We start from the raw sequence: 144,179 nt of genomic DNA, 5'->3' as shown, positions 1-144,179 counted from the left end.
ACATAACGCGATAGTTCGGTAAAATATTACTCACATAATACCTTTGTCAATTGTCACAAATAAAATTTAAGTGAGAAATTATCACTTTATAAGTACCTAATTTTACTTTTTCGAAAGTTAAACCTACGTACCTATCAAAACGACTACATTACGATTAAAACTTACATATCTTAAATTCATCATTTTCTAAATCAGTCTCAACCAAATAAAAATAAACAATTAATTATTCTACGCTATATTTAGAACGTTCAATCAAAATTCATATTCAAATATAACATTTCGGAGACAAACCCACATTTAAAGGAAAACAACTCATTCAAGGGTGTCTACTATATATAGCACCATCACTTGTCTTCACGGAACCCTCTTAACAACAGTTGAACAGTGTTCGAAATGTTTATGCCTCACATACGGAGGTCGTTCTTGCTAATTGGACTCCTTAATTCGGAATTTCAGGCCTCAAGCGTTAAACTAGTAGGAAGTTTAATCTGAATCTCTTGTACAAGTCTCCACAATTTTGAGGCTATTTTAATGCGGTTAACGTTGAGATGTGCTTTGCATTCGAATTTAATTGGAGTTTATATATTTGTAAGAGTAAATTAAGTAAATTTTGTATTGCTGTATTGTTAGCATGTTGCTATATTTAACTGAGGAAGAGGGAACTTCCCTACTACAGGTTTATATAACTTAAAAGGGAAGTTCCAAATGCTTGTGACCACACCGCCATGTTAACAAAAATAAATAAATTGTTTTTAGGAGAGAGAGAGTTTAACCTATAATATATTGTTATGTATTATTACGTATGAAAACTGTATTTTTATTGTTTATTGTGAAGAAACATATTATATCTGAAATTAAAATACAAGATTTCAATAACGTTATATTCATATATAATATATATATAATCCCTATAAAAATAAAATAAGTGATATTTGCTATAAATTTTACAAACCAGTTGAATCTTTATTATTTTTATGTAAGATATAAAACAATTCTTCAACATTCAACATCAAGAGTTATGTTTGGTGTTTTCACCACGTTTTCACACCGCAATAAAGTTTCTACACTCGCTCTGACAATTGACAGACATTGTTGATAGAAGGGAAGAGATACAATTTAAAAAAAACTTATTTATAATGGAAGTCAGAAGCTAGTTATTGTTTGTAAGCTTTTGTTTAAGATATTCGTAGCACCCCTAATCGCGCAAATGTAAAATTCTAATTATTAAAAATACTAGATTAGAATTGCGCCATCGGTTTCGCTCGCGTTTTAAAAAATAACCGCATAGTTCCCGTTCCTGTGGGTTATCCGCGATAAAAAGTAGCATATGTCCATCATAATATGTCTTATTCTGATCTCTCTCTCTCTCTCCGGTAGTCTTCAGCTACCTACATACCTATTTTCATTGTAATTGGTTCAGTATTATTTGCGTGAAAGAGTAACAAACATCCATACATCCTCACAAATTTTCGCATTAAGTAGGATTTTAGGTTAATATTTAGTTTCGCATATTAGTTGGATTTTATTACAAGTTTCCATACTTACGCCCTATATAAACAAGTGATAGGGAAAATGCTCCTGAAATAGAGCCTATAACCAGAAGATATTTTTGTGTGATTCCCCCTCAAACTCAGCTACAAACCATCTTGTTATAAATAGATAACTGCAGGGAAATTTACTAAGACGAAGAGAACTTCCTTGTTCCAAGGACCAATAATTTTTGAGTCAATAAAATAATGCGGAATAGCAAACTGGCGCTCAAGTACTTCCTAAGATATTTAAAGTAAGCTCTTATAGCTGCATCAAACAGACAATGAAATGACCTTTTTTTTTAAATTTACAGATGGACTCTCATTGGAATCTATTATGTGGGTATATACGTATATGTATAAATATGAATAAGGAGATAATTTGATAGAAACAGATTTTACAGAATCTAAAAACAAAGTAACTATTAAAAATTGCTTTCATTTGTTTTTATTATTACACTTTTTTAAATGTATACGCATAGGTCTATACGTATGTCAGGCTAGTGTATTATTATAAAATATATAAAAGTAAAAATTTAAGTAAAAATGAAATAGTACCTGATAAAGATTTAAGTGAAATTTGAGTTATTTCATTTTTAATTTGTAGTTTGTACATTTCTTAATTTAATTTCAATACTATAATTTTAATATCCATAATTTTAAACGAAGACCGTTTGCGAACGCCTTAAAATATTTTAAGTGCACTTTAAATGCATGCAAATCGTCTCTCTTTGTGTATTGACTGCATTTATTACGTATTCATACTGTCCGTAGGATGTTTTATTAAAACTCGACTTACTGCTACATAAGCTGCAAACTTTAAGTAATTTTAATGTGCATTGTGTCGTCAGCTTTTATTTTGTGTACTAAATGGATGCATTGCGGAGTTTACCTGGGCGTTATTTATAGAAGGAATATTAGACATGAAAACATGGTTCACAATAGTGCACTAATTTTAATGAACATTTTATTATGGACAAAGTTATTTACCTATTAAAGGCTGTGTTTTCTAAATATGGATGTTATTTTATTTGTATTATATCCAATTACATTATGCGACATTCAAAATAGTTTAAGGTGACATAAAAATTATAAATCATACTATTACAGATGACAAAGATATAAATATTATTTACTAGATTTCCGCCCGCGGCTTCACCCGCGTTTTCAAAGGAAAACCCGCATAGTTCCCGTTCCCGTGGGATTTCCGGGATAAAACCTATCCTATGTGTTATTCTGATGTATAAGCTATATTGTGGTAAAGTTTCATTCCAATCCATTCAGTAGTTTTTACGTGAAAGAGTAACAAACATCCATACATCCAAACAAACTTTCGCCTTTATAATATTAGTAGGATGAGGATTCAAAAATAATAGCAAAATCTAGATATTTATACATTATTATTCATACTGTTTAATGTTTATCGACGGAACCATAGCACGATATAATTGTGGTGATTTAATTGAACATTTAATATTGATGAACTACTATTCGCTATTTATTAAAAAAGTGAATATAATATTTAATTAACACAATCTAACTTTAGTTTTCTCCAAAATGTAGCAGCGTTGCCTTTTTTAAAGCAAAGCGTGTGTCGCGAATGCGGTTTTAATCAAATGCCTTTGGATACAATGTTATCGCTTGTGGATGAATAGCTTTTGTTATTGCGTTTTCACCACGTGGAAGTAAGGCCTTGTTTAATGAAAACGTGACCTAAAAATTAAATGTAAGTTACGCTTTTCTTTATTTGGGTTAGACAATATCTTTCGTGAGGTATAATCATTGTAAGTTTTCTTATAAAATTGCTTAAATATCAATGAAAGGGAACTTTGTATAAGTCTTCTGTACGGTACATAACTGAAAAATGTTAAAGTGTAGATTTCTAAAAACACATTTCAACATCGTCGTTTTAGGCGTAAGCTCCAAAGATTTCCAGTACCATTGATCACCAGCGGCCTGCATCCAGGGGTTGCCTGTAACTTTCATCAGATCATCAGTCTAGTCTAAGTTCAGTATGAACTAACAAAAAAAAAGTCTCAGTCTGGCTGCAAAAGATCAAGTGTCTGTAAAGACGATCAATCAATTAGGAATGTGAAATGCCCACAATTCAGCAAGAATATAGTGATCCTACATAGATTATAGTGTAAACTTAAACATCTAATTTCAGAAAAAAAATAAAGAACCAAGTAATATGTATCAATTTAAAAAATTAGATAGAGTATCTAAGTAGAAATAAGAATTGTGACTTTTTTTTAGAAATATAAGAAATGTCAAAGTTGTATTACTTCTTAATTTAAATACAAAATAAACTAAAATCTCAATAATGGTTAACAAAGCTTTGCGTTTATAAGTGTTCTTATACCCAATGAAGTTTAGTTACATAACATGGAACCGAACTTAAAACTTGAAAGGTCGGGGGAAACTCATAAACAATTCAGCATTAAATAACAATAACACATTTGGGGCTTTCCAAACTGGCTTATAGGGTTGTTAAGTTGGTGATATAATAGTTTTGGGCTTAAAATAAAATAGTGATATAATTATGATATGTATATTTATTGTTATAGAATTAAGTCTTGTGAGGATCGATGAAATTATCACACAAAAACGGCTGTATGGATCTTGATGTCATTTAGGTTACCACTCATTCCTTAGTAGTAGCATGTAGTAGTGGAATTCTTGTACCCTACAGTATCTGAAAAATAAAAAAAACAATATTGTTGGTGCGACAGAGCCTATATAATAGTATTCCCTCCATTCCCAAATAATATTAGTCAAGAAACTATGCTGAGATATAGATACTCTACTATCTTTCATTATTAATCCATACCCTATAAAACGTATTAAAAAATAAAAAATGTATGCGTGTACTACAGTACACACGTAAGAAGTGAAACTTCTTTATCACCTTAAAAATGTCACGAGTATGGCGTAACGCAAAAATGTCACGCGTACGGCGTAACGCAAAAATGTCACGCGTACGGCGTAACGCAAAAATGTTACAGTAAATAATTTTTGTCCAACCCCGATAAAGAAGTTTCACTTCAAAAACCAGCGCTCTTTAGAGTCACATTGTACTAAACTCATTTCGTTTATCCTCTAAAATATTTTTTATTTAAACAAAGATGATTATTATTACCCGCATTGGAAGTCAACGTTATATAAAATTCAATGAATACGTCTCATAAATCAAGGCGTAATGAAAAATACTTTAAAAATAAATTACGATATTAATGCGCTGCCAAGTATTTAATTTCACAATTTGATATTTTTGGATATTAAATTTTCAACGTAGTTACTTATTCGATATCTAGTGAATAAAGATCATGTTATTTTATATCTAAATGTTTTCTTAAGAACACCAATTTTATTTTTATAAATATCTAACTGCGTGACCCACCATGACAGTATTTTTTTAACAAAAACACTATACAATTACAAGAACGACGCAAATTTTTAGTTAGGTAATAAAATGAAAACATATAATTCCTAATACTTTTTCTGTAAAATGGAAAGCAGGCAGGGCTGCTAATTTATAAGATAAAAATTTAAGTCAGAAATTGCATTGAACAGATGTAATTAAAAAGCTTTGCAAATCTTACAATACAGTTACTTCAAGCCCGTAACCGTTTTCAATACGACCTCCAGTCAGTTAACAGATAAACTCGGTACGTGGATCTCCCAGAGGGAACCTTGAACATCGGTTAGTTAGGACGCCCTTCACGTCTCTCTAGAGATCCTCCATTCTTCACCACCAATCCAATATTGCTTTGACAACTACACTTGTTTACACCTTATAATCCCTAGAGCTAGTTTGATTTCAAATATCATTACATACATTTAATATACAGCATTTATATTTCGTAATAAGTGGCTCGAATATCTACAAAAATATTGGAATAATCCAAAGAATGGTGTTTAATGTCAGGTTGTCGAAGTTCATGCTAAATCCAAATAAAGTTTGCGAACTATTCACGGGTGAGATGGGGCCAAATTCCTTCGAGAACACTTCTCCAGTGAAGGAACTGCGATGGCTCAGAGTTGCTGACATTTAATGCTATCATCAAAGTAATAACATTTTGTTAGTGTACTTTATTATTCTACTGGTTTCGATAATCTAAATTTTAAGGCTTCGAGTGAGATCGAATATCTGAGAAGAAAAAATCTCGACGTAATGTTATTTAAAACTAAGATCAAGTACATAATATTAACTTTATGACGAAGATACCGATAGTGTTGCAATAAATGTACCGACACGACGGACGATGTATAACAATATTTCAATAAACACCGACGATTTCATTTAATATATTCGGTAGGGTTTTGCTCTACATGCCTGAATAAAAACTGTCAACCCTATTTGGAAGCCACAGACTGTGAATCCTGTATCAATATTAAAATAGCATACAACAACGGCCTAAATCCAATAATCTACAATTTTGTGCAAAAAATTCTCAAACAAAACATTTTCAATGACGTTATTCAGATACCGTTTTTACAGTCAGATAAAATTATATAATATTTTGTGCCATATTGGTTGGTACAAATGTTTTTTAAATCAAACGAGCTTTGTTAATACTTTAACTATTGAAGAATGGTGGTCCTAGTTTTGAATGCACTAATTATTTAATTTGAAGTTAAAGCTTACAAATTAAATAATGAATAGGAACTAAATATAGGTAGTTATTAACTAGAAGTGTGTTGGTTTTACCGATTTTAATTGGATGCCATTAATTATCTCCACTAGCAATTATATTAAATTAGAAGCAAATCAAAAACGAGCATAAACTTCATTACCAGCTCTCTGTCTTTCAAAGCAGGTGACTGAATATTACTTAAAAGGCGGCAATTTTAATTACACAGGTCCAACGGCATTCCGGAATCAAATCGGATCAGTCCGGAATCTGTTCGATTAGCTTTCCTTCGGAACTCGCTGCATTCTTGTAGACTTGTTTTGATCGCACCTCAATAGCATTTTAGATACGGAGTGTTTTCAACAATTTAACGGATTGGCGTTTTATAGTTTTATTGGTTATGTATTTATTACTTTTAAAATTATTCAATTATCTTGAAGGGATAAAAGATGAAATAATAACACAATATGGAAACTAAATTATCAAGCGCTCCCTAGGTAAGACGACCTTCGTGTGCGTATGTTTGCAAATCAAAATTCTTGTTTTCTATTTAAGTTGGAACACAATCTTATTTTTATAACAATATCGAGATTTATTTTTAGATTTAATCTATTTGCCAATGTTATTCTTTAATTCATTAGTTTTGAAAACAATTATTATCAAAATGTTTATTCATTTATCCTCATCTTGTACCTAAGGAACTATGCAGTCAGTTAAGTTACTTTATAATTAAAAAAAAAAATAAATAAAATAAAGTTTATTTGACTCAAAAAACAAAAGCACAAGGTGTATACAGATCTTATTTGCAGGTACATACATTTTTATTTTACATACAGAGTTTAAACAATTTAATGTTTTATTGTTTCGCAAATACATTTGTTTTATAAATAATTATTCCTTACAAAACAAAAAGTTGTGCCTACCCATATTAATAACTTTACATGATCCAAACTTCAGCATGCATGTTGCACTATCCTTAACAATGGAAAGTTAAATATTGTTCGTATACTGATTAGCAGACTGCCTTCACTTACAAAGAATAACACGGAACGAAACACCCAACTTCCTATTTAACATAAACAAAACATTCCAATTGCTAAAGAAATGAGAACTTTAAGATTGGCTTAACTAGATGTTTGAGCAAATAAAGAGAAACGGTCGCTCAGAGCGGAAACTGCTAAACTAAGATTACACGTTTGGATCCCCTTGTAATGTCTCCTAGTGATATAAAAAGTTCGGTTTAAGCATCACTTGTTCTTTATAAACTTCTCAGTTACTGCATATTTGCTTTCAAACACAATTTAACATTTTTATCGCGTTCTTGCTAACAAATTGTGTTTATATTCCTTCTTGGTAGCTGTACCGAAGTGCCTATTTAGATATCTATAGCAGGAATTATGTGTTCAGTATTAGATTAGAAACTAACGTAACGATAATGTGTATACTGTATAAGCTTAGGCCTTAGATTTGTGCTAGTTTGGATCATGAGCCTTTATCATGAAAACCTTTTTAAATTGAAGATTTGTGCAAACAAAGATAAAAGAGCTTTCTGATAAAAGACCAATGACATATTAGTTGATAAATTTGAACTGTCTTACGTTTACTCAAAAGGAATCACCTATCTCAGGGAAAACTTTACATATTTGATAGGTAGATATTATAAACAAGAAATATCACAATGTCCCCACAGAATAAGATGATAGATTAAATGCATAATACATTCACACGCTATCCAGATTTCACCTACTCGTAAATAATCCATAATAATGAATGGATTAGGATGGCTTTACAAAGGCGAAATAGTCGAGGGAATAATGAGCAAGATTCCTGCGCTGAGTCAATTACAAGAGTTAGTTCACTTTGTTAAACTTCGGCTAAAGGCTACGTACGGAACCCATCAGATTCCTAAGTAAAAACTAGAGGTAAACGAGAATTGAAAAGCCAAATACAAACTTAAATCTTTCTTTATTCAAAGAAATTGTTATAAGAACTGAGATGCCATCTTTTTTTCATTTACAGCTTCAGAGACCAACCTAGCGAAGGAAAAACAAAACATTTCTTATTTTAAAACCAAATATTGTGTCAGCGCCACTGTCCTATTTAACAAAATAATATCCATAAGTTTTTGTTCGGAGCCTATTAAACGAAAAGGAACTAGGTAACTAAAAAAGAACAGTTTTCTATCCTTAAATTTATCCTGTGAAAATGTGCAAGTTTATTTATATGCAGTCACAGATAATATAATACAAACTACTAATGCAGATGTACATTCATCATCTAGCTTCAAAGAATAAACACCTCCAATTTAATTAACACCGCATTTCATTTTACACAAGATACGTTCAAAGACGTGTTAAATGCTAAAACATCAAGTCAAAGAACAAAATTGAAAGTGAAGCCGTCCAACTTTGAAAATATATCTTGTTAGTTTGTTAACCATTTACTAGCAAATGAGTCAGGGAAGGTCAGAAAAGTTTTTAATGAACCCGTCTTGCTGCTAATCAGAAAAACTTCCGCTAAGCTGCATCGCTCGAGCCGGGATAAACGCAGATTTTTAATAATAATAAACGTCTAGATAGCTTCTAGCGTTTTCCTCGTGAACCTTGTAATTGTCTGGCCAAAGACATTTACGTAGTCAGTTATTGTAATTAAACGTTAGCATTGCTTTGAAAGAATGGAATTTTCTTCAGTTGCCATTTTAAATCTCAAATCAGTTTTTATAATAGATCAAGAGCCCACGACGGCCAGACTTTCCTTTCTTTCGGAAAGTTGAAAGTTTCTCTGTATATGTCTCCTATACAGATAAGAACGACCAGCGACTATCAAGTTTGGGTTGTGGTTACTTTGGCAGGAAACAGGTAGTGAAGGTGTATAAAATAGTACCTAACTTTCATTATAGTTTAAAAGCTAAATTTTATATATGTTACTTGGGGACCTATAAAAAGACATTACCTTAAGAGCCAGACAGTTTTCATGGTTCTTACATCTAGCCAGACACATTTAAAAAATAACTAACATATCATCAAATTCACATAACTACCTAAAAGCGTAACAAATATGAAATAACCCACTAAAACATTAGTTAACTATAATTATTAAAAAAATAAAAGTATAATATATAAGTAATAAAGTTATTACTTATCTTTTACGGGGGTTTATGTTGATGAAATTTCACGTATCTCGATGACACAATAAAAAAGTCATCGGGATACGTGAAATTCCATCAACATAAGTCTAAGTAAAGATAAGTAATAACTTTATTACTTATATATTATACTTTTATTTTTTTAATAATTATAGTTAACTAATGTTTTTAGTGGGTTATTTCATATTTGTTACGCTTTTAGGTAGTTATGTGAATTTGATGATATGTTAGTTATTTTTTAAATGTGTCTGGCTAGATGTAAGAACCATGAAAACTGTCTGGCTCTTAAGGTAATGTCTTTTTATAGGTCCCCAAGTAACATATATAAAATTTAGCTTTTCAACTATAATGAAAGTTAGGTACAATTTTATACACCCTTACTACCTGTTTCCTGCCAAAGTAACCACAACCCAAACTTGATAGTCGCTGGTCGTTCTTATCTGTATAGGAGACATATACAGAGAAACTTTCAACTTTCCGAAAGAAAGGAAAGTCTGGCCGTCGTGGGCTCTTATATTATAAGTTATTTTTTAAGATTACCTTTATCTACATTATCCAGCGTACTCAGTAGCTTATGAAATGTGGTTATAAATATAATTCTTATTGTTATGGTGTTTTTAGTTTTTCAGCTACACGGGACACAAGCATATTCAAGAATGGTTCTCGTCCAGTTCTAAAATAACAACAAGGATAAATAAAAACTGCCTCTACAGTCTACTCCTTCTCTTTTTTAAAGTGGCAACTCTCAGTCCTTTGAGCCTAACCAACTCGACTTTGTTTCGTTCAGAAAATAAGTCAAAATCTGATTGTCATTTATTTTTACTGGTTGTTATAATTTTTGAAAGAAAACACAGCTAAATTCAAAGTGTTTTCGATCGGAAATTAAAAATGCTCTACATTAGAACAATAATGTGTGCAAGTTCATATTATCTACTGATATGATATAAAGGAAAAATATATTACAAAAAGATTTTATTAACTGAATAAATACTGACCAATTTTAAAAACTCTTTCACCAGTAGAAAGTTTCCTGAGTGACATAGGCTATGTTTTATGAATTTATATCCAGGTCAACCCGGGCAAGCCGGGCTAGTTGTTTTATAAAAAGGCTAATATAACTGAAAAGTGACTTCAAGACTACAGAATTATTTCACTGAAACGGGGCTAATGAGCTAATTTATGACTTAAGTCGAATTTAAATTGGGTTATCGACTTTTAGGTGCTACTTCGAATACTATTAAATTGAGTTAAGGTTGGAAACAGCTTCGACATTAATTCCAAAGGAAATTCCATTCTTAATCTTTATAATAAAAAGTACTAGTAGGAGTTTTGACGTACTTTAACATTTCTTTCAACGAAATTTACGAAAATCTTAATCTTTTGAATATAATGCTGATTTTTTTTGTGGAGCTAAGTTAATATTATAGCTATGTATTTATTTTGACACATAAATCAAGCATAATTATTACTGACTAGCGGTTCGCCCCGGCTTCGCCCGTGGTACATATTTACGTTTTCTCTACATAAAAACCATCCTCGTACTTCAAGGAATATAATAAAAAAAGAATTATCGAAATCGGTTCAGCCGTTCTCGAGTTATGCGCTTACCAACACATTTTGCGATTCATTTTTATATATAAGATGACCACAGTTTGAATTTCAGCACTATACGCTATACAACGAAGAATTGAGAAGACGGAATTGAAACCTCTAGTTGAACCGGGAAAGCACCAGGATATGGAGATAATTTAGCTAAGGCTTATTTCTCATGCAATTTTTTTTTTTTTCAATTTATGGTATTATCATCTTTGATCTTAACAGTTTCATTTTTTCGTCATGCACACAAACATACATAGAACTAAAATATCAAAACTATTTAAGGAACTACGTTTTGATATAAAATATTACATTAATCTACACCCAAATCGTAATGACTTCTCAGACGAGCACTTTTCACCTTAAACGAATATCGATCCCGGAACGTCTAGAAACTACAATCGCAAGGAAACGATTATACTCACAATAAATTTTTATATAGCTCTTCGATTATCCCGAATGGGTTGGTAAAATTTCCTTATACCTTAATCAAAAAACGAAGGCAATTTTAAGACCCGATTCCGACTACCAATAACCAATTTTAAGACCCTAATTCACCACATAAACGGAGCCAATATAACCGGCTATTATTACCAATTTAGCTATACAAATCATCATTTTATTCAACTTTAAATGTAACTAGGGAGATACCATATCTGTACATACAAAACCAAAGCCAAAGTTTTTAGAAGAGCGGTAAATGCTAGGCGAGATTTGTACGCTATCCAAAACAACTTAGTCCAGAAAATGCGTTTAAAAACCATTCGTAAACAACACCGAGATATATACACAGATTGTTAAACAGTACAAAGCAAAATTAATTCAGTTTCACCATAATATAAAAGATTCACTTTAAAAATTGGTTGGCGTTAATGTTAAGTACAGAAAAGTAACCGCATGTCTGCGGTGGACGCGGCTGCTACCGACTCGCTGATGCAAATATCATGGAAAAAAATACATGAACATTGCTTGTAATATTTTCACATTTCATATACAGGTTTTTGATTTTGTACACAAAGAATAAAGCGTGTAAAGTCTGTTGAGTGCGTGGTAGACCAAGCGTAGGGCAGATGCTTGCGTTGAATGTTCACGTTTAGAAATCTGATTTGATAAATACGTGTGAAAATACGTGTACATATCAGATAGGTATTTCAATAGTGTTAAGTTCAAAAATGCTTTTGTCGTAATGAAATAAGTCTTCCATGATATAGAGCACCACCAAGATCATCTGTTGAACTGTTGAGAATCTATAAATCTATTTTATACACTGACACAAGCTTTTAATTCTGTGTACATTATTGACATAAACTTTTCTAAACACAAGGTGATGTGAATATAAAGCTAGCAAGGTAGGTTTATGGTCTCTTTTTAAAAAATATTGGTAAGTACTTGGTACCAATACAATATACATATATTTAATTTATGGACAAGTAATGAAATATTAACAATCAATAGTAGGTGCACAAATCACAAAAAGTGTATGGGCATTGTTATTACATAGGTATTTTCCGATACATATTGTAATTTACATACAAAATTACGTACGCACACTAGCCTACTAACACACTGCGAACGTCAAAGGAGACGTGAGACAGGACCATCCAATCATGCCGTATAATGAAGACCTCCTGGGAGGTTCACATTAATTATACTACTATCAAACTTTATATGTGCTCTTACCATAGTAATTGTTTACCTTTTTGGAGTGATGAAGCTTGATAAACATAGTTCCAAGATTGTTATTTTATCGGAAGACGAGCCTGTTAATCTTTAAATAACTGATGCGGTAACTGCATATTAATTATATATTTAGACACACGTTTATTTATAAGAGTTATTTATTTATCTATTCCTTCAGGTAGCGCGAAAAACTGTAGATAAGCCTGTTGACTATTCTCCTGCCTGTGTCCCTTCGGTAGAGTGGTAATTTGATATTATTAGACAACTGTCCCACTATTCCGTATGCTATTAATTAGATGGAATATTATAAAAGTTTGTTATATTATAAATCTCCCTTGTGGTTAGGGGGAATAAGAGAAACGGATTTTAGTGCCTACATGTTTTTTAATCATTGTTTGGTGTATGCATTTTTTTAACTATACAATACTACAGAGTCAATTAGTTAAACTATGAAATAAAGGATATGTCACAACTCTACGATTTTTAAAGAACCAAATTAAATACTAAATTCTGCAAATATATTATTTATCCCATTACATTCTCTGATTCATTTGTCATTCCTTTTCCCACTCATTTACTTAAAATATCCATTGTTTTCAAGCTAAGCTGAGATATCTGATACCAACAATACAGGAAATCATGCCAATTAACGAACAAATCGTGTTCAAAGGTTTTGCGCTTACATGTGTCACATTTACCTATTTTCAGCGAAGCATGTAATCAATATCCGAGATCTTATCTTATGAATGTCTCTTTATCTATACTAATATTATAAAGAGGAAAAGTTTGTAAGTATGTATGTATGTATGTATGTATGGTTTTCACGCAAAAACTACTGGACCGATTTCAAAAATTCTTTCACCATTAGAAAGCTGCATCTTTACTGAGCAACATAGGCTATATTGCATTTTCAAAAAAATTAGAGATCCTTACCAAAAATGCAATAAAGTAACCCAAGGTGTAAAAAAATCCTCAATAAAACTTCTGTCATCGCGTGCGCTGCGGAATCTATTGAAGATAGAACAAAAAAATGTTCTACGGTATTATAGAATGGATCAATATCTACAAGAAAGTCCGCGATACCATATGTCTATCTTCAGTAGTTATGTTACTACAACAACTTTTTTACGTTTTCAAAGTAAATAGAAGTGCCGACAGTAATCAAACCATGTTATCCATACACATATATTAATCCTTATCCCATTAAATGATGTTTTATTATAGACTGTTTCAATACCAGCAAAATACTTTTTAAATGAAAAGAATTGGATATTCCATTCAAAAGATATAACGAATTTTTAAAAGTGTCAATCTACAGAAAATAGTAGGTATACTGCTCGAGCAGGCCGTAGTGCGGAGGTCACGGAGGAATTCTATCAATATGCGTCTTGACGGAACACAGTGGGGTTTTGGTCGGTAGGACATAACCCACGGCCCCTCCCCCGGAGGCCGTGGGTATCTATGAAAGATTTCCCCACTAAAACAAAAAAAAAAAAAAAGGCCGTAGTGCGGGACGGGGTAAAGGTGATTTTCATGTGATTAAAAATTAAACCTATAGTCCGACCTATAGTAGACTTTTCACTGTAACGATATCGCTATCTATGCGGGTGAAACCGCAGGGCATTGCTAGTCTTATATATAAAAATGAATCGCAAAATGTGTTGGTAAGCGCATAACTCGAGAACGGCTGAACCGATTTCGATAATTCTTTTTTTATTATATTCCTTGAAGTATGAGGATGGTTTTTATGTAGAGAAAACGTAAATATGTACCACGGGCGAAGCCGGGGCGGACCGCTAGTCTTCTTATATATAAAAATGAATCGCAAAATGTGTTGGTAAGCGCATAACTCGAGAACGGCTGAACCGATTTCAATAATTCTTTTTTTATTATATTCCTTGAAGTACGAGGATGGTTTTTACGTAGAGAAAACGTAAATATGTACCACGGGCGAAGCCGGGGCGGACCGCTAGTTATCAATAAGAATTGTCTGCAACGCTTCGTATAGATTTCATAATATTTTATCAGTCATAAAATTTTACGCATATTTTTAAAGCGACTCGTTTAAAGATTATTGCTTCAATTCTATTACTTTCAAGTGCCGTAGTTAGTTTTAAAGGCATATTATCATAATGAATGTTATTATGAAAGCACGCCTTTTTTGGTTCAGCTCCACTAATTATATTATCTATCATTATCTATAGCTTCTTCTTCTACTTCTATATATTTTACTGGCGACTATTAACCTGTATAATATCATAATTTCTACCTATATTTAAATAACAATTAAAATATTCTTCAAAATATTCTTCAAAGTTCACTATACAAACTTAATGTCGAAAGAAGACAACAAGAAACATGCGGTTACTATAGATTAACTTACATTATAGCTTTATGTTTATAGTGAGTTAATCACAAGGAAGTTATTTCAAAATGTCTGCGAATGCCGGATACATATTTGAATAACACACCCGTAGGTCAAAGCAGTTGCCTCAATCAAAACTAAACGAAATGTGACAGTGGCATGTCTCCCTTTGGGCCTAAAAATTAAACAGAGAAGGAACAAATTGCTTATAGCCATACCAAGCCTCTAATTGTAAACAATATCTTTCGTACCAACTTTCTATTCTTTATATTACCTACTTAACACTGTTATCCATGTTAAAAATGTTTATACTGTCGTTATTCATTGTCTTATATGTATAGTTTTAATAATTATATTAAATAAATAAATAAATATATCAGGACAATTTTCACACACGGCACAATCTGATCCCATACTAAGCTTTCGCTTATGTTATGGAAACCAGATGGCTGGTAAACACACATAATATAATATAATTTTTAAACTTTACTTATATAGATGTTACGGCTAAAGGTAGGTGAGAACATAAACTTAAGATTAGCCGGCTAAACTTAGGTTTATTTTCGACGAGGTGTTAATGTTAGTTTGTTCTATCTTTAGCCGGCTAAACTTAAGTGTAACCGCAGGCCCGTGGCTAAAAATGTCGGGGTGGGTAGATTTGGTTACTATAATACATGTAAGGAACAGGGCGAGTGTTTTCTGGCACTTCGCCGGCTGCTGCCGCAGCACGCTCGCTGCGCTCGCTCGGCTCGTGCGGGTCTTAAGAGTTCTAACCTAACCTAACCTAGCCACCAGCTTTCTGCCCTGAGTCGGGGTGGGTAGATTTGGTTACTATAATACATGTAAGGAACAGGGCGAGTGTTTTCTGGCACTGTGCGGGCCCCTCAAGCCCTCCACCGGCCCGGCGCTAACCAAATCTACCCACCCCGACATTTTTAGCCACGGGCCTGCGGTTACACTTAAGTTTAGCCGGCTAAAGATAGAACAAACTAACATTAACACCTCGTCGAAAATAAACCTAAGTTTAGCCGGCTAATCTTAAGTTTATGTTCTCACCTACCTTTAGCCGTGACATAGATAATTAATTAACACCCAGACACAGAGCAAACATTTATGTTCATCACACAAATATTTGCCCCGGGTGGGAATCGAACCCACGACCTCTGGCTTGTAAGGCAGGGCCACTACCAATCAAGCCAACCGGTCAGTCAAATATCAGTATTATCATTAACGGCCTGCCATAGTACTGTAACGTTCACTACTCGTACCTCTGATACACTCTAATCCCATAGAGGTAACCCAACGTAAACAATGATCATTAAGCAATTTTCCTTTTGGAGTAACATCGCAAATCTCTTAAACCGCAGCTCGGGTGAAAAAGCTATTAATTGTTACGATAAGGAGCCAATGTGAGAACAGTTGTTCTTAATATCAATTTGTGCCCGAATCACGTCTTAACAGCTTAATTTACAATTGGGGATTGTATCCCGTACCCTTCTAATGCTTTCCGATTACATTTCCTTACCTGCACTTTCCAAAACAAAGGTTTTTGTTTTTATTTGTATAAAGATTTACACTGTTATTCAATAAATTAAATTTAATCAGCTCTAATAATTCCTATTTGACGAGGAAAACTGGAAGTTATGATGCTATTCACTCCTATTGAATGTAAAACAAAAGCTCATATTTTCGACTACCTACGCTCTATATTTTTTAATGTTTGGAAAACTTTTCAAACGTGTGAAATGATTAACTTAACAGCAATACTATAATGCATTCATGCATGGACTAATATATACCGACAATCCATTTATATCCCCTTATTTAAGATTGTTTAATCTAAAAATCCTCACGGACAAAACACACAACAAGTTGAAACGTATTTACCATTGTAAAGATAAGTGAATCGACCAAAACGAAACGTATTTAACATTGCGAGGAAATTCGGGAAAATCCACAAAGGAAGTTTTTCCGAGTTCTGACTTTGAAACAAAGAAAGGCTTTTATTTTTGTTAGATCGTGATAATGGATCCTTTAGGATTATTTATTTCGCAATACTTTTGAATTAAACACAAAAAATCACTTATAGGGTACAAAATTTCAAAATACAGTTTACAATTCATAACACAAGAAAAAATTCACTCACATAAAAGTAGTAGGTATGTATAACAAAAATTAGGCAAGACCTCTACCACAGCCTCTACACTATAAACTAAAAAAGACGGTTAATAAATTAATAGGAATTAATTCAAATCTCCACTCTACAGTTTTATCTATTCCTGTTTTACTCTGGATTCAGATACTTTATCTGTTCGTGTGCCACAAAAGCAATTGAAACTAATACGTCCAAAGTAATTAAACAGAAAAGTAATCGAAATCGTTTAAGCTGTAAGTAACGAGTGCGCTGAACTTTATCAGCAGCGGGGTAACATCGAAAACATTCGCAATACATTATGAAAGCAACAAATCCATTAAAGCGAGCGTACGTAAATCAATTACTGCGACAAGATGAGGCGTGTTCGGGCCGGCAGCCCATTTCTGGGACATCCATCCTATTTCGGCGACAACCGCCCCGGGTTCGAGCATTCGTCTGTGGTTTAATTCAAATATTACTAGTGGAATTGAATGCTGGGGCGGGCTATGCGTCGCGCTGCCAGGACTCCGTTATTATGCTTTTGAAAAGTTCGCTACACTGTACTGATTATATTTTTAAATGTGTTTGGCATCGTAGGAAAACTGTGTGTGAAGAAAAACGTTTATAAAGATATAAAAATTGTATTTTAGTCTTATTTGTAGATATTAGATTGACCTTACCGTAATAGATTAATTTCAATTATACCTAATACATCTCAAAATTAAAGCGTCCGAGTATAGTTAAGTATAGGCTAATACTACGTTTTTTTACCCTTTCCTACGTTTGATAGGTAGAGCTTAACTTTTTTATTCAAACCGATTACCAAATTGTTTCAAATAAACTACGAAAACTTTAAATGGTATAATTGATGACCTTTATTCTCCCCTTTAATAGCTCCACGGACGACCGCTTCATTATTTCCATAAAATCAATTACAGAGGTGAGTTTCACGCTCTGTTAAAAATCGAAACAAACACAAATAAACAATTCAATTACGTGTGGTGATAACATTTCGTTTACAAATAACAATTCGTTTATTGGTTCTGGAAGCAATTTAGATTTCTTTGCGCCCTTTACTCATTGATTCGCGGCGTCTATACCACACGTGTTCAAAGAAAACAATAAGTTATTTGGAATGAACCTTTTTGTATTAGTTTTGGTAATACAAAACTCTAGCCTTGCGTTCTAAAGGTCACACAAATCAAACATAATGTGTGGAACTTCAATTGCATTGAAATTGAAATTGTGTCCGGATTATCGCAACAGGCTCCTTTCATTACATGGGGTTTATAACTGGCGAAATGCGGGTGGCGTACATGTGCTTCTCTGCATAACCCTTTAGGGATTACGGACGACATATTATACATATGTAATGAATGTTAAATATTAATTCTAATAGACCATAACACTACATTGGGACATTTAGTTGGATACCACCAAACATTGTATTAAATCTATTCTTTACTCCTGTCTTCTATGCATGGACAAACCACAAATGCATTATTTTTAGGTATGTTGTGAGAGTTCCTGTGAAAACGATTAGAATAACAAATTAATAAATTACTGGGCCGAGTTCTAAAACTAAAATAAGTTTTCGGTAAAAATATTGCTACTCGTATTAAACATAATATAATACAATTGAGTTTCAATATACGACGAGAAAAACTCTGAGTAAGGTACAAAAAAAGGACCCACCGCTTGTATATGTATGTAGACCTAGTACCTACCTACTTACTAAAGATAATAATTTTTATAAGTAATCATTTATAACACGGTACATGTAGGTTAAATGATTCCGCATTAATTTTGAATTTCCCAATAGCCTATGAAACGCCCGTTAATTGCACGCCTCATAAGCGAAGCGTTGAGGTGGGTACTACTGTCACTTCGCGCAAAACATCTGATTTTTCAAACTTAAAATGTCTTTATGTATCATACATTGCACTTGTAAGATAATACATACACACACATATTAAGAAAAAACACTATTTTTAACGTTCATGATATTTTTGATGTCATTTTTGTTATTTAAACTAGTTAAAAAATAGTTTTAAAAAAAAATTGGAAAATCCAAAAGTGCACGCCTCATAATTTTTTTTAATAAATATTATTAATTATTATTTTTGTTTATTTAATAACAATTGAACCACATCGAATCAGACCCTGAAAAATGAAAGGGTTCTATTCCTGAGCATACTCAAGCGTAAGAGAAAAAAAAAGACTCGATTAGTAAAGTATTTCGGTCGCTATCGTGTTAACAAGAAAAAGGATCCGCACATACAGACACACGGACGTCCAAGACAGAACTTTTTTAAACTGTTTTTTAACTAGTTTAAATAACAAAAATGACATCAAAAATAACATGAACGTTAAAAATAGTGTTTTTTCTTAATATGTGTGTGTATGTATTATCTTACAAGTGCAATGTATGATACATAAAGACATTTTAAGTTTGAAAAATCAGATGTTTTGCGCGAAGTGACAGTAGTAGGTACCCACCTCAACGCTTCGCTTATGAGGCGTGCAAAAGTTCTGTCTTGGACGTCCGTGTGTCTGTATGTGCGGATCCTTTTTCTTGTTAACACGATAGCGACCGAAATACTTTACTAATCGAGTCTTTTTTTTTCTCTTACGCTTGAGTATGCTCAGGAATAGAACCCTTTCATTTTTCAGGGTCTGATTCGATGTGGTTTAATTGTTATTAAATAAACAAAAATAATAATTAATAAATAAAAAAAATTATGAGGCGTGCACTTTTGGATTTTCCAAATTATTTTAATTTTGCTTCAATGAGTAATTATTTCTATGTGACTTGCTATTAATAAACAAACTAACAATTATTATGAGGCATATACACCAAGATATTATAATATTATGTATTTTAACAAGAAAGTATAATCTATACTAATATTATAAAGAGGAATCTTAAATAATTTAATTGTTTCTAACTAATGAATGTTCTTCTAAGAACCAATTATTTTAATATGTTTAATAATTAGAAAGAAATCTTTTAGATAAATTCCCTGCTATAAAATGAAGTTATACGAAAGTTATACAATTTCATATAAACAGACGTGAATAGAAACGCACAAGAGAATCAAGTTGGAAGAAAATTTCCGGATTTCACTGCTCCTGGGAAAACATTGGAGCGGCGATGCAAAAGAATTCATAGACATGGAACTGACCTTGTTTATAACTGTATATATTTCAAAACAAAAATAAAAAGCCGTAAGAAATTCTTTAAATATCGCTCACAAAACTAGAATGAAAGCGAATTTTTCGACTGAGAGAAATTTTAACCGAATAAAATATTAAAGAAAGTTGAACGTAACAATAGCAGTCTTAACAGTCTTTATAATAATAATTGTTGCCTACAAAATTGATAGCATGAGGTCACAGGACAAAGCTTCCAAATTTTTATAGCAAGATAATCGTGTTCAACAGAATACTGTTATAAATTCCACTTAACCGTCGCATAGATTTCGTCCGCATCTCAGCCCGCATGCTCTATATTTCACGGGGAAAACAAGTTCAAGAAGCGCACTGGACAACTTTGGGCGGTCGGGAAAGTTGCTGCAAACCACTGGTGTGCAAACTGAAACCGTCAAGAGATATGACGTAACGCTGCTGACTGATAAAGTACTGGGTAATACAATTTTGTTGTGATTGTTATTTACATTGTCTGTAGACTGTATTCAACCTGTAAGAGCTGGACTTACATTTCATAGGATTTTTTACGAATGTAATTGTATGCAATATGCATTGGTGATTTAGAATTTCAAGAAGCAGATTACTACTTACTAGTCCGTTCATTTTAAGAAAGATAGAGCAAAAAAGAGGTTACTCCTTTTTGTTAGTTAATAACAATTATAAATGCTGTATTATATAAACTTTGCCCATCTCAATATGGATATCTACTAGTTTTCCAGTTGATAGTCATCTGAAAGGTATCCTAATTCATAGACACGATGTAAACACATTTAACCTTCACTCCACATAAAGCACACATATAATATTGAGAGTTTATCACCTATACCATCTAATTACCAATTTTCCAGTTAGCTGAACGGTGAGACCGAATGATTGACCGATTTAATCAGAGTGGATTGAATGAGTAGATCTTCGTTCACGGGCGGGAAAAAATTGATTACGTTGAATCAATTCATTTGCGGCTTCGACGAACGGTTTTTGTGGACACCTCGCCCCGATTTTTTATTAGCAAAGGGTTCTAGAGCTAATTAACACCTATGGAGGTTTTTGTCGGTAGAGTGAGATTAGAGCAATATATTTTATAAATGATTACAAATGATTGCGACGCTCTGCGCAGAAAGGCACCTCGACTTTAGTTGGCACGATGCCGGAATTATAAGGAATAGTAAAATAGGATGCAAAGCTCGAATGTGGATCTATCAATCATTTGGATGTATGAGCGTACGATGTGGGGAGCGTGATTAAGCAGGAATACTTCCGTGTAGATTTTGAAGTTTCATCACTCCGAGAAATTCCTTTATAGATGAATGTGTGAAGCTAGTTATGATTGAATGTCTTGGAAGATGTAGTGAAATAATATTGTGTGTTATGTACCACTAAATGTACCTTTAAATATTTGATGTTATTTCAGTAGAACACTTTAGAGATTAGAGAGACATTATTACACTATTACAGCTGAATTACATATAATCTAACTTTTTAATCTCTGGGGATTCAAGCGTGCTTCGTCACGAATTGTGTCACGTCTGCACGTACCTACAGTTCAGAACATCGTAGCATGTTTACAACATGTTATATTACTTTATACGATGAGTTAAAGGACCGGGATTTCTGTATACTACCGGTTGTACGTTTTCTTTCATTATTTTCTATTATAATATGATGTAATTCGCCCTGAAGATAGAAAGAACCACCAATAACAGGACTTAAAGCAGAAAGTCACGTCTTAAAGATTAAATTTTAGTCAATATAGGTTCCTATCTACTATTAGTTATTTCTCTATTGTAGCTACATTTTTAATTAAGAAATCAAAAAATCCATTTAAATGCAATAGCTTGCAAGAAATTAACAGTGCAATTGCGTCATGTTTGTCTTTTGTTAGACGGTCCTCTAATATAAATTAGTATTGCCGGGTGCGTTTCAAAGGATTCAATTTGCATCCGTCGTAATTATAGAAGCAACGAGCTTAGCTAAAGTAAAGTACATTTAAATGCCAAGGGGATTCTTAATGTATTACTTACTGTCTTTGGTTATACGATAATAGAAAATGGGCTTTGTTGGTTCGATGCTCCCGGGTGTCGAGTGACACTTAACATTTAAATCGAAACCTAATTTAGCAAAAATGCATAAGGTAAGTTGGATATAATATTATAAGGTTAACACGTTATAAATAGTTAGCATTTTTTGTACTTACAACAAAAAATTCAATAAATCGATTAGATACTTATCTACCAGATTTCAAAAATTCTGCCACCTGGTAAAATCTACTTTTCACCTTTATTATTATGCTTTAGCGAAGTGTCAATATGTACCTTACAATTATTAAACTCTACTATACCGATTTTGGCGATTCTTTCACCAACAGGAAGTTTTGCGATTGATATGATAATTACGCTTTTACTTTCTCTCTGATTAACTATGCTCAAATCGGGCAGTGCCAGGATGATCAGCTAGCTTAATTTTAATTATTGAGCAGTCACTTCAACAATAAAAAATATCCTTTACTCCTCCAGAGGTTAAAATAGATAATATCCGTACAGTCTGTTCAATCTGTAGTATTTACATAGTCATCGAGCATATGTATCAATTAGACATAAAGCCAGAATGCCAATAGCAACCGTACGCCGACTGCAAATGTCTGGTATGCCGCTAACATATTATATTATGTAGTAAGCTCTTACCTATAGCGTTGTACGAATTCAGTGTATTTTAAACCTCTTGTTTCACTATCAAGAAATAGATTCAGTAATTCAGTATATTTCTAATCATATAAAAAAATATTTACAGTTACATTTTCACGAATTTCCATATATTTCGGGATAAAGAGTACTTTTAGGTACAATTACGGGTAGGTAAAAATAAAAACAATATTTAATCTAATAAAATAAATCTTTAATCAAACATAGCCACCCATCGCACACAAATTAGTACACACAATTCATAATTTGCACAAACGTCTATCAATATAGCTTATTAAAAAACATGTAAATATTACTTTGAAAAACTTAATCTAAATCTCTACATTTATTTATAAAGAAAAATGGTCATACCTAAATTACAAACATACATCTATGTATCAAAATCTTAAACTAACGTTAATACAATCATAATATCAAAAATTTTACATTATTAAAAATATAATCTACGAAATTACAGAATAACCATGACCGTTATTAAAATAAATAAAAAACCATTTAAAAATGTTTTCATTAAAATTACAATATTAAAGCTACACACCTTTTATAAAAAATTACATAATATTGTATTAAAAACTAATATTCGAATCATAACGATAGTACTTATGTCATCGTAGGTATGTATAGAAGAAACTTTAGCTAGGTAACAAGTAAACTTTTTACATCACGGCTTTTTGCCTTAATCAGCTTTTTATCGAGTTTGGGGTAATAAACTAGTAAAATTATTTGAAATTAAGAAAAAACAGTATTATAGTCAGTTGGAAAACTTATAATTAGGTATATTATCGTACATCGAGGTCCCTGTTGAGACTAGGGTAAGTTCACATAATGATTTTACATTAGAAGATTGTTTTTTCATATAATACCGAAATATAATAGAATTAAGGAAATAATCACTTAAGTATTTACAAGCCACAGCTTCATAATGTAATTATCCAAAAACCATTACTGATTAGCGGATACAAAAGAAAAAAGACACTTATTGATTGTTTAAAATTAAAAGCACAGTGAATAGTAATTATTCAAGTACCTACAATACTTTAATTTATACCAATTTAAACTAAATCGTGGCGTAATAATCATTAAATAATTTATCCAGGTGGGTGTAGACTAGGGTGTTTATAAGAAATTTTTGTAATAACTTTTAGATTGATAGTTTCATATATAGCAAAGGCCCTGCGAAAAACATTCATTATTTTATTATGTAGTTAGCTCACAAATTAATTGTCGGTAGGTACTTCCACTCCGACCTCCGTACTATTGTTCCGAAATTATGGCGATACATTTTTTTTTTTTGTATGAATTTTACTAATAGGTATATCTTTCATACATGGTTAAATATTTTAAACATTTTACAAATTCGATCAAATGAAATATTAAGAAAAACAATAAAAACATCTAAGAATACGAACTATCGTATTCTAGTGTTTTATTTACATTACTTACCTTGATTGCAGTGTTTTCAACCGATAAATATTTCTTCTAATGCAAACAATTGATGAGATTGTTAGCATAGAATGTCCTAATATTTCAGTTAAAACAATTTACAATTTTATTACATGAATACTGTGTGTATGTATGTGGTCAATATTTGTAATCAACTTTCTGTTTTTCAAAGGACAAGTAAATACCTTGAAAGATAACTGATATTATATAAAAATCTCAATTCCAAGAGGCAGATGAATTATTTATTTTCAATGTAATTTTATTTGACCATTGAAAAACGAGCTCTTGCTTATTACTATTTTAATTTTCCCTTCATTTATTGATCAAATACTTACATCAGTTAAAGATCTAAATATACGAATACAACAATATGAATCATTCAACTAAAAATAGAGCAAAAAAAGCAGCATTTTCCAATACTTACGTAAATTACGGCATTCTAAATTATGTAAAAAGGTCCGTCAATGCAATGCAAAAGACGATTCTCGTATCCGTAATATTTGAATATAAAAGCGAATACCGTAGAGGCAATTTGCAATTTGGTGGTAGTGGTATTATCTATAGCCTGTATCTCAAAAGCACATTATAGTTCGAAGGCTATTGTACTCCTGTGGGCAAATGAGTCGCTATTGCAAGACGAGTTAATGTGAATGTGGGTACTTTGAAATGAGGTCTGTTGAAATTTTAAAAGTGGTATTTTATGGATTGTAGGATGATATATTGCGTAGAATTACATATTTGAGGACAATTATTTTATGGTACATAAAGACCGCAAAGATTTTAAAAGCGTGGTTAATTGGTTTACGACCCCAAATTATTCTCCAATTCGTGGTTGAAATTTAGTATACAAAGAAAAGATCAAAACAAAACTATTAAAGAGAAAATGGATTTATTTAGGATATTCTCAAATAATAATATTTATTTCTCTTTTAGATTGGAATCTAAACATTCGCTTTTATGATTTTATTTTTTAAGACGTTACAAAGTAATAATAGTAGTTAAGTATGAGAATGTTTATGATAATTAAATGGAAAACATGATATTGTTATTTAACTGTTTTTTTAAATAACATGGTGACCAAAAGTATTAACTAACACTGAAAAAAAGTTGTGTGGTTTTATGAAACCACGGTAAAAGTGAAACTTAGGCACAAAATTATCGTATTTGTACGATAATTATCGTACGATTCGACCGTCACGCGACATGCGCTACACAGACCAAAAAGTTTGAGACGATGTAATAAAAGTTTCACTTTAAAAAGTGCTTAATCCGGTCTAAAATAATAATGCCCAAACAACAAATTAGTGACGTTCAGTATATTGTGTTCACCCGATCAACTCGCCTAGTTGATTTAACTCAACCAAATGGATGTTTCGTCGAAATTTTGCCACGTTTCGTGGAAATATTCCCTATTCCTACAAACCAGTTTCCATACCTCATAATTCATATTTACTCCTACAATACTGACGCAGAATAGACGAATAACATTATGAAGTTTTTGATTTTGTACTTACGTGGTTTGTTTTAAGGGCTATTTTACAGTATCCGAGAATAGTTGAAATTGGTTTTAAAACGCGATTTATTGTTAATTACTGTGTTTTCTCAATATTACCAACGAAATAACCAATATTAAAAAAAACATCGTTAAGCATATTATACTTTGTACTTCCTAATACTAGCCGATTGTTATTTGAAACATCGATTATTTCTCTATGTTTATTTTAGATCTGTTTTCATATTGCAAAATGAAAATGTATTCACTTTACTAAGCCACACAACAATAACCATAACTCGCGTTTAAATTGTATCTTCATTAGATATATATTTTGCTTGATCATATTACACATTTATTCATACTACATAATTAAAATTTATTACATATTAGAAATTACAAATAACTCCATCATCGCCACGACTTTTTGTCACATTACAATGTCGTCTTATTCTACACTTCGAATCAATTTCACAATCTACACTACACTCCCTTACATTAACTTCCCAAAAATCTTTTATATTAGAGTTCTTTTTATTAATCCATATTTATGCTAATTCTTCTTATTTTCGAATGGTTGGTCTGCTATACGGATGAGTCTGCATCCTTTCCCTCGCTCGAACCGCTTTATAACCAACTGATTTTTGATTTATCGGCTTTCTTGCGTCTGTTAGTGATTAGTGAGGGACGAACACACGTTAGTATGTTATACGTAAAACATTGACACATGCTTAAGCGTGATTCAAGCTACCGTGCTACCGCGCTAAATGAAACAATATCCATCGACATTTCCACGCCGTGCCCCGTCCGGGTCCGAACCGTACACGGCCGAGCCATGGTCAGGATTCAGGAATGAATCACTTCATAGATAGAGTATACAATAGTCAATAATGTTCGATCAAGCGCCGAACGGGGCACGGCCCGATCGCGACACGGTAGCGTAAATCATGCTTTATAGATAGCAACCACGTTTTTATTATATTTATATTGATGAATTTTGATATTTTCAATATTTATTTGTTGTGCACTTTGGCATTTATAATATGAAAAGCCATTTTGAAAGAAACAGGGATATTCCAAAAATTGTTCTAAACAAAAATTGGCACCAAAAGTCCGCCATGTTCTATTTTATTATTTTCATATTTACACACAAACAGTCAGAAGAAAGTTTTCAAAGTAAAATGCATTAAGCCATTAACGCTTAAAATCCTGTGCCAAAAAAATACTCAGAAAATAACTTTTAGCGCAGTCGCATAAAAAATTGCAATGAATTTTTTTGATAATTATTTAATACCTCACATAACCGCCAGGGTCTATCAATATAAATATCAAACGTGGTCGCTAGCGAGACGTGATAAAACTCACATTTGAAGTAAAGTATTATTTTGACATCATGTGAAGAGGGTCCGTGAATCTAATTCATAACAATCTGTCTCTTTTGACGTGCACATAAGAGCGATTTTCGATTATCAAGTGATTGAATTCTATTGAAGATTGACCAGCATTGTGCATGAATTGATAAAATGATTGCATTTCCATTGAATGAATTAGATTGACGGACACTTAACTATCGAAATAATTTTATTTTATTTTATTTTATTTCATTATCGATGTAAAATACTAATATTTCAGATTATTTTAAAGTTATGTCTTCATGTAAAAAATAAATACTATATTATGTAGCTCATTCAGACAATTATAAATATGGTGTCATAAAACAGTGTTGAATTCTTACAAGAACATGCTTTTTATAATAACTTTAACTACCATTGTTGTTTACATTTAAAAATATAATTTTGGCTATTATCTCTACATAATGATGAGATACAAGATGTAGAATTCAAGACTTTCAAGTAAACCATCGAAATAAACAATATAACGAATAATTCGCGTTTAACTTGCTTTAAGCCTTTACTTTTCCCCTACTGTTCAACATGTACACCCATCGGCTGACAAACACAAATCTTCCCAAATCGATTCCCAGAATCACAATTAATATGACAAGAGCAGTGAGCTTTGTGCCGTCACACGTCAACGTCTAACATCCAACTATAACAGTATAACTGTAAGCACGACAGCCAATTACAGACTATCCATAATATTAATATTATAAATGTGAAAGTAACTCTGTCTGTCTGTCTGTTACTCAATCACGCCTGAACTGAACTCATCACTCACTCAACTCACTGAACCAATTTTAATAAAATTGGGTATGGAAATATTTTGATACCCCAGAAAGGGACATAGGCTACTTTTTATCCCGGGAAAATGACGCAATCCCGGAAATCCCACGCGAACTGGAACTATGCGGGTTTTTTTTTTTTGATTGCGCGGGTGAAGCCGTGGGCGGAAACCTAGTTTCCTGTAATCTCGTGTTCGAATGCTATCTGTATATCCGATATATCGAGCAATGAATCTAAACGTTCGATATTATTTATATTAGCGGTGTAAATAGTGTTTGACTAATATAAAAGGATTATTAATTGTCTGCTATTCTTAGCAACAGGTTAGAATTGATAAATAATTTTTGTGTTAAGGCCTATTCAGATTAGAGTCAGTACGATCAGGATAGTTATAGCGCCCGGCAAACTTCTTGGCCAAAAAGTCGCGTGGTGTTTGCGCAATGCGCATCAAGTTTTAGTACATTTTTATATACGCAATTTTCCCACACCACGCTACATTTTGGCCCAGAAGTTTGCCGGGCGCTACGCAATTAGAGCCTCTATAAAATACTACGTTAGAAATTTAATGTGCCATCAGGATACCGTTACCCACGGCCTTAGCGGATACCCGCTCTTATCTGAATAGGCCTTTAGATTGATCCATAATTTTATAGTTATAGGCATGGACGTATAAAAAAAGACGGACACCGTTTTACGAACAAACAACGTGAAGCCACCTTAGTAAGCTAGCGATCGTGTAAAGACAATGAACACGCACACACTCTCACCATAGTAAGCTAGTCGGCCGCCATTACGTCGTGAACTACCGACTGATTAACTGCGTCACTGTTTCACAAAAAATATTTAAAATGCCGTCTTGCGTGGTTAAATGGTGTCGCTACAGTACAATTTTAAATAACAAAACACAAGGGATTACATTCCACAGGGAAGCAAGTTATTTCTTTTATGTTTTAATGACAAAATTATTACGGCAAAATTTATAGAAAAAAATACAGCCGCCATTATCATCAGGACAGCTGTTGCCATAGTGTTGCCATGGCAACATGGCACACACACATGGATGTGTCGCCGCCATTACTAGGCTTCAGGGTGACAAATCAACATCGAGCTATGCTGCGCTGTACTGCGCTGTGCTGTGTTTGGTCAACTCGCTCGTTTAATATTTTAATGAGGATACAAACAAACCATGCTGTGCTGCGCTGTGTGAGGCTACGCTCTGTTTAAAAACGCAACAGTCTCGAGCGAGGCGCGCTACCCGCCGTGCTGAGCCGCGCTGTGCCGAACTGTGCTATGTTTTTATGGAACTCTGCCATGCTGCGCTGTGTCGAGCTATGCTAGGTTAGCTACCGGACTGGACGGGACTCTTTTAACGACAAAATAACACATAAAATATCCATATCCGCTTCTTCTTCACTTTCATCTTTATCGGATTCAACTATGTCGTAATGTTTACGTTTTATTGAAAATAGGGTCATAATAATTGACGAGATAAACGACTACACGAGCTGCTGATTACTTTATACTGAGCTAGATTGTTAAAAAACGTAGCTTAAGAAACACAGCACAGGACAGCGCAGTACAGCGCAGTGTAGCTCGATGTTGATTTGTCACCCTCACTCAATGTTTAGGCGATACTCCGTCCGTCTTTTTTTATACGTCCATGGTTATAGGCTACACTCATAGACTATGACTGCTAGAGACTCGTAGGCTTAGGTATAGGAGCGAATCGCATCAAAGAAATATTTATTATGTGTTTATTTACATGAAGACATTATGGATAAGATTAACTTTTTAACCGATTAATGGACGTGCAGGCCTTGAGTCTATCTTTTTACCACCACCAATTTAGACGAACACAACAAATCATACATTTTAATTCAATCATTGATCCAATTATTTCAACCTCGAAATAACTATACAAAATTTATTTTTCTAATAATAAAAATAAACGCTTTACTGAGAAATGTCGTGTAAACCCTGCTCTAGTATTATAGAAATAAAATAAAATATTTTTCTTTTCTAATCCCAAGTACCTACACATTTCAAAAATAGCCATCATCTTACTTAGAATTCAATTAACTGAATCAATGATTGGATTAATATTAAACTATTTATACAGAAGTGAAACTTCTTTGGCAAGATTCAAAGATATCAAAATCGTCGCCTTACTCCATGACGTGACGTTATTGCCATGACGAGACGGTATTGCCACAGTATTACAATATCGAAATAATATTGTAATACTGTGGTATTGCAATAACTCGACCTTGAAATTTTACTAACGCGCCTAAAGAAAGTTCACTTCAAAAACACAAAATCAATTAATAAACAAACATATTAAATTAACTTTATTTTTATATATCAATAAACTAAACAAAACAAATTAAATTACTCATAAAACCAAAATTAATATTTACCTTGTACATTCTTCTGCAGCGAAGTCCCATCTCTCGCTACACTAGAACCAAAACCAGCCGAGGGTTTCACAGGGGGCGGTTGGTTTCGTCTAAACGCTGCTGCTTTACCCACCACTGGTTTTACTATTTTCGCTAAAAAGCATTTAAATTATTATAATTCAATATTTTCGTGAAGAAAGACATTAATTATAAAGCTAAAAGATATTAAATATATAAAAATGTTGTGTGGTTTTATGAAACCACGGTAAAAGTGAAACTTAGGCACAAAATTATCGCATTTGTACGATAATGACTCCGAACACTGCTTTATACCTACTCGGCAGCCGACCGTCACGCGACATGCGCTACACAGACCAAAAAGTTTGAGACGATGTAATAAAAGTTTCACTTTCAAAAAATAATTATCTAAAATCACGACAATTTTAACTGATATTGTTGTTGACAGTAGGTGAAAATAATATTATTTTAATTTTCAATGCTTATTTATATTATAAATCAAAACAAAAAACACTTACCTCTATCATTAAAACTGATGGGCCGGTGAAGAATATTCGTTCTATCCTGAAGTCCAGTTTTAACTGGTTCTTTATCCTTAGGCTCCACTTTAACAGGCAACTTCTTCCAAGAATTCATATTATTAGCCAACACAAACGTCGAATTCAAGCTATTCGGATCAATAACACCATAATTATTCTCAACGTCCATCGCTGGAGTAATTTCTCTCTTCACCTTTTTAGCAGAATTCAAATTTCTCGTCGCGTCCATACTTTCAAAAGAATCATTTATTATTATCGTCTCATTGTTAGCCAGTTTAATTGGCGTGCCTTTACGTTTCTTAGGCGAAAACTTGACTGGTTCTTTGTTTTCTATGTCTGTTAAATCGTCACTGTCGGTAACAATATCTATTGTAGAATTGACATCCTTTTTGCCAAAGTCCAGTGTAGTGGTTGGTTTCTCCAGATCAAGGGAGGAAATGAATTTAAAATGCACGTCATTTTCTACATCTTCGTCTGACCATGTAATTCCTTTAGCGGACTTTGCTTTCTTCATAATTTCGTGATATTCATCTGTTAAGGCTGGCGGAGCTTTATCGTATCCTTTAAGAGTCAGATATAGCTTTTTAAGCATATTTGGCATATCGCTCATGTAATCTGTGAACGCTGTTATTTCCTGATTCTCTATTGTTAGTAATTTGTACCGCAACTCGTCTCTCGCCTTGCTATGTCTGAGTTCGCTTTGCAATTGTAGTTTCTCTACAAAGTCTATGATATCTGGACAGTCAGTTAAAGCTTTGTTGAATAGATTTTTCATTTTGTTCCGACTTTCGTCCCATTTCGTCCAAGTGCTCATGATCTTTGTGTCCAATAATACTGCCTTTTTGGCGTAACTTTCCGCTGCACGTTCCTGACGCGGTATGTCTTCTGTGCGTATCTAATAAATAAATTTTATTTTTATATTTCTATGCACATAATTTAAAAAGAAACCTTTGCCTTGACAATTTTTTATGTGAACACCAAAATGTGTACATTTAACTACACATTTAATTATTTATTCGCTATTGTACATTTATAGTTTATACCAGTACAAAAAAAAGACAAAAATTAACATACATACTTATTTATATCACAATTATTCAAAACATTTTTTCCACACAAATATTTTTGACAAAAAAAAAAAACATTTTTTTATATTATACTACATTCTTTATACATACCTGATTCAAAGGCTCCGACGAAGACCTATGCGCTAAATCAGCAACATGTGAAAAAGCCCTTGTTCTGAGCCGTTGTCTCAAAGCCAAAACTTTCTGTTGGCACATGAGAGAGAGTAGCTTTTCCTCTAATGCAGTGTGAGTTTCATCTTCGGCTAAAATGCGCTGACGCCATTGTTTCACTGAAATAAGTTAAGGTTTGTACTATTGGATATTTGAAACCTTGCTTATATAGAATATGCATTGTTCAATATGTATTAACAAAGTAGATTCCTGCATCTGATTCCTTTTTAAAAAAATATTTTTCTTTATGTTTGTATGTAACAAATAAACACAAAAAAAGACTATTTTTCTCCTTTCAACAGTAAAAAGCTATATCGTGTTTCAATCACTCAATTAAAAATTACTTATTTCAATTCTGATTCAATACAAGCATAACCAGTGCTCATCACTAGTATTCTAATAACAAGCAAAATAGAGTCTTTTATAAAAAACACTCACTTTTCTCCTTACTCCCGTCAGATTCCTTAACCACCCTGACCGAAGACAGCGACAGCTTTGCTTCCAATTCTTTAATCTTTTTCTTCAATTCCTCATTTATCTTGAGGTATTGTGACAGCCGCATTTCTCCATCCACTATATTCTTTTTAATACTAAGCTGTATCTTGTTCGCTCGAGCTGCGTATTTCAAAGTATTGTATGTGTCTTCGTAACTAAGGCTTGATGGTGAAACATTGGCAATCATAACTGTCTTGCAGTTACCTCCGAGGCTGTCTTTGAGAAGACGAGTTAGCTTCGAATCCCTGTAAAATAAATAAATAACTAAATAAATATTATAGGACATTATTACACAAATCGACCTAGTCCCACAGTAAGCTCAATTAAGGCTTGTGTTGTGGGTACTAGGCGATGATAAATATAATATTAATTAATAAATACATATATAGATAATAACACCCAGACCCAAGAACAAATAATTGAGTTCATCACACAAATATTTGCGCTGACCGGGGATCGAACCCGGGACCGTCGGCTCAGTAAGCAGTTACTCTACTACTGCGCCAACCGCGTCGTCAAAAAAGCTTATAAGTAAGAAACTGAGTTGCTTAAATTTATATTTGAGAGTAATGTTGAATGTATTGTGAAATTTGATAATTTAATACGAAATTTATTAATTATCTCGTTCAATACAATCTTATATGAAATTTAAAGTAACTTTCTTATAATCCTAAAGAATATTAGTAACAATTCAAATTTAATTCTTAAATGTTAAATTTTAAATTTAAACTGAAATTTATTAAGAACTTTTTTGATTTTGATTTTCATATTCACCTATAAGGTATATAATTGCTTCCATCAGCCAGTTTATTGATACAGTTGCCCAAAGACAACAGACTCTTGTTAATATTGGCGCCTTCCTTGAACCTTTCTCCAATACAACCTGTCGCGGAGGCTCGTTCACTACCAGCCAGATCTATCATAGACAACTTGACTATACGTAACTGACTGCTTGTCTTGTAGCGCATCTTTACATATACCTATTAAATTCACAAAAAAATTTTATACATTGAATAATATAATAAACTTAAAAAAAAATATTTAAAAGATTATACAGGGTGTCCTGTAAGTAGTGGACCAACTGGTTATGTAGAGAGACTTATTATCTAACAAAAATATTAAAATTTATTGTCCTAGACCATACATTTTATTTTTACACCAGCTTTGTTTAAACTTCAGTCCGTAAACTTTAAAACATAATTTTTTTATATATTTTTTGGTCTAATTTTCTTGTTGTTGTTAATTATGCTTTAGTTTCATTTTAATTAGGAAGACTTATATATTCTTAACTACCTTGAACAATAAAATAAAAAACAGCAATCGTAAAAGTTCAGCTTATGAGGATTTTATCAAATTTTGAAAATAAAGCATAAATCAAAAACTTTATGGTCTAGGGCAACAAATTTTAGTATTTTTGTTAGATAATAAGTCTCTCTACTCCCCATAACCCATTGGTCCAATACTAACGGGACACCCTGTATAATATGTTATGTAAAGTAAGATGCAGTTTTAGAATAATCTCAATGAAAATTATTTTTTTGAACTATAAAAAAAATGATAAATTTGATTATTAAAAGAAACATGTTACAATTGTATGCTTACTTGAAACACAGCATGGCTCCTAGAACTTTCAGCGTTGGCATCTGTGGGGTGTTGTGTTCTATTCTTGTTGCCGTTTTCCAACATATTAAGAAGTTCCCTTGCTGTTTTGATATTGTGCAAGGTTAATCCAGCCACCATTACCCCATACTTTGAGTCTTCACGTAATTGCAGTGGAGTACTTGATGGTTTTAATAAGTCATATACATTTTCATTGTACACCTGTTGATTGAAATTAAATTGTTATTTTACAGTAGATCCGCTGATTGCTTCTTATGTCCTTGCTTTAGTAAAAATAAAAAAAATGTGTACATTAAGGAATATATTATAAATATTCATCATTAACTTTACTTACTTCAATATATGAAACTCCAATGTCAAACTCCCTGTCCTTTTCAAAAGAATTTATTGTATAGAACAAGTGTTCCATGGTCAAATAAGTTATTCCAGGATTTTCCTTGCTTCCAATCATTGTGAATGTCTTCCCTGCACCCGTAGCTCCATACACAAACACAGAACAATTGTACCCCTCCATCAAGGAAGGTAGCATTTCTTTAGTTGTGGTTTCAAAAACATCGTAATTTGATGCATTCTGACCACACACGTTATCAAATACAAATTTCATTTCTTTGTTGGCGCGTTTAAGAAAGTTTTTGTTCGGCTGCTGTACTCCTTGGTAGAAAAAGGGACGAATTTCCTCTTTTGGGTCAAAAACTAACATTCTGTCATCAACAACATCTACCACAATTCGGTTGTTCTGTTCTATTTCCCTGCTATTCATCGGTCGAACCCTGACAACAACTTTTATGTTCGATGCCATGTTTTGAGTAGATCCGCTTTTTGAAGGTGCAGCAAGAACTGACTTTGGCCCTCCGGGACCTCTTTCCATTTTCACCATCGTGTTAACAAGCACAGTAACATTTAACACCACACACTGTTTGTCACACGCGTAAATAGTTAAACTTTCTTTTAATAGTCAAATCCAATACAAATATTAACTAGTGAAAACACGTCCTATTAAATCAATCTAGTCCAATCGTCATGATAATTCGTTTTCGTTTGAAGTTCAAACATTCGAATTAAACGTAACCGTCAAATTTTAAACTGACAGACGCTTCCCGTTCCCCGCCGAAACAGCATCGTCGCGTCATATGCGTTCAGAAATAAATTTAAGTGTTGCTATAAAAACATATTTAGTCGTAAAAAATCACTAAAAAATATTATCAATTAATATAAATTGAGTAGATAATGTATATTGCTAGTTTGTGTTTCATATATTTTTCTATGAAAAGAGACACCTATCCTCTATGTTTTTTATATGATTATGTTGTGGATTATGCTAGAGAAAGACTTTATCTCAAGAAAGGATGAAATCATGATATTGTAATAATTATTTTAATGATTTTTGGTGGATCGATCGATTTGATATCACTGAAAATTTACAAAACAAAACAATATTCTATTCTGTCACAGCCGTCAGTCAGGATGAACATCTAGTTAATAATATAACAACGAAACTACAACAAAAACAGTAGGTATCCTTTCAAAATGTTTGTGCTATAAAAACGTTATCCACCATCGTTATCCACCTACTAAATTTTTTTAATGTAGTGGCAGTTGGCTCAATAATTAACCTCAATTGAGTCTTAATTTTAATTGTGTTCTAAAAAACATTCCAATGATTGTATTCCTACTAGGTATTTCGGTTATTTTTTCGGTTCGGTTTAATAAAGTGAAACTTTTATTACATCGTCTCAAACTTTTTGGTCTGTGTAGCGCATGTCGCGTGACGGTCGAACCGTACAAATCGTACAAATACGATAATTTTGTGCCTAAGTTTCACTTTTACTGTGGTTTCATAAAACCACACAACATTTTTTAATGTATATATATATATATATATATCTAGCGGTCCGCCCCGGCTTCGCCCGTGGTACATATGAAAAATAGATGTTGGCCGATTCTCAGACTTACCCGATACCTATGCACAGAAAATTTCATGAGAATCGGTCCACCCGTTTCGGAGGAGTATGCAGACTAACATTGTGACACGAGAATTTTATATATAAGATATAGTTTGTACTCCATTTATAAAAGAACCAGTCATAAATCGTATTATAAGAAACAAACAAAAATAAATGCCAGGAAAAAAGATTGGGCCAATAAATTTCCAACTACCGAAGATATGCAATTAATCCGGTTTATCCTCACGCCAAATTAACGTTTATTTATATACAACGCGCCTAAGTCTGCGTCTTTATTGCAAGGACGTCGTTGTATAAGAAACAAATACAATTTCCTCTTAATTTCCGCCGCTGATCTTATCTGGACATAACGAGAGCCTTAGCATTCAGCGGGGACTCCACTAAAACTTCGGTAAAGCCGGAATTTCATCGCGCCTCTATTGTGTTTAGCAGAGACGAGATTTGGGACCAGCTGGGGTGAAAAGAAAAGTGATGTTCAAACTTCATAGGAATATATTTTGTTGTGGGTCTAAAACATTTTAGTGATATTATAAAAATAAGATAAAAATGCATCCATCATCAATGTCTATGTAACCTGCTACCCGCTACGTAAATAATTATAAGTAGGTATGATAATTGATAAACATTTAAAGTAGAATCAAAATAAATAATATTTTAACCACTAATATTTCAGTAAGTACCTAGTCCTCAAATTCATATAGAAAATTGAGAAAGTTTCTTTGAAATTAATTCTAACATGAGATTCCAAGAAGGAGAGTTATAATTTTGCGTAGTCAATATTATTTTATATCACGTACAGATAGGACCTACATTCTGATAATAGTACCCAACAACATTCCTTTATAATTTAATTAATACTAGCCCTAGTTTCTGAACGGTTTCATATGATATGGGTATTTAAACCAAAGGGTGCTAGACAAATCTTGTACACCTGGCAAACTTAATTAATTTATCTCAAACAAGGGTACCTAATTTAATGAAGAACTACTAGACTTCTTTGTTAGAAATTAACATCTATTTTCCAGATAATTTTGACTAGAAGTCAATGAATAAACTTTTAATAACTATAGATGTAGGTGAATGACGGAACAAATATGAGCCAACTTTTGCGGATGTGTTCTTTGTTAACAATACTAAAACATACTTTTGAAACCCACAAATAATTTTAATAATAAAAAGTATGTACTTAATTGAAATAATATATTATGACAAATCCAATTATAAAGTAGGTATTTGATTAATAAATTATGTAGGTAAATCACATGTGACATACCATTGCAACATGTAATTAGTTGCGAAATATTCACATATGTCTTCTGATACAAAAGGTTCTCACAATAATTAAATTACACCAGATATTTAATTCGCACTCTAGTATAGCTACGAGACGTTTGCTATTTCGTAATACGCAAGAGATGTTTGACAAAATTTTAAAACTTCTTGAGGATCCCAAATATCCATGCCTCGGTCCGCATTTGCGTCTGCTAAGCTTAACTGGCCTCTGGCATCCAGTGCTCAACCGTAAAACGCGGTTTAAAATAACTCTATTCTACATAACAGTTCTATTTTTCTTCAGCCAATACATAAAATGTGGTATTTTCTTCAACACAGATTCAGTGAAACTTATCTTACAATACATGCCATTTCATATGGGGATCGTGAAAACGTGTTTTTTCTATAGACAATACGACAAATGGTCTCAGATGATCGAATTTATTTCTAACCTAGAGACTCATCAGTTAAACCAAAAATGGTTCAACGATCTTCAGAAAGATTACATTAAACGTAGTCGTAGGGTTACCTATTTCTTCTGGGCACTAGCATTCTTCTCGAACTTTAGTATATTCTCTGAGCCATATCGGAAAAATCAGTCGAACGGAAATGGAACAAGCACTTACGTGTACATATTCGATGGTTATACTCCATTCAGTCGTGTTCCACCTGGTTATTACTGTTCAATGTTCATACAAACTGTTTTCGGACATATTGTAAGCGCTTATGTCGTGGTATGGGACACATGTGTCGTGTCCGTAATGATATTCTTTGCTGGACAGTTGAAAATATTTCGAGCGTACAGTAGAAATATCTTCAATGGAGGTAACGTTGTGAAACATCACCAGCAAATTGCCAACTGCCATTTCTTTTACACGGAGCTGGTAAAGTGAGTAAAATTTTGCACAAGTGGTACTTTTTATCTCATTGAGGCTCATTATCTCTAACATGTTATACAGAATTTCAAATTACATAGTTTTTGACTAAAATAAGGTAATTAATTTCAGGTACCAGAATTTGTTCAACTCTTTGATATCACCAGTCATGTTCGTGTACTTGATAGTAATTTCCGTGAGCCTGGGAGTGTGTATAATACAAATAGTTGAGGTAATACTAAACTTTAATCAAATTACTTTGAAATTCTCATAATCGTGTCTTTAGTTTAGTGATTAGTTACCCACGAAGCTCGTTGAAACTCAACGAAAACAGAGAAAAAAATACAGGAATATCTATTGGAGAAGCATTAATTATATCAAAGTCTAGTAGTCTTTTTCCTACAGGGGCATTGATTGAGATGCTATCAAAGTTACATACGTTTCAATTTAAATGAAAGAGTGCAAAGAATACCCAACCCATTTAAATCCCAAGGGTTGGCGGCAAAAGATCATAGGTATGCCTAATTCACTAAATAATTGTAGATTTAGATGTCTATTACGTAACATACGAGATTTAAATAACTATTTCATTAGGGATCAATAGCAGTTGAAGGACGAAATTGGCCCTTTGTTTGTAAAAAAAATACCAACTAAGTAGAAAATATAGGTATTACCTATAATTCTACGATTTCCAGTTACAAGACGACATCGGGGCGCTATTATCCGCCGGTTTATTCCTGATCGCTTGTCTAATTCAGCTTTTGATATTTTATTGGCACAGCAACGAAGTCACCAATGAGGTAAGGAATTTCTTATAAAACAGGAAATAAAAATTCATAGGTATACGGATAAATGGAAGAGACTAAACCACGACTAAACTATTATATTTTTTCAATATCTAATGCAGTTTTGTAAGTCGTGCGAGTTTGAAATGAGTAGGGACCTGATGAATTTCCATTTATCACATACTGCGATATCTACCTACTTATTACAGAAAAAGATATTATCTAATATTTCAAAATAATTTTCCTCCTCTCAGAGCCTTTATGCATGTTGCGGTCCTTATGAAAGCAATTGGGTTGGTGCCGATTTAAGATTGCAAAGAGAGGTCGCTTTGCTGATTGCAACAACAAATAGAAAACTAATTTTCAAAGCTGGTCCTTTTAACGAAATGTCGCTCTCCACTTTTGTTTCGGTTAGTATTGTGAACTGCATTGAACTAGCCCGTTAACGTTGTACTGAGTTTAAAGTAATGAACGCTTTTCTTCAGAGTTAAATCCTATTGTGTTCAGCCCATCTGTGTTACAAAGTTTGCTCTGGGACAGAATGTAAGAAACCTTTAGAAGAGAATATAAAAATATACCTATGTAGACAGGAGCAAACTTACTACCTATTAAAGGTGTTTAGGTACTCTTATTTTGTTACCATTATAATCATCATGATACAAATAAGAACCAATGAGAATTTAAAAAGATCAATCTCTCAGTCTCAGATAAACAAGACCAATGAAAAGATATTCAAGCATGTCGAGTACCTATAGGTACTTCTACTTGTACTTGTACTTGTACTTGGAATTTCGTAGTCAAATCATTAAACGAAAAAAATTGGGAAAATATATCTATTAAAAGACGATTTTTAACATTTTCTATTATAATCTTGTTTTCAGATTTTACGGACCAGTTACAGTTTTTTCACACTACTGAATGAAACTGCGAGCAACAAATAAGTTTTCCTTGTCATTAGCACTTTGTAGTTTTTATTAATACTTATTTCGATTAATCCTTTAAGTAGCTGGAGCCACAAAGTGTACCGTATTTTTTCTACCCGTATTTAGCAAGTTAAAGCAAACCCAATCAGCGTACTGTATGCACGAACTTCAAACTTCACGTCCTCACGAACTCATAGTGTAATTTTGGTGAAACTGCAAAACTACAAGTTTAACTTTCATCTGTTTTTACGGGATAACAGCATACAACTTCATAAGCCTTCCCGTTCAATGTTATGATAATACTCCCACGATGACATCAAGATATTAGGAACTGACTCACAAATCTAGGTAGGTTCACAATCGAAATTATCTCTAAACTGTCTGAAGATTGAATACGATACAATCAGGCCGGTATTTAACTCTTACCAAGTTTGACATCGTTCCCAGTTGCCAAGAATCCGCAGTCCAAATCGATTACAACTCGAAATTTCTCGTTAATCGATTCTGATTCAGCGAGTTTTCGATTGAAATGGTATGAGGTACGATTCGATTAAATGTTTGTAACGTAAGTTATATTTGCGTGGCGAGTACTCATGAGCTATCGCTAATAAAGTTTGGATAACTACGATAGTTGAACGTGTACCGTCAGCAGCAGAATCATGGATGGATTGAATGAAATATATCCTGCGGAGTGTGATGAACATTAGATTACTAGCTGTGCCCGCGACTTCGTCCGCGTGGAATAGTGACTGCATAGTAGTTACTACTTAACTTTTATTGAATAAACATACCATAAATAATGAAAAGAACTGTTAGTAAAATTTATTACTAAACTGAGCTAAAAAATAAAAAAATAAATGCCTAATTAATTTTCTACGTAAAATTTATTTTAAATTATGTCATATTATTTTTAGGCACCATGGGGGAAGGGAGCAAATTTATTTTTCTTCCTTCCTTGTATGGATGTTTTTGACAATATATCGTGCAGCAACTGAGCGCCGAGATAAACGTCAAAACGCAAAGGAATAGAATCCGCTATCGATACTAATAATTGACATAAGCGACGACGACGACCACGAACAAAATTTTCATCCAGTCGCAATTTAACAAAATTGTGCAAAACACAATTAGAATAAAATATTAAAATTTCCTGTCGTTCTGGTCCTTGGAATTTTTTTTTTGAGATCAGTGAATGAAAAAATAGATTTTTCGTAGCGCTCAGATTCCTCAGCGCTCAGATCTTTCCTGTCTCACGCCTGTAGTAAATAAACCGTTTAGACCAATTGCAATAAAAATTAAATTAAAAAAAAACCCTGCAGCGCAACGAAGAAAAGTGCATAGAAAAAGGAATAAATAATTTTACAAACTTCCCGAAGATCCTTAAAAAATAAATACCATTTTAAATATTAATAAAAATAAAAAAAACAAAGTCGTCGGGGCTGCCATACCATCATTATCATACTTAAAGTTGTCATAAATGATAGATTATATTTTTTTTTATAATGGTAGATACTTAATTTTAAAGATCGTCGGGAAGTTTGTGAAATTATTATTTATTCCTTTTCCTTCGTTGCGTTGGGTTTTTTTTATTCTTAAATTTTTAACTTCGGTTTCTTATTTTCATGTAATATTTTCAAGTGAGCGAGATCTACCTCTACCTCCATATTACATTCCTACATCCTATTGATATCTATAAGTTTGTTGCTCCTTGACAATATCTTTTAAGTTGGGCCGTAACCGTGCACAAATTGTAAGTAATGGACCACAGTGGCAAAAGAAGTTGGCAATTTTTTTTCTAAAGATATCTTTAGGAAAAAAAATTGCCAAGGGCCAACCTATGTGGCTTTGAGTAGAGTTCAAAATTTCCAGGGTGTGGCTATCCTCTCGCTCCTATATCCCCCTCTTCTTTCACAGACTTTCAACCCTTCCCTTTCCACCCCTAGTAAATGGCAGAACCGATTTTGATGTAAACCATATTATCTAATTGTACCTATATCTACACGTCATATCCTGTCGTTTGATGCTCCATTTCCTAAAGTGCCCTATATGTAATAAACGGATGAACCGATTTCGATAAAACATTACTAATTGTAATTCACACGTTGTTCTTTCATATTTTGATATGCCGCTTGAGTTATTTGAGCATATTCGATTATTGTTCATTCCCACTTTTACCGCTGTAATCTAATAAATGAATAAACCGAATTGGATAAAAATATAACTAATATTTTTTTCCACATTCCCACTTTTACCTCTATATACCTAGGTATGATAAATGGATGAACCGATTTTGATACACTTTATCTAAGAACCAGCGTCGGAAAATATGCTGCCTAACAACAAAACCGCATCTAATTCGGATTACCTGTTAGCAAGCTACGGTGGTACAAACAGACACACACACACACACACACAGGCACACATAGCGGTCAAACACTTATCACCCATCTTTTTGCGTCGGGGGTTAAAATATAATACGACATATATAGTAAGCATAATTCTAATTTGACCCCTCCCCCCTACTACATCAGCTTACCCCCCCACCCTTGGGGACTTTCGATATGATCACCTGGACGTTTATAAGGAATAACTGTAGCCTATAACAGATAACTTACGTTTTATCGTACACTGTATAATAGTGTACCATAGAATGCCTTAGCAAATGTTCGCCGTGAATACTTAAATGGTCATAACTTTTTTATTTACGAACCGATTAACATGAAATAAACACTAAATGTTAAATGAAGATTACCTCAATATATTAGTGAAAACACCATCGTAATTGGATAAGCCGTTTCTGAGATTAGCATGCACAAAAATACAGACAAACAGACAAAAAAAAATTTAACTACAGTTTTGGGTTTGGGATCGATTTAATAATAACCCCTGCTAATTTTTTTTTTCATATTTTCATTGTATTCACATCACTTTTCTAGAATTTTATTATATGTATTGATGATGATTGACCACGCGCAAGGTTACTAATTTCCACTACATCCTCAGGCAAATCGTCAATTTTTATGAACATTGAATCTGTAAATAAAAAAAATCAAAAGATGACTGTACCTAACTTTATTAAAAAGCTAATAAAGTTTTATCAATAACTACAGTGACCTTCTTTGGGCGTTTAATATAGTCTTGTAAAAATTATAACTACATACAAATAAAATTTCATCATTTTCTTATTTTGTCATAACTTTAACTAATTAAAAACATGAGTACGATCACTGTTATCTACTATTACCTATATTAACTGTAATGGTGTCTTGTTTGACATCAAATAATAAACATCTACCCTCACTTATAAAAATTTAGTATATTCACATGAAATATAAGCGCACTCGCTACTCTGGGAAGATATGAATTATTTATCTAACTTTAAAAAAAACAACCTCACCAACATCATAATAAGTAATATTTAAATTATGAATTTCCAAGAAGCGTTAATATAATGTAAATTGATTTGATTTTAATGAAATCTCATAGATGGCGCTGTTTTAAATTTGTCTTTATACTACTAAGATTCATTATACATAATTATTATTCACATGAAATATAAGCACACCTGAAATGGACTCTGGGAAGATATGAATTATTTATTTAACTTTGAAAAAAACAACCTCACCAACATCATAATAATATTTAAATTATAAATTTCCAAGAAGCGTTAATATTATGTAAATTGATTTGATTTTAATGAAATCTCATAGATGGCGCCGTTTTAAATTTGTCTTTATACTACTAAGATTCATTATACTGTTTCTCTGCTAAAATTACTTAAATGACGTAGTTTTTATAGTGTAAAGGTAGACAATAGCATGGCTTACTCAAAAACAACATTTAAACATGAGTCTTAAGATTGTACGCTATCGTAGTACAGAGAATACGTAAGAAAAATAAAGGTTCACAGCTCCTCCCCCGCAGGTGATAGCTTGATTATATGTAGCCTATAGCCTGACCCGACCAGTTAGTAATATTCATGCAAAATTTGAAGTCAATCTATGCAGTACTTTTCGAGATTAGCCCGGACAACCATACAGACAAACAGACAAACAGACAAACAGACAAAAATTCTAAAAACTATGTTTTCGGGTTCTGTATCGATTATAGATCATGGATTATGTATTCTTTTAAAAAAATATTCAATGTACAGTTTTGACTTTCCTACGATTTTATTATATGTAATAGATTAGAACACTGCAGTCATTTCACTGCGTAACTCAATATAAAAACGAATTATGTAGAAAATTAATTTACTGGCTCTTTTAATAAAAATGAATGTTTAGGGTTAAGATCTCTGAATAACATAATATTTAGATAATCGTGTCACTGAGTTATAATGGAAGCTACTATGGCCATCTTCTGTATACAGTATAATATTACCGACTAAAACTAGCTGTTTCCTTGCGGTTTCACCCACAGACAAAACCACGGAACGGACCAAAACTTTCATCCCCTATTTCAACTCCTTAAGAGTTTGACCACAGATCTTCTATTGTATTCCAAGGAAGTGTGGTTTAGGCGTGGATGCGTAACAGATAGACGGTCTTTCGCATTTATAAAATTAAGAATGAATAAAATTAAATAAGCAGCATTAATGATGAATATACATGAAGTCTTCGTTCGAAATCGCAGTTCGCAGTTCGCACCCTTCTGAATGGAACGCTTAACCGATAACTCATTAAGTCTCCAGATAGATGGTAGATCTAAATTACTCATAACTCGAATGTAAACCAACACAGACGTAGATCCTGTTCAGTCCATACAGCTGAATTAACATATAAATTGTTTTGAATCCGGCGTCTACATCCCGTTAAATTATTTCGCGAAGTTCGCAAATTTACATGGTAATTGGTAAAACTCAAGATTTGTTGTTGGGCTCGCGATTGTGCGGTTACACGGAATTTGTAGTCAACAATCGGCAAGGCTTGGATAAACATCTCACCCGTCTGGGGTTATTAATTGATCTTAACGTGTACGTAATTAATAATCTACTACCTAATTCATGCCTTTGACTTGGTACCTTTTATTGTCTATTTTCTACATTATGCACTAGAGTTGTAGATGATAGGTCCGCTATGATTGTATAATTTACATCATCTATATCACTCGGACCAAAAAATAAATTAAGAAGCCGGAATTTATTACAGCAATCTTCTCTCTCATATTAAAACATAAAACAATTCATCAAAGACATACAACAGCAAAAATTCATAGAGCTTATAATAACCTATTATGTACAGACTTGACTTCATTACAGCTTTATTGTAATAAAAAATGTATATTACCTACATAGAAAATTCTTCATTTAATCGTCTTTTATTTTACAAGCCCTCATAAAGTAGATTTATAAGGACAGAAAATAAATCGTCGAGCTCCAACTAGATGTATAAATGACACGATTCCTTAGTAAGCAAAAACAAACAGCTACTTCGCTGAAACGCTGGAATATTAAAAAGAAAATAATGCCATTTTATTTCACTAATTCAGTTCCTAATACCAATTACAAATCCGATGAAACTTAAGACGACTAGACTGAAAAGGACGTCTCTTTGTCAGAACAATAAATTAAAATTAATGAGACCTCTCTTACAATGTCCTTTTAATGATTCTCAATCATTATAGATAATTGTGTTTCCTAATTATTTCCTAATTGATTTATCACAATATATTTTACTTATGTCTGTACACTTTCTGTACAAATCTTATTTTAAAAGTCTACTTGATTGAATTATATTGACAGACAATTAATTTCATTTGCTTATGTAATACGTCCGTCCAAGTAAAATTGATAAGTTGAGTATGTGAATCTTTATTAACTACGCGCAAAATGAATTGTAGACCATTATACCACATTATTCACCTTCCTCTACCAAAACCTATCTAAATTAGAGTAAATTAAAGCCATCCTTGAATACGTATTTACCTGAAATCAGGGACTAATGACACTTTCATCGATAAAGCAGTCCACTAAATTATTTATTAAATTAACTTTTATTCGTGCAACGTTGGGGCAAATTAAATTTCGCGTAGAGTTCTGGGGCCGATCAGTTGACAGCTGACGACGGTAGGTACCCTAGAGGTCCTCGTTCGGGTCCCGCGACAAAGGAATGTTTGAAAAATCCTTCTATTACTTTTATCGAACTTCTCAAGACGTCTATACACCTTACTATACACCTATAATAATTGATTTCATATAGAGTAGGTATCAGGTATGGACTTCTTTATATCTAAAAAGGAGAACAAAGTGAATTACTAAATAAAAAAAACGTAGGTAAGTATTTGTTCCTGCAGCATGTTTTTCAGTAACTTTATGTTAATCATACTAACGTTTTTCCAGACTTTACATAAAAACTATTTCTTAAGTTTCAAAAGGGTTCAGGAATCCTAAAGTTTTAATGGAATATTTACTAGACTAAAGACAAGAGCTCTAGGGTTTTCTCTTAGTAAAGTATCAAACCTGAGTAGATATTGTATAACAAAATTTGTCCAGTGTATTTTATTTTTATTTTGTTTTAGAAACAGATCTTTCATATTTAATGTGATTTGAAGGAATTGGCTACTCGTCGGTGGTTACTCATGTAAGAAAATCAACGAAAATAATTGTTTTCATGGAATTGGACCTTTTGTAATAAATTTCGATTCATGTTTATACTAGCTCTCCGGCCGCGGCTTCGCTTGCTTGGTCAAAGGAAATTTTCATGGGAATGAGCTGATGTATCACCGCGCTAAAAAGTAGATAGGTACCCTACATCACTCTCGTCTCCACAAAAATCATAGCATAATATCGCTCCAAACGAAAGACAAACTATCATATTTATGGTTTTATTATTAGACTTGCATACTTTATGATAAATAAACAAAATTAATTTAGTGTTAACCTCATTGTCCGCCCCAATTCCCCACCTTGTCATTCATTATGATGATTGTTCCTTTAACTCCTCGAGGAGCATAGGGCCTCAATTTGTTTGTAATACCCTGTGGTAATACCTTCTTCTTTTACGTCCTACAAACCAATTGCCTTTTCACTTTTTAATAAACCTAGTTGCTGAAAGTCCTTGACCTACACATTTCAACCATTAACAAAATATACTTTACGTCAACGGTCAAAAGCTAGAGATATAAGAATTATTGCCAGACAATATTTCGGTATTTCATTGCTATTCTCGCAGGATTTACTGTGAAAATGCCGTCTACTGAACTTATTTTTATCTAATAAAATTCTTACCTTATTTCTCAAGTCCACCGCTAATCCAATAGTACTTGGACACTCAAGTACGGACATGAGAGCTCTCGGTAAATGTACAATAATTTGAGTAGGTAAGTTTTAAGAAAGCTTCTTTCGTTGCAGATGTAACTATTGTTGGTAATGAAGCTTTAAAATTTTTCCTTTCTACTTAGTAGGTACTTGTAGTGATCCTTTTTCAGAAAAATACACTGAGACACTTTGTATTTGATTAAATATTATATGAATAAATTGTAACATCATTAATTTTCTCAACAAAATAGTTAACACAAGTAAGTACCTATAGTTAGTATCAGAATTCAAATTATTATTAAAATACTTACATACATACATATTTTGGTTTGAAAATTAATATTGGAATTACCTAGATACATATAATATGAACAAACAAAGCTTCTATGTTTAACAAGGACCGGCCTACACATAACTGTCTTGGCTGGGTAAGCAATTATTACCTAAGAACAATCTTGAATCTAGTATCTAGATCAGCGCATATACCTTACTCAAGGATGAATTGAAAACTTAAAAACTACGTAAAATTTATAAGTAGAACACATCTCAATGTCATACAATATTTTTGCTGATAATATCTATATTGTTATGTATTACCGTGTGTTCATCTAATCTCAAAACTACAAGCATTTGTCAGACAAAGATGAATCCCCGCTGGACATCTGCCAACCCTCCAGGCGGAATAACTAATATTTTAAAGAATTTCAACTTTACGTAACCACTTAGACAACACGAAATAAACCCAAAGTTGAGCCAATAAAAGGATTACAAGAATTCTTCAACTTACTTAACTTAAATAAGTAACCACTCCAACTTTAAGTTGCGTTTTTGAACAGATTTTAAGAACGACGTTTATATGCCATTTTCACACTCTGAAAATAATTCATATTTACACTTTTTCGCTCGCGTGCATGTCTCGTTTTCACGCGACCGGCGTTTTCAGATAAATTTCTTATTTCACCCTTTTTACTCATTATAATATGTAGTTAGATACATAACTACTCTCCTTAGTATTAACTACCTATATAATTTCGTAATTTTATGAGACTAAACGATTCTTTCAATCAAACAATTATCTGAAATGGAAATCAAAAATTTTCATACAATGAAAAGTACAATCACTACATAGTATAAAACACTATATACTACTATATGTACTACACATATATCTCGATGTATAAAACAAAGTCACTTTCTCTGTCCCTATGTCCCTATGTATGCTTAAATCTTTAAAGCTACGCAACGGATTTTAATGCAGTTTTTTTTTAATAGATAGAGTGATTCAAGAGGAAGGTTTTAATTTATTATGTTTTAGACAAAGCGGGCGAAGCCGCGGGCGGAAAGCTAGTAATAAAAAAACAGATACTTATTAAATAAAAAACTATCGTAACGTAGCATAATAATGCCAGTTATGACAATCAACACTCTTATTCGGATACACCTTCACAAAACAAAACATTCTCCGCGATCGCAAGAATATTTTTATCCCCAAAATACTGTCATGACAATAACCACAAAATACAAAAGCGGTTCTATTTATATCAATCGCGTATCGATATTAATTTTTCGGTTAGCCCGTCAAAACCTCGCAGGGGATCTTAGAACATAATCAAATAGAGAGGGAAGCCAATTTTCCGTGCGAGCGCCAGCGCTGAGGAGCCCGAGGTCAAAACGTATACAGATAGTCACCAAATTAAGCCAAACTGTTTCGTCTACATGGACCGCAAATATTTTGTGTATCTTATTTTTATTTAAATGTTTTTTTTTATAACTAAGGCATGGGAACAGGTGGGCCTCCTGAATTAAAGTGATGCACGTCGCCCGTAGAGGTGTGTTAGAAATGCATATATTATGCCCTTTTTTGAAATATTTCCTCGTCGACAATAAAATTATCTTCTTGATTTGCACGGAAGTTATGTGTCATACATTTTTTAATGCGGTTAACATACCTAATTGAGCAGGTTAAAACTGAAGATGATAAATTTTTCGCCGACATTTTGTGTAAGTAACCTACTCAATATTCATTCATTCTACTTATGCTATATATTTATTTTCTTTTTTTCTTATGACTATCTCACAATCTTCTATCATTTTAAATGTGAGCACATTGTAGAGTATCTTTCAATAGTCGCATCACATGTGGTAAACGGATTGTGACATCTAGTTAGAAGGAATCAAATCTTCAAGAGACCTATGTTGAAGCTGAGGCGTAATTGAAAAGTTAGTTCTACCGTTTTGCGCGTTTGTTATATAGGTATTTATTTGATTGTTAAATCAATAAAGTATTTCTTTCTTTTATTTATGTTAAGAGCATTTAAATATTATTTGTTCAGTAGGTACTTCTGTTTCATCATTTCAGCATTTGGTGTTTCAAACAAAGATAGAGTTTTATGTAATCTTGGCCATGTAGGCCATGTAATGTTTGACAGGTTAAATTATCATAGATAAATATCGACATAAGTACAGTCAAGTAAACAATAGGGGTACATATTTATTAATTAATGAGTGAAGTGTGAACCCTGCGTTCACCGGAAACATTATTGGTAAAATGTAAAAATACACTTGAAAGGGAGTACCTATACCTAATAACAATTTCAATAAAGCGGATAAAGTCATATCGGGCAAAATTCTCCCTCTAATGTTTCCGGAAATCCATATCAAAGGCGATTTTCTTCTCATAAATTGCACGAAAAAAGCTTTAAATGAAATATCAATTCCTTTAAAAATAAGCCATAATCATTGAATTTACATAAATCAGTTAAATTTGAACAATTAAGGTCGTGTTTGACTTAGGTAAGGATTTTTATTTTGTATCCTTAAATTATCTATAGCTATTTGAGCGCATCGAAAATAACTTCTGAATTAAACTTAAAAACCTTAAAAAACCTTAAAATCAAATTATCAGATACTACCATGATAGACGTGATCAAAGCACGAAAACCTCCGCTCATTTGGAACTAATAAATTGCAACTAGCGCTAATGCTGTTCAACGCACATTCATCTTTCTACACGCATGACGTCACAACTCACACGTCACTGTTTACGAAAGGGGATAATCCTCGACATATCCTCTGTGATCCGGTCAGTGCTACAGCAAATTGAAGCCACGTCACAGCTTAAAAGCCGCCAAATTGAAATCTCATGCGGAACTTTATTAGGCGATCGCTTTCCCACTTGGTGTGACAATCTGTAGGCCGCCAATCTCGTGTCGAAGTTGCATAGACTGCGATAGGAGGATGGTGCAATTATTCTACAACGAGTAAAGTGAGGTCCGTGGACCATTAACGAAATCGCCACATCGAGGTTCCACATGTGTAATCGATTCACTATTTGATTCGATCTTCGGTAGGGTTTCGATGAAAGAGTTCAATTACAAATTTACCATGAAAGAAATAAAGTAAAGAAATAGTTTTTCAATGCATAACCTACTTACAGGATATAGTTTTTAGGAAAAACCACAGGGAAAAACTATGCTTTTGATAGCATGTTGTCAATGATTCAGAAAAGGTTGGTTTCTAGAACGATTTCATGTTCAGTCTCACTTTCATATTTATTGCATAGTACAGTATTAAATTAAACAGAGCGAGAGCAGACTACTCAGTATTAAGCTTCAAGGGCCAAGGCTTACTGACGGTGAAATTCTGATTGCCTTCAGCAAATATTGCTTACGATGTTCAAATTGGTTAGGTATGCTATAGCATAATATTGTATATTTCATAAGACAGCTGTTATAATACGAGAATCTCGCAGTACCTACCGTACTTATAATATTGCAAACTCTACTTATACGATTTTACACATACATATTAATTCCCAAAAAATATAGTTCGGGTGTAATAAAAAAATGAACAAGCAAACGCAATCAGGATAAAAGGTTCTACGTTACATCCTATCGTATTCTATTACGACGTAACTGTTTTATATTTTATGTAAGAAAATATACATGGCCGAAATGTTTTACGGACATAAAGCTGGCAATACACATAAATAACTGATCTTGGGCTTAAAATTACTTTCAGGCAATTTGTCTGGAAAAAGTGTCCCGCGGATACAAATGGTTCAACCTTTTTTGGGGTAACACATATTTCTAATCTACAAATTCGTCAATATTAAAAGAAAGTCTTGATTTTATTAACACTCAATAAAAATACACGGTCAAAACAAATAATCATTCGTCTTCATCCGCTCACAAAGAATGTGCCTTCAATTAATATTTTCGGGACAACAAAATTGTAGATATAGAATATTACGAATAGACGATTTAAATGAAAATATGAATAGGTATACCAAAGAATATACAGTCGGCTTTGTTAAAAATGACATTTGAGATATTGTAGGTGATATTTTTTATAAAAAATAAGGTGAAACGACGATATTTCAATTGTTCATTGGACCGACAGAGTTTATAGGCAAGCGTCGGCCAGTGACGTCCTAATAGGGACACAAACATTACCCTTTTAAATTGAATTTCGTACAATTTATCAGCCGTGCTCTGATAAAGTATGGCACATCGCAGCTACCTATAATTTTATCCGTAGGCATGTTTTATTCCGAGCTGAAATTAAAAATACGTCCGGCTGGTAGGTGTCCATTTAATTATTCATAAACCTTCGTATTTAGATAACATTTGTATATTGGGATGCGAATTAAACACATTGTGTTGGTAAATAAAAGAGAAACGCTTATATCAATACTAAAAAATAATAAATTACTTAGATAGGTAATTGTACACACTTTACTTATATTTTGTCTTCACATGAGGAATGACTTCTAAAATAAAAACTGGAAAATAAAATATTGTCTTACTTTCGTCTTAGGTGCATAATTATTTTCTTTTCCCTTGTGTATTGAAGCAAAATTGTGTAGTTTTATTTCTCAAAGCTACAAAGTATGAGGTAGACTACGGCGTTCGTTCAAGAATTTTAAAATGTTCAATGTTCAAGGCGTGCGTTCAGAAACTCGTAGTCCAAGTTTGATGAGTTCGACACATGAGCGTCGTAAGCGTCGTCGTGTTCCGATATTATTTTCAACACAAAACTAAACTTGGCGTTTATATTTCAGTGTTCTGTGCTTCGACTTTGATAGATGTGGCTTTTGTTGGATTGAAAATGTGTAGTGATTATTTCTAGAACTAAATATTTGTAATTATTGTCCTTAAATATTTTAAATCTAAAATTTAAGGATTGAGAGTTATTATGTAAGTAATATTTCTTGCAAAAATTTAACTTTACTACGTTTTACATTTTTTGCAAAAACGAAAAAGACTCATTTTTTGCATAAACGAAAAAGACTTAACGTTATACATGTTTAGACATATACAATATACATATTATAATACATTCAATTCGTAAACATATCATTAATTAAAATCACAAGTCCATAAATAATTTTCACCATATTAACAACAATAGATTTATTTTCGCTGGCAGAATGGCGGGGCTCGTTCCCGCCACGTCCGCCGGATGCGACGCCATGTTGACATGTCCGCGAGCGAGACGTGCTATTGGCAACACTCCGACGAATTGAGGCGGAAAATGAAAATAGTTTTGTCGAATTGAAGACGTCAAGGATCGAGCTAATCTGAACCAACTGCTGGAGATGTTAAGCAAATTCTTAGAATATACTAGTACTATATATTATTAGTTTCAAGAAGCAAATCGATACCAAGAAGGGCGTTCATATTGAACGGAAAACTTATTTTACCAAAATCACCATAATCACTATCGTCACCACCCACACTAACACCACCAAACGTGACCAAGTATATAATTATATATATTTTTTTAATTGAGTTCGCAATCAGTCGCAAGACTTTAATCAGATGAGGTGACTTATATAAAATAAAAAAATGTCTGCGTGTACTAGTGTACACACGTAAGAAGTGAAACTTCTTTATGACCTTATTATTCAAAAAATAATTTACTATAAATGCATCTACAGAAATACGTCAATCACGCGTGAAAGGGATAAAAACAAGATGGCGCGTAACGAAAAAATGTTACACTAATTTTTTTCCAACCCCGATAAAGAAGTTTCACTTCAATAAAATGACCAAGTATATGATTTTTTTTTAAGTGAAAACTTCGTTATCGGCGTTGGGTATAAAATCTTAAACTCGCGTCAGGTCACGTGACCTGATCAAAAAAGCGTAAGACGGATGGATATCAAACATGCTCAAATTGCTCAACGTTAATAATCAAGTTTTCACTTCTGCCGGCACTCCCGGAGTGCAACCTGTCTTTTTTTTAATTTTAAACGATACGGTATTAGAACCCTAGCTTCTATAGTCTTACTTTAGCGACCGACAGCATTATTGGCTAAACTACGCATTATCCCATCTCAGCAGTCGAATTTCATCAAGTTATCTGATTATTTTATGCCTACACTGTCTTTATTACGCAGAAATCTCGATTTCTTTACGTATAATAAAGGTTATTCCCGTTTTCACATTAGCGAGCTACATATTATGTGATTCACAAATATAATTTACCTAATAATTTATGTAAGAAAAAAAATATCACTAGTCTACAATGCCTGCAAGACAAAATTCTACCCATTCTCCCCAATGAAGTTGACGCACTTGGTTCAAAAAAATTAAGTAATTTCTGTCTAGGATCAGTGAATGAGCACTAAATAAAACAAATCGTATCCTCGTAGCTTCGTATCATCCTAAGGGGCTGACTCCACGAGCGAGAGAATCGCGGCGATATTATCGTCGTGCCACGTATTTCTATACACTCTCTATGGAACCGTCTCCACACGGCGATATTATCGCCGCGATGCGACGAGTGGCAATGAGCGCGCGAAACGTCATTACATCGTCGCTAGCCCGCCGCGACCAGCAGCGGGCTAGCGACGAGCGCGCGGCGGGCCCGCTGTCAAACGCAGCGTCATTTCAGCGTTGCCTCTGGTCTTCTCGTAGTTCTCTTCAAGGAAACGTGACAGATACCGTTACGAGTCGCCGCGGAAACGCTGCGATTCCGTTACGACTCGTGACGATACGCGGCGGAATTATCGCTCGTTCGTGGAGATTATCCGACGATATAAGGGCGGACTCGTCGCGATTCTCTCGCTCATGGAGTCAGCGCCTTAGGTCCTTAAATATTTTAAATCTAAAATTTAAGGATTGAGAGTTATTATGTAAGTAATATTTCTTGCAAAAATTTAACTTTACTACGTTTTACATTTTTTGCAAAAACGAAAAAGACTCATTTTTTGCATAAACGAAAAAGACTTAACGTTATACATGTTTAGACATATACAATATACATATTATAATACATTCAATTCGTAAACATATCATTAATTAAAATCACAAGTCCATAAATAATTTTCACCATATTAACAACAATAGATTTATTTTCGCTGGCAGAATGGCGGGGCTCGTTCCCGCCACGTCCGCCGGATGCGACGCCATGTTGACATGTCCGCGAGCGAGACGTGCTATTGGCAACACTCCGACGAATTGAGGCGGAAAATGAAAATAGTTTTGTCGAATTGAAGACGTCAAGGATCGAGCTAATCTGAACCAACTGCTGGAGATGTTAAGCAAATTCTTAGAATATACTAGTACTATATATTATTAGTTTCAAGAAGCAAATCGATACCAAGAAGGGCGTTCATATTGAACGGAAAACTTATTTTACCAAAATCACCATAATCACTATCGTCACCACCCACACTAACACCACCAAACGTGACCAAGTATATAATTATATATATTTTTTTAATTGAGTTCGCAATCAGTCGCAAGACTTTAATCAGATGAGGTGACTTATATAAAATAAAAAAATGTGTGCGTGTACTAGTGTACACACGTAAGAAGTGAAACTTCTTTATGACCTTATTATTCAAAAAATAATTTACTATAAATGCATCTACAGAAATACGTCAATCACGCGTGAAAGGGATAAAAACAAGATGGCGCGTAACGAAAAAATGTTACACTAATTTTTTTCCAACCCCGATAAAGAAGTTTCACTTCAATAAAATGACCAAGTATATGATTTTTTTTTAAGTGAAAACTTCGTTATCGGCGTTGGGTATAAAATCTTAAACTCGCGTCAGGTCACGTGACCTGATCGAAAAAGCGTAAGACGGATGGATATCAAACATGCTCAAATTGCTCAACGTTAATAATCAAGTTTTCACTTCTGCCGGCACTCCCGGAGTGCAACCTGTCTTTTTTTTAATTTTAAACGATACGGTATTAGAACCCTAGCTTCTATAGTCTTACTTTAGCGACCGACAGCATTATTGGCTAAACTACGCATTATCCCATCTCAGCAGTCGAATTTCATCAAGTTATCTGATTATTTTATGCCTACACTGTCTTTATTACGCAGAAACCTCGATTTCTTTACGTATAATAAAGGTTATTCCCGTTTTCACATTAGCGAGCTACATATTATGTGATTCACAAATATAATTTACCTAATAATTTATGTAAGAAAAAAAATATCACTAGTCTACAATGCCTGCAAGACAAAATTCTACCCATTCTCCCCAATGAAGTTGACGCACTTGGTTCAAAAAAATTAAGTAATTTCTGTCTAGGATCAGTGAATGAGCACTAAATAAAACAAATCGTATCCTCGTAGCTTCGTATCATCCTAAGGGGCTGACTCCACGAGCGAGAGAATCGCGGCGATATTATCGTCGTGCCACGTATTTCTATACACTCTCTATGGAACCGTCTCCACACGGCGATATTATCGCCGCGATGCGACGAGTGGCAATGAGCGCGCGAAACGTCATTACTAGACATCGGATTATATGCACTAACAAAATGCCAAAATATGCATGCAAATATGCACTAAAAAAGGCCGAAATATGCACTAAAAACGACTGATATGCCTAAAATATGCGCAATACAAAATCAAAAATCTTTATTATTTTTATATATTTAAATCGAAGATTGTACAAAAACAGTGAAATTTTCTTGAGAATTAAGTATAGTTTTTGTGCCAATATACAATTAAGCATTTTTACCATATTTTCGAGCGCAAATTTGTGATGTTTGTCACCCGCGAGCCCAGTGTTGCCACCTTAGACCTTTCCGGGCTAAATCTAGCCCTTTTTTGGAATTCAACCCGTGTTTTAAGTTTTTAGCCCCAAAAGGGTAATCTAGCCCTATTTTGAATGGCTCAAAATTTACTTAAAATGGAGCCCTAATAGGGTTTGTTTACTCGCTGAGCATTCTGATTGGCTAATAAAGGTTAGTCGACCAATCAAAACTCCCGCTACTTAACGAAATATGCACGATTGGAGAAAAAGGCTAAAATATGCACTAACGCCGTAATTAGAGAGTTTTATGCATTTGCATATGCAAATATGCAAATGCATATAATCCGATGTCTAGTCATTACATCGTCGCTAGCCCGCCGCGACCAGCAGCGGGCTAGCGACGAGCGCGCGGCGGGCCCGCTGTCAAACGCAGCGTCATTTCAGCGTTGCCTCTGGTCTTCTCGTAGTTCTCTTCAAGGAAACGTGACAGATACCGTTACGAGTCGCCGCGGAAACGCTGCGATTCCGTTACGACTCGTGACGATACGCGGCGGAATTATCGCTCGTTCGTGGAGATTATCCGACGATATAAGGGCGGACTCGTCGCGATTCTCTCGCTCATGGAGTCAGCGCCTTAGGTCCTTAAATATTTTAAATCTAAAATTTAAGGATTGAGAGTTATTATGTAAGTAATATTTCTTGCAAAAATTTAACTTTACTACGTTTTACATTTTTTGCAAAAACGAAAAAGACTCATTTTTTGCATAAACGAAAAAGACTTAACGTTATACATGTTTAGACATATACAATATACATATTATAATACATTCAATTCGTAAACATATCATTAATTAAAATCACAAGTCCATAAATAATTTTCACCATATTAACAACAATAGATTTATTTTCGCTGGCAGAATGGCGGGGCTCGTTCCCGCCACGTCCGCCGGATGCGACGCCATGTTGACATGTCCGCGAGCGAGACGTGCTATTGGCAACACTCCGACGAATTGAGGCGGAAAATGAAAATAGTTTTGTCGAATTGAAGACGTCAAGGATCGAGCTAATCTGAACCAACTGCTGGAGATGTTAAGCAAATTCTTAGAATATACTAGTACTATATATTATTAGTTTCAAGAAGCAAATCGATACCAAGAAGGGCGTTCATATTGAACGGAAAACTTATTTTACCAAAATCACCATAATCACTATCGTCACCACCCACACTAACACCACCAAACGTGACCAAGTATATAATTATATATATTTTTTTAATTGAGTTCGCAATCAGTCGCAAGACTTTAATCAGATGAGGTGACTTATATAAAATAAAAAAATGTGTGCGTGTACTAGTGTACACACGTAAGAAGTGAAACTTCTTTATGACCTTATTATTCAAAAAATAATTTACTATAAATGCATCTACAGAAATACGTCAATCACGCGTGAAAGGGATAAAAACAAGATGGCGCGTAACGAAAAAATGTTACACTAATTTTTTTCCAACCCCGATAAAGAAGTTTCACTTCAATAAAATGACCAAGTATATGATTTTTTTTTAAGTGAAAACTTCGTTATCGGCGTTGGGTATAAAATCTTAAACTCGCGTCAGGTCACGTGACCTGATCGAAAAAGCGTAAGACGGATGGATATCAAACATGCTCAAATTGCTCAACGTTAATAATCAAGTTTTCACTTCTGCCGGCACTCCCGGAGTGCAACCTGTCTTTTTTTTAATTTTAAACGATACGGTATTAGAACCCTAGCTTCTATAGTCTTACTTTAGCGACCGACAGCATTATTGGCTAAACTACGCATTATCCCATCTCAGCAGTCGAATTTCATCAAGTTATCTGATTATTTTATGCCTATACTGTCTTTATTACGCAGAAACCTCGATTTCTTTACGTATAATAAAGGTTATTCCCGTTTTCACATTAGCGAGCTACATATTATGTGATTCACAAATATAATTTACCTAATAATTTATGTAAGAAAAAAAATATCACTAGTCTACAATGCCTGCAAGACAAAATTCTACCCATTCTCCCCAATGAAGTTGACGCACTTGGTTCAAAAAAATTAAGTAATTTCTGTCTAGGATCAGTGAATGAGCACTAAATAAAACAAATCGTATCCTCGTAGCTTCGTATCATCCTAAGGGGCTGACTCCACGAGCGAGAGAATCGCGGCGATATTATCGTCGTGCCACGTATTTCTATACACTCTCTATGGAACCGTCTCCACACGGCGATATTATCGCCGCGATGCGACGAGTGGCAATGAGCGCGCGAAACGTCATTACATCGTCGCTAGCCCGCCGCGACCAGCAGCGGGCTAGCGACGAGCGCGCGGCGGGCCCGCTGTCAAACGCAGCGTCATTTCAGCGTTGCCTCTGGTCTTCTCGTAGTTCTCTTCAAGGAAACGTGACAGATACCGTTACGAGTCGCCGCGGAAACGCTGCGATTCCGTTACGACTCGTGACGATACGCGGCGGAATTATCGCTCGTTCGTGGAGATTATCCGACGATATAAGGGCGGACTCGTCGCGATTCTCTCGCTCATGGAGTCAGCGCCTTAGGTCCTTAAATATTTTAATTAGTAAAATATAATATAATAGGTCCTTAAATATTTTAATTAATAAAAGTCCTTAATTATTTTGGAGTCTCCACGAGCGAGAGAATCGCGACGAGTCCGCCCTTATATCGTCGGATAATCTCCACGAACGAGCGATAATTCCGCCGCGTATCGTCACGAGTCTTAACGGAATCGCAGCGTTTCCGCGGCGACTCGTAACGGTATCGTCACGTTCCCTTGAAGAGAACTACGAGAAGACCAGAGGCAACGCTGAAATGACGCTGCGTTTGACAGCGGACCCGCCGCGCGCTCGTCGCTAGTCCGCTGCTAGTCGCGGCGGGCTAGCGACGATGTAATGACGTTTCGCGCGCTCATTGCCACTCGTCGCATCGCGGCGATAATATCGCCGTGTGGAGACGGTTCCATAGAGAGTGTATAGAAATGCGTGGCACGACGATAATATCCGTAATAGTCCGCCCTTATATCGTCAGATAATCTCCACGAACGAGCGATAATTCCGCCGCGTATCGTCCCGAGTTGTAACGGAATCGCAGCGTTTCCGCGGCGACTCGTAACGGTATCGCCATGTTTCCTTGAAGAGAACTACGAGAAGACCAGAGGCAACGCTGAAATGCCGCTGCGTTTGACAGCGCGCCCGCTGCGCGATCGTCGCGAGCGCGCGGCGGGCCCGTTGCTAGTCGCGGCGGGCTACCGACGATGTAATGACGTTTCGCACGCTCATTGCCACTAGTCGCATCGCGGCGATAATATCGCCGTGTGGAGACGGTTCCATAGAGAGTGTATAGAAATACGTGGCACGACGATAATATCGCCGCGATTCTCTCGCTCGTGGAGTCAGCGCCTTAAGCATTATCTTATTATTTGTTTGACAGTTTGATAAATAAATTATAGGGAAATATTTTAACAGTTACCGCGAAAGAGCACTTGCTACAGGCATATACCAAACTGACATGGTAATAGTGCGATGTTCGCTACGGACGGATAGTTCACGATAAAGTAAATAATTCAAGGTAAAATTTTCCTTGAATTATCCTATTGATAAAATGTGAAGCTGATCTTCAGTTTAAGTCTGGTACGAATAACGTTAAAGATTATTAAACAGAAATTGATTTAGTTCATCATCAAGAGCTTAATGAAATAGGCTATTAATGAAACGTCTGATTTAACCAGTTGATTAAGACATGCATATTGGTACAAGCGAAATAAAGAAAATCTCAGCTCGGTGGCCGAGTCATCAGGCTTCGCTTCGCCCCGGTAAGGCAGAAGACGCAGGTTCGATTCCCGCGTAGTGATCAAATTTTTTTTTATTCTTTAAAAATAAAGCAATTAAGTGCTATATGTATAAACTTAAGATATCAAAATTACATATTTATTTAAAAGTTTTTTAAGAGTACTTTAAAGTAAAAACAAATAATTTCTAAACGATTATAAGCTGACGACTGACACCACACTGACACATTAAATTTTGACGTTTGAGTTCCAGCTGCCAGGTTGTCAGTAAAATGTCAGCCAACAAGGAAACTAACCTTGTCCAAGCTTATGTTGAATTAAATAAATTTTGTCAAAGCAGTGACTATGAAAGAGCCTTAAAAGCTGCTAATAAAAGTAAGAATGTCTATAATTTTATATAAATTTAAGGATATTCCAATCCAAATGACTAAATATTTGATGCACCCAAGGCACCACTTTCTTCAACCCTATAGTGCCTATTTATTAATAGTTAAAGAACAGTTTTAATTGATTGCGGGGTTACATAATTCCAGCCCTTTATAATAAGTGATAACTATAGTATTAAGTACTTAATACTTTTTCACTAAAAAATACAGCGTAACTTAGTACGGGCAAATTTCAGTTCTACAGTTAGCACCAACAGAACAGAAGGCTTTCCACTGCAAAATAATATGCTTCATCCAACTACACAACTTTAAAGATGCTGTGTCAGCTCTAAGCAATCCTAAAAATGTGTCATTGGCGAGCGATTTACATTTTGAGAAGGCATATGCTCAATATAGACTTAACTGTCCTAAAGAAGCCTTACAGACTGTTGATAGTGCTCCAGAGCTAACACCAGCTTTGAAAGAATTGAGGTATTATTTTAAATTTCATATATTTAACATTGTTCATAACAAAAGACCCACATATTAAACTTATTGTATGTCTGTAGGGCTCAAATATTGTATCGCCTAGAGCAATATCAAGATTGCTACAACCTCTACCGTGATATTGTGAAGAACACCACTGATGATTATGAAGATGAAAGGAAAGCTAACATGTCTGCGGTGGTCGCAAACTTGGGGGCAATTAACCCAGTAAGATTTATATATATTTTCTTAATTATTTAATTTATTGAAATGGTTGAACCTGCAAAATTTTAAGATATAATAATTATATGCTAGGATAGTACTGATGTATACCAATTAAATAACTAATATGCTATTATAAAATTTGTCAGTACTATTTTTAAGTTTATAGTTTTTCCTTTTATTTGCAAGTCTTCAAATATGTGCATAAACAAAATTGAGAGTCAAGAAAAATTGAATTGAATATTAAAGTAAACATACAAATTTTTACACTCAGTTTTTTTTACAGAATGCTGACCTACCACAATTTGAAGAGACAACATATGAACTGTCATACAACGCAGGCACGACACTCGCTATGCGTGGAAAGTATTCTGAAGCCCTACCCGTATTGAAGAGAGCGGAACAATCTTGCTCTGAAAGTGTGATAGATGATGGTGGTACTGAGGAGGAGGCCAAGGAAGAAGCTGCTATTATTAGGTATAACGCGAATCATGCAAAAAGAACTCTGGATGAAAGTGATGGGGTGTGTTTTGGCATGTATTGAGTTTAGCACGAAAGTTATTTGCTGCTTATTTTATTTTTGAAGTAAGCTCTCGAGTCGTGGCTTCGCAACTACATATTTGTTATTCTTATACCTCATAACACCAAATAGACCAATAAATCGCCAATGCGCAGCTTAACCGTCAGCGTTCTTTTTACATGACGCGACCTATATACTTGATAAAAACTTTACTCCTATAAGAGCAGATTTTTCAATCCATAGTTAAAACTTATCCGCCCAATAAAGTATTACACAATAATATTAAAATGTCACCCATAAACTGTCAAAGACGGGCAAAGAATACATTTTTGAAATGGTAGTTTAATACGTTATTCGACGAATAAGTATTAACCAAGGATTGAAAAATCAGCCCTTAGTTAAATATTGTACTTAGTCTACCCTTTTCTACCACATTTAAATCTGTATTTGCATCTCGCTTGTAATCGCTGGAATTTAAGTTGATAATTAGTTTTTTGTTGTTTAAGCACATGAGAGTTAATATTTTTAACTACCAATAAGGATCAAGATGACTTTAAAATACAGCAAATTATAAATAAAATAACTAACTTAATTCAAAGTTTATTCAATTTTTAAATATATCATAATAGGGAAAAAATATTTATGTTTTTAGAGTGCAACAAGCATACTGCCTGCAACAGGTTGGCAAGGAGAAGGAAGCAGCCAATCTATATCATAATGTTTTGAAGGACAAGCCAAGTGACCAGGCTCTGGTTGCTATAGCCAGCAACAATTTAGTTGTTATCAATAGGTACATACATTATTTACAGATTTTTTTTATCAGAATAGAATATTTGATTGAATTAGATTATAATTTTTATTGAGAATCCATGACTGTAAGTTAAAGTTTAATAATTGACACTTAAATTAAAAAATTTCGAAACAAAATTCGATTACCAATAAGAAATCACTTTCACTACCATATCATACCTTAGAAACCCATAACATAATATCATAGAAAAATGTATAATGTTTACGTATCTTAACAATATAAATTTTTCCAAAATAATTAAATAGTACATTAATTTATATACTAAAAGAGATTAAACAGAAAGTCCTTATTAAAAAATATATACTTTTCAGGGACACAAATGTGTTTGATTCGCGCAAACGTATGAAGGCGGCCACTCAAGACGGCTTGGAACATAAACTCAACTCGAGACAGAGAGCTAGCATTGTTTACAACCAGGCTATACTTGCTATATTCTCTAATCAGGTATTTGAAATTGTTTATCATGTTTTATCAAATAATATAACTTTTCGATTATAGTTGTAGAGCCATATGGAATTGGTAGATGAAAAATTTATAATTATACTTTTTAAAACTATGCTTATTGTTGAGGAAATTTGTATTATGTATCGAAAAACCTCTAAATGAATGGTCAATTACTATTTACACTGTTCTTTCCACTTACAATTTTACAAATATTAGCATATTATTTACAAGGGAAATTTTAAAAAAATGTGACATCGTCAAAATCTAGCAAAATACGCAATACAACCAACACGTTACACTATCAATCAATTTTTATTATTTTTATTGTAAATAAAAATAAATAAATTCCAGCCGGACTTCTGCAAGCAATGCTGCGTGAAACTGAACCGTGAGTTCAACGCGGACAAACGTGCTGTCCTTGTCGAAGCCTCCTCGTTGGTGAAGGACGGCAAGAGCGCTCAAGCTGTGAACCTATTGCTTAAAGTTGGTGGTACACTGACTTTGGCCGCTGCTCAAGTTTTGTTGGCACAGGTAAATGGGCTTTATTTATATGTGAAATCAGGACTGGTTTTGAGTGGCTAGAATTTAATCTATCTTTTTATGAACTATGGGAAGTGTTTTTTTTTTTAGGTAACATTTATTACTATTTTGGTACATTGGTAATTTTGGTGTATTGGTAATTCAATTTTTTTTGTCTCATTAATCATTATCATAGCAATCTGTTCATATAAATTAAATTAGGTACTTTTATTTATTCATCTTACTAAATACACACATACAGCCGCTTTTGTTTTTATAACCTAAAAAAAATATTTTTATTTTATATTTTGAGTTTTGACGATATTTTATAGGGTGATCGCAAAGCAGCAGTGAAACTTCTAGAAGAAAGCGAATTCAAGTACCGTCCAGCTGTCATAGGAGTACTCTGTACTTTACTCACTGCGGACAATGAGTATGAGAAAGCGTCCAAACTATTCACAGAAGTGTATGAACATTATAAGAATGATGAGGAGGTAAACTTTTTTTTGTCATATTATCTTGAGATTGAAAGAAGTTGAATATTAGCCATAAAAAGCCATAATTTGTGTACATATTTTCTATATCCTTTTTCTAATTTTTTCCCCAAATCTGTCATAGGAGTATTTGAATAAAATTATACTGGCAATATTATATTAGGCGACGACAGCGCCGCATCTACATTCTTTCGTGGGGCGCACTCTATAGTCTGTAGACTTCTCTAATCGATTTGAGAAAATTCCATTCCAAATTTTAAATTTTCAAACGTTCTAGAAGCTCAAGTCCCTCCGTGCGGTGTGGCGCGCGGCGGGCGAGGCGCACAGTCGCGCGGGGGACACCGCGGCGGCCGCACGTGCGCACGCGGCGCTCGTGCACGCGGCGCCGGGTGATAAGCGCACGCTAGCGAGACTCGTGAAGGCAATGCTGCATGAACCGGAGGAGGCGAAGAAGCTCGCTACAAAACTGCCCCCTATTAACCAGCTAGAGGTATGTATTTATGTGTATATTTGAAATTATTAGAATTGTGTGATATTCGAAATTCGACTGTCTCATTCTAACGAAAAGACTATAATTTGTGTTTCACCTCATATACAAAACTTTCATTGAACATAGGAAATCAACGGTTTTATAATAAGCGCTAATACAAAATTCAGGAAGGAGACAACCCACAACTTTAGAGGAGATTTATGAGAATATACAAACATATTTCCTAAGTAATGGTCACCTATATGTTTTATTTACAGGGTAAAATCGATATAGACGCATTGGAATCGTCCAAATGGATGATGGGTGCTAAGGTGGTTAAGAAAACCGTGCAGAGCAAACAGGAGCAATCGCCTGGGTATTTTTTTATTATTATTTTCTAGTTGCGTATATTTGATATAGATATTTATTTATTTTTATCTTGAAAAATAGGTACATTGAGACCTCCAACAGTTTTATAATATTCCCAAAAGTATTTTCACTATCTCATAAAATTCTATTAAATAAATACTTTTTAATGTTTTGTTTTACTTCGTTCATATTTTCGAGTACTTATATTGATTTCAATAAATAATTATCCAGAACGCCTGGTTCGGAACTCGGGCAAAAGAAGAAAACTAAAAGGAAGCGCAAGACAAAGCTGCCGCCCACCGCCGATATCTCTAAAGGTCCGGATCCAGAAAGGTAATATATTACTAACTAGCTTTCCGCCCGCGGCTTCGCCCGCTTTGTCTAAAGCATAATAAATTATATAAGTACCTACTAAAACCTTCCTCTTGAATCATTCCATCTATTAAAAAAATAGCATCAAAATCCGTTGCGTAGTTTTAAAGATTTTAGATACATAGGGACATAGGGACAGAGAAAGCGACTTTGTTTTATACTATGTAGTGATTACACTGTCATAAAAATGTGAATAGCACTAATCGTAAAATAATAATTTATGTCTTATTTTGCAAGAGGTATTTGTTTCCATTTTCTTTTTTCTAGTTAAAAGCTATTGTTATCTGTGGTATAAGGATTATATCTGTCTCCATAAATTTTCCAATTCAATTTATTACTCACTATAAATTGTCCAAATTGATCATAAATAAAACTATTTTCAATTAAAGATGGCTGCCGAAATACGAGCGCACTGCATACCGCAAGCGTCGCGGTATCCGTCGTGACGTCATCAAGGGCAGCCAGGGGATGACAACCGCTGCCGTTGATCAATAGTGAGTATACAATATCATTTTAACGATCACAAGGCTGGATTTGAAACCGGACCCGCATATAAAACCGGAATTCTTTCTATTCTTAAAAGAAAATCACAGAAATTGACACAAATTTTCACTTATAATACCACAAGAGCTTCAAAATTATCGGGTATTTTCCGATAGGTTCGTTGCAAACAAATGAAGGAGTCAAGTTTTTAGTCAAGGTCAAGGTTCCTGAAAAACTTGACGACTTTATTTGTTTGCAGGGAACCTTGAGGGAAATGCCAGATAATTTTGAAGCTCGTGTGGTATTCGGGAGATTATTTTTCCGTCCCAAATGTCGGCCAATACTTTCACAATTGAATTGAATCTGTCAGTTTGACGTCAACGACCAGAGAAAATTTTCAAAAAATTATCAGTATAATACCATGTAGGTTGTACCACGTGACGTCGAATGGTGCAATTCTATTGGTCGATATTTGGGTCGGAAAAATAATCATTTATATTGTAAATAATTTTTGCTGAAATTAAAAAAAAATGTGTGCGTGTACTAGTGTACACACGTAAGAAGAGACACTTCTTTATGACCTTATTTTTCAAAAAATAATTTACTTAATGCAACTTTACAGAAATACGTCGAATCAAAGATGGCGCGTAACGGAAAATTGTTACACTATTTTTTTTCCAACCCCGATAAAGAAGTTTCACTTCAAAAATATATTTTATTTTACAGCGACATGAGCAAGCAAACGCCAAGTGCGGCCGCTACTACAGCCAAGAGTCCTCGCATAGAACCAAAGTCGAGCGACAGCGCGTGGCAAAGAAAACAACAGCAGAAGAAAAAGGGCAAAGGCCGAAAATGGTAGAAATAAATGATTTTACTGGCAACATTTGTTTTATTTTTAAACCCAAACAATGAAAAGTTATCGGCCCTGTGTGTTCAAATCAAGGTCTATTAACTAGACTGTGCAGTGTGCACCAAAAACATTTTTGTTAAAATATGATCTATAACTATATTCCTAAGGTTGCTTTTTCCTTATAAGCGGAAGCTAACCAAAAACGGTCCGAGTGAGAGGTCTCCTATAACTCATTACTCAACCAATCATTGACGTTTTCACGTTTATGTAGAAATGGTAGTTAGGGTGACCATGAATTTTTACTTTGCACCATATCACACACACTTTCACCGTACAATTATATACGTACACTATGGTTTAGTTAATTTTTTCAATCATTAAATTAGGTAGCCTATCATCAATATATGTATACCCGCTCGCTTTTCAAGAAATTTGTCCCTTATTTTTTAAGCGATGGTCACCTATTTAAAAAGAGACAAGTTTTAACGAAAAACGCTCTCGCTCGGACCGGTTTTTTGCGCCTTGGTGCACAGTCAGTAGTAAAACGTCTTTGGTTCAAATGTATTCCTTGCAAAGTATTTATTTGGTTTAGCTTAATAGGTTAGCTTTAACTTGACCACAACTATCGATTACAATAGTAGAAATAACCATATTTTTAATAAAATATTATGAATGATGAGTCGTGTAACTTGCTCGCAATGCGTACATCTAACACGCATTACAACACTATACACAATACACAAAACTTCCGATCTAAATATGTATATAAAAAATATCTAAGTGTACATACTTTATAAATTTTCGTACTTGCTATAGATAATATGTTAATCTTTAATTCGCAGAGCATAATGAGAGTTTTTTCAAATTTAGTACATGTTGGGGAAATAATAATATGTAAAATTTGTTGGGTAGGTTTTCGTTTTTCAATCTAATATTTAAAATACTCGTTTCACAAAGTTAGTTACCATACTCCTCGACTGACTCATGAAATTTTGTGTGCCTATTGTGTAGATATAAGAATCGGCCATATATTTTTCATACCCCTAAGTGATAAAAGTAAGGCAGAAACTTTTAGGTAAAAAAAAACACAAATTTATCATCTAATTGTTTTTTATTGATGCCTACTCAGTTTTATACGTAGTATGACTACATTCATACAAGATTCAAAGTATTTGTGATATTTTGTATATTAAAATATAACTAGTCACTTACTAGTCCTCTTGATGGAATATTAGGAAAATTTGACACAAATTCTACTATACTGGGTCGAGGATCATTTAGTATATATAAAAAAATTCGCAGTAATACACATTTGTATTTATTATAGCATTATACTCGCATTTATATATGGAACATTCTTAATAGCTACTTTTTAATAAAATCACAAATATGTGTGAAATACATTTATTTTACCACTTAAACTTAAAAACATCATCTTTTACCACCTTTCCTCTTAGATTTACCAGGCCTCTGGTTCTTTTTCTTATTATTAGGTTTAAAGGACTTTGACTTGTAATCAAAAGGCTTTTTCTTAGCAGAGCTATTAAAACCTTCCATTTGATTTGAAGATTCTCTGGTATTCAATTTCGAGCCTTTCTTTTTCCCGCCAAAACCAAATTTCTTATCTTTCATTGCGCGCCTTTTGTTTACTTTCTTGCCTTCGTTTTGTTTATTACCTTTTCCTTTGTTATCATCCAAAAATCCTAAATCACTCGATTTACCTTTCCTAACTCGTTTTAACTGTTCTAACATTTGCCTTTTGTCAGCAGCTTGTTTCAATTTTGTGTCAATCTGAAAAAAAAATAGTAAATTAAAAGGTTATATTTTTGAGTCTGTGACAGTCATGTATGCTTTGTTTAAAACAACAGCTTGATCTTGTAATGTTCAAAATCAATGAAAAAGGAATTGTCATCTTATCTTAATATCTTAATACATACTATTATAAAGGCGAAAGTTTGTAAGTATGGATGTATGGATGTTTGTTACTCTTTCACTAAAAACTACTCAACCAATTACAATGAAATTTAGCACACATATAGAGGGTAACACATAGGATAGGTTTTATCCCGGAAATCCCACGGGAACGGGAACTATGCGGGTTTTCCTTTGAATACGCGGGCGGAAATCTAGTTTAATTTATATTTCCACTTGTGGAAACTTAAAGATGAAATGCTTTAATTCAATATATAGCAAGTTTCATCACAAAGTAAGGAGCAAATTCACAATATTATTACCTGTACTCGCTTAGCAATCTTCTTTTGATCCCTCAACTGTCTGACTTTCTCCACTCTTGCTTGTGCAGCTTGCTTCGCCATCAAATTCTTTCTAACTTTCTGCATGTGCTCATCTGTTTTGGCCATCTCAGCGAAGAAATCATCTGGTCTATAATGTTTTTATTTGAAATTAGTAGTCTATTTTTAAATAATGCTACATTTCAATAATAAACAACCAAGACTAATGAGAAACAAATGGTTGTTTTCTATCTTAAAACTACAATCACCTACATAGATACAAAGAAGTTTAAGTATCAATGTACATCATAAATAATTTGTAACAAATGTGATGCGGCGATTACACCTAACGAGTACAGTGGCGAGTCAGTGTCCTCGGCCGAGTGCTCGGTTGGTATAAACACTTCAACGAGTGCTCGGCCGAGTACTCGGCCGAGAAGAGCGGCGAGACAGTCACTAGAATCCCAATTTGTTTACTCGGCCGAGTACCCACTCGCTATCCCGCTCGGCAGGTATAAACACGCACTCGTCGCGTCACTCGGCCACTCGCCACTCGTTCGTTTCGTCATTGTAATTTTTCAAAGGATTATTATTTTTATTTATTATTTCTAATAAATCCCACAATTCGTTAATAATATCTGGTAACAGCCGATTTAAAACCCGTTTAAATTCTTTTTTTTTTCGATCCATTGCAGACGTCCGCGTCGTGATCAAAACTGAACTGACTCGCCACTAGTGAAATACGTGTAAACACCCACTCGGTTCGGCAACTGTCTCGGCCAAGAGCGTATTTACTGACTCGCCACTGTACTCGTTAGGTGTAATCAGCGCATGATGTTTTCAGAACTGCTGTAGTAAAGCATATTGACAACAAACTCATTATAATTTTATGGCAAATTCATTACATTTTCAAAATAGTATCACATGAACAGGCAATCCCTGTTTTATTGCAATATTATACAGGAAATCGTTAAACTTACAATATTTATACTCTTTAATTAAACTGTACCTTTTAGTTGGAATATTGAGCTCCTTCAAGCGTTTGATTCCATCAACAACAGCTGCCTGTGCTTGCCGATGGATTAGATTCTCTCTTTTAAACTCATTCAACACTGGGTCTTGTGCGGGATCATATACCTGCTTTCCTTTGCTATTTTCCTGTACATTCCTAAAAAATAAATTAAAAATCTTTTACCATTAATTTTGATTCAATACAAAACTTGGAAAACACATTTTAAAAGTTCACAGATTTAAAACTACAAGTTAAAAAGGTTAATCTTATAATGAATACATGAAAAACTCTATAAAGAAAATATAAGACACGAGCTGTGCCAGGCAGTTTCACCTGCATAATATAAAGCCTTGGGTTATTCTGGTACTACATCACCGCAAAGATGTATCATCAAAATCCGTTCAGTGGTTATAGATAGCATTACAGAGTAACAAACATACATTCTTAAAAAAATGTGCGATTATAAAAACAATAATTTACTTTCTACGTTGTGCAGTTTGTTGTAATTGCAAGGCCACATCTGGTGCCAAAGGAGCAACTGCAGTCACCAAGTCTAAAGTTTCAACCCATGGTAATTTTAGTTCAAATTCTTTTAATTTCGCTTTTAAATCTGCTACATTGTACACGTAGCGTTTTTCAATTTTCTCTATTTCTTCATTTAGCCCAGGTTTAAGCAGTCCTTTTGCAAAAGCTTCTTGCAACTGGAAAAAAATAATTGAAATTTAACACAAAGTTTATAATATAACCATAATATCTTTCAACCAGATAATTACCTCTTCATCAGAATCTACATCACTTTCACTGTCATTTAATACAAAATCACTCGTCGTCATTTTAGGTGTTTAATAAAATTGTGAGGAAATTATAAAACCGCTTATCCTAGCAAACAATATTCAAAAAATTTCAGGCGTTGAGCGCACGTTGTGTTATGAACCTGTCAAATAGACATGGGTAGGTAATGCGTGTAATAGTACAAAAGTAACATCACTTTGACACGTAATGCAACATCACGCATTACGCATCAGTTACAAACATCACTCGCATCACTCACTTTTTTTATTTTGTTTTACATTTGCTTGCGTTCATTATAATTATTAACAAACAACATAAAGTACGTGGCCAAGTATGAAGGAAAATCAACTACATTTTTTAAATATTTACTTAAATTGTAATTTTACGATATGTAATAACTAATAAGTATTGCAGTTATTATTGCTATTTTTCAATATGATCTGTAATACTTCACATATCACCATTAATATAATATAAACCTCAGATATAAACATTATAATATTATTAATGTCATCATTTCATTAAAAATCGATCGGGTAATGTGTGATGTTACGGAGTAATATCACTTCCGTGGAAGAGATGCGTGATGTTGCATTACTATTTGACGTACTGTTTTGCGCATGTCTACTGTCAAACTCAAATGACATTGCCAAGTTTTTTTTTTTTAATAATATGGATGACATTGCCAAGGAGCAAAGTTAATTGCCCTGTGGAATTGCCAGAATATTTTGCCATAGATTAAAAGTAGGATAACTTAATTTTATAAAAAGACAGCTTATGTTAATGATTGTTGTTCTTAAAAAATAACTAAGTTTGAAAGTAAAATTACTTTAATATGAAATAACATATTATAATATGTAATTAAAAAGATGTTGAAGCGTGTGGATAAGAATAAAAATAATATAATTATTCACTTCTATGCAACATAGTACATGCTCAAAAAGTTTGGTGCAATCATGGAAGAAATAAAAATTAAAATCTACTATTATAAAACATTTATCCATACAGTATATTATTGATGTAGGTTAGTACGAAAATTGTATGTACATATAAATAAATACGCATTACTATTTCAAACAGACGCCAAGCAGACACATGCCGGTCAGTCACATTCGCAAATTCCACAGGCATTCGGCCATTCGCACGAATACGCAAACCCACAAGTGCAGGCATACCGCATATTTTTTTTCTCCATAAGTGCCTTGAGCGCAAACATTATTTTGTACAATAAACAAATGTTTATACGCATATGAGTTAGCTGACTTGGGATGTTCTAGGAAAATATAAATACAATCAATGTACATTTTTTCATGACTTTAAATTACTATTTAATAGTACTTACCACTCAAATATAATATCAATAATATACATTATACACCACTAATTGAAAGTCTTTAATTTCAACATGGAAATTTCCAAAGATTTAATAATATGTAATATTTTATCTCGGAAATATTATGCTTATAGAGAAAACACAGATCTACTAGAAAAAATATATTATATTTTGAATACATTTTCCTGTATCCTGAAAATTAAATGATAAAATTCAATATTTTACATTTTAGAATGAACTTGTGTTCATTAAACCCCTTCCAGACGACACAATTTAATCAGCCGATTTGATTGCCGATTGAATCGGGCCCAATTTGATCATCTATCCACACGTACACAATTAAATCGCCAATTTTAGTTCTGCTCCGTTGCCGTTACTGACTGGACTTTTATTTTGAAACATGCCTCTTAGTAAAAAACAAAAATTGGGGCTGATTTTGGCTGTAACTACAAATTTAGAAGAAAGAAAAAGAAAAAGGATATGGAGCAAAGAATGGTTGCTTAAAAGAAATCGCCTAAGTCATATAAATATTGTTAGAGAACCTGGACAGTGTCGATTTCACAAATTTTATGCGGATGGACCATGACACTTTTAATGAATTATTATCTCTAGTATACATTATAAATTACTTACATTACAATTATACATTACTAAACAAGACACTGTTATGAGAGAATCCGTTAGTCCTGAGGAGAGATTAATAGTAAGAGCGTTTTCACATTATCCGATCCGATATCGGATATCGGAAGCCGATAGCCGATATCCGATATCGGAGGGAAGTAAAATGTATGAAATATGTACCTGTCTTTCACATTGTCCGATCCGATATCGGATATCGGAGCCGACACCGATATGCCCGTGAGCTATCGGACGATAATGTTCAGTGTTGCCAACTCAATTTTCGAAAAGGCAGTATACCAACAGCAAAAAAGCACTTGTTTGTGTATTATCAGTCTTATAGGGCGCTAAATCTTTAAAAAAATTCTTTGCTTTAACCTAAAATCCTTTCTATTAAAAGAAACCTTTTTTTATTAAGAAATCACACATTTAAGTATTTATAGGCATTAAAAATACGATTTATACGGCAGCTATTTTAATTACCGTATTAAAATATACGGCAATTGGCTGAACTGAAGTAAACAAAAATATATTGCGTTCTTAAATTCAAATATCTATCTTCGAAAATATTAGTGTCTATCATCTTTATTTTAACTCATTCTGCCTCGCTCCTCCTCCTACTCGGATGTTGGTTGTGCTCTGTGGTTGTGCTGTTTATTGTATTGTTGTCATTGAGTGCTTTGTTTTTAACCGACTTCAAAAAAAGGAGGAGATTTCACACCGATTTTATTTTTATTTTGAATAAACAACAAAGAATATTTGAAAACTCTTAATTCTAAAATAATTGCTTATGACAATAAAATAATTTATGTATCTTTACTTACAGGAAATTACAACAATCATAATATTATAAAATACGTCATATTTGAACGGGTGACAATATTATTTACAGTGTAATAAGAAAAAGAATAGAAATTAATGTGAACAAAGATTGTATCACTTAATAAATTTATCATAGGTACTACATGAACTTTTATAAATGTATATAGTGAAAAAATGACTAAATGACTAAGTACGTCTTGTTAAAAATACATTTAATAGATTTTGAAAGGTATTTACTGATACATAATATGTATTACTAAAACTATTAACTAATACTAGGTTGTAGTAGGTATTGATATAAATTTATTTAATTTATAATGTGTTAACATAATCTATACAAATGACCGATATCGAAATTCAAAACTATTTAGTAAATAGCACATCTAAATAATATGCAGTAATTAAATATCAAATCTTTTTTACATTTTACTTTTCCTTTTTGAAGTTGTTTTTTTTTTACGTAGTTATTTTTAATGTATGTACAACTATGATCTAGAAATATCATTTGAATTTTTTTAATTATACCTTTTTTATCAACTGGCAATTTAGTTTAGTTTTCTCTAAAAATTTCTGGCAACACTCATGATGATATCGGAAGGATTTTATCGGACAATGTGAAAGGGAAAATTGTATCCGATATCGGATATCGGCTATCGGCGTCCGATATCCGATATCGGATCGGATAATGTGAAAACGCTCTAACGCTTAAATATCTAGCATCAGGAAGAGATTACAAGTAAAAATTGGCCAATTAGCGTCCACACCACCCAATTTGATCGGGCAATCCCAAGGCAATCGCAAATCGGCCGATCCCGACCACCCAATGACCTTGAATTTCATATTTCCGTCTAGACGACCCAATTTGATTGCCAATCTAGTCAAATTGGACGAAAAATTGTGTCGTCTGGAAGGGGTTTTAATCTGTTGTTCTAAATATAGAAAAATAATAGTTTTATTTATCTGTAAAGACCATAAGTAATAAAGTACCATAAGTAATAGACCATATCCAATATCTGTGCAATAAATTTACGTTGTCTATGAAAACATTTCCTCAAATATATTACTTTTTTATTGAAATGAGAATAAAATTACGAGGTAAGTAATTTTTATTTAATAAAAAAGTATTGTTTATTTTATAAAGTATTGAACATTAATCTAAGATACTTTCCAATGATAAAACTTACAAATATTTATTCTAAATTTGACCGGAAGTCGATAGTACTTCGACTTGTTCCATGAAACCCCCCCGTTGTTTTGTATCACGAAAATGCAATGGCCGCCATCTTCGACTCTTGTGAATGTTTTGGTCGTAGTTTCGGACTTTAAGGCCTTTTTAATTTGTGCTATGAAAATATTTGACGGATATCGCCTAAATACGTCGTAGGGGTTGTTATTTTATTTGAGAAAAGGTTAGTACAACTTATATTCTTATTTTACTCTATAAGTGTTTACATCTGGATTTCTTTATAAAATTATAGTGTTAGTATAGATGTAAATCTTTTCATACTATTATCCTGATTACTTTTGCTATTGACCCTTTCTGCCTTTTATTTCTTGTAAATGATTACATTTACTTGAAGAAAATATACAAACCTCATTTTCTTATTACATTATATTTTTCACTTCTTTGTTACTAAGCGGAATCAAATTAAAAGTTTCATGCAGTAATTGCAAGTTAAGTATTACATGGTGGGCTGTATTTCGTTACAAATTTTTGGTTTTAGGTTAGTGTTTACTTTTTTGATGTTTGGAGACATTTCATTTTCGTGCCACAATAATGGCGGCAGTGAATATTAACCTATCTGCTTATTTTACAACTTTACGCATATTTCCTATGCGTTTTTGTATTTTATTTTGCTGTGATCCCTTATATTTTCTCGTAGGAAGCGAAATAATGTGAATTTTGAATATAATTTGGAACAATGACCTCGACAATAGAGTCGTATACGAGCGTTAAAAATATTTTCCGGACATAATATACTTCGATCCCGAACTTATATATGAAGATATCAAAAGGCGCAGGGATAAACCATCAATTTTCGATTGCAGTCGAATAAATTTAATTCGGAGACCAGGCGTTCTCCACGGCATCATCTCGGGTCCGACCCAAGATGGTATTCTCAGCATGTCAACTTCATCGGAATATGAACCTGTGGCCCGGCAAGTGAGTAAAATAATTATCTTAGAAAAATCCATTTTACACAAATAACTTGCTAAGCTCAACACATACTATGAAATGTCTAAAAAATAAGCTAGAAGGTACTGTTTTTGAAGTGTTAATTAATATTCTTATGAGATTTTCTAGACTTTAACAAGCATAGTTCAAACAAAATGCAAAAAATTTACTTTATTTTGCATTGGTCATGATCTTAAGTCTGTGACAAAGGTTATTGTACAGTGAAAAGGTATTTCCATTAATCAAAGTTTATATATTTATCTATTGATGTTGTTTTACAGTTCATACTCATGATTATATATTGTATGCTGCAGGAACTTTTACGATTGAATAAAGAATTTTCTACCAATGTTGTATTATTACATCCTTTAGTTTTAAAATTATTCTAAGTATTAGCCATAAGGTTGGTAAGTTCTGTGGACTTCTTAAAAATATGATATTATGTCGGTGTATTACTATCAATTTGAATTGGGACACATGATATGGGATGTTGATTTGATATTCAAGTACGTCTATTTGATAAAAGGTTTGGTTGATGCATTATGATATCTATATATTATAAATAAATAAAAACAATAACCAAAATTATACCTTTGTGTTTAATATAACATTAAAAATGTATGTCCTACACAAGCATAACACAGCTAACTGGTAAATATATTTTTGTTACAGAGTTACGGGCCGACCACCTCCAGTGAAAACATTTTTGAACACATATTGGAATCAAAAGTAATGAATACTATGGATGCACCAAGTGTTCGTACTCCAGTTTTGAGGGCTGTACCCATATCTAGTAATGAGGGCGACCCCGAACCTGATTCCACAAACCATGAAAGTATTATAAAATCTGTTCATAAAGTAGAGAATAAAGATATTGATTATCACATTAGCGATAAAGGGTGTGATGGTGAGATGTCTGTAGATTCGCTTCCTAGAATCATGAGGATAGAGGAGGCCTCTCTTGATACTGTGGGGCATATTGCCTACCCCATATTACAAGAAACAGATGATTCCAGTGATGGAAATTATATAGAGAATACTGCAACACTTATTCAAGCACCTCTGAGTAGTGCAATTGTACAAAATGTTGCTAAACTTCCTCAGAACTTTACAATTAATGTTGATGCAGCTGTCGGAAATATAACAGCTATACAAAATGTTTCCCAAGATGTTACCGGTAACCAAACTTTGTGGTTGCCTACAATTCTTGCAACAAGCGCACCTACGGATAATAAAAGTGATGATGATAGACAACAAAGTGTATCACAAATAATAATCACAAGTGAAAGTTATGTAAATGACACTAATCTCGGTAGAAGGGCAAATATAATAGAGGCAAATTATAATTCTCGCCCTAAAACTTCTAAAGTGCAAATTCTAAGTAACATAACTTTACCCAAAAATTCAAATTATTCACAACAATATATAACACAAAATAAAGATATGACAACTCAAGTGTATGGAACCCAGAATCATGTATATAAACTAAGTGCTAATGTGGTGTCCCAAAAACATATTAACAACTCTGTCCTCTGTACTAAGACAGGAAAAAGTCAGTCCCTTATTGGTGGGGCAACTTTATCACCTACAGTTATTAACAACAGCCCGGTAAAGAATGTATCATATGGATTCGCTAAAGGCACAAATATAAGTAAAGTGAACAATGGTGCTAATCTTAATACTATGGTGGCTGCATCGTCTGGAAACATGCAGTGTCACATTTTGTCACGAGTTGTATCTGCGCCCAATAAGGTGTCTGTACATTCTGGAAAGAAATCTGTAAATACATTCAAGGGTAAGAATTCCCAAGTGCAAAAAAATCAATCAAGAGCAATAAAGATTATACAGCAGGCTGGTACTGCGCATAAAACAGAAAATAAGACATGGCCTGTGGCCAATGTTACATATAAAGGTCAATCTTCAAATTATAACAATATGGAAAGTAACACTTCTAAGGTAATACAAAAGGTGGGCAGTCCTTCCAATAAAAATCAACAACCTTTGGCCTTACAAAAGGTGCAAAAAGCGGAACGATTGGTGCTACAATCGCCCTGTGGGCCTGTTCTGTTAACCACAGCTCCAATGAGCTCAAGTCTTCCAAAAGGACCTCATTATGTACAGTCAGGAGCTACACCTAATCTTCGGTATGTTCAAACATATGGAACTGACAATCAGCTCTCTACGATATCACAAGTATCAGCTAATCAACAGTTAACAGCACAAATTTTACAATCACTATCTCAACCAAAGCTCATGCTTCAACAGAGCCCTACACCAGTCACTTCAAAAAGAAATAATATATCTCCTCATCCTATTGAGGAGATAGCTGAAGTTAAACCTATTAATCACAAAAGGATTGTTTTGTAAGTATATTTATAATGTTTTTTTAGTAGGTTTTATAATTTTTAAATTTAGTAAAAAACATAATACATTAAATATATTACTGAAATATGTCTAAATTTAAACCTACATAAGATAAGCAAATAATTAACTCATAAATTTTTATCTTTTACAGTGGAGATAAGTCAACTTTACTAACTGCAGATGATATCATTGGCACAGAAGAGAGACCAAACTTGTCAGAGGAATTACGACGATACACACACCAGGCATTGGCATTTATAATGCTGGATCATACATATGCCCTGCCAATGCAAAAGCAATCAGTGGTTTCGTCACCATCTCCTGCTCCAGTTTCTACCCCACCTGCAAGTCTCTCTACAACAATTACAACAACATCGGCACCAACAATAACTACTATCACACAAATATCATCGCCATTAAGCCCTATGAAAACTTCACCTGCAATTCCAACCAGCACACCATTTGATCTTACTCTTTCAACAATTATTCCAACAGCGGTTCCAGCACCCCTTCCAGTAGTAGCGACAGTACCAGCTGTAAGTTGCATTACATACAAACCACAAGCACCTCCTCTGCAAGATGATGATGCAGCATCTGTTATATCATCCATTGAAGGGGAGAGGAGACCTCCAGAGCAAGGTGGCAGTGATACTGAGACAGCTCCGGAAGGGGAAGAAGAAGGCAAAACGAGATGCATTTGTGATTTTACACATGATGATGGATACATGATATGTTGTGACCGTTGTGGAGAATGGCAGCATGTAGATTGTATGGGCATTGACAGAAATAATATACCTGATGCTTATATGTGTGAACTCTGTCAACCTCGCGCCATAGATAGGCGTCATGCTCGTGCCATACAATTAAGGAAAAGAGAAGAGTTGAGCGCACTGGGAGCTTCTGACTCCGATTCGTCAGAATGCACAAGAATTCCTGGGCAAAGACGAAAGAGATTATTAACAGTTACGACATATACGAATACAAGTGGATCTTGTGTTACTACTTATAATAATTCTACTGTTCCAGTACTTCCACCTCTACCGCAACCGTCATTACCACCTTTACCACCGAAAAGAGGGCCAAAAAGGCCAAAGAAAGCAGAAATGGTTAGAAAGGGTACAAAACGAAAGCTGACAGAAAAACGTGTCAAACGCAAGAAGGAATTAATGTTAAATAGAAACAAGTACAATACAAGTAGTAGTATGTCTAATAATCAATCGCACTGGCGAGATCTTTACGAAGTTGCAATGACGAATCATTATAGCCCAGAATTACGGGCAAAAATCATGAAATACAGTAGTAAACTTGGTAATACATCCAACATGGCTTCGTCTATCACAGCACATTTATGTACAACAGTGCCACACGCTGGCGGCAAAATTTTGATTGCTACGAAAGATCTAAAAGAAAACACTCCAATAATTGAATTGAGAGGAAAATACATGCTTTCAAATCAACACCGCCCACAATTACAAAACTCGGCACGGGCAGGTAGCCAAAAACCTGGACCTTTTGTGTTTTTCTACAGGTTACCTAAAGACAACACTCAGATATGTATTGACACTAGGACATATGGTAATGAGGCGAGATTTGTTCGTAGGTCATGTAAACCTAATGCTGAACTGCAACATTGCATTGTAAAAGGAGCTTTACATGTTTATTTAGTAACTATTGGCGTTATTCAGTCCAATACGGAAATAACGGTTGGTCATGATTCAGATGGTAGTAAACAACCTTGTGCTTGTGGCAATCCCAAACATTGCAAAATTAATGGTGTTACTTCAATGGCACCTAGAAAACCGATTGATTACCCTCCAAGAGAAAAACGTAGTCGTAACAGATGTTACAGTTCGTCTTCACCTTTATCCCCACCATTGTCATCTTTACTAACTACACCTACAAAAGAAATTGCTCCACCATTTAAATCAGAAGCTCCAATCATAAAAACTGAGAAAAAATCACCCATAAAACACGAGTTGCCTCCAATGTCACCAGTTAAAGAGCCTATAATGTCACCTGAGTATTTTGAACCTATAAAATCAGAAATTCCTGAAATTAAAGAAGAGCAACAAGAAATAGATCTTACAGCTAAAGAGGAAATGAAATCTGATTTAGATGAGCCTGATTTCGTTAAAATTGAGCCTAAGATTGAGGAAAAACCAGAAGAAATACCAATGCCTGAAACAAATTATGAACCAGAACCTCCGAGCTGTCCAACTGTGATCCAACAACCTGTGATTGAAGAAATCAAAGAAGAAAAACCAAAAATAGAACTATACGAAGCTCCCGAAGAACCAATCTTGCCTTCATTTTTTTCAAAAATAGAAAAAGTTGAGGAACCAAAAGTGGAAAAAGAAGAAGAAAAGCCTAAAACTGAACCGAAATCGGAAGATGAGAGACCAGTGACTCGTGAAGTTACGGCTAAGTCTGCGTGTCATGATCGCTCTTCACGATCAAGCAGAACCACATGTGTTAATCAAGACTCATTAGATGATAAAACTGATGATTCTCAAGACAAATTGCCAACACCTTCTGGTAAAGAAAAAGATAAAAGGAAAATGGTAAGCAATACCCATAATAGTTTTAATAATCTTATTTTTAAATTAGATAAATTTTATGCTAAATCTAAGAATTGTTTGCAGACTCGTGAAGAACGTAAAATGGAGGCTATAATGAAAGCATTTGAAAGGATGGAAAGAGCTGAACAAAGGAAACAGGAGGTTAAAGAGAGACAAAAGCGCAGAGAATCAGATCCGCATCCTCATAATTACAACGAAAAAGATGACGATGATGACGTACATAATAGCTTCAAAAAGCGGAAAAGGTATTGTGTAGTTTTTAAATTGCATGTTGAATGTATGATATTTTTACGTGCGAATGAACAAGTGAAATTTTTTATTTAATACATTAATTTTATTTTACAGACGTAAAGGTCGTGCACGCACTGCTTCGCAATCGAATCGACGTCGTCTTAACTCTGCTGACAGTGATCTTGTGACTTCAGGAGATGAGGCACAGCCTTTCTCCCCACCTCCAGAACATTCTAGAAATGATGTTCATACATCTATTGATGAAGATAAATCACATGAACCTGTTTCTGAGGTATGTTGATACGAATTGTTGTCTTTTTATTCATATAATTTGTTGCTGATTATAAATTACAAGACTAACATAAATTTTATTTCAGAATCTGGGATTGAGTTCAGCGTGTCTCCTTGTGGAAGCGGCCGTTGGTTCCGTAGAATCGGCGTTCAAACAACCGAAAACTAAGAAGACTATGGCTAACGAATGGATCGGTCGATCGCCGGATCGCACTCCTTCACCGTACAACTCTCCATACCGCCCGCCCTTAGTTTCGGCTACGTCTTTAGAGAGTTTAGTGAGAGTTGCTTCCACCATGATTGGCGATCTCAGTGGAGGTCAAGACTATCATGAAGAAGAACCGCACTCGCCGCCGAGAACACCAGGACGGGATAGAAATAAACCTCCAAAGAAAGCTAAACGGATCACACGAAGTACACCGCCTACTGAACCTCCGGAAGTCGCGCAACCAATGCAGCATAGTGCTAAGAAGCGATGGTTAAGACAGGCCATCAGTGAAGAGAGCGACACACCATGTATAGGTATTGCGTCACATCTTTATATATATTTGTATTTTTTATTTTATGAATATTTTTACTATTTTAAATGTAGACACCTTTGTTTCAGAATCTCCACCCAATGAAATGGTTACTCCTTTGAAGAAGCGAAGATTGGCCAGAGAATCTTTGTCCTACGACCAAAACCCTATAGATCACGTATGTATTAATTATGGTCAATTGTAAATTTAAGTATTTGTTATTTGTAGCTTAGTTTTATTAGTATCTCATAATTTTTTATATTTTCGTTTAGAGTCACGATGAGACTTCGCCGGTGTTAACGTCTGAAGATTCACCGGTGAAAGAAGACTCGTTAGCATTGGCGCGGCAATATAAACGAAATATAATGGATATGTACGCTAGAGATAGAACGCGGTCCGATAGTGGCCAGGGTTCCGATGATCAGTGTAATATTGACCATGATGTTCTAAACGTAAATTTAAAGGGGCCACATAATTCTGAACATATAAGGAGGATAATCGGTGTCCCTGACGAAGAAACGCCAGAGATACCTAAACAAGTCGACATACCAGCAAATAACAATAACAATTTGGAAATTGAAGAGACTAACAATAAAGTTGTGCCAATGGAAATAGATACGACTGTGATAACGCAATCAAAAATAGAATCTAATGAGATCAACACCGAAGTAAAAGGCATCGAAAGTCCAAACGAAAAAATTAACAGCTCACAATCCGCCGATACGAGTGGCAACTCGTCTCCGCAACGTGACGAAATGGACGACATTCAAAAGAAAATACATTCATTTCATACAGAAAACATAATGATTTTAAAGAGTAGGAATAAGAAACCACCAAAGGAGAAGCGGAAGAAAGTCAATCTAAACTTCGATCTTAACATGGTTGACGATCAGATCAGTATTCAGTTGCGGACGGAAGACGATACTAGTAATAGGTCGGAGAGCAATGGGGATATTCACGACGACGCAAACTCGCATGAGGATGTGAAGATGCACGTATCGCCAGAAAATATTCCGTTGCCTCCCGTCGAGTCGATACCGTTACCGGCTCCAGAGACCATACCCTTACCAGAAGAAACCGATCCGATGCCAATAATTCCGCCTCCAGAAACTATACCTCTTCCCGAGGAGCCGATGAAACCGAATCCGGCACAAACGTGTCCGGAATCACCTCCGGAACTCGAGGAGAAAGAGATCATCGAACGTCCCACCGTCTTAGAATCGACGGTGCCGTTCTCGACCAGGTTCAGCTCGACCGGCCTGTTTTCGGGCATATTCAGTAACATGACGCATTCGTTCAAAGTGGACTCGTCGATAAACGAGAACATACCGAACATGTCTCTAATAAAAAGTGCAATAGATAGGACTACAAGTTTAGACAGTAGTATATTCGATAAGGACAGTATTACGCCAGTGGACGAATTGAAAAGTGTGCAAGAGATTTTGACGCGAGTGAACAATATGGACTCGAATAACAGTGTGTTGCTGTCGGGGGTGCTGAAGAGCTCGAACAAGTCGAGCCTGGCGTCGCCGGCGCCGGCCGCGCGCGGCAAGCCCTACTGCCCGCGCAACGACCCGCGCCTCAACCCGCCGCCCGCCGACAAGCCCAAACCCGTCCGCAGGAAGGTCAGTTCTTACAAATTAAATGATTCTATATTATATATAGCCATATACATGGCTGTATCTTTTAAAAATAAGTATTGATTGTAGCAATTTTGATTTCATGAATATGTATATATAATGTTGTGTTCCTGAACTGTGAAGTAAGGTTAAATGAAACACACTTGCGTTGCTCTGAAATCAAAGAAACGACATTTAATGTTTCTAATTCCCTTCACAATTGGTTCTCTCTATTTCCACGTTTCATCATTTAGCAACTGCCAAACTATCCACAGACCACAGAGCAAGTAATATCCACAGACTATGTGCACGTCAAACTAGAAGCGCTATGCGCGGCAAATTCAAATTAATTCTTTACATGTATATTAAAAATACAAATCTTATACATATTTTTTTAAACTTGTTTTTAAGTAAAATGATGGATAATCTTGTAGTTGCATACATATATCATTATGACTACATTAACATTTAGATGCTAATCGTTATGCAAGCTGATTGTGGAGGTGTGTGATATTTTACAAAACTTAACCAGATCAAGGTTAGCATGATAAGATATAAGCAGTTATCCAAACATGAGTATTAAAATATTTATATTTACAAAGTCATCATTTTTAATTATTTGTCACTTATTTTTATTATTTATGATATCTTCTACTTTATAAAGCAGGTGTTTTTTGTGCTGTGTTTGAAAGTGTTATTTTTATGAATATTAAAGTATGTCACTTTGGACACTATAAACAATAATTATAGTTTTTCAGGTGTAGTGTTGTTACATTGGTTTTAATTTTGAATACCAACACTAAATACTACTACTACTACTGATAAAGAAATCTTTATTATTGAACTGTTAAATTGGTACAAGAAACTACTAAACTAGTTAAAACTATGATATTACAAATGAATAAAATAAAGTAGGTAACTATCAAATTCATAAAAAAATACTTTGGTCAATTCATACATGACACTGACAGGCTACAATGGAATAAAATACTATATTAAGTTCATACAAAACACGTATTCCACCGATACATAACACACGCAACTAACCCCGCGCTCCCCGCAGCTCTCTATAACGGAGTACCGCAAGCGGCACAAGGGCCCCGCGGCGGCGGACGACGCGGGGCCCCCCGAGGGGGAGCTGTGCGCGGGGCCCGACTGGTCCTCGGGCTCCACGTCGTCGGGCTCCGCGTCGCTGTCCCCGCAGCGGCTCGACGCGGCGGCCGCGGCGGCGGTCGACGAGCTGGAGCAGCGCCTGCACAAGGACCTCTCGTCGCATATGCCTAAGGGTGAGTTTCGCTTGCAGGTGTCAAGTTATGTTAGGCGTGCCTATAGCACAGAATACATAATAGTAGCTAAACGCTACATAACGGACACTCTCCGCCTCCCGCCAAAATTAAACACTTACCTCACCCCGCACGATCAGTCTAAAAATGGTCCACATTTTTCTACAGGGACGATACGCAATGAAGATTGACAACATTAATCAAATTGACTTGAGTAATTTTTTTATTTTGGATTTGTGATTACCGTTTTTCGTAGAAAATGGTTAGATATTGTGCTGTTTACGGATGTATTTCATCAGAAAAACGCAATTTTTTTTTACGCTAGTCAAAAATGTGCCAACCATAAAGCGTTAACACACACATTTGCAGTCTCTACAGTGTGACTGTCAAAACGATAATTTTGTATGGAGTGTCCGGGGTGTGCCTATAGGTAGTAGTGTAGTGTGTAGGTGGAGAATTTGGATGAGTGGACAGCCTGGAACCTCTCTACCCATATGACTTAAAGTGAGATTGCTTTGCAGATTTCTAACTCGTGTAATTGTAGGTAGAGATGGATTGTATACGTGGAGTATTAGGTCGAGGGAGCATCGCCTGCACAATGATCTCTCCTCGCATTTACATAGCTGAGGCTTCCTTCCACTAGGAGAATTTAAGGCGGATAAATGTACGCAGACAGAGCTACCAAAGACGTCTCCTTGCAGGCTTGCATATGCCTAAAGATGACGACTAATGGATAGATTTCTGGCATTGATCAAATCGTCGAACTATGTAGTAGGATTATATTTTGTAGAATAGATTAAAAATCGATTAAGGCTACCTTGAGTTCTGCTAAATAACATAGGAATAAATTGCATTGAAGCAATTATAGTTAACAACATTTTAAAAGCCGTAAAATGTAAATTCTGGATGAGCCTAGATTAACCTACATTTTCTACTCTTTTATGTATCTGTCGACGTTATTTAAAGACTGCCAAAGCGATCGAGATAATTGCGTGGCAATCAAGCCGTCAGTAATGAGTTTACACTATACACAATTATTGTCGTGTTGTACGTACTTCCTTTGCGTGCAATTAGAAAATAAACACCCGCCTACATCCGGCTCGCTGCATAAATCTATTTAATTAATTGCACTTTTATCGGGTTATTATGATTCCATGACTAATTAAAAAGTTATATCGATGAGTTGTTTTAGCGTTTTTATGGCATCATGTTAACGATATTAAATTGTGTCACATTTTTAGAACAATAAAAAAATAGGGTCAACTTTATGCTAAAATGTTATTTTCAAACTATGTTTGCCAACATTGTACACATGTCACAGTATCAAGCATAAGTAAACAATATAAAAAACGCGAGATCGTGACTTGAACGTTCATCGTAGCGCGTTACAAAAACAAAGGTCACACATTTTGATTCAGTACAGAACAGGAACTAAATTTGAGAGTACATTGGATGTCGTCACTAAAATTGCGTCGTAACTCACGCACGACGCGTTTATAACGTTAACTATACTCTATACCCTTATCACGGGATCAATACCATCTAATCCAGGCCATATCATTTATCTAAACGTATATCGAATCAATAATTCAATTGATATCTGCCGTGAAGGTTCCATACAATGAAATTAACATACAACTCGACGTTGTTGGAAACAAAAGTGAATACTTGAATACACAAACACGTTTTTGTTGCGACGAATGGCCGCTGTTTTCTTGCCAAGTGCCAGATGGGCCTGGTCGTTCGTGAATTGATCATTCTTGATGCAAATGAATTTAAATGAATCATTACAAATGGCCTGACTAATAGGGGCGATTTATGCAGCGAGAGATAATTGATACTGGCGGTTTTGTCCTCGTTATCGTAAATTGAAGCGTCCTGATGCTTACACGAGCCGTTTTGTCAATCTATTTTTGTGCGCAGTCTAGAAATTACGGACGGAACACATCGGTCGGGTCTTGCCAACTAATGTAATAGAGATCGATTTGATTTATAAATAGACTCTTATGTATTTTTACTGCATCCAGCGGATATTGCCATTAATCCAATGTATGGTAATAGTAAATCATGAATGTACGCTTGCTTAGTAGATTGACTCAAGGTTTTACACTGCTATGGCGCAGAAATAGCTGCAAAAAAATAAACACGTGAAAAATTTGCATTAACATCAAACCGCAAATAATAAAACTATTTTTATAACAAACATTTAAAGTGACTTATAACATGTTTTTTTTTTATATAACTAACTACATGCCTACTTTTGAATGAATATTTTAACAACATATTAATATGAAATCCGGATTTGCGGCTCACGTATACTGCGAATAGTTTATGTTAATTCTGTGACTAATGTATACGTCGTGTTGGTATAACAATAGGAATGTTTGTACAAATGTTAGGGGTTTCTTTGTTGCAAGATTTTATACAAGGTTCACATATACTTTATATATGACGTGTTGTCACTGTTTGATAACAGCAATAGTTTGCGGTACTTGAAAAGAGATTTTTTTTTATCTGAACTACATTTTACGGGAAAAAAATATTATATTTTTTGTTATAAACGCGAAAAAAATCTGTTGGTCTTTTACGCTTTCACATTTTATAAAAAAAAATTAGAATTGATTAGGATGAAATTTGGGAAGGATATGGTGGACAAGTATTTCAGAAAGGAGGATAGAAGTTACTTTTATAACAAATATTGTGATTATGATCACAATTGTCACAAAAACAACTTGAAGGCTTTGTAAATTATATTATAAAGCTAGTTGGCATCATAATCCCCATAAAAAATATTTATCTAGTTTAATCTAACTGTCCATTTTTACTCTATATTAGAGTCAATGTTTACGAGATACAAATGTATCTTAAAAGAAAAAAAATATATTTTACATTTTCAATTTCTATCCGGCCTATAACTAAATTGTATCTGGCCACAAACAAAAGAAATGTTTTGTATCTGGCCACACACAAAAAAAGAAAATTCGAAAAAAAAACTTATTCGAAATTCAAATCGCCCGCAGGCGTGTTCGACGCGCAGCCGACGGCGTCGGAGCGGCAGCGGGAGAACCTCAGCTCGCGGCTGCGGCGAGAGTTCGGCCTCGCGCTGCCCGACGACGAGGAGGCGCGCCCGCCCACCGACACCGCTGGTATGATAATTCTGTACATTTGATTGAGAAAAATATTAAAAGATTACCAAAAAAAAGACGGGTTGCACTCCGGGAGTGCCGGCAGAAGTGAAAACTTGATTATTAACGTTGAACATGTTTGATATTTTGGAATGGTATCCGTCTTACGCTTTTTCGATCAGGTCACGTGTCCTGACGCGAGTTTAAGATTATATACCCATTACAGAAAAAGTGCTCAACGCTGCTAAAGAAGTTTTCACTTCAAAAATTATTCGCTAAACTTATTTTTCTAATGGTAAAAGTAATTTTTCAAATCGATAGACTAGTTTTGGAGTTAATAAATCGCAATTAACGAAATTTTCATTCGAAATTTCAACAAAGTGCATGCGGTCGTTCAATTGTGAAAGCGTAACAGACAGATTTTCGCATTAATTTTTTTTTATTCCTCTTGTTTATTTAGAAGTTTATTTTCCTATATTTAAATTATGTGAGGGCCTGTAATTGACACCATTATGAGCATCAAACCAAGCTAACAAAATGAAGTAGTAAGGCGTTCCACATCAAAGTATATTGAATGTAATTGAACTAATTTAAATTATTTAACGCGTAGCTGTTTTTCTATTCATATATGCATACCAAAGTAATTGACGACTGTACGCATGTAATTATTTTAACAATTTGATATTCACATTTGTGCAAATGAATGTTTAAAGTTATTGTTAAAGGTCGAGAGGTTCGAGGTTAGACGAGTGCAAAAATTTCAAATTCTATTGATTTTGAAATATGTTTATCCTTTATCGCAATTTTAACATTCAAATAAAAGTGTAGTGTTTTAAATGAATAGTCTGCGCGTTGCTTTTACAGACAGAAATTGAAATCATATTTTACATCCACGAAAAAAGTTCACTGAACTAAATTAAAAGTAATAATTAAACTAAATTGTGATTATCTTGTCTGTCTAACTAGTCACATTAAAGATGTCTATAAAAATATTACACAAGTGCATTCACTATTCCCTTACTCTTTACAATAATATTGAGAGTTGAGAGTTGAGTGATTAAGGGCCGATTTTTCAATGCTTGGATAAAACTTATTCGTCGAATAATGTATAAAACTACCATTTTAAAAACGTATTCCAATTGCCCGTATTTGACAGTTTACGTGACATTATAATATTATCGTGTAATACTTTATTGGACGTATAAGTTTTATCCAAGCATTGAAAAATCGGACCTTATAATAATAAATAAATAGTTGAGAGTTGAGTGTTTTATAATAATAATGAACAGTGCATTTTGTTGTTTCCAGATGTGGTGGAGGGCGCGAAGCGATGCGAGAGGTAGAGGCGACTCTACGCACATGCGATAAGAAAATATTTTTGTAAATCTCACGTTTCGCTTGTAATATATTATAAATGTAACTTTTTTTATCGAGTTGTGTGTGAGGCGTTGTATATTTCAGTTTTCAACTTTTTTATTTTAACTTCACGGTTTTTCTGCAAGTACAAATTGTTTTTATTTTCCCCTCTGTACATATTGTATATAGATTAATGTAAGTCGTAGGGAAGCTATGCGGTACGTATGTATAACGGTATGTGAAAAGATTTTTTATATATGTACAATGTTTATGTATCTTATTGATATGTTTATTAATATATTTATTTGATGGCGCGTCCTAGGGAACGTCGGCTAAGGTTTTGTACGCATAATGTATAAGTAAATTATAGTTGTTTTTATTGTTTTACTTTTTTTTAGGGTATACACCGGGGTCTCGGGACTCCCCTAGGCTATCTAGGCGTAGTGTTAGGGGTGTAATTAGGAATCGATATGAATTCGCATTAGCCATTGTTAGAGGTTACATTTTATGTGTCATAATTTTAGGTGCGCGTGTCTGCAATAAACGATCACACCATCACAACGTTTTGCCGTGTTTCATGTTCATTTCTCCCAGTTATATTTTCCCCGCTCTTTTCTTTATTACAACACGTTTATTAGAACATGTTCAATGATCGCGAATTATTCGTTATGTGTCTGCGTCACGTGCGTCGGAACGTGTCGGCCATGTTGCACAACTTCCACACGTGTTATCGCACATTAATTAATATCATAATATCGTAAACAGGATATGTTACGCCGTGTTATGTTTTGTATCATTTTTTCATACAGTTTAGTTTAAATTTTATAAATTGTCTAAAAATCTTCATTCCCCGTACGTTTCGTTGTAATTCCGTAGCATGTGTTTGATGTTTGTTTTAATTGTAACATAATCATCGATTACAAGAGCAATTTTTTATATTCATCGGTATGGTTGCTGTCTAATGAATGATATTTTTATAATCGATTTAATAAATAGAGTGTATTGCAATAGTTAAAAATATTAGTAATAGTAATAATGCGCAGTTTTAGATATAATTAGTGTAAAAACGATTTTTCACACACTTGTTTTAATTGATTGTACCTATAGATTATAATTAGCGAGTCCGTAACAGTTTTTAGTCTCGTATTCGATATAATTTCACGTTTAGACAGTGACTATACCTAACATGACAACGAATGTATGTTGTGAGTAGGACTCGGGCTAACGTCACCTTCCCAGTGATAATAATAGTTAAAAAAAAACTAAAAAACACGCTTTTTGCAAATTGAAAAATGGAATAATTTTATCAAATTAGTGTATTGTCATCGGTCCTCAATAAATCTACAAAGTTTGAACGAAATCTGGCCGTTTAAAGTGGGTCAAAATCGCGCCCAAAGAAGTCGGTTACAAACAAACATACAAACATACAGGTGAAGCTAATATAAAGCGTGTAAAAATGTGCGAAATGCAAAATATTCTATTGGTTGTGACGAATACAGTTGTTTTGTTCGGGCCTAACTGAGCGTCCAGTTACTATCTCGTGTTTCTGTCACAATTTCTCATCTAGTCTTCAGTCGGGTAACTTTACAATATGTCGGTGTAACAACGTTGCAGCTTTCCACGTAAATCCACATTTCAGTTTCACAGCTCTATTTGAATAGAATTTAGATTTAATTACTAAATACCAGTCTGATTTCTTTTTATATGCAATATCTAAGCGGTATCCAGTTGACTCAGTTTAAATTGTGTCGTTGCAGTATCTATCCGTTATATTTGTCCATTGCATTGTTAATGCGTGGTTAATCAAGCCCAGTGCGTCGAAATTGCTCAAAAATTGTACAATTTGATTTCAGAAATGATTTTTCCAAATCACACGGTCAGCCTTAATGCTTGTCGCCTAAATTGAACCTTCTTACCGCCTATAATTTTATTTTTAAGTGGGCACAGCCATACACGATTCTTGTGTTCATTTCGTTACTTAATATTATTTGTGATACAATCAGTCGGGAGTCACATAGTGATCGAACTATCCATTGGAGAATTTATTTTATTCTTTGCACTTATTATGTGGTCACCCATTCTCGTGTCGAACCGGTTTCTGCACAAACTCAGTGTAAATAAGTATGATGTTGTCACATTCATTATTTTTAATATGGTTATTTATAATTTTATAAATACTTTGGCATTTATAATAATCACTCCGATGAAACGTTTGCAAGTGTGGCAATATTGATGGACTACCTACTCGGTAAACGTCATTTCACTAAGCATAATCGAACTTAGATTTAGTCAACGTGTTGCAATAATCGCCTAAAGGCTTACGTGTAGTGAAAAAAGTAGACGGAAAATGATTTAGCTATTTTACTATGTAATTCACGATTTATATATTTTTTGTACAGAAAGCTATTTTAGCGGAATATGGTGTAATATGAAGTGTTAATGTTTTTGGAGGTCGACATTGACAAGAGAAAAATAAAATTGTATATATTTTAACTGGTTGTCGAATAGATTGTAAATTTGTCGCTTATTCCCTTCAAGTTAAAGTGCATTTTGTTAAGACTCCTTGTGTCCATGTTGCCATATTTTATTTGGTATTTTAATTACTTTTATTTACTGGTATGTCTTTAGTATACATTTATTTACGTGTTCTATTGATTGTATTGTACTAATTGCAAAGTTTTATTGAAACGATCGTTTTCCAAAAAAGTATATTTATTTTAACATGATTTGATGAACACCTCTTTTGAAATAACGTAGAATACTAAAGTTTAAGAATATGTGTGTTTATTGGTTGCTTTAATTTTGAACTTGATATGCACTTTAACGTCTCGTAGACTATTAGATGAAATCTTTGTGATAATTTTTTTAAAATATCATTCAGTAGAAAACTGTCTGTAAATGTAAATGGGTATAACCGCGAAAAATTGTACCGTTACATTCATGACATCATAACAAACGTTACATACATGACTGAATGTTACTTACATGACCATTATAAAGCTTAGTACATATATCAGTTATCTTTTCTTCCTAGCATTAAAAAGTTAACGTCGACACGGTGTCTTACACTCACACGACAGGAAAAAATGGAGATATAGGTAGGTAAAACCAATTCATATCATAAAATAATGAATTAAAACAAAAAGATGCATAAATCAAAATTGTATTGAAAAAAATTGATATTTTTTCCGCTTTTTATTCCTTTCTGCATTTTTCGTTTGTAGTTCTTTATATTTCTCGGGATTTTGAACTTGTAACTTCTCTCGATATTTTTTTTGCCTTTCGGCATTCGTCAACGCCATCTGTAATTTAAAACATATTAAGGTAATGGAAAACTATAGATAAAGACCAATCCAATGATATCTTGCACATCAAAATCCGTTCAGCCGTTTAGATTTGAAAATATTATCGTCCTTTTTTCGCGCAATTTTTTAATAGACCTATGTGTTCTAAGCCTAACAATATGTCATGACTGTAACGTAACACATTTCGTTACACATCGTTACAATCATGACAAAAAATGCGGGCGACATAACCTTAAATTAAAATTACTACTCGATTGTGAATGCTAAGAACCACGAAGTAGTCTGATTCTTTAGTTTTATAGTAAACCTACGTAAAGATTTATAATAATAAGACAGAATATATATACTTACCTCGCAATCAAACACTTTAAATACCCTTTTTTCGAGCGACAAATCTCACATCAACACAAAACACCATTTCTCTCAAAGAAAAAATGGCTGCTTTTGTTTTTTAAATGTTGCCAGCATGCCAAATAGTGTTGCCACTCAACAAAATAAGAGAAGGATTCTGATAATTCTTATAGTATGGCAGTTAGAGACGTTACATACGTGACGTTACACACGTATAAAAAAGTGGACAGTTTTTTAAATAATAATAAAAAATCGATTAAGGCCTTGTGCATTAAAAGATTTTTATGTACATGTTGAATAAGAACCCAATAACTTAAATTTTTCATAAAAATTGGAGTCAGTCATACCATTTCGTAGGGGTTATCAGTTTTTGTCACAAGGGTGTTAGGTGGACAAATATTTTTTATATGGACAGAAAAGTGGAGCCAGTAAAAAAAATATAAAATAAAATATTTCTGCAAGAGATAGATTGAGTTTTATGAAATAATCTAAAAGAACACAAGCATACCTTTTATTACATATCTAACAAAACACTTGTTGTCAAAAAACGTTGATGCCATATGAAAAATAAAATGGGAACATTGAAAAAATAATTCATGTACAATTTTTCGCGGTTTTACCCAAATATTAAAAATAATTAATGTTTAAGCAAAAAGCTACATATATTTTGTTAACAATTATTAAAATCACTTGATAATGTTTGCATATTATCAATTTTGAGGTTAGTTTTCCTCCCACTTACCGAGTTGTCTTCTGTCGATTATTTTTAAGACATTATAACAATGGAATATTTTGCAATTATATAATTTTTAAACTCTTAAGTGGATCATAAAATAGAGCTGTATATTATCCAGATGTTAAATATTGATTATTTCTTTCTTAATGTTTGAAGTAAGCATGTAAAATTTAAAATAATAATATAGAATAAAAGATGTTATGATAATTAATTACATAAAATCTTCGTTTGAATGAAATGCCTTTCTAGACCGGGAGATACTGACACAAAATTTCGAGTCATTTGTAACAGGATGGCGGTTCTACAGGGGTCTTAGTACGCAATGACAAAAAGAAAAATGATGGTGTGAACGCTGGTACCGGTGGGTTAGTCGCGTGGGCGTTAGTCGAACTCGTCGGAAATATAGCGAAAGTCAAACGATTTGTAACACAAAAATTTTAGAATTTACCGATATCCCATAAAAAAGAAGTAGGCGGTAGTGTCATGCCATACTTTTCCGGTATGACTTACAGCCCGCCATACCGACGCGAATGTGTTGATTTAAAAAAAAAAAAAAAAACCATTTGTACCAAGCTAACTTTTGCACAGGTAACCATCGTCGTGCAGCCATTTACGAAAATCGCCATGCCATACTTTTCGGACGATTCCAAATGGTCGCCATACCGCCGAAAATCTGCAAAATTTTTTTATTTCGCCTATCTTTTTGTACCAGTATTGCATTTGGCTTTTTGGAGAGTATTTGATAAAATGTGACCATTATTATATTTGCCATACTTCTAGTAGGGGGAAAAAGTGCTGTCATACTTGAAAAATAAATTTATTATTAATTTATATAAGTGAAGATTTCCAACACCTAGATCTTTGAAATTTTGTATTTATATTCGTTGATCCTCAAACTTACAGGAAAAATAAGTGCCATACTGTTACAAATCGTTTGACTTTTGCTATTTTCCGATGAGTTCGACTAACGCCCACGCGACTAAGCCGCCGGTACCAGCGTTCACACCATCATTTTTCTTTTTGTCATTGCGTACTAAGAACCCTGTAGAACCGCCATCCTGTTACAAATGACTCGAAATTTTGTGTCAGTATCTCCCGGTCTATTCCTTTCATCCTTTCCTTACAGAATACACAAAAACACACACTTATACAATGATGAACATATATGAAACTTTTTTATTGGTAAAACAACAAGCATTTTAAAGTTTAAATACATAACATAAAAAGATATGCCTAAGATCCCATTCTGATGATAACTATTTTTCTTTTTGATGAAATTAGTTTTAAACTAATGTTATTGAATAATTTTAAAAGCAGTGGGATCTTGTAATAAGAAAATATTTACACCTATTGTTAATTCAATTTATCAGATGATGAAAAACAAGAATTAAGCCAAATAAATTAGGAACTAACGGCTTCTGTTGCCGCTTTACTATTGTCCACGTAATCTCACACAACTTGCGCACGGTTCCGACCACCTTCCGATAATAATTGATGAATTTGTAATTACAGACTTCGATCATAATTCATAGATATACACTGAAGAACAAACATTTAGCAAAATCAATCTGGCTTCAAGTACATTAGGGCAATATAGTCCAAAATAAATTATACCCTAGTAAACCTTTCTCGAATGATTTACAAAGGCGATCGTTTGAGGACAGTTATTTAATTGTCGCTGATTGTGTGCGTTGTTATCAATGATTGGACAGTTTTTCTTATACATAATATTTTTTATATTTTTAATTCACTGACTAGTTGCATACTACGGTCGTTGAACAATCCTAAATTCCTTTATGATCTATGACTACCTATACTATGTTTTTCATCGTGCTAATCTCAGGAAGTATTGGACCGATTTGAAAGATTCTTTCACCATTGTATATGTACGTGATCCCCGAGTGGCCGAGTGCTATTTAAGCCTATAAGAGTCTAGCTACTAGCTAGACTATATCAAAATTTTCTATGGGCCCTGGAAGGGAAGTACTTAATACTGGAGACAGCAAATTTTGCTAAAAGGAAATATTCCTTTATCTTTCAAAATAAATAGAACTGTTTTTAAAGATTTCCACCCTGTATGTACCACGGCGAAGCCGGTGCGACTGCGGACCACTATAATAGTTAAACTTAATCTTAGAACTTCATATTACAAATTTACAATGTCACACCTTGTCACACTATTTATCGATGGTGACCAAGCAAAGCAAGATTGCATGATTCAATAATTATCGCAGGTGAAAAAGAAATTAGAACTCCAAAGTTTGAACATGCCGCTCCTAGAACGCTTTATTTATTTATTTATTTAATCTGCCTATATCCTATAGTCTATATTTATATTATAAAATAATATAATATGTACCTACATAATTTATGCTTAAGTGTATGTGTTTGTATGTCTGTCCATTTCACGTTGCGGAGCGGCTTCGTGAAATAGCTATTGTTTCTGGATCTCCAGATCTACCTATCTAGGTAGAAGGCTAGAATGTGACATAGGATTCTTTTTATAATACCCACCTGGGTAAAATCTCATTCCCGTGGAGAAACAAATTATTATGATGAGCTTTTGAATCACGCCGAAATTTATGAATTCCGATTGAAGGCGCTACCATTAGCAGTTTTTTTTCTGCCACGCGGGCGATGTGATAAAAAATAATGACTCAAGCATTTAAAGGAAAATTTTTAAATAAAACAAGAAGTTAAGATTTGAATATTTTTAATTCTATGCATAACAATAACATTTTTAAATCACTGGATACATTTAAAACAGACAAAAATCATGTTAAACTTATTCAATTACAGTTTAATGCGCATACAAATTCGTATTACGAACATACAACAACATGCTGACCAACGATTAGTCAATAGACAAGTCGCCACAGAGCGAGCAACCTCGCGAAGCAATTGCTGCGCGAACTGCGAAGCAGCTCGGTCAGTGTGAACGAGACTCGGCCGAGGAAAGCGTCGGGTCCTTCATTTTCCTCAGCCGACGAGTTTCCACGCTGATTAAGCAGCTTCGCTAGGCTGTTCGCCCTGTGTGGACCATCTAATTCCGAATTTAATGATACGTATAATACAATTTAACTACATCCCAATTTACATGGGCCTTAATGGCATTACAAACGGGTTGCCATTTCTTTATAATGGCCAGATTAACACTGCTTAATTGCAATTTTAAAACAACGATTCTTGATTCCTCGGTTTCAAAATTAACCGACTCACATTTCACTAGTAACTAATCAGTTTGTACTTCTCGCGATTTTTATAAAAAATTGCCCACCTCAAACCACTTCTCCATCATTCCGTCAATTAATAACAATGTTAAACTAAAACACCCGTAAATGAATACAGTACATAAACCTGAATATTGCCATCAACGAAATTTTTCTCAGATAATTTTCATTACGTTTTTAGTAAAATAAACATCTATAAACTAACGCTTAGTCTTATAACAAAATAATGTTCGAAAAATTATATGCCAAGCATCACCAGAGATCTTGACTAGGTACATTCTTATTATCACAGCCGGAACTAGAACACCGAACGTCGCCCCGCCAAGTCTTATGCAGTCTTTTCTTCAAACTTTCACCGAATATTATAACAAAAATATATAGGAATTTAAGTAAATATGTACGTATATATGCATAATCACCTCTTACACTTATTTTGTCAGTTCAATGTACATTTTATTTTAGACACCTTATATCCATAAAATATAAAATAGGCATTTTACAATAATCTTATGCTTTCCGTAAAGAATATACCTACGAGATATTTTATATACAAATTTATATTGAACCCGATTAGCAGATATGAAACAATTTTCAGTTTACTTATTCGTAATTTTAAACTCCAAACATAAAAAAATAATAACATTATACAAATACAATTTATTCTTACCTACTATAAATTTTGACACATTTGTATATTAAATAATAACATAGTTGTCTTGCTGGAAATATATTTACAAGTTTAATTTGGTTTCACGTCAACACTATTAATAGAACTTATTATTATTTAATAAAGTATTATTTTACAACATTACAATATTGTAATTTAGAACAGTATAAGCCGCCTTTTATTATGTTAATTTAATTTTAAGAAATACAATTTCTTGTTAAAAATAAAATATAGCTAAAGCCAAAAGCTTCTTTAACTGAGGTGTACAAAATTTTTAACGTAAATTTTCAATAGGTACCAAACAAAAATTGATGTAACACAAAAATTACCAACAAAAATGGGGTTGGCTTTAGTGGACTGCCGCACGAATTTGTTGGAAATATTTATATTGTTAGTTAGCTAGGTAAATAATGTAAGATTGTAATTCCAAAATATTATAGTTAGGAAACTTGTAGTTTTTTAGTTATTAATTTTTAAAGTTAATAATTTTTTGTGCGAAAAAAGCGCATTTATCCGTTTTGTTGTGCAAAAAAGCGGACCAAGACGTTCCATTTCACTGTACTGTGACTTTACGCAGCGGCCGGCGAGTGCCAAAAACGACTTTAGGGCGATTCCCACTCAAACAAAAAAAATCTACGTAGGTTAAAAAACTATTAAACTTTAATTTTTAATATCCAAATAGGTAGCGAAGAGCGAAGCGACGAGCGTGTTAGGTTAACCCTTGAACTGCCGCACGAGCCGAGCGAGCGAAGCGAGCTTGCCGCGGTAGCGGCCGGGGAGTGCCAGAAGCGACTTTAGGGCGATTCCCACTCAAATAAAAACAACTACGTAGGTTTACACAACTTGTTTGTATCTTATTTATGTATAGGAAAATTGATTTTTCTCCAAAACTATTGGTTTCCTAACTTTCCCCTTTTGGGGGGAGGGGAGGGTCCCCCCCTCCTCCTCCCTCCTCTCCTCCCACAAAAACCTATAATACGTGCGGCAGTCCACTAAAGAAACCCCCAAAAATGTTCATCCAACATTTTATTTTCACATATGTACAAATCACCTTTGGCTTTAGCCCTTAAATAACAACACCATGACACAAATCGTTTATTTACACTTATTTAAACATTTTACGAAGGTCTCCAGTCCCTTTCGTTCTCACGTTTGACATGATAATTGATACACGGTTGAAAGTTGACATGTATAGTGACAGGATGTAATGGCGCTGACAGATGTACCGCGCGTGCGTCCAGAAGGTCATACGGGCCAAGATGGCGGGATAGACATGCGTAGTCGACGCTTAACGGAACGTAGTATTTACCTGCAAGTTGGGAATAAATAAATTTAAAAAAATATTGCTAATTGTTAATCTGTATATAACTTTAATTGCTAATTGTTAATGATTTTCTTCGGATTGGACGAGGGTAATAAAATACAAAATATGTGGGTACTTATGGTCTGTCCACTAGAATTGCTTTTTGACAGCTCGACGGGTGATACCAGAAGTGATGTTCAAAAGATTATCGATTGTGATACCATTTCAATTATAAATTCAAAATATTATCATAAATCGAATCAGGTACGTAAATAATAATTACAACGTAAACGTACTAATAAGATATGTAATAATAAGTTATAAGACCACATATCTATGCATTGTATGTTAAAACTAAACTAAACTATTATTTTATTATTTAATGGTTTCTATCGTACAATTTGGTTGTCTTTCTTTACGTTTAAATACACAACATAATAGAAGAATTTTTCTGTATCGGATATATTTTATAGAGTATTTCTATCGATTATTATAATCTATCGACCCATCATTGAATAATTCTGTGTAGACATCACTAAATGGGCGGGACCTGTCCATGAAGTACAATAATTATTTGTATGACATTTTAACATAGACAATACAATCCTACATAGGCGTGAAGCTGTCAAAAAGCAAATAATATAATGGACAGAGTTTAGTAAAAAATCGTCTACCGGTGCGACGATAAAATTACCTACTGCTATGTGACTTGATATACTATAAAACATAAATTATATAATTACCTAGCGCGTTAAGTGCGAAAACAGGCACAAACTGCGTCGGGGGCGGCGGCTTATCGTATTGATGATGGTGGGGAGACTCACTCGACGTGTCCTGGAAGGAGAATATTCAATTAAAATTTATATTGGAGTACATAAGTACAAGATGACTTTTGGATTTAATAAGTTTCTGTAGTGGAAATATCTCGTGGAAGAAAACTTCATTTTGAATGAAGCTTACAAAATATAAAACCATTCGTTGAAACGACGGTTATTATAAACAATAAAATGCAAAGAGTTTTAAATAAAAACGAAATTAAAAAAAGACGTGTGGCACTCGGGGACTGCCGCGGTAAAGCTATTGCATGCTATGCCTTCAAGCCACACCACCTCCGTGCCCGTCGGAGTGGGAAGCGTGAGGTTTTTTCGTTACGAAATTTCTGGATTCGGTCCCCGCGCTCAAGGCCCGCGATAGAAGCTATGCAATAGCTTAAAATTGTTAAAACTAATTACAAACAAATATTTCCACACTTTCTGCTTACATACCTCAATAATAATAACATAATTATATGTATTTACGGTATATACCTGTGGCGAAGTATCCCTCGCATCCTCAGTGGATCCGGACGCGGAGGTGGAAGTGGAGGGCGCGGGCTTGGTGGCGCGGCGCCGCTTGTGGGAGTACACCTTAGTGTGTGCGTGCGGCGTGCGGGCCGGAGATACCGCCTGTACACAATGTGTACTTTTAGATATTACACGGCAGTTAGGTTCAATATTAGTTTATCTATACTAATATTATAAAGCTGAAGAGTTTGATTGTTTGTTTGTTTGAACGCGCTAATCTCGGGAACTACTGGTCCGATTTAAAAAATTCTTTCAGTGTTAGAAAGCTCATTTATCAAAGAAGGTTATAGGCTATAATATCTTCACGCTACGACCAACAGGAGCGAAGCCACGGGGGTGAAACCGCGGGGAGCAGCTAGTAATAATTAAATAAATATTTTAGGACAATTTTCACATACGGCACGATCTGATCCCATACTAAACTTTCGCTTGTGTTATGGAAACCAGATGGCAGATAAACATACATGTATAATTTTAAATAAATACTTATATATAGATAATTAACATTTAACACCCAGACACAGAGCAAACATCTATGTTCATCACGTAAATATTTGTCCCGGGTGGGAATCGAACCCACGACCTCTGATTTGGAAGGCAGGGCCACTACCAACCAAGCCAACCGGCCAGTCAGTTTGAACTGCCTACACAACTGCCTAATTGATGTAGAATATTGATAACAAATCACAGCAAGTCACCGACTATTATCAGTCAAGGTAGTTGAGTCAAACGTCGTATAAACAACGTATAAACCCCTAGGCACGATCCGTACGCTCGCTTAGCCCCCTAATGCTAGCTTAACAAATGCGTTGCTAAGCGTGTACGAGAACGGCAGGCACGTCCTAATGGAGGGGGGGGGGGTGACACAAATTACCCCCCCCCCCCACCACCACAAATATTATTAGTTATGTCGATACACACTCATTACACATGAATGAAAACGCACAAAATTAAAAGACTAATCAAGAAAAAGCTAGCCCCGCAATCACCTCAACTAAGCGGGTCTACACAAAGCGAGCAGCCTCGCGAATTGCTTCGCGAATCAACTCGCTCAGTATGTACGTGGCGTTTTTTTATGATCTCTACGATCAGGCCACCTCTGTATTCTGTGCTGGAACTTTAACTATAATTGACAACCCTAAAATCTAAAATAAACTCTTATAATATGCTACAGCTACAAGGACCAATTAGCAATATTTTTATTGAATTCGTAAAATTAAATAAACAAAAAATACACGTGGAAAGTATACTGTAGTATCTTAATCTCCTTAAAGTTGGTAAGGCTTAACATATACTTGCTCAGTGGGAAGATAATCAGCTCAGGTAAACTGTTGCATGGCCTCTTTTATAATGTACTGACAATGTAGTAATGGAAAGAAAAAAAAGTGTTTGATTTTAGTTTGAATTATTTATTTAGCTAGAAATTGAATGTAAACGAGCAACAGTTGTTGAAGTGTTCGAAACTAGCTTAAATAGTAGATATAAAAAGTTCATATCCGTTTAATCCTATCTTTATTCTTTATTTATCTAATAAAACAAAATAAAGAAATAATTTTAAGTGTTTTGTCATCGACGTAAATAAACAACAACTCGACTCACAATCTCGCTAAAAAATTAACCGAATCGATACAATAGACTTATCACTTAGAACATTACTGCAACAAAATAAGGTGTTAAATTGAATGATTACTTATACAACGCTACTCGGACATTTTTTTAGAATTCTATGACTCTCGATTGTGAGTCTAGTTGTTTAATGATTATATTTCGCAACCTTTTTTATAATTTCTTTTCCTACAATATCATTACATGATATTTTATGTATTCTTCTGGAGGAGAAACAAATGATAATACATACTTTTAAACCTCTATTATTATAGTTCTAATTAAATTACAAAAGTAGGAAAATTATTTATTTCTAGCATTCTATATATTATATGTAAATGTTTATATTAATTAATTTATTGGTAAGGGTACTCGCTTTTTGCGTTTTACCTCAACCAAAGTCATCTCTCGGTTGGAAGTATATTCTCGCCTATCAGGCACCGGTGTTAGCCGCAATCGTAAATAATAGTTCTCTTGTTCTAAATTAATGGGAAAAATCTTTACATCCAAATTAAAATTTGACGACGGTAAAATTGTATTGGAATATTTATATTGAGTAAAGTAATAGTCAATTTTAAATTGACCAAATAATATTTATAAGAAGTTATAGCATTTATTATGCCAACAAAAATATGGTATTTAATTCAGCAATTTCATATCAAGATTTACAACATTGACAAATAAAAAAAGCAAATGGTAATAAAAAAGCAAATTAGGACAATAATAAAAATGTGTACTTATCATGCTTTACCATCGATAAACCAACATTAAAACCATCATTATATCATTAAATTACATACTTAGTACTACATAATATTTATATTATGTAACATAGCACACCAACAATAAATTCACACAATCCAAAGCCCCATCCCACAAATTCCGAATTTCTTTGAACCCCTACCATTGACCACTTTAAGTAACCAAACTCACCTCAGAATCTTGCGATCGAGAAAACCTCCTCTCTATCGAGTTCTTGAACTTGTAGGAATGTAGATAGTCCTCCCCGTGTTCGGGTTTACGAATCTTCCGTAACGTGGGTTCTCGTTTCAACCGGCCGTCCAGTGGTAGTGGTTCTGGTTCTGCAACCTCTGTACTCACTAGAGATACCGGACCAACGATTACTGAAATAAATTGGATATTTATTATAATAACATCCTATGCATCGTCATCGTCATCTTCTAGTATTTATATTGTCGATTACAAGGTAATGTATGTGAGGTAAGGTGTAGACGCTTAAAAAAGTACCTTTTGTAATAAAAAAATTACCACACTAAAGTCTTTTATTATTCTTATCCTACCCTCACTATCTACTTGAATAAAATATTATTTTTATTATTTAAGTGCAAATAGTTTTTCAGGTTAGGACGATATAAATCGAATAGATTTAGGTTATGGAAAAATACTGCATTTATTAATAAGAACAATAAGATGACGATCATGATATAAATCACGATTTTATTTATTACGCAAAAACAATCCGAGAATTAAACGTCACCACTCGCGTGCGTTTATGCACTTAGCATAATTATTGTCAAGTATACAATATACATTTTATATTAAATATCATACAGCTTTGTCTTGTTTATGATACTTGTAACTATAATAAACATACATAAAAATCAATAAAAAATCACGCTTTCAAAGGATAAATTCACATTGTCACTGATCCTTGATAAGCGTACAAAGCCTGGATTAAATCTGTCCTTTCAAAGTAAAGGAAAAAAGATATGTTTGATGGCAATAACTTTATAATAGTTTAGAACAGGCAAGCGAAGCGAAGGCGAGCAAGTGGGTGATCAATATCACCAAAAAAAATTTGCACTCGTCTGTCTATATACTGGTTTCCAACCATTTCAGGCAAATTATTATACGCATAGGATTAAACTATATATAATAATTGATCACAGCAAAGAAGAAAAGACTATAATAACCACGAAAAGAAACTTTAAAATACAAACCTCTATCACACTCCATGGGGTAACTTGGTTCTGCCGTTCTTTCTATCTCAAGTGGTTCTCTTGGGAAGGCCGGTGGTGGTTCCGGCTGCTGTATCACTTTAACCGCGTAACTGTGGGAACTACTGGAGGAACTGGTGGTTTCTGATGACGAGCCCTGGTGGGATCGAACCCTTTCCTTGGGTAACGTTTCTCCTGTTATTGGAGATAAGGGTATGTTATTTCACTGCAGACCTGTTTTATGGTTTCCAATAGGTTACATAGATGGATATTAAATATCGTACATTTTTCATTAGATTGGCTGGTTATGCAATGTGACCGTTTTATGGAGATTGAAATTGTCCAAATATATGGAAAAAAACTAAAGAATTTCATAAAAAAATAACACAGTATAACAGTAGTTATAATATTTTAAAATAATTTTAGAGCTTCTGTATGTAAACTCGATTTATTTAATGCATCAAAAATAAAGGGAAGTCCCATGTCCCCTAGTAGGGTAAGGGGCAAATGCATTATACATCTGTTTCACTGATCGATTTTATTTAGGAACAAGTAGGTGATCAGCCTTCTGTAGGACACAGAAGTACTGACTGAGACATCTTTTTTCTTCGCCTCCACCGGGAATCGAACCCAGGACCTCTTGGTGCTACGCTCACGCGTCAACCCGTGTACCAAGGAGGCGGTCAATGCACCAAAAAACATTATGTTAATTAAATTTCCTTATAGGTGCCGTTAATTAAACCCATTTATTTTCGGTTATTTATATAATACCTAAAGAAAGTTTTTAGGGTACATCTTAGTGAACACATATTTCTACTCACCCTTAGTAACAACATCGCAATGCCTCTGCATATGCGCAGCCAATTGCACACACAGTCCATCAGCTGGCCCAAAGCCCTGCACTTCAACAAGAAACCGCACGGCTTCACCCAGCGCGTCCCTGTATCCAGCTTTGAAGTCTTCCACCGCTTGCCGTTCGGCCGCTATAAACAACCTTCCTACACCTTCCGAGCAACTCGCGGTTATACCCCCCGGGGTTTTACCCGTTAGTTCACACTCGTAATATTGCTTGTGAACATTGACGTAATATAAACAAGTATACTCACAATCGACTATTGAAATGTCGAAAAAAACCGTCCGACCGGCATTAACCTACATTTATTACATGGTGTATTTCAAATGAACACCTTATTTCGTTGTAGTAATGTTCAAATTCTATTGTAAACGCTTCTTAGAAAACTCTGCCGAATAGACGCGTAGGCAGTTTGACTTCAGACAATTTTTGAGCGTGATTGTGAGTTTAGTTGTTTATTGTACGTCAATACTTGTTACACTCGTTTTATTTAGGATTGTATTACCTAATGTTGGTGCCTGGTGGTGAATGATCGTTTATTTGAGAGAATTGAAATGACAAATTTTACTGGTATTGAATGATTCTCAAATCTCAATTTTCGTGTATTAGGGATGGGTAAGATGAGAAATTTCATCGATTGTGAGTTGAAACGAAATCATGCAGCTAAAGATTTTCATGATGTTAGAATAAAATAGTAAATTGCATATAATTATTCGATGTCACCTAATTTAGAACGAGCATAGTAAACAAGTAAGCAATAATAAGAGTGTTAACTAGTAAAATTATTATTTTACTAACCTTCAATTGTTCAGACTAATTCCAACGTTTTTAAAGAATGGTACATTAGAGTTTAATCTTTTTTAGTTTTAAATTAGTACCATAATATGTGAATTAAAATCAGAATAATTGAAAGCATCCGAAGAAACCTATAACCACGACAATTGCACGTTAGAAAAAAAGAGAAATAATAGCTAATAAGATCAATATGTTATTATTTCAAACCCTATAATTATGAACAGGGACTTATTACGAAGTATTATTACTTCGTTCTACGCTCGAAATAGAATTGATAAAATCAAAAAAAGATACTCATCAGTCATTCATATTATTTAATTTTAATATAGAGATAAAGAAATAACTTTGAGTTATCGTTTATTGAAATTATTACTTAATATTTCATAATTTAAAATTTGAAATAATACTTAATAAAAACCATCATAGTTAAGAAAAAATATTGGAATACGACGAAAAACTATTTTGTTGAGAAATTAAAATTAACTCAGGAGAAATTCAAATATACACTGAAGCATTATTTTTGCATTAAATATGCCTATTGTCGAGAAAGCTTAACATCACAATAATTATACGGTAGCTCAGGTGAAAAGCAAACTTTATATACGCGAATAACCTTAACATTATATATTATCTTTTGACTTAGAAGACATAAGCCATAAGGCACTATTACCCTGCAAATAACTCCATGATATTTCTTAAAGATTAATTTAATTCTAGAAAATAGAAAAGAACTTGATCTTGCAAAAAAAGTGAGCTTATTTAAAAATTAGTTTAATCCTAGGTACGTACCATTAACGCGTTCTTGTAGGAATTTGAGGTGGCGTATCGCCATTTCAATGATTTCAGTCTTTTCCACTCTGCCCCGGCCCTTCTTCAGATACTCCGGTGGTATCAATCTGGACAGGTCGGCTAGACAGTTGTTCATTCTGTCCCGACGACGCTTCTCGATTATTCGATGAGACATCGGGTCTTGCTGTAATAGATAGTGTAGCTTGTTAGATTTTGGGTACTTTTTATATTTAAATTTTCTGTCCTATTTTGAAATTGAATAAAAAAAGTGTTATCAGATATTTTACCAAATTACAAGCAATTCAGTTTTAAGATCAAACGTCATGATAACCAAACTTTTTCAGCACGAATAAGCTTGTGGCATAAAGCAGAATTAGTTGAATAATGATTAGAATCGATTTAATACCTTTTTAACGCACTTAAAATTATCTGGATAATTAGAAGAAATCTATACACGACTCATTCCTTCGATCAGGAAACATTATCAGGATATCTATTAATTTAGTATGGATGCAATTAAATTTTAACAAAAAATGCAACTCACAAACCACAACACCGAGAAAAAAACTGGTCGATTTTTGTAAACAAACACGTAGCAAAAACGGGTTCACAGTTTAAACTTCGTGCATAACCTAAATCAAGTCAAAGTAAACCTTTAAAAATCAAGTCAACCATGCGTGATGTGCTTAGAAGCGTTAATATCAATCGAGTAACCTTGTTAAATCGTTTGTTTACTAAAATTGACGGCATGCAAGTTTATATAAAATTGAGTAGGATAAATCGGGCATATTCAGTATAACTTGCCCTCGAGACCTTCCCCTTCTTCATGTAGCCTCCAGGGTATTCGCCTTCGTCCTCCGACCGCACCGCGAAGTTGATCTGATCGCCCCCAGCGCGGCCGAAACCATCGTTCGAGTTGTAACTGAAAATAAAACATGTCTGTTAGACAAAATGTAATATATCAGAGGAATAGCAGTAAAGACAATAATTGAAAGTCTTGGCTCTTGAAGCATGTCTTAATTATTTATATGTACCTAGGTAATTTATATTTCTACCTTTATGTCATTAAATGTATTGGTCTAAGTTTCTACCGTACATATATTATGTCTCTCTCCATAATACACGGGTACCACCAGAATAGTTAGGGAGCCAGGTGCAAATTGGGTTCATTATTTCCTCTCAAGAGATAATTCGTCAGAAGCATCAGAGTATAGTATTATAAAGCCTCGTGAACGTCAGCTGGCGCTCGGTTGGGGGGGTGAGCGGTTGTAGCCTCCCACGCACGTAGGAAAAAAAAATACATTCATTCATTTCCTCTCAGCTAAAAATTTGTCAAATTGTAGCTAACCCAATATCTCAACGAAAAAAAATAATCAGCTGGTTACAGCATGGTGTATTATACGTCAGCTGGTGGCTCGAACATGAAAAAAAAATATTATTTTCCGTGATTTCCTCTCAAACAAAAATTTACCTGATGATAGCTTATATGTAACTGTGGATAAATATATAAGTCAGCTGGCTGTATCTTGGTGGAAAAACCGTCAGCTGATACTTTGAAACTTATTACATAGGAGTTAGACAGAAGCATCTATTGCCAATTTATATGCATCAGCTGACTAGATTTTCCTCAACTTATTGCTAGCTGATTCTTTTATTTATCGCATCAATATATTTTTAACACTCTCACTCACAAATTTTCATCTGAGAGGAAATGACGATATCTTTAATTATTCAACATTACGCTTCAATATAAGAGTTGAGTTGAAATAAACATTCAGTATCAATATTTTTGAAACGAATAAGTATGTAATCAAATAATTTTATATATTTAAATAATTAAATAATCAATTAGCAATAAATGAACTAGTTACTCGATAAAAAAAACAATATAATAAACTCTGCTCTTTTACGCATATCCAATAGGTTCACTGCTAATAATTTATTATTAAATGCAAAAAAAAAAAACAAATTGTGTAGAATTTATCCTTCCAAATGTAAAAAAGGTGAAAAGGGATATTATTTTAAACGGGGAGGTATTATACCCTGTGGATTCTACTGTTTTTCTTGTGATTGGTTTGACACTAGATGAGAAGCTACAATGGGGGGCCCATGTTGCCACCACCGCTGCTAAGCTTAGTTCAGCTGCATATGCAGTTCGAAGAATAAGGCATCTCACCGATGAAGACACGGCTAGATTGGTTTATTTTAGCTACTTTCATAGCATTATGTCCTATGGAATTCTGCTATGGGGCAGGGCTGCAGATATAGAAACTATATTTATATTACAGAAAAGAGCCATACGCTCTATATATTATAATTTACGTGCTAGGGACTCACTAAGAGATCTCTTTAAGAATACTGGTATCCCCACTGTACCATCACAGTATATATTTAATAATATTTTATATGTACACAAAAACGCAGACTTACACACAAGAGTAGGAGATAAGACACCGTTATGGCACAAGGAACAGAAATAAAATTGAAATGCCATTTTACCGGTTAGCTAAAGTTAAAAATTAATTTATGGGCCAAGGTATACTTTTTTACAACAGAATTCCTCATAGTATTAAAGAGTTTAGTGGTGCTAAATTTAAAAATTATGTAAAAAACGTATGAGTTCAGAGAGCCTATTACAGCATTAAGGAATATATGGAAGATAAAAACCCATGGAGGGTTGTCAGAGCGAAAACGAATAAATCTCATTATAATTTTTTATCAAGTTTATATAATAAATATTATTTATCGAGTAACTAGTTCATTTATTGCTAATTGATTATTTAATTATTTAAATATATAAAATTATTTGATTACATACTTATTCGTTTCAAAAATATTGATACTGAATGTTTATTTCAACTCAACTCTTATATTGAAGCGTAATGTCGAATAATTAAACTCAAACTCAAACTCAAACATTTATTTATTCAATTAGACTTCTTCCAGAAGCACTTTTGAATCGTCATTACATTCTTTAAATTTACCACCGATTCGGAAAGCAGTATCTATGGAGAAGAACCGGCAAGAAACTCCATAAAGATATCGTCATTTCCTCTCAGATGAAAATTTGTGAGTGAGAGTGTTAAAAATATATTGATGCGATAAATAAAAGAATCAGCTAGCAATAAGTTGAGGAAAATCTAGTCAGCTGATGCATATAAATTGGCAATAGATGCTTCTGTCTAACTCCTATGTAATAAGTTTCAAAGTATCAGCTGACGGTTTTTCCACCAAGATACAGCCAGCTGACTTATATATTTATCCACAGTTACATATAAGCTATCATCAGGTAAATTTTTGTTTGAGAGGAAATCACGGAAAATAATATTTTTTTTTTCATGTTCGAGCCACCAGCTGACGTATAATACACCATGCTGTAACCAGCTGATTATTTTTTTTCGTTGAGATATTGGGTTAGCTACAATTTGACAAATTTTTAGCTGAGAGGAAATGAATGAATGTATTTTTTTTTCTTACGTGCGTGGGAGGCTACAGCCGCTCATCCCCCCAACCGAGCTCCAGCTGACGTTCACGAGGCTTTATAATACTATACTCTGATGCATTTTACTAATTACCGCTTGAGAGGAACTTGGTCATAAAATCAGCTTCTGGCTCCCTAACCAGAAGGCAGATACCCGGTCCTTTGGAAGGCTTACGTGGGGACACAGGTCCAACACGCAAAGGCCCTTTAGAGAATTTCATGTGTTCGGGACACCAGCCGCAGCCTGCCCATGACTGCACTATAGAGATACAGCCCTGGGCAGTAAGCGACCAATGTAGGACTATTGCAGAAAAAATGGAAAGGAAAAAGAATGGAAGAAAACTGGGTTATAGAAGGGGGTGTTAGATGGACTGGTATATTGGGTCTATGGAGACAATGGACGTCTGCCTTTTCAATTTTAAAAATTGAAAATTATGGCAGACGGTGACTCGCCAGTTCGGTCGATGGGCTCCCAAAAAGATTAATACCGATACTACATTTATTATTATTATTTTATTATATTTGATACGTCTTCTTATTCTTAAAGTGCAGTTTATCATTTGCCTAACACTTTGTGTAAGTCATGGTCATAAAGTCATAAATAATAAAACCGGTTGTCTCTATCTCTCATGTATTGTTATCTTATTGATATAATTTATGTGAACTTTAAATCCTATGACCTATATTCACATTACATACACTGCAAAATCATCGTTACACCGTTATTTTGTTAAATCGATCACTCTACATTGTATTTCCCACTCTCGGAGAACTATACCAATGTCATATCAATAATTCAGTACAAACATGATTCAAAATTGTCAACAAGTCATCATATATTCCACGTTTTGCAGGCGTCTGTGTGCGGGACGCTGAATGATTTTTTGTCACAAAGCACGTGAGTCCGTTCGGATTTATCAAGGTCTTATGCAAATCTTATCGTATCGCACTGTTATCGACTGATCACCTTAAATTTATTTTGAAATTAATAATATTCACCTGTTTTGAAGGACACACATGCAGATTTTTTTATAAATAGCATTTATCTCTCTATTATTAAAATATATTGGTACCAGTTATTTATTCGTATCGTTATTTCAATTATTGTCCTAAATAAATGTTTATATTCCATCATCCATGTATCATATTATCTTTGTTTATTCAAGGTCTATTTCATCTCCACTTATAATACGTTGGGAGAGAGGCGGAAGCCCAGCTGTGTTCTCTGAAAGTTGAAGAAATAAGTTTCCGGTGAAATTATTACGTCACCAGAAGACTGATCTGGTACTTAATCCTTTGTAATACGAAAAATAACGATGAACATCATTCAATAAAACTTTTAAAACAAAGGATTTTTTATCTTATTTAAGGCTTCGAAGCAAGCTTTTTCTACTATAATAATTACGGTGACATATTGTAACTCTCAGACCTAAGTAGGTACCTATAATATCTAATCCACATAACCAACACATAACCATCCTAAGGTTAATAAAGTTTATGATATGGAATATTTTAGTGTGATATCATTATAACTAATTGGTCATAATAATATACTTTACATTGATTTCTACTATTATACATAATTCTGGGTATTAAACAAGTATAGACTAATGTCTATGTATATATCAATCTTTATATTTAATAATTCTACAAATATATCCCAACATCTCGTTATAAAAATGTATAAAGGTAAAATTCACGAAGTCACGCGTACCTCAGGGCGATGACGTACGCGTGATTCTTCCATGTGACATTATTTCTGCACGTGGTAAATGCAGATTTGATCATAATAATCATTTTCTTGCGCAATTATATTTTCATTATATCAGAATCAAGATAATTGATAATTTATTTTGTATGTCCATTCTCCACGACTTCATGTACCTACATAGTGCGTTTTAATTATCGTTTCGATTACTTATTTTTGGATTGTGAGGTTACAGATTCATAATAATGATGATACATTATCTACATTGGAAAAAGAGCACGCGTGACACATTTCACGTGATAGGCCGATATAAGGGTTGAAACTTTGAAAGGATAATATTTCGTAATATAAATGACTAAAATTTATAAAAATACGATTACGATTTGGAAGAACAAGCTACAAAGCCCTGCTTGTTGTACCTCAATCTTGACATTTAAAAAAAATATAAGGAAACTAAACAAAAGAATTAAGAAATATGTAGGGTCATTGCGCCAGTTCGCGTCCACTTAGTGCAGTTGGAAAGTTTAAAGGAGAAAATAAAAATGTTCCAGAACAAATTTCAACGCAAAATTTATGTAACGTGTTCATTACATAGTCTATTATAAGATTTACTTTCAATTGTGTTGGAAATATCATGTGGTTTTTATTTATCTAGACAAATAGCAGAATTAGGCGTTTTACCCAGTTCGCGTCCAAAAATTCCAGTTTGCGTCCACCCGTGGACCAGTTCGCGTCCACCAGCTTAGAAAAAGAATTAAGAGTGTATTGGGTGATATTTTATCCGATAAATGCAAATAAAAATTAGATTTTAATAAATTATTTATTTACGAATATAGTTATTTAATAAAAACCGGCCAAATGCGAGTGGGACTCGCACACCGAGGGTTCCGTATTAACCTGTTTTTTTTTCATATGTTTTAACTGTAAATGATTATTTTTTCAATATTTCCCTTATTCGTGCTATAAGACGTTGCTTCGTACCAAACTTCAAGTGTCTGTGTTCATGTAAAGTACCCGAAGGTTTTGATTCCCTTGCGAATGTCGAAATTTGCGAAAATTTGCAGCATAAACGGCTGTATCTTTTGAATTCTTTGGCTTATAAGTTTGATTTTTTCACTGCTTCAAGGGACCGTAGACTTGAGTATTCAGTATAAATTTCAGCTTTATACCTCCACGCGTTACTGAGAAAAAGGTTCTTGACAGAAAGAGTGACCGGCAGACGGTCATACAGACGGACGGATATCAAAGTGATCCTACAAGGATTCCGGTTTTTCCTTTTGAGGTTCGGAACCCTAAAATCAACATATTATTAATATAATTCACTGTAAGGAAACTGGAAAAACTAAATTATATTTATCTTCTCATCATTAATAGAACTAAAAATTAACAAAAAACAAAGTTACGTTATGTAAATAAATAATAATCAGTTCTATTAAGATTACCTACCTACCCTATTTTTTAGTTTCTAATGAATTAAATTTCTTTTTTGTTTATATTATTTTCTTAACCACAGATTTATTGACTCTCATTCTCAAAGATACTAGTCTCATTCTTAGAATACCCATTTTAAAATGAAAAAATAGCATAAAAATTTGCTAATTTGAATGAAAATTTAAATTATCAACTTGTAGTCTTAGTCAAAAATTTACAATCTATTTTAAATTACATATTTTAACAAACAATTCATTGCTACGTAATGAAAAACAATGTGGAGGCAATATGTTCTATTGTTATGCACTATAGGTATAGTTTGCGCCCACCGTGGACGCAAAATGGAAGTTTTACAAATTCGGTGTAGTAATTCGCGTCCACCTTATTTTAGCTATTAATTGTAAAAGAAATAAGCTGATTTATAATCCATACTATTCCATGTTTTGTTAGCAAAGTAAAGAAACAGTTACATATTCAAAAATTCACATTTAACAATAAGATACTTACCGTCAAACGCGACGCTGCGCACTATTTTTTTCTCAAAATCCCGCGCGTTTTAGCTCTCTCGTTTAATAGCCAAAATTAAATATTTTTTTTAAATAGGATAGGCGGTGCGCAGGCATATTTTGAATATGTGTGCATGTCTCTTATACATTGAGGTATTATCGGAAATTTTTCTTATTACAATTTTACATAAAGTATACTTATTTTCGTGAATTTTCTAAAAGATATCCGCAAAATGGACGCGAATAGGCAGGTGGACGCGAACAGGCGCAATGACCCTATAACTATTAAGGGTAGGTAATAAACGTTAACATGTTATCGGTTTATGCGCCATTCTTAACAATTCTAATTAGGTAAAGACAAAGAATTTTGTAGGAATTAACAAAAACATTAAGTACCATTTTATATGTAAACTACTTACATGAAAAATACGTATATAAATACATATATAATACACCGTTACTAAATGTTATCATATCTAAATATTTTGCAGTTCCGATAATTTCACACGTGTCGAATAGATAACCTCTCTGTTTTTGATGTCAGCTAAAACGTTTTCGCCAAAATAATAACAAGTAACAATAGCTATACTATTAATTATTTCGAACAAGCACGTGTGCATACAATGTGTTACTACTACATAGTCAATACAAATTCATCGGAGCGAAGCCCGTAAGTAATTTTCCTCTGAGTAGGTATAATATTATGAAAAGGCCTTTTGTGCAAAGAATATGAGATGTGCAATATCAGGAGAATTTAAAACCTTTATTTCATTTTTCATACACTAACTTCGTCTGATCTCATACGTTATATTTTTCCGCTTTCGCAACATGATATTATTACCTACTAGCGGTCCGCCCCGGCTTCGCCCGTGGTTCATATTTACGTTTTCTCTACATAAAAACCATCCTCGTACTTCAAGGAATATAATAAAAAAAGAATTATCGAAATCGGTTCAGCCGTTCTCGAGTTATGCGCTTACCAACACATTTTGCGATTCATTTTTATATATAAGAAGATAATATAATATCTACATAATGACTTCTTCACTTATTCAATATCCATCAAAAAACAAATATCAAATCGGACCAATCGTAAATCTCGAGATCGCTCGAGATGAACGTTCAACCAAACAAATAAACTCCTCAATTAGTAGGTATAGATTTACGACATTTTATTACAATAATTACAGATCGAAATATTATCATAATTCATACCCGAAAAATTCATCATTCCTCCTTATCTTTCAAGTTAAATGCACTGAGGTGATTGGGCACATTTGTATAAACAAGCGTATGACGTCATAGTATCACAAGTCACGTGCTGAAATACACGCGATGTCGGCCGATTAGCGAATAACTTCTTACCAAGTCATGTGCGCTGTAGCCTGTAAGCCTCATTAAATATTTATAAATATATTTAATTGCTGTGAATGTTTCTTAGTAGAATATAAATGTTTTGAATTATCTGACATATTTGCATCATGTACGAGTACGACTCAGTTCTATCATATGTCCGGCATTCCGATTTTTTACGGTCCGGCATTCCGGAATTTTACTGTCCGGCATTCCGATTTTTTACGGTCCGGTGTGGCATGAAAAAACCGATGAATTGCTTGTGCACCTGTCCGTCTTTACTCGGATCAGTGCGGTACAGTTCAAGGAAGTATGGCGGCATAATCTTAATACTATTATAAAGGCGAAAGTTTGTATGGATGTATGGATGTATGGATGTTTGTTACTCTTTCACGTAAAAACTACTGAACCGATTACAATGAAATTTAGCACACATATAGAGGGTAACTTGGATTAACACATAGGATAGGTTTTATCCCGGAAATCCCACGGGAACGGGAACTATGCGGGTTTTCCTTTGAAAACACGGGCGAAGCCGCGGGCGGAAATCTAGTGCTATCATAAATGATTGTTTTCGCATTTTACAAGAAACGAGTAAAAAGGTGAAATATTATATTACTTCATTATAATAAAAAGTAAAGTTCCGTAAGAGATTTAAAATGCGTGTTTCACTTATTTATTTTAATCGGTGACGAGGAGCTAAATCTATTCCCACTTGAACTTTAACTTACCAACACTTACTTAGATAATAATTATATGTCAATGCTTGGTCAATGTATATAAAATAACAATACCGACTTCTCAAATCTCATTGCCAGCTAAAAGAAAGTAAAACAAGAGCTTGCTTTCAATTGGCATATGCAATAAAAACAGTAAAATCCAAGCAAGTGGGCACTCGAAAACAATTATACCGCTGTAGTAGTATAATTATAATTATACTACAGCGACTCGTAAACTCAAAAAACCATCCGGAATAGGGAAAAGTAAAATGTCTGACAGTAAAATTACGTATAGTGCACAAGCTAGTATTTAGATTAATTGCGTGCCATACCGGACCGTAAAAAATCGGAATGCCGGACCGTAAAATTCCTTGTAGTGGACAAACGCCCTAACATTAATAAAGCTCCTTTACCTACTCAGGTAAACAATATTAGGAACTTTTTACTTTACGTTTGCTTTTCGCAATAATATTTATCTGTATGGCATAAAAATTGAAATGTTCGATTTGCATATAATAATTACTAATTACATTGCAGCTAACCTCATTATCACTGTCTTTATTTTCTATGACCCAGTCTCCAAATACTCTACGTGACCTAACTGATAACACAACGTTAATAATGCTCAGTCCATATAAATGGTATGCCAATTACTACCAAGCGTCATTCACGCTTTTTACTCTTTTTCAACGTAGTTTTCCAAGTACTCATTATTCAACGTAAACGAAACGACAAGAAGAAAGTTAGAATTACAACCAGAGTTACGGCACCTTTATATAACCACTTATAAAATCTAATATACATTTATGTAGACCCTGACTGTTGGGCTAAGTATGTCAGTTTGTTTACCTACTAACCACGTTTAGGGCCGTGTGAGGCGCACGTGTTCTCAAGTGTGACATCAAATTGGACTGATGTTTCTACGAAGCATTACTATTGCGTCGCGTCGTTATGAAGAATGGTGTGCAGGATTGTACCTGACCTTTTCGGGAAGTGCTTGACTCACCTGGATATAGCCTGTACAATTGAACATTTTGATTTCCTTTCCAGTTAGAAAGTGTCGATAGTTTCGAATAATAAGTGTTGGATTGTCCATTTATTTAGGAAGGCTAAGCTTTTTCAGTTATCACGCAGCCCGGTACGATTTACGAATAACCCATTGAGCCCCGAACGGCCAGATCCGACCGCGACACAATAGATTTTCTATTGTGTCTGTGATTCCGGGGCCTGATGGATACCTACAAGTCCTACAACCGAACGGCGAAGAATGAATAAAAATGAAAGCTGAGCACTATTATATATTCTGTGGCTGTGTGAGATAGATTTATACAGATGTACAGAGTGTTAATTTAAACTTAATTACCTACTTCAAAAAATATCTGTACCTATATTCTATGTATTGTAATTTGTATTGTATCATTTGTCATTTGTCCCACTTTAACAATTATTTAGCGAAGAAGGGAAAACCGTAAAAGTTACCACGCAATATCATAGAATGTTTTTATTTTTACAAAAAGAGCGTGTGTGTCGAGCACACGTATCAGAAGTGGAACTTCTTTGGCAAGATTTAAACATACGAAAATCGTCGCCTTCTCCATGACAGACGTGACGGTATTGCCATGATGCGACCTTGAAATTCTACTCTCAACGCGCCTAAATAAGTTTCACTTCAAAACTTCCCGGATGAATGTTGAGAATACGATTTGAAATCATGATAAGTAGGTAAGTAGATTATTAAAGTATCCAGTAGTGCCATCATATTATGATGATATGTACTCACAACCTAGTTGGTTTTTATTTTCAAAAACCTTTGTGGTCACAACTCACAACTCACAAAATTTTTGCTGAAGATCATCACATGACCAAATGCATATTTTAAAATGAAATAAAGGAAAATACATTCAGTTGAAGCTGGAACATATGCGGATATATGAATAACTCAGCAAAGTTTACCTACATCATAATAATACTGTGACTTGTGAGCTAAGGCTGTGAGATAAAGTCTAAATAAGGAACAATATTTTTTTGTTATTTGTGAATAATGTCTCATGTCTGTCTAGCAGCTAGACAAAGGTCACGACTGTAGAAAATATTATATTAACAATTTAGAGAAGAATTATAATTTAAATGCGTTTCTACAAATTTTATAGTAAAAATTTTCTAGTTTGTTAAAAAAAATAGGAAGATACATATTAAAAAAAAACGAATAGATAAACAAATTTCAAATTAGGTACCTACGTAGTACAATAATTATTTACTAATTTGTGATTCAGTTCCCAGAGTCCAGACGCGCACTAAACCAAAGTTCTAACTTTATTTTACTATGGTTCTAGTTTTAGCCAAGGTTTTAACCAACAGAAAAGTAGGTCATCATAATCGAAATAAAAGTCAGTTAAAAGTCACTGAATGAAATACAGCTAATATGAGTCAACAGCGCGCAGCATACTCGTATGATTGCATCGGATCCGTCGCGTACGTGCCTCGAGCGACGTGACGGCCGCCAACGGCCCCGGCCGGCGTGGGTCGACACGTGATCTACAGTCACGTTGCCACGCACGAGGCGTTGCGAAAACTCGAATGCCGCTACCGTGACGTAACCGATCCGATAACGCTCAGATAACAACGCTGGGGAGGGCGATAGAATCGCTTTTACCGAACGCGTTAATGGAAATCTCTCGAAAACCCCGCAAGGTCGCCGTTTAGAAAGTAACGTGTGAAGGTTGTGGGCTTTTTAATTTAGTAGCAGGCTCTCGTTATTGATTATGGAATTAGGAGCGAATCGAAAGCGAAGGAAAATGAAATGGCAATTTTCATATTCTATAGGTGAAACTTGAAAGGTGAAATATTTATTTTCTTGTAAAAATGGAAGCAATCGTTTCTGATTTATACGATCCATTTCAATAAATCATTTGTCCCGTCCTGACATTGGGAAGTTTCCATCAGAACAATTCGATAAATTATAACCGAGATCCTTCCATGCAATGTTTATGCTCTGCCGCGTCACGTGCGTGGTTCGGGCACTGCACCGATTTAAACTGCATAGGAACAATTTATGGTATTTAAAACATTTTGATTGTTATGAAAAATATGTCAACCATTGAGATATTGTTCTACAAAATGTAATAAAACTAACGGAGTACCAGCAATAAAATAAGCATGGATAACTTTTAAATAGTGAAATGATTAACTTATAAATATTTATTTTTTCGCACTTTCTTTGCTTTGAATTATATAAATTACTAGCGGCCCGCCCCGGCTTCGCCCGTGGTACATATGAAAAATAGATGTTGGCCGATTCTCAGACTTACCCGATATGCACAGAAAATTTCATGAGAATCGGTCCACCCGTTTCGGAGGAGTATGCAGACTAACATTGTGACACGAGAATTTTATATATAAGATAATCGTCCTACTTATTTGCCAATTTGGTCTCTAATTTAAGGGCAATAAATGTTTTTACTTAATAATTGCTGTTCAATTTGTTTGTTATATGTATTTCCTTTCTTTATTTATTACATTAGATAGGTAGTTGTTTAGCTAGTCTTAATGCAGACCATGACCTCGTCATCTTCAAGGCAGCCAAGTGTACATGACTCATGAAAATATAAATATGAATTTATTTATAACAAATTACAATAGCTTGGCAGATAACATGGGCTGGATTGTTTTTCTATCGACAATCTCACGTGCCAGCCTAAAGAATGCTACTGTATTTATTAAACATATAAAAAGCTTTTATAGAATCACACAATATTATATGGTGTTGATAAAAATAGACAAGGCTCTTCTGGGGTACACAGTTTACACTCTACACTGTAGTCTGTAGTCTACAGTGTTACTTGAGAATAATTAAACAATATATGTACCTACTTCATAGAATCATAGGTGGGAAACCAAAGTTTCCCTTTTTTCGAATGATTAAATAAATACAATATTTATTATTTCAAATGTTACCTAGGTATATTTATGAACGTGATTTCCGTATAGAAAATTAGGCAATTATTCATTTCCAAGTCACCATTTATAAAAATTATAATAAGCGCAATAAATAAATAATCATTATAATTGTTATCAGGTCAATAAGTTTTATATAACAAAGAGAATTGTAGGAGATAATATTATTTTCTCGTGAATGTTCTTTATTTATCTATTCTACACGTGTATAGACGGTAGATAAGTTGAAATAGGAAAATTTTATTTCACAATTTTAATTCCACGTATGGTGGTGTTTGGTTTGTTTTGTATAAGAGCTTTGTGTTAGATTAGACCTATAATTTGACTAAATGTTTAGAAAGATATTATTTAATATTTATATTATACACTAGCGGTTCGCCCCGGCTTCGCCCGTGGTACATATTTCGCGATAAAAGGTAGCCTATGTTCTTTCTCAGGGTCTAAGGATTATCTGTGCCAAATTTCATCAAAATAGGTCCAGTAGTTTATGCGTGAAAACCATACATCTATACATATAATAAAATCGTAGGAAAGTCAAAACTGTACATTGAATATTTTTTTAAAAGAATACATAATCCATGATCTATAATCGATACAGAACCCGAAAACATAGTTTTTAGAATTTTTGTCTGTTTGTCTGTTTGTCTGTTTGTCTGTTTGTCTGTATGGTTGTCCGGGCTAATCTCGAAAAGTACTGCATAGATTGACTTCAAATTTTGCATGAATATTACTAACTGGTCGGGTCAGGCTATAGGCTACATATAATCAAGCTATCACCTGCGGGGGAGGAGCTGTGAACCTTTATTTTTCTTACGTATTCTCTGTACTACGATAGCGTACAATCTTAAGACTCATGTTTAAATGTTGTTTTTGAGTAAGCCATGCTATTGTCTACCTTTACACTATAAAAACTACGTCATTTAAGTAATTTTAGCAGAGAAACAGTATAATGAATCTTAGTAGTATAAAGACAAATTTAAAACGGCGCCATCTATGAGATTTCATTAAAATCAAATCAATTTACATAATATTAACGCTTCTTGGAAATTTATAATTTAAATATTATGATGATGTTGGTGAGGTTGTTTTTTTTAAAGTTAAATAAATAATTCATATCTTCCCAGAGTCCATTTCAGGTGTGCTTATATTTCATGTGAATAATAATTATGTATAATGAATCTTAGTAGTATAAAGACAAATTTAAAACAGCGCCATCTATGAGATTTCATTAAAATCAAATCAATTTACATTATATTAACGCTTCTTGGAAATTCATAATTTAAATATTACTTATTATGATGTTGGTGAGGTTGTTTTTTTTAAAGTTAGATAAATAATTCATATCTTCCCAGAGTAGCGAGTGCGCTTATATTTCATGTGAATATACTAAATTTTTATAAGTGAGGGTAGATGTTTATTATTTGATGTCAAACAAGACACCATTACAGTAATTAATATAGGTAATAGCTCTTTTTTAGAGTATAAGTATTCTTTGGGTAATAGTAGATAACAGTGATCGTGTTAGACTCATGTTTTTAATTAGTTAAAATTATGACAAAATAAGAAAATGATGAAATTTTATTTGTATGTAGTTATAATTTTTACAAGACTATATTAAACGCCCAAAGAAGGTCACTGTAGTTATTGATAAAACTTTATTAGCTTTTTAATAAAGTTAGGTACAGTCATCTTTTGATTTTTTTTATTTACAGATTCAATGTTCATAAAAATTGACGATTTGCCTGAGGATGTAGTGGAAATTAGTAACCTTGCGCGTGGTCAATCATCATCAATACATATAATAAAATTCTAGAAAAGTGATGTCTGTACAATGAAAATATGAAAAAAAAAATTAGCAGGGGTTTTTATTAAATCGATCCCAAACCCAAAACTGTAGTTAAATTTTTTTTTGTCTGTTTGTCTGTATTTTTGTGCATGCTAATCTCAGAAACGGCTTATCCAATTACGATGGTGTTTTCACTAATATATTGAGGTAATCTTCATTTAACATTTAGTGTTTATTTCATGTTAATCGGTTCGTAAATAAAAAAGTTATGACCATTTAAGTATTCACGGCGAACATTTGCTAAGGCATTCTATGGTACACTATTATACAGTGTACGATAAAACGTAAGTTATCTGTTATAGGCTACAGTTATTCCTTATAAACGTCCAGGTGATCATATCGAAAGTCCCCAAGGGTGAGGGGGTAAGCTGATGTAGTAGGGGGGAGGGGTCAAATTAGAATTATGCTTACTATATATGTCGTATTATATTTTAACCCCCGACGCAAAAAGATGGGTGATAAGTGTTTGACCGCTATGTGTGCCTGTGTGTGTGTGTGTGTGTGTCTGTTTGTACCACCGTAGCTTGCTAACAGGTAATCCGAATTAGATGTGGTTTTGTTGTTAGGCAGCATATTTTCCGACGCTGGTTCTTAGATAAAGTGTATCAAAATCGGTTCATCCATTTATCATACCTAGGTATATAGAGGTAAAAGTGGGAATGTGGAAAAAAATATTAGTTATATTTTTATCCAATTCGGTTTATTCATTTATTAGCTTACAGCGGTAAAAGTGGGAATGAACAATAATCGAATATGCTCAAATAACTCAAGCGGCATATCAAAATATGAAAGAACAACGTGTGAATTACAATTAGTAATGTTTTATCGAAATCGGTTCATCCGTTTATTACATATAGGGCACTTTAGGAAATGGAGCATCAAACGACAGGATATGACGTGTAGATATAGGTACAATTAGATAATATGGTTTACATCAAAATCGGTTCTGCCATTTACTAGGGGTGGAAAGGGAAGGGTTGAAAGTCTGTGAAAGAAGAGGGGGATATAGGAGCGAGAGGATAGCCACACCCTGGAAATTTTGAACTCTACTCAAAGCCACATAGGTTGGCCCTTGGCAATTTTTTTTCCTAAAGATATCTTTAGGAAAAAAAATTGCCAACTTCTTTTGCCACTGTGGTCCATTACTTACAATTTGTGCACGGTTACGGCCCAACTTAAAAGATATTGTCAAGGAGCAACAAACTTATAGATATCAATAGGATGTAGGAATGTAATATGGAGGTAGAGGTAGATCTCGCTCACTTGAAAATATTACATGAAAATAAGAAACCGAAATTAAAAATTTAAGAATAAAAAAAAACCCAACGCAACGAAGGAAAAGGAATAAATAATAATTTCACAAACTTCCCGACGATCTTTAAAATTAAGTATCTACCATTATAAAAAAAAATATAATCTATCATTTATGATAACTTTAAGTATGATAATGATGGTATGGCAGCCCCGACGACTTTGTTTTTTTTATTTTTATTAATATTTAAAATGGTATTTATTTTTTAAAGATCTTCGGGAAGTTTGTAAAATTATTTATTCCTTTTTCTATGCACTTTTCTTCGTTGCGCTGCAGGGTTTTTTTTTAATTTAATTTTTATTGCAATTGGTCTAAACGGTTTATTTACTACAGGCGTGAGACAGGAAAGATCTGAGCGCTGAGGAATCTGAGCGCTACGAAAAATCTATTTTTTCATTCACTGATCTCAAAAAAAAATTCCAAGGACCAGAACGACAGGAAATTTTAATATTTTATTCTAATTGTGTTTTGCACAATTTTGTTAAATTGCGACTGGATGAAAATTTTGTTCGTGGTCGTCGTCGTCGCTTATGTCAATTAGTATCGATAGCGGATTCTATTCCTTTGCGTTTTGACGTTTATCTCAGCGCTCAGTTGCTGCACGATATATTGTCAAAAACATCCATACAAGGAAGGAAGAAAAATAAATTTGCTCCCTTCCCCCATGGTGCCTAAAAATAATATGACATAATTTAAAATAAATTTTACGTAGAAAATTAATTAGGTATTTATTTTTTTATTTTTTAGCTCAGTTTAGTAATAAATTTTACTAACAGTTCTTTTCATTATTTATGGTATGTTTATTCAATAAAAGTTAAGTAGTAACTACTATGCAGTCACTATTCCACGCGGACGAAGTCGCGGGCACAGCTAGTACATACATAAAAACCTTTCCTCTTTATATTATTAGTATAGAAGTAGATTACATTTTGTAAATTTACTCCCTTTAGTTCCACTTACTTACATTTACTTACATTTAGTTACACATTTACTCCATTTATTTACATTATTTTATTATAATAACAAAAAGTCTGAAAGTACTTTCGAACACATCTTTGTAAATTAATCTCAATTAACCAAAGTTTATACGGATAAAAAGTAATGTATGTTTTATAATCCTCAAGGATCCTGAAAGAACCTTGCAAATTCTGACTTTCCTATAATATCGTACAAGTTGCAACCACTACAAAACGTTGCAATCAAGGTACTTTCAGAAAATATTTTACCTAGGTATAAGGTGCATTCTTAGTAATTCCAGTCACTAGTTTAAACCTCAGGCACAGTATTACAATATCTATACAGTACGGAAACGAATGTAATTGTGCAGAGAAACGGAGGGGAACTGGCGGGGGGTCGGGCGACGCGGGCCGCGTAAGGCAAACACGCTTAGTTTGTCTTACCTAGCGAAAGGACGACGCAGTCGTATTTTTTGTGTAATAATTTTATTATACATAGGTACTTACATATTCTATTATGGCGCGCACAAACTGTTCCGTTTACGGATGTAAATCTACACTGAAATCCCAGAAGGAAACAATATTTTCAGAAAGATTGTATTAATTGTATCTGTTGAATTAAAATCACAGCTATGTATATGTTGTCCTCATTATTTTCTAATCAGATTGTACATCCCAATGCGAATGCATTACTTAGTTAAATGTTATAACTTATAATATACAATTAAGAACATCCAAAAATAAAGTGTCCACGTAAAAAATATTTAGCAGTGCAATATCTGTAATTATATATTTATGAACAAATAATTACATCAGATTTAATAATCGCAATTATTTTGAATGTATATATGAATAAATGATTTCATCATAATATTAATAATCACAATTGTTTTATTTCCCATTTGTTGCAACCCTAGCGTATTTTCGTGTGGCAACGTAAGAACCTACGCTGACGGCGGCATCGCACGACATCAAAGGCGTTTCCTTACTGTAGAAAATAATATTGTAATACTGTGCCTCAGGCTCTAGTCGTGAAACATGCATAATTACGTCACTTCTCGTGATATCTATACTCAGTAACACAAGGTCAGGTTAATTGCGTGTGCTAGATAAATTCTATTTATCCTTTAAAATAGACGTAACGTGATATATTATAATAACATGTGTAAATAATTACGACTTACTTAAATTATTTTGGAAAATATTCCGGTGGAATTGTGAACCTCCTTCATTTTTTTTAATCGGTTAATAGAACTATGTACATACTACATAGTATGTACCTACTAAACATATATCTCCACTTCTCCAGTTCCCACTATTAACTCACTTGAAATAAAACTGATGTAACAATATCATGTATTTATGCACATTTAATATTATATTTTTACATGGAACTCTGAATGGACACAATTTTCATAAAAATATTTTTAATGAATTTTAAGAACCTACAATTTCTACAAAATGCTGTTCGTTTCAAATGCGTTTTACCACTTTTTTTTTAACATCGCAGCTACCTAATCACCGAAACTTACTGAACCAAAGTCATCTGAAACAACAGCCCGCGGCTTCGCCCGCATTTTCAAAGATAAACCCGCATAGTTCCCGTTCCGGTGGGATTTCCGGGATAAAACCTATCCTATGTGTTATTCCAAGTTACCCTCTATATGTGTGCTAAAATTCATTGTAATCAGTTCAGTAGTTTTGGCGTGAAAGAGTAACAAACATCCATACATCCATACTTACAACCATTTATAATATTAATAGGATAACATAATATTATATACCTAAATAATACTAATAAATAGGCTTACAGTATAAATAAAATATTAATAATGTAACCACGCAAGTGAATACACGAGCCTTAGATATTAGATACCTACCTATAATATGATTTGAGCTCATTCATGGACAAAGAGAGATGATGATTAATGAAATGCATTATGCAGTAGAAAAAGTCTACTCATACAAGAAACGACACAAACAAATTTTGAATAACTAATTAATTTTAATTCTATTAAATAACTGAATATGTCAGTAGGTACCTTTACTTTTATTTCATAAAAAAATATTGCTTTTGGGAGTAGACGAACGGGGCAACTAGTTAGTAAATTGTATGAGAAAAATATGATTTACTGATATAAAATACTTCAATAATAGTACTAAATCCCACCGTAGAATTAGTGCGTTCATAGTTTTTTAATTTTTTGATAAAACTAAAATTTTATGTACATATTTATATGTAACTAGCGGTCCGCCCCGGCTTCGCCCGTGGTACATATTAACGTTTTCTCTACATAAAAACCATCCTCGTACTTCAAGGAATATAATAAAAAAAGAATTATCGAAATCGGTTCAGCCGTTCTCGAGTTATGCGCTTACCAACACATTTTGCGATTCATTTTTATATATAAAGAAGATTAGGAGAATATACCTAATATATCGCGACTAGGTTGCCAGTCAAAATTTGGCCGCAAGTATGTTTAATTAAATTTTTCTCTAATCGATTTTTTGGAAAAAAAAATCCGTTCACTTGTTATTAATTATAGTCTCCATAGTTGCCGTTTTTCGCCTAGCCGCAACCCTTTCGCAGCCTGGCGCAAACAGGTATGATTTCAATTCATTTATAGTTTATACGTTACCCGTTCATAACGCATATTTATAAATCATATATCAAATTAATGCATTTTTTTTCTTTTAATTATCATAATATAAGGTTGCCTAATTAAATCTGGCCGCAAATGAGGGTTGCTGGCTGTTAAAGATGATGAATTTTAATTAAAAATGCTTGCGGCCACATTTTAACTGACAACCTAGTCGATATATGTATTATATTTTCCTAATTGTAAATATACCTACATAAAATTTTGGTTTCATTAAAAAACTATGAACGCACTAATCCTGCGGTGTGGGAGCTTAGACTATAAGTATAAAATATGTATAAAACTATTTCAGTAGGTAGTTTCCTGTGGTAGTTTCTAATACCTACATATTTGCTTAAATATAATTTATCGGCTTGTTTAATTCATTATCGTAATAAGGCTACAAAATGAAGAAAATGAAAATGGAACATTACTACAAAAATACTTATCAGTTCAGCCATAATAATACTAATGATAAACCGTATGAAATAAGTAATTGTTATAATTATTTAATGATAAGAAATGCAATGGAAATGTTCTGTTATTATTAAAAAAAAACTGATTGTACAAGCCACAGCAGCTTGGTCACGTTTCAGTCCATGCTTGATAAGCTGTCTCGCTCGCTAGCATTATACGTGATCAATATGTTATCTCTTTTGCACTTGTGTCATACTTCACTATAGTGACTAGGTGGAGGCCACGTCACACCGGTTACACATTGTATGTTGTTATGGTAGTTATATTATGTCCATGAACATTAAATATTTATAGCTTAATTTGTCTAAAAATAGAATTGCTTTTCATGTATGAATTACGTTTTTATTTTTATAAATTATATTTTTTGCGTTAAGTAGTTAGGTAATTTAAAACAAAAAAAATTTATGTTAACGATGAGCAATTTTCAATTTATATATACACATGCGAGAGGTATTTAGGGGTTGTTAGCTAATTAAAAGTGTGTGTTTTAAATACCTTCTTATTGTTCTTTATTTTGCTCATAAAGAGAAAAAAAACCCACTTTACACCTCACAGCTGGGCTCTAATAAACTAAACAATAGATAACCAGTACCGTACCGAGCTCTTGCAAAGATAAGCCGTAAAAAATAAGCACCTTCTATCCGGTTGACTTCGTTCAAGTCAGGCGACACAAACGTGACACCGCTACAGAGGTGTGTGTAACGTAACATGTAAACAGGTTTGTTTGTGTGTATCGTCACATTTCGCGCGGCGTGTGGAGGCCGGCGCGTGCACCCCCCCGCCCCGCTTCGCGCCGAGTCACGTGTTTCACGACGTCTGCTGCTATTTTCGCAGGGCGCTTTCGCCGCAACCAAGAATTTATTTCGATATTGCATCGTACGGATTTGTTTTGTTTTTTTTTTTTATTTGAAATAGATTGATAATCATCGTACTTGAGAAATACGATGTATGGATAATATACCTAATTAACAATTTAAAAATAAAGTGGATAGGTTATAAAAAATAATGAATATTATACTACAGTATGTACAGTACACTGTACACTGTAGAGTGTAGAGTTTACAAATAAGCACGTAAAGATTAAGCCAAATCGGCCATTTTTATACTCAGCCAAATAAAATTATATTATGTCTATCTGCTTTTTACAAACAAGGAACACAGGGCAAAACCTTATCTTTAAAGGTAGTTCAGAGTTTAGGTTTAATAACCTGATAAAGTATAGATATTAGTTAGGTACATATACCTAATTACTTAATAGGACCTTTATTGGACACAGACACAGCACGTGTAACAAAATATTGTGCAATTATAAAATTATAAAACAGAATTAATCAAGATCGACTTGATATAACGATTGGAAATTTCCCGTGTTCTGTGGGTAGACATGAACATTTTGCTTTTTAGGGTGAGCAGCCGAGCAATGAGGTAGAATTTTTTACCAGGGTGTGGCGTAATGAATGGATAATATAATATGTATAGTAATACTGCGGGTAGAGGACATTGGGGCGGTTCAGAAATATACAGGGTGTAATCGTTAAGTGTGCACGGGCGATTATTTCGTAACTATTACAGATATAAAAAAAATACATTAACTAATGTATAAAATGACAATTATAACTTTTTAAAAACAAAACGGGAAATATCCAAAAAAGTTACATGAAACACTCCCATATATTTAATTTCCCATACATTTTGTGTTCAAACTTCAAAGTAAATGTCCAAAGTGACGTCCTCGTTTTGGAATACCATTGTATTCCACATCGAGCTCTATTTAGAGTTTCTAAATGAATTCTAAATAAAATTTGCGTAGTAATTTAAGCACAAAATAAAAAAAAAGACCTAAAATTATTACATGTTTGGGATAGTCATCGGCTTGCCGATTAATCGGCCGATATATCGGTATCGGTATCGGTATCGTTACATCCCTAGTGAAAACCATACATACATAATTACAAACCTTTCCTCTTTATAATATTAGTATAGATTATTAAATTCTATACAATTATAATTCTTCACGATCATCATAAAGATAAGAATATAGGTTACAATAATATAATAAGCTTCATATTTTTCCTTTTTTTTTAAAGTGGACTTACGAAATTAGACCTATGAAAATTACAAAACAAATGTAGGTATGAAAATAATCAGTGGTAAGTACTTAATTCCTATTGTTTATTTAACCTTAAATATTCATCATCTTTAACAGCCGGCAACCCTAATTTGCGGCCGGATTTAATTAGGCAATTATATCCATACTAATATTATAAAGCTGAAGAGTTTGTTTGTTTATTTGAACGCAATTCTCAGGAAATTTGAAAATTTATTTCGGTGTTAGATTATTAGATAGTCCATTTATCGAGGAAGGCTAAAGACCAACAGGAGCGGAGCAATGCGGGTGAAACCGCGGAGCGTAGTATAATAAAATATAGAAAAAAATAGCTTTAATTTGATGGTATGGACTAATTTGATTAGGTTGCGGCCAGGTGAAAAGCGGCAACCGTGATTTTTTTAGAATATTTATATTATAACTAGCTTTCCGCCCACGGCTTCGCCCGTGTTTTCAAAGAAAAACCCGTTCCCGTAGGATTTCCGGGATAAAACCTATCCTATGTCCTTTCTCGGGTATCAAAATATCTCTATACCAAATTTCATGCAAATTGGTTCAGTAGTTAAGGCGTGATTGAGTAACAGACAGACAGACAGAGTTGCTTTTAGAGTTACGTTGACGTAGTACATTTGATATAAAAAACAAGTGATGGAAATTTTTCCCAAAAATCGATTAGAAGAAATTTAATAATTATTCCTAGTCGATATACATATAATATTGTCCTAATTATAAATAATTTTTCATAAAAAAACTATGAACGCACTAATTCTGCGGTGGGATCTTAGACTAGTAGGTAGATAATTAAAGACGTCACATCAATAGGTAAGAAAGTAATTGTATAATTATAAATTAAGTAGGTATAGGTAATGAAGGTACCTAGTTAATATCAATACGAAAATATTAAATAATACTTAATATCATCATTTTATTACAAACGCAAAACGATGTTTTTTTAATACCTAGATATTTAAAAATATTGCGAAATTTCGTAAGTAGGCTTTAAGTAGGTACATATTTAGTTAAGCATGAGCGAAGACTTAGTTACTTAATTAAAAAATTCTAGTTGTACCTATCCTATTTAAGGTAAGCAGGTACCTACCTACATTCTGGATTATGATGTGGATGATATTATTTCATCTATTGTGTCAATTATAAATATGACCCATTCTACGTACCTACATAATATCATTATATCGCTTTAACCGATACCTAGGTATAGGTATTTATTTTCCCGTTTCAGGCCGGTGCAAAGGACACCGATAATAATCGTAATATCATGTGGCTGCACCTGACTTAACATTATTAATTCCTAAAAAATATCATTAATACACCTAGGTATAATCATTAAGAAAAGTATCTATAAGCAGATGCGATTAATTTTTTTAACCTTATTTACCTATAATTATTGTCAAATTTACTGGTGTAGGTAGTTAGGTAGGTACTGAGATAATAATTTAGGTAGGTACTTACTTTTCATATTTGACGACGTGCCCGTTCTCCTCCCAATAATGACGGGTTTCCATAATAAATTCTTTTCACAACAACAACAACAACGTAATTATGTCAAAAATACACAAAACCACAAACACGGTCACTAGTTTATTTTATTTTTAATCACTTATAAAACAAATTCTGTCACATTTTACACAATACAAACAACAATATTAGTACACAACACTGGTAAGGTCATCACTATCCTCTATTGGGGTATTATATGCGTATTTTTATGAATGGCACAAAGAATAGTAACACAGACGTATTATCAGTTTGACGCTCACAGCGATTGTGTCTTCAGTCTTGTGAAGCTACGTATGTCGGTTACGCTTTTTCGCTCTTGCGACTCATTCCATGCAATCGAGCACCGGCCGGCGCCCGGCCCGTAGTCATGTGACTGCGCCATTAAAATTTAAAAAGCACGAGTGGTACAATGTGCTGCTTTTTATGGTATGTACCTACAATAATTTTACTGACCAAAATTGTAACTATTATGTATATTGATTATGAAATCTTTGTGAATCGAGTCGTCGAATATCAAGTAAGTTACACTTGATATTAGATGTGTATTAGACGAACCAATTTTATCGAATTGTATAATTATTAATTGTTGGAAACTAAGTATAATGTTTTTTTCTGTTTTTCTAATAACTAGGTCGGATTCAATCATTTTATCACATTTGAAGAAGCAAAAATAAATAAATGGTTACAAATGCGCGGCGGAGGAAAACATTGGAAAAAAAATTTTACAATTTATTAATTTTTTTTCCTATAGGTATAATTCAAGGTTGCTCGGAAGAAATCATTCCTAGGAAATAAATCCGCCAAATTGTACAATAAATAATTATTTTTTTTTGGAAATTTTATTAGTAACTATGTGCATTCTACAATAATGTGTTCTATTTTTTAGTTTTATAGCACACTAGCTTCCGCACGGCTTCGCCCACGTGGTGTTTTGATAAAACTTAGCCTATGTTCTTTCTCAGGGTCTAAAATTGTCTGTGATAAATTTCATCAAAATCGGTTGAGAGGTTTAAGCACAGACAGACAGAGTTACTTTCGTATTTATAATACATATTATAGTAGGGAATAGTAGGGATAGGGATAAGTTAAAGGCTAGGTAATATAATAATACCTACCTACTTGATTCATAACTACAACTAGGTAGTATAAAAAAAAGTTTTTTTTTTCTTTCTCGGCGCTCCGAAATTTAATCAATAATTTCGAACGTTTATTTGACCTGTAGCTGTACAAAGTTATGAGCCAAGGGTTGGTGAGCGAGTAATTATAAGCAATAAATAAAAATTGATCAACAATTATTATTGTTCACATTAATTCGGTAATTGCGTTACAGTACGTACTACGTGGTAATTGCGATTCTGGTAATAATTTTAATTAATGACATCTCAATATGCGACAGCAATTACAGTTAAACTATTTTAGTTAGAGTCTTAAAGTACTATAACTTACCCTCGATAACATTTTCTCCGACAGTAAGCCACCAGTCACCACCAACAATCCGTAAATTAGAATTAATTTCCTTGAACATATTACATTTAAATTTGAGTTGAAAAAATATTTTAAAATTGGCGCTTAAAATACTACCAGTATTGCCATATAAATAAAAAAGAATAGACACGTCAGTCCCTTTAATGCTTTATGGTCCCTAGAAATCAGACCATAGTTTAATGAATATAAGGAAAAGACGCAAGAAAAGACCGCATTAAAGTTAAAAAAGGAGTGTTTATTTTAGAAATTTTACACCAAATTATAAATAAATTAAGTAATTAAATTACAATTGTTATTTTGTGTTATTACATATTATGAATGTCGTATAAGTAATTGTATCCTGATTATTTAAATAAAAGTAGGAAATGGATATTGCAATATTCGCTTGTGCTTGTTTTTAAAAATTTTGCATGCCTTTGTTATGTGCTTTGTTAGATATTATATAAATAATTTAAAGAAAATACATTTTCAAGTTTTTAAACGTTAAAGAACTTGTATTTTATTATATGGTAACACTGTAGTCTATAGCACGGTCTACTTCGCTTATTCGCTAGCTGTCAAATATCGTCAGTTTTTAGAAAAGGCGTAAAGAATTTTACTTTATTTGGAATAAAATAACGCAGTGACTTTTCAAAAATGTTGGCGTTAATTAATCGCATCCTTGATTGGATTAAAAGTTTATTTTGGAAGGAAGAGATGGAACTTACGTTAGTTGGATTACAATATTCTGGGAAAACAACTTTTGTGAACGTCATTGCCGTATGTATTATCACAAAACATTCATTTTGTTTGTACTTTCTTATCGTTTTGTATGCGAATACGATTTAAAGTCTAAACGTTAGTACTTGTATTCGAAAATATCTTCATTAGATGCCGTCATGCTACAAAAAAATTGTATACGAGTCAATAATTGTTCTCATATTTCATTCTCATTAATGTGACACCCTAAATGTTACATCTAATCAATAGAAATATTTTATTTTGCTGTGTATGCTGTAAATAAAGGAGTGAAGTTTGATAAACCATTATAAATAATGATATTTCGTAAAAGTAATCAATTCTTAACTGTTGTATTAAGAAGCCCAAAACATTGATCTATCTAAAAATCTCATTTACCATCTTAGGCGTTTGAAAAGTAGAAAACACCCTCACAGGATTTTTTAACTTTGTGAATTTTGATAATCTTATTTGTTGTATAAGACCATGGTCACTTGATCTTGCTTTGTGTAATGTTTTCTCTTGACAATACTCATATTTTAAATCTCTCTTTTTGAATATGTTACAGTCAGGACAGTTTAGTGAAGATATGATACCAACTGTAGGGTTCAACATGCGAAAAATCACAAAAGGAAATGTCACTATTAAGGTAAGAATAGTAACAACTTTAATTAAAAATAAAAACAATCCATAGAAATAATTTGAAATATGTTTTCATTTCTGTTCTTCTTAATTTATTATATTCATTTATTGTAAATTTATAAACCTTTATTGAACAGAAATAAAAGTAAGAACTAGTTAATATTGGATGTATTGAATTTATTGTTTGTTAAATTTTTAGGTATGGGATATTGGCGGCCAGCCCAGGTTCCGGTCCATGTGGGAAAGATATTGTAGAGGTGTAAATGCTATTGTGTGAGTTATCTTAATTTATTCATATTTGTACTTGTTAGTTGAATATGTGAATGTTTCTGCATTTTTGTGTCCTTCATATAAGAATAGTCATATCTGTTAGGTCATATACATATTTAATGATTTTTATACATTGTTTTAATCCTATTGAGAAGTCCTGTTCTGGTGTTGAATTTGGTGTTGAAATTTAAAATTTCAACACCAAATTCAATTCCTTTTGATATTTGAGTGTTAGTAAGTGCTTATACTTATATACTTATGAAAATATAATAGTGCTTAAACTACAGTACTTCGATCCAGCAGAGTTTTAAATTAGTGGTCGTAAATATTAAACATTATTATTGGTTTTAAATTTGGTACAAATATTGGTTTCTTTGATTTATTTCTTTTTAAAGAACATGCTTAAATAGAACGAATGTGTGCCCAATTCAGGCAAAATAACATACATTGAAATGTGAATTCATTGTTGATATTATATTTTCTGTGTTCCTATATAATGTGGCTAAAACTATATCTATCTATCTATCATATGGGTGATGTTAGCGCTTACCATCAGGAGACACGTCTGCTCTGTTGCTTCCTCTTGCATAAGAAAATATAAATAAATAATAACTAGCTTTCCGCCCGCGGCTTCGCCCTTGTTTTCAGATAAAACCCCGCATAGTTCCCTTTCCCGTGGGATTTTCGGGATTAAACCTGTCTCAAGTTGGATCGAACTGCACATGGTGTGCGAATTTTATTATGATTATAATGTTAAGTGGTTTAGGAGTCCATTGAGGACAAACATTGTGACACGAGATTTATATATGTATAAATAATAATAAAGAAATAAAAACACTTTATTGTTCACACAGATGAAGTTGACAGAAAGACAATAAAAATCAGCACAAGAGGTTAAGGTACAGTAGGCAGTCTATATAGTATATATTCAACTATTTACAGATACATGGTAGATGCAGCGGACCCAGACAAGATTGAGGCCTCCCGCAATGAGCTGCACAGCCTCTTGGAGAAACAGCAGCTCACTGGTATACCGGTGCTTGTGTTGGGCAATAAGCGAGACCTGCCACATGCTTTGGACGAGCATGGTCTTATTGAGCGAATGTAAGTTTGTTTGATTATAGGTCGCGTCATGTAAAAAGAACGCTGACGGTTAAGCTGCGCATTGGCGATTTATTGGCCTATTTGGTGTTATGAGGTGGTATAAGAATAACAAATATGTAGTTGCGAAGCCACGACTCGAGAGCCTACTTCAAAAATAAAATAAGCAGCAAATAATTTTCGTGCTAAACTCGATACATGCCAAAACACACCCCATCACTTTAATCCAGCGTTCTTTTTACATGATTCGCGTTATACTGATTTATTCAGACAACATAGACTCATGGCATTGTTTAAATGTGTACCCATTTGCTGTACTGTAGCTTTTTTTAAACAAGTTAATATTAGTATTTTCTTGTGTGTTGATTTTACGTCAGTACATATTGTATATTAAGAAATTATAGACTAACGGATTTAAAACACAGTTTATTCATTATATTATTATCTCAACATTTCGCACACTTTGAAGAAAGAGTGATGGGAAGACAGTGAGTCGACCACGTAATATTATAATGAAAAAATTGCGTTTAAAATCTGTTAGTCTTAATTTATCAAATATTTTCAAAATTTTGCAAACCATTCTACTTGCTACATTCTATTACTACATACTATGAATGCGATAGTTTGCGAGAATGGATGTATGTATGTTTGTAACTTTTTCTTGATTTTGACTGTAGCTTATGTACTAGAATAACACATGAGCTATAGAGAAATACTGCGCGGCACAGCTAGTTGTATTAAGCTATTGTATTAAACCCTGATGTGTTATTGCAGGAATCTCTCTGCAATCCAGGACCGTGAAATATGTTGTTATTCAATCTCGTGTAAGGAGAAGGACAATATCGATATAACGCTACAGTGGCTGATCGCGCACAGTAAGTCGGGCAGCGCGCGCTAATCAAGCAATATTCAACTCTAACGCAAGTCATCCGGAACACTTAAGGCGTAGTTTCGCCTGCACTGGCGTCGACCGCTTTATTAGCAGATTTGTAAGTAACATGCACCTTTGGCCTAAACGGGACTTCGCCCATACGCCAGATCTTCAAATTCCAATATCAAAATGTGATTATGTATCGTAAGTTAAGTGTCTAGTTGGTCACCAATATGTACATGTGTGCTAAAATTTCTCTCGAATATACTAATTAATACTGCTTATGTATTGATATAACCATGTTTTTTTTTGTCCAATATCCTAAAGGTAAAGACCATGTGGTTTGTAATTCTTTAATGTAATTTTCTATACTAAAAATTTAATGTCATAACTCATAACATTGATTAGACAAAAATATTGGTGACACAACACAAGAAATTAATTGAGACCTGACGGTCAACTTGAAAGATTTCTTTAGCTAAGTACCTTAGTCTCTTATCGAATAGTTATTAGAGGTTTGAATTTAACCTTAAGCCTAGTCGAATAACCAATCGTTAAAAATTTTCAGACTACCCACATTTTTTCACTTAACTTCGCCTTAACGCGTGTCAATCGGAGCCGACTTGTTACTGCGTATTGCTAATTAAATAAATTAGAATTTCGCCAAAACACTTATCGTTTGCAAGTTACGCTATTATATTAAGAGTATATATTGTAGGTTGTTAATCGTTTGCAGCTGAATCGTTTGATACGTGTTTTGGCAAATTGTTGGCTTTCACACCGAATTAGAACGTTATACGGCCTCTGAATTATTTCAGCCAATATTTACGATACGATAAAAGTAATGAGTCTTATAGTTTCATTAAAAAGTGTTAACACAAAAAAAATATGTACTTGTTTATCAATACATTTTCCTACACATCAAAAGGGCTAATAAGGCACATAATAAAAGTTATAATTCGATGTGAAAATTGTTCAAAATCATTTAGATTGTATAAAGTAATTATCTTAGCTTGAGTGAGTGCACTCTTATATTTTCGTGTAATACGTATCATTTTGATAACACAGCTGTGAAAGCGATATAATATGAAGTTGATGTATAATTGTTTATAACAATTATGAAAAATGTGGCAACTTTAAATAAATTTATGTCAAACAATTGCATCTCATCCGATTTTTGTGCTTTGGTTTTACATTTTTTTTTCTGTAATTTCCCTTTTGCGGACCCCTGTCCTATTGATAGACAACTTAGAGCAAATTTAATCTATACTTTATATTATAAAGCTGAAGAGTTTATTTGTTTGTTTGAACGCGCTAATCTCGAGAACTACTGGTCCGATTTGAAAAATTCTTTCGGTGTTAGATAGCCCATTTATGGAGGAAGGCTAAAGGCTATAGCAGAGCACTGCGGGTAAAACCGCGGAGCACAGCTAGTAAATGATAAATGAAAAAAATACTAATAGAAAATTGATTGTATATTGAGACATAATTATATTTAGGGCTTTTCTCAACTAATCAAATAAAATATCACATAAAAAAAAAATGTTAATAACTCAATCATTGAAAAGACTGAAATTTATATCAGTTGCCACATTCTAACTGTATATCTATTGTGTAATTAGAATTTTAGATTTACTATAGATTCTTTGATTATATTATGTATAAATATACTTCTCATATTTTTAGCTAAAATAAGTTACAAATACGATATAGTGTGATGCTTTTTGTTTTATATCTAATAATAAATAGAAGAACAATGTCTTTTAGTTTTTGTGTAACAAATAAATTATTAGCTGTCTTATATGTAAATTAATTTTGTGATATTTTTTTTTATTTGATATCTGCTGAGTGCACATTGTTATTAAATACGATAAATTTTGAAAACTTTTCTTTTATACTCAATGTTATGTATCATTGAATTAAAATTGTTTATAAAGTTAAAAACAGAGCAGTTATTATATTTTTATATTATTTTCGTATTCTATATGTTGATTTAAAAAACGATTGATATAATGATTTGATAAAATATCATAAATACCATTATTTATTGAGTTATGAGTCAAGCAAGTTTATTCTGATTTATTGCTATGTTAATAATTCATAGCAATCAAGGACGATAATTTTTATTCAACGACTGATACAAAATAGTAGATTCCCTTTAGTTCCGTGTTGGGTTTATGTACATTTAATTAAAAACTAATTTATAATTGAAATTTAATCCCCCAATGGACAACGCTTTGGTTTAATTATTATACCTTAGAATTATTTTTGAAATGTTCACTTGCAATCAATGACAATTATTTTTATTTTACTATATAATATCTCTTCAATCAAATCTATAATAAAAGTACAGTGGGTGTAACAAAAATATATTGGGAACAATATCCTGGCTGTTTATATTATTTTGTGATATTTCTCGGTTTTCATTTAGGTAGTAGATTATGGAAGGAAAATCTTTTCGAACTTAGGTAGGTTGAATTTAACCATATACATACTTAATGTTAATTGTATTTAATCACGAAAATACATATTATTAAAAAAGGAAGGTGACATGCCTATCGTATGTTTTTTTTACTCTTTGTATATTTTGCCGTAGCAATGCTGTGTTGTGTTTCTATTTTGCTATATCAATAATTAGGAATCGTAAAATGTGTTTTACCTTATTTTATTTACGTCACAATTTACTTTGCATAGCAAATATCACGACGCCAGCCTACCTATGGCTTTTACTTATGGTTTGTTAAATCTCAATTTAAAGTATCGAAAATTTTCAGCCAGAGATTAAATATTGCACGTCTCGAATATAATAAGTATAAACTACAAAAAATAATAATAAAAACCTTCATATTATGATTTTTTTTGATACCTAAAATAAATATTCGGGTTCATGTGCCAAAAGATTTTGCATAAAATTAAAGCACTAACTGCAACTTATCTTCTCAGTACGTTAAAAAAAAATTGTTGATACTATGGTGTTTATGTTTATTTTATTCGAGATTTGCTCTATTATTGTCGATATGTTACGGCTTTTTAAATTAAGTATATGAACACAAATCGTAGTGGTGAAAAGAAACTATTAAATTGTTTAAAATTATATTTTTTATTTATTTTTACGTATTGAATAAATAATTAATTTAATGAGTCGTTATAAATATGATTTTAAAACTTTCTTTCCATAGATAACAAAGTGATTCAGGGGTGTATTGAAAGAGTTTTTTTCCACATTTATTTATTTATTTATCGAATTGTATACAATTGGTTAGTAAATAATATAATAATTTTAATGTGATGTTATATTAAATGCAAAAAAAGCTTAAATTAGGCAGTACACTGTGAACAAACAGTTTTATTTGCTCATTTAGTTAAAATAGATTCTACCGCATTATATTGAGATAAAAAATTGTCATAAATATTAATAAAAAATTAACCAATTTACGAATAATAATATGTTATCACATTTTCATATCGTCCAAAATATAATATAATCTAGTAGGCGGTTTCGAGTACTTTATGTTTCATACGTTACTGGAAAAATAATTCTAAACCTTTTCAATGATTCCCTACAAGCTGCTAAAAATATATTATACTACTCAAAAAATAATAAGGGCCACTATTAAAAAAGGGTTGCTAATTCAATAAGTGATTTAATAAGTTTTATATTAATAATGGTCATTTTTTTAAATTAAAGGGCCATTTCAATATTAAACAAGATACAAATTTTGGAGAAACAAAATATGGTGGCATCGATTTTCTATTGAATAGTATATAATATACAGAGATCATCCCTCTTGGCAGGTCTTATAAATATCTATAAAAATAATAATAATCATATAAAATTTATATTTTGCATGGAAATTGTATTACATGCAAATAATATATTGACGAAAGATCCAAATTCAGTTCCATTCGTATTTATCAATAAAAATTATATACAATTTTATAGTAGGTATGATATTGTAGTCGCTTGGTTTAATTAGCTCTTGATAAAACGGCGCAATTTAACAAAGTGTCTGAACTGAATGATATCTTTTATTAATTATAACTTTGTTAAAGATTTTTTTATGACAAAATACTATTTAAATTATTTCACCAAAAGATTGCAACATTGTGGCACACAGTCTGTCACATATTATGTCTTTAGTTCTTATCTCAGTTCAACAAAATAGAGCCAGGACAAAATAATATTGTCTCCGAGCGTTCGCGGTACGCGCCGTACTGTTGCCGCACGGAGCGTGTTGTATGAAAAAAAGACGGGTTGCACTCCGGGAGTGCCGGCAGAAGTGAAAACTTGATTATTAACGTTGAGCATGTTTGATATCCATCCGTCTTACGCTTTTTCGATCAGGTCACGTGTCCTGACGCGAGTTTAAGATTTTATACCCATTACAGAAAAAGTGCTCAACGCCGCTAAAGAAGTTTTCACTTCAAAAAGAGAATCGTCCGTGCGCCGTGCGTCTAACGCACCGCAGCCGTCCGACACAAAACACATAAATTGAAAGCGCCTTAAGAATAATATAGATTATAGGGTATATCTTATTTGACGGCGATACCGGGCTAATATTTTATAAATTGGGTATAGTATTAAAAGGTCAGTAAATCATCAACAGTATCGGAATTTTGTGAACATTCATTTTCGTCAAATGCACCAACATTTATATAATTATTGTTCACCGAATTTCTCTTCTCATTTGAAGAATCCACGTTTTCGTTCGAACTTTTCGCTTCTAAGATCTTAATTCGTTCATTTTGTTCCATCACCAGATCTGTTAAAACATCAATTTTGCTCATTAGTTTCTTTATGAGCTGCAGAGTATCGCTGTCGTTAGATTTTACACTTTGTCCGCTGTCCCTTGACGTCTGTCTATCTAAAAAAGGGGAGCTCGAATTTAGCTGAACTTTTATTCCTTCCGAATTTCCCAAATGTTTCATGTAGAAGTCGGAGCTCTTGAAGATTTTGATTTCGTCGGGTGTGAGGAGACTGTAGGTCACCTTCTCGACGTCGTTAGCGTCGATACTATTGAGAACGTCTTTCAGTTGGTCGGCGTACAGTTTTTGGAGCGTCGGCTTGAGGCCTTCGATCAGATTGTTGTTGTTGTTCCAGAAGTATGGAATATTCTTTATGCTTATTGCGTTGTAAAATTCTTCAATCATGTCCCTGAAAATTACGCTGACTCTGCTCTGCCAGTATGTTTTGTCGTTCACTTTCTGGATTTTCCAAAGGAATAATGTCTTGATGTAATAACTGGCTATGGCTTTCATCCCGAGGGCATCGCGTAGTTTCTTCACCTGGCATAATAAAGAAATTTTATTAATTTGTAAATTCAAACAACAACACAAATTATTATATCAAAGATCTTTTGTAATGGACAGATTTAAAAAAAAGTTTAAATTGAATGAATAATTTCATACAATTTAAATCCTCACCAGTCTTATAGTAAGTTTCAATTGCTTTAAATCTTTCATCATTTCCCGTTCATAGTCTTGAAACGAGAGTCGCCAACATCTGTTCTTTAGTTTGTCATCTTGAATGGCCTTGTTCGGTTTGGGCACTACTAGCCACTCTTTTATTTGACTTCCATTAATTTGCCTAAAATAAATAATTTATTAATTATTGGAAACATTCTGGTGAAAAAATAAATAGATAGTAAGGAGGCTAGATTGCAACATAGCCTAGTTTTAATCATGGTTTAAAATAACGGTATAAATAGATGATAAGCCAGCTTGTTAATAATAATCGATGTACATAAATGTATATTGTTTTATGTAGAATAAAACTATGTACACAAATAACCAGTAGGTAGTAAGTGTTTCATGCTATTACCAGGAATGATGTTTGGTAAGAACAGTAAAACATACACATACCTGTAACCTTTTGGCCATCTCGGTAACATAAATCTAATGACTGGTACTAAATCAACATCTAATTTGAAATCCTCTTCCCCATCAGAATTCTTTATATTCAGTGTGTATGCAGGGCCTGAAGCCTTGTATGTCATCAAGTATTTCACACCATTGACTGTTACTTCACCGTTCATAGTATTTAGAGCCTTCTGTACAATGCTATGCATCCATTGGCGAAATTTGTTCTGCAGGAAATACTTGCTATTGTCTCTCCAGTCGCGCGTCACTTTATGGCAAGTATCCCATTCCTATAATATTTATATTATATATTTTTGTACTGATGAATGCTACTGAACAATAATAGTGTAACTGTGCTGTGTGCATGCTTGGAACCATCTTTATTTATATTTAAGTATTCAATTTATTATTTTCAAGTTTGAGTTACATGAATGAAATGAAATCACAAAATATTATATGTATATAAGCTATCAGTAGTTACTAGTAATAAGGCCTTATTCTTCCACAATAATGCAAATATATGATAGACTAGATTTCCGCCCGCGGCTTCGCCCGCGTTTTCAAAGGAAAATCCGAATAGTTCCCGTTCCCGTGGGATTTCTGGATAAAACCTATCCTATGTGTTAATCAAAGTTACCCTCTATATGTGTGCTAAATTTCATTGTAATCGGTTCAGTCGTTTTTACATGAAAGAGTAACAAACATCCATACAAACTTTCGCCTTTATAATGTACATGACACATGGTAAGTTGCCTGGAAATCTGTACTTAAGCATCATAGTTATAATTCCTTTCTTTTAGTTAGCATTGTCTATGAAACCAATAATTATAATATGTACATACCAAAAGACAATTTTACTTTTAAAATATTATATTCATGTAGCTATATTTGACTGACCAGTTTGGCTTGGTTGGTAGTGGCCCTGCCTTCCAGGCCAGAGGTTGTGGGTTCAACTCCCACCCAGGGCAAATATTTGTGTGATGAACATAGATGTTTGCTCTGTCTCTGTTAATTATCTATATAATAAAATATATATGTATGTTTATCAGCCATCTGGTTTCCATAACACAAGCGAAAGCTTACTATGGGATCCGATTGTGCAGTGTGTGAAAATTGTCCTGAAATATTTTTTTATTTAGGTATACTCACTTTTTGTTTATCTAGATTGTCAAATGCTTTGCAAATTTTTAATTTTACAAATCCAGGCTGATCATTTTCTATAATAATGCCCTCATCACCATCATCGTAATTAATTGGCAGCCGTATTACAATGTCCATGTCAAATTCATCTAACTTTGACACCTTTATCCCATCATATACACTTCCAGCGTAAAGTACCTATAACAATAATAATAAACAATTTGATGAGTTGTGTGTTTTTTTTTGAAGGCGCTAATCCCAGGAACCACACGTACAATAAGAAAAATTATTCCCTATTAGATAGTCCATTTATCAAGGAATGCTATGCCGCTATGGGCTATATATTATTACAGTGAGACCAATTGGAGAGGAGCAATGCAGGTAATCCCGCAGGCACAGCTTGTATCAGATATATTTTACTTTTTTAATGCATGGAAACTGGCAAGTATGAGATTAAAACAAACATCACAGATTATTACTTTATAATTTAATACTTGTGATATATCAGTAAAACAAATTAAGCTATGAAGAAATATAATGAATAATATTTGAATTGCAGTACTAGTAGACCTTTATAGTGCATTTTCATGTTTATATTTCTACAAGTACTGCTATTTTTATTTTTAAATCTTTCAATAGTTTTCCATTTTTAATTACTTTTCATTTCTGAGTTCATGAATCAAAACTACAATTGAAAAATAATAGAAATTTATATGAATGAACTTACTTGTGTTGCATATTTATTGAAATAATTGCACTGCTCTCCCATCTTTTGCTTTACTTGTTCAAATACACTTTTAAAAACTTCCTGCGATTTTTTTAAATCTTTATCCTTTAAAGCAATAAACTCTTTAAAAATTTCAGCCAAGTAGAGATCCAAACTTCTTTTTTTTGTCGACATTTTCCTGTTAGAAGAAAGCAGGTAATAATTATAAAATATGTACACCAAAAATATAAACGAATCTTATATATAAAAATGAATCGCAAAATGTGTTGGTAAGCGCATAACTCGAGAACGGCTGAACCGATTTCGATAATTCTTTTTTTATTATATTCCTTGAAGTACGAGGATGGTTTTTATGTAGAGAAAACGTAAATATGTACCACGGGCGAAGCCGGGGCGGACCGCTAGTACTATTATAAAGGCGAAAGTTTGTATGGATGTTTGTTACTCTTTCACGTAAAAACTACTGAACCGATTACAATGAAATTTAGCACACATATAGAGGGTAACTTGGATTAACACATAGGATAGGTTTTATCCCGGAAATCCCACGGGAACGGGAACTATGCGGGTTTTCCTTTGAAAACGCGGGCGAAGCCGCGGGCGGAAATCTAGTAATATCTATATGAATATGAGCATGAAATATATAAGTATACTTAATTCCAGGTGGGGATCTTTATATTTTTAAAAAGGATAAGTAAAAATAATTAGTACCTTAAAATATCTCAACAACTTCAATATTTTCGAGATCTTCGTTGAATGAAGTACGAGTTACCGCTTTGAACTTTGAAGTCTGAAAAGCTTCTGAGGTATATTACTTGCTATGTGCTTCTGAGCAAAGCTGATATTTTCAATATTCACACACATTTTTATTCATGCACACAAACCACTGACTGATTTGATTCTTACCTCAGCGATATAAAGTTTATTTTGTGCTAACATTTGAATTATATTAGCCGGCTGAGGTTTGACGTTTTAAACACAGGATGACAGACGTAGAGTTTAGATATCATAGACAGTATGTATTTTACTTACTGGGCGGCGTGCTATTGGTTGTTACCCTTGACAATGTAAGTGCGTCAGCCGCTGATTGGCTCTGAATGAACTAGCTTGTCTTTGGTCGGTACTTTTAAACAAAAAACAAAATATGGCCAAACCATTCACGCTCGTAATAATAATAATATATTAATTAAAACAGTATTTAATTACTATTGGTATTAATTATATTATCTTGATATCATGATATGCCTTGCGAAATAATATTTTTTTTGATATTAATCCTAAATAATATTAGGGGTAATATTAGGGGCATTTCAGGGTCAGGTTTCAGATTTCGGTAAGGATTT

At 33.6% G+C, this 144,179-nt stretch overlaps 8 protein-coding genes and 1 long non-coding RNA gene across 13 annotated transcripts; 4 read left to right on the top strand and 5 right to left on the bottom strand.

Moving 5' to 3' along the window:
* Window positions 1-25,698: 25,698 nt before the first annotated feature.
* LOC149904798 (kinesin-like protein KIF18A) lies at window positions 25,699-35,441 on the bottom strand. The gene is made up of 8 exons (XM_090107296.1): window positions 34,751-35,441; window positions 34,399-34,617; window positions 33,571-33,776; window positions 32,740-33,041; window positions 32,227-32,420; window positions 31,043-31,958; window positions 30,528-30,659; window positions 25,699-26,594 (listed from the first exon to the last, which is right to left on the bottom strand). The coding sequence occupies exons 1-8, from the start codon at window positions 35,291-35,293 to the stop codon at window positions 26,491-26,493; spliced, it is 2,616 nt and encodes an 871-aa protein (XP_089963422.1). The 5' UTR covers window positions 35,294-35,441; the 3' UTR covers window positions 25,699-26,490.
* Window positions 35,442-37,795: 2,354 nt separating this feature from the next.
* LOC149904797 (odorant receptor 59b-like) lies at window positions 37,796-40,253 on the top strand. Its single transcript, XM_090106877.1, has 5 exons — window positions 37,796-38,541; window positions 38,660-38,759; window positions 39,223-39,327; window positions 39,567-39,722; window positions 40,194-40,253. Exons 1-5 carry the CDS (start codon window positions 37,796-37,798, stop codon window positions 40,251-40,253), a joined length of 1,167 nt encoding a protein of 388 aa, XP_089963003.1.
* A 20,321-nt stretch (window positions 40,254-60,574) lies between these two features.
* Window positions 60,575-66,763, top strand: Srp72 (signal recognition particle 72). The gene is made up of 13 exons (XM_090107299.1): window positions 60,575-60,703; window positions 60,951-61,185; window positions 61,263-61,407; window positions 61,688-61,878; window positions 62,574-62,711; window positions 63,044-63,176; window positions 63,528-63,707; window positions 64,028-64,189; window positions 64,467-64,679; window positions 64,937-65,034; window positions 65,259-65,360; window positions 65,789-65,893; window positions 66,609-66,763. The coding sequence occupies exons 1-13, from the start codon at window positions 60,601-60,603 to the stop codon at window positions 66,739-66,741; spliced, it is 1,938 nt and encodes a 645-aa protein (XP_089963425.1). The 5' UTR covers window positions 60,575-60,600; the 3' UTR covers window positions 66,742-66,763.
* Window positions 66,764-68,120: 1,357 nt separating this feature from the next.
* LOC149904795 (putative rRNA-processing protein EBP2 homolog) lies at window positions 68,121-70,911 on the bottom strand. The gene is made up of 5 exons (XM_090107109.1): window positions 70,749-70,911; window positions 70,456-70,676; window positions 69,973-70,131; window positions 68,967-69,114; window positions 68,121-68,523 (listed from the first exon to the last, which is right to left on the bottom strand). The coding sequence occupies exons 1-5, from the start codon at window positions 70,806-70,808 to the stop codon at window positions 68,164-68,166; spliced, it is 948 nt and encodes a 315-aa protein (XP_089963235.1). The 5' UTR covers window positions 70,809-70,911; the 3' UTR covers window positions 68,121-68,163.
* Window positions 70,912-74,808: 3,897 nt separating this feature from the next.
* LOC149904794 (uncharacterized) lies at window positions 74,809-91,983 on the top strand. Of its 4 annotated transcripts, none has more exons than XM_090107347.1 (12): window positions 74,809-74,949; window positions 75,590-75,704; window positions 76,389-78,079; window positions 78,232-80,641; window positions 80,723-80,904; window positions 81,005-81,182; window positions 81,268-81,703; window positions 81,789-81,877; window positions 81,972-83,324; window positions 84,382-84,604; window positions 87,622-87,747; window positions 89,035-91,983. In XM_090107347.1, exons 2-12 carry the CDS (start codon window positions 75,666-75,668, stop codon window positions 89,067-89,069), a joined length of 6,762 nt encoding a protein of 2,253 aa, XP_089963473.1. In that variant the 5' UTR covers window positions 74,809-74,949; window positions 75,590-75,665; the 3' UTR covers window positions 89,070-91,983. The 4 variants fall into 4 exon arrangements, with proteins under 4 accessions (XP_089963473.1, XP_089963471.1, XP_089963472.1 ...); XM_090107345.1 differs by having other exon boundaries at window positions 81,774-81,877; XM_090107346.1 differs by having other exon boundaries at window positions 75,424-75,704; window positions 81,774-81,877.
* Window positions 91,984-92,229: 246 nt separating this feature from the next.
* On the bottom strand, window positions 92,230-92,950 carry LOC149904793 (uncharacterized). The gene is made up of 2 exons (XR_016457251.1): window positions 92,739-92,950; window positions 92,230-92,384 (listed from the first exon to the last, which is right to left on the bottom strand). It is a non-coding gene; the product is annotated as an uncharacterized LOC149904793 (long non-coding RNA).
* Window positions 92,951-98,453: 5,503 nt separating this feature from the next.
* On the bottom strand, window positions 98,454-130,307 carry cwo (transcription factor cwo). The gene is made up of 9 exons (XM_090106980.1): window positions 129,977-130,307; window positions 106,831-106,939; window positions 106,018-106,201; window positions 104,402-104,563; window positions 103,584-103,775; window positions 102,556-102,746; window positions 99,982-100,119; window positions 99,418-99,508; window positions 98,454-98,680 (listed from the first exon to the last, which is right to left on the bottom strand). The coding sequence occupies exons 1-9, from the start codon at window positions 130,027-130,029 to the stop codon at window positions 98,490-98,492; spliced, it is 1,311 nt and encodes a 436-aa protein (XP_089963106.1). The 5' UTR covers window positions 130,030-130,307; the 3' UTR covers window positions 98,454-98,489.
* A 1,735-nt stretch (window positions 130,308-132,042) lies between these two features.
* Arl8 (ADP-ribosylation factor-like protein 8) lies at window positions 132,043-137,877 on the top strand. 2 transcript variants are annotated; one of them, XR_016457204.1, is made up of 6 exons: window positions 132,043-132,268; window positions 132,795-132,875; window positions 133,068-133,141; window positions 134,081-134,242; window positions 135,014-135,228; window positions 135,679-137,877. XR_016457204.1 is itself a non-coding variant. In XM_090106776.1 (5 exons), the coding sequence occupies exons 1-5, from the start codon at window positions 132,146-132,148 to the stop codon at window positions 135,135-135,137; spliced, it is 564 nt and encodes a 187-aa protein (XP_089962902.1). In that variant the 5' UTR covers window positions 132,043-132,145; the 3' UTR covers window positions 135,138-137,877. The 2 variants fall into 2 exon arrangements, 1 of the variants encoding a protein (XP_089962902.1); XM_090106776.1 differs by having other exon boundaries at window positions 135,014-137,877.
* A 1,281-nt stretch (window positions 137,878-139,158) lies between these two features.
* LOC149904790 (cyclic GMP-AMP synthase-like receptor) lies at window positions 139,159-143,697 on the bottom strand. Its single transcript, XM_090106775.1, has 6 exons — window positions 143,548-143,697; window positions 142,837-143,014; window positions 142,119-142,307; window positions 140,973-141,259; window positions 140,535-140,697; window positions 139,159-140,396 (listed from the first exon to the last, which is right to left on the bottom strand). The coding sequence occupies exons 2-6, from the start codon at window positions 143,008-143,010 to the stop codon at window positions 139,692-139,694; spliced, it is 1,518 nt and encodes a 505-aa protein (XP_089962901.1). The 5' UTR covers window positions 143,011-143,014; window positions 143,548-143,697; the 3' UTR covers window positions 139,159-139,691.
* Window positions 143,698-144,179: the final 482 nt, after the last annotated feature.

This window comes from Colias eurytheme, chromosome 11 (assembly GCF_061535395.1).
Source record: "Colias eurytheme isolate Ceu_HAF_F1 chromosome 11, ilColEury1 Martin Lab GWU primary, whole genome shotgun sequence".
NCBI classification, from domain to species: domain Eukaryota; kingdom Metazoa; phylum Arthropoda; class Insecta; order Lepidoptera; family Pieridae; genus Colias; species Colias eurytheme.
Note: the sequence above shows the minus strand (reverse complement) of the source record. Positions and strands in the feature narration are given on the sequence as shown.

What these genes read in the sequence shown, in the direction of transcription:
- LOC149904798 (XM_090107296.1), bottom strand. Translation starts at nt 35,293, where the DNA reads ATGGTGAAAATGGAAAGAGGTCCCGGAGGGCCAAAGTCAGTTCTTGCT. An exon ending in CATCAGTTTTAATGATAGAG is followed by an intron (nt 30,660 to 31,042) that starts GTAAGTGTTTTT and finishes AATGCTTTTTAG; the next exon opens with CGAAAATAGTAAAACCAGTG. An exon ending in GCTGCAGAAGAATGTACAAG is followed by an intron (nt 26,595 to 30,527) that starts GTAAATATTAAT and finishes AATCACTAACAG; the next exon opens with ACGCAAGAAAGCCGATAAAT.
- Srp72 (XM_090107299.1), top strand. Translation starts at nt 60,601, where the DNA reads ATGTCAGCCAACAAGGAAACTAACCTTGTCCAAGCTTATGTTGAATTA. An exon ending in CTTAAAAGCTGCTAATAAAA is followed by an intron (nt 60,704 to 60,950) that starts GTAAGAATGTCT and finishes GGCAAATTTCAG; the next exon opens with TTCTACAGTTAGCACCAACA. An exon ending in GAAGAAGCTGCTATTATTAG is followed by an intron (nt 61,879 to 62,573) that starts GTATAACGCGAA and finishes TTATGTTTTTAG; the next exon opens with AGTGCAACAAGCATACTGCC.
- LOC149904790 (XM_090106775.1), bottom strand. Translation starts at nt 143,010, where the DNA reads ATGTCGACAAAAAAAAGAAGTTTGGATCTCTACTTGGCTGAAATTTTT. An exon ending in ACAATCTAGATAAACAAAAA is followed by an intron (nt 141,260 to 142,118) that starts GTGAGTATACCT and finishes TAAATATTATAG; the next exon opens with GAATGGGATACTTGCCATAA. An exon ending in TGAAACTTACTATAAGACTG is followed by an intron (nt 140,397 to 140,534) that starts GTGAGGATTTAA and finishes TTATTATGCCAG; the next exon opens with GTGAAGAAACTACGCGATGC.
- LOC149904794 (XM_090107345.1), top strand. Translation starts at nt 75,666, where the DNA reads ATGTCAACTTCATCGGAATATGAACCTGTGGCCCGGCAA. An exon ending in CACATGAACCTGTTTCTGAG is followed by an intron (nt 81,183 to 81,267) that starts GTATGTTGATAC and finishes ATTTTATTTCAG; the next exon opens with AATCTGGGATTGAGTTCAGC. An exon ending in CTCGTCGCATATGCCTAAGG is followed by an intron (nt 84,605 to 87,621) that starts GTGAGTTTCGCT and finishes AATCGCCCGCAG; the next exon opens with GCGTGTTCGACGCGCAGCCG.
- LOC149904795 (XM_090107109.1), bottom strand. Translation starts at nt 70,808, where the DNA reads ATGACGACGAGTGATTTTGTATTAAATGACAGTGAAAGTGATGTAGAT. An exon ending in CAAACTGCACAACGTAGAAA is followed by an intron (nt 70,132 to 70,455) that starts GTAAATTATTGT and finishes TTTATTTTTTAG; the next exon opens with GAATGTACAGGAAAATAGCA. An exon ending in AGATTGCTAAGCGAGTACAG is followed by an intron (nt 68,524 to 68,966) that starts GTAATAATATTG and finishes TTTTTTTTTCAG; the next exon opens with ATTGACACAAAATTGAAACA.
- LOC149904797 (XM_090106877.1), top strand. Translation starts at nt 37,796, where the DNA reads ATGTTTGACAAAATTTTAAAACTTCTTGAGGATCCCAAATATCCATGC. An exon ending in GTATAATACAAATAGTTGAG is followed by an intron (nt 38,760 to 39,222) that starts GTAATACTAAAC and finishes TACGATTTCCAG; the next exon opens with TTACAAGACGACATCGGGGC. An exon ending in GCAACGAAGTCACCAATGAG is followed by an intron (nt 39,328 to 39,566) that starts GTAAGGAATTTC and finishes TCCTCCTCTCAG; the next exon opens with AGCCTTTATGCATGTTGCGG.
- Arl8 (XM_090106776.1), top strand. Translation starts at nt 132,146, where the DNA reads ATGTTGGCGTTAATTAATCGCATCCTTGATTGGATTAAAAGTTTATTT. An exon ending in CTTTTGTGAACGTCATTGCC is followed by an intron (nt 132,269 to 132,794) that starts GTATGTATTATC and finishes AATATGTTACAG; the next exon opens with TCAGGACAGTTTAGTGAAGA. An exon ending in CATGGTCTTATTGAGCGAAT is followed by an intron (nt 134,243 to 135,013) that starts GTAAGTTTGTTT and finishes GTGTTATTGCAG; the next exon opens with GAATCTCTCTGCAATCCAGG.
- cwo (XM_090106980.1), bottom strand. Translation starts at nt 130,029, where the DNA reads ATGGAAACCCGTCATTATTGGGAGGAGAACGGGCACGTCGTCAAATAT. An exon ending in CTCGATCGCAAGATTCTGAG is followed by an intron (nt 100,120 to 102,555) that starts GTGAGTTTGGTT and finishes CATTGTGTACAG; the next exon opens with GCGGTATCTCCGGCCCGCAC. An exon ending in CGAGGGATACTTCGCCACAG is followed by an intron (nt 99,509 to 99,981) that starts GTATATACCGTA and finishes TTCTCCTTCCAG; the next exon opens with GACACGTCGAGTGAGTCTCC.